At 40.6% G+C, this 133,937-nt stretch overlaps 1 long non-coding RNA gene across 2 annotated transcripts; it reads right to left on the bottom strand.

Moving 5' to 3' along the window:
* Positions 1 to 33,782: 33,782 nt before the first annotated feature.
* LOC117663122 (uncharacterized) lies at positions 33,783 to 74,491 on the bottom strand. 2 transcript variants are annotated; one of them, XR_009621595.2, is made up of 3 exons: positions 74,280 to 74,491; positions 74,015 to 74,133; positions 33,783 to 33,836 (listed from the first exon to the last, which is right to left on the bottom strand). It is a non-coding gene; the product is annotated as an uncharacterized LOC117663122 (long non-coding RNA). The 2 variants fall into 2 exon arrangements; XR_015731927.1 differs by lacking the exon at positions 33,783 to 33,836 and adding an exon at positions 59,476 to 60,242.
* Positions 74,492 to 133,937: the final 59,446 nt, after the last annotated feature.

The raw sequence follows: 133,937 nt of genomic DNA, 5'->3' as shown, positions 1-133,937 counted from the left end.
TCCTACTGAGATTTTTCAGGATAATATATAATTTCATATATAATGTCATATATATGAAAGTTTTTGGAAAATTTAAGTAACTTTGGAGAACTTTGGAGAAAACATTCCATTTTTCTGTTTATAAATTTTTAAAAGAAAATACATTTATAGCTAGATATACAATGAATATAGAGCAATTAGATGAATCAGTTTTGGTATCATCTGATTTTTGCCAACTCTTTCATTTTTTTATATTGCTAGTACCGTAAATATTTGTCCATTAATAAAATACTATTGTATAGCAGCATGATCCTTTTTATTGTAGTATTTTTAACTACATTGTGCCAATTGACAAAATACCATAAAGTATTATCACTGATGTGATTTTACATATAGTACCATTTACTATAATTTCTGCATGTTTCAATAATGACCATATTATTTATGTAGTGCTTTATGAAAGAACGTTTGTATATGAGAGAAAGTGATCGCCCCAAAGTCAAACTTCAACATAGGAGTTCAAAACTTTAGCCATCTCAAAACACTGGCTCTCAATTGGATTTGTCATAAGTGAAAGTGACAAGATGTCCTTTATTTATTTGTTTGTTTGATTGACATAGCTGCCCTTACTATAACCACAGTCCTGGGCTCATAGGACAATAAAGACAAAATTCTGAAATAATCACATGTAGAAAACTCTTCTACATATCAACATACCATATTGTTGAACTCAAACCCTACTCAATACTTACTAGAAATGCCAGTTCTTTATACCCTTCTGGAAGGCAAGAAAAGTGGAAGGACTGCTGGATAGCTGCAGGAAGGGTGTCTATGGAGATTCTTAGTCATCCAGATCATGGTTGTCCCAAAAGTGCTTTTTGAAAAGGCAACTGGACTTTCTTCTAATTGAACCTCCAAATAGCCTCAATGACTCTCCGAGAGAGTGCTAATGACCAGATGACTGCAAGGAATATAAAACTTTCCATTCTCCACCAGTCAGAACTGAAGAAGCTTCTTGATGAGAATTGAAATGTCTTCAAGGAAATACAAAGAAAGTTCAGGAAGGGACAGCTATGAAGAGGTGTAGATAACAACATTTAAGGTATGGGACCTGGAGTACACCTACCTTATCTGACCTCATAAAATAGGCAAAGAGCCTTATAGAGAGGCAGTCTCACAAGTAACTTGGTCCCTTGCCATTCATTACCCCAGAGAATTACCCCAGTGGGAAACAATATCTAGACCCATTAAATTCTGTTGCATTGTACCTATGGGTATTTCCATATGAGGAAATTTATGACCAAAGGAATATCTTCACAAACCTCCTGAAAATCCATCCTCTTATATGTCTGAAAATCCATCCTTTACAAATGAAAGGAAAAGTGATGAAACCTAAGTATTTGTACAGTTATGACCCATCTGATTTCTAAACAGACAGTTGAGTTTCAACTTTTAAATCATGGGAGAAAGGGAAAAGGATTTGATGCAATTTGGAATGGCAGAACTTTTAAGAGTGTCACTGCACTAGGTAGTGCTGGAGGTCAAATTCTTCCAGAGAGATTAATTCCCAAAGAGTACTTACCAGTTAATTTTCTACCATTTCTCATTCTCTTTAAGCATGAAAATGAACTGAGAAGAAATGACTCCATTTTTGATTCAGCCTTTTAAAAGAAGGCTGGCTTGTTCTCCTTGTTCAAGGCTTTGGGTAGAATATAGAAGGCTTTAGAAAATAATATAAGAGCCCTTAAAATGGAATGAATGATGATTTCATTGCTCCCTGATATCAATCCTACTGTTTATTAGGGTGATTAGGATTGGTTTCTAACCACCTCTGACTCTATACTGATCTGACATAGCAAATTAAATCATAAAACAACTAATGGCACATTCCTAACCTCCTCCTGAAATTTACCATGTACTTTACTCCTGTTGTGGCCTGTCAGCCACCGGCCCGTCCAGCAGCTGAATCAGATGAGGAGGTAGCATGGGAGTCAGGGCCAGCATCAAGGCAACCTGAGAGCTCTGAAGGGGAAGAGGGAATGGAGCTGTCAGAGATAGAGTCAGAGGTGGCACCTGGGCCTTCCATCAGCCCTCAGATGGAGAGTCAATAGCCCCCAAGTCTGGAGGTGGCTGATGAAGAAGAGGAGGAACAGCTGGGTCCAGTGCCTGACGCGCAGATGCGCAGAAGGCAGAGGAGAGGAGAGCAGTGGAAATGTATGGGCTGATCCTTGGGATGGAACAGCCAACACTGCTAGTGAAGCCCCACCCTGGGGATAAAAGGCAGGAGACAGAAATGAATAGGTGTGGCAGACAACTATTCATCTCCCTGCCAGACAGACTAGTTAGCCTGCTGTGGGAGAGAGACTTTTGCTGGAGCTGCTAGCGCTCCTAATAAAGGAAACATTTATTTAACTACAGAGGGTTTGTCATGTTTGGGAGCTGGGTCAGAACAACTCCACTCTTTGATTGGGTTCACACCTGAACACTTCCATCATTTTTTTCCCCCAGTTTACACTCAAATCTTAACATTAAATGTAGGCTTTTTCGAAGAAGAGGTTCCCATTTCCTCATTAATACAATAAAAACCAGGTCAGTTTGATGTAATCCAGCACCAGAAATAGCAGCACCAGAAAAACAAAAACTACACCAAGTGGCCAAGGCGTTGGATCTAGATGGGGAAGACTCTTGTAGAATTTCCTGTGGCACAGAGAATTGCTCTTACATGAAATGATGAAATGTTCTCAAGGTTAAAAGGATCTAGATAAAGTTGGAGAAATGCCTGCACACTCAGCCGTCAACATTCAAGAGAAGAGGAAAGTTATAAATGCAGGAATGAATGAATGAATAAATATATAAATAAAACATGGGACAGATAATAGATTTTTGACAGGGAAGGAATGATCTGGTTCAAACTAACACTCCAATTCTAAACATATTTATTTAATGTGTGCCTGGTGAACTGATCTTTCTTTATGCATGCATTTCTTTACTGAATGCAGCTTTATTCTCCCAGACCTCAAGGCAGCATACTTAAAGCACCCCAGTGAAGAAGCTTCTTACATATACAGTGCTATGCTGAATGAAAAGGGTTGGCCTAAAGGCAACAAAGTGATTTCATGGCTGAATTATGATATTAATCTGTCTTCATACTACTAGTTCAGCCCTGCAACATAATGGCTTTCTTTCAGCCTCATTGTATATATTTATATAGGTAGTCCTCAATGTACGACCACAATTAAGTCCAGAATTCATGTTGCTAAGTGAGAAATTTGTTAAGTGAGTTTTGTCGACTTTTCTTGTCACATTTGTTAAGTGAATCACTGCAGTGGTTAAATTAGTAATATGGTTGTTAAGTGAATCTGACTTCCTCATTGATTTTGCTTGTTTAGAAGGCTGCAACAGATGGTCACATGACCTTGGGACATTGCATTCATCGTAAATATGAACCAGTTGTCAAACATCTGGATGTAAATCATGTGACCATGGGGATGCTACAACGGTCATAAGTGTGAAAAATGGTCATAAGTCATTTTTTCCAGTGCCATTGTAACTTTAAGTTGTAGTCAGTAAATGAACTGTTGTAAATCGAGGACTATTTGTAGCAATAGCAATAGCACTTAAACTTATATATCACTTGACAGTGCTTTACATCCCTCTCTAAGCGGTTTACAGAGTCAGCCTATTGCCCCCAACAATCTGAGTCCTCATTTTACCGACCTCGGAAGGATGGAAGGCTGAGTTCAACCTTGAGCCTGGTGAGATTTGAACTGCCAAACTGCAGGCAGCCCGCAGTCAGCAGAAACAGCCTGCAGTACTGCATTCTAACCACTGTGCCACCATGGCACAGTACCCGTAAATATACACGTACACTGGCATAAGTGTGTATGTTTTTCTGGATGGGAATCACACATTCCTAATTCACAATGAGCAATGCAGATGTATTTTCCATTTAGAACATGCCTCAGTTCAAGACAGTAACAATCTCCAGGCAAATTCCCCATAAGTTTTGATCAGGCTTTCTATTCTGTATGGTACACAGAACAAGGAGAGCAATTGGAGACAAGTCGGAAGAACTGGGTTAAATAAAAGATTGGTGGTAGTGAAAATTCTTGACTGTATCTTCAGTTTAGTAAGGTGCAGCCATCTGAATGTAGCTCGCAAGTTGGAATTTATTTTCCTGGACTTGGGGATTTAGAAATCCATTGTCCATGTATTCAATCACAGGAAGATGGCAGTGCCTTTGATGCCAACTTTTCCATTATATCCTTCTCAGACATCTCCTTTACCCACTGCACATGGAGAAAGATTAATTCTGAAGCAGATAAAGGATATTTTTGGACTCAGAATCCTCCAGAAGTAATCTTCATAGCAGACACAGAGAGCCATGGAAACGTATGACAAGGATGCAACGGAAGAAGTAGACTAATGTGATTTTTCTCCCGTCTCCCTCTCTCATGTTCGTAATTATGGAGACAGGCAGAATTTATGAATAGGATTGACATACACACTTGATCTATTGATATCAGATTTCCCTGTTTATCTATTTCACAAAGCTACAAATCAGCCAACGATCTACACAATGACCTCTTCCTTCATTTGTCAGTTCTCTCTGGAATCAAAACAGCATATTGAATACCAACGCAAACATAATAAGCTAATGATTTATAAAATGTACAGAGCCCAGGCAACAAAAAGAAAGGAAAATTGATGCATATAAAGACAAAATAGAATTTAAGAAGAGCATTAATTCTGTATTAATGGAACATCGGACAAGCAGATGAGGCTGTCAACTTATTTATTGCATTTTTCACTAACTAAATGTAGTAAGAACGGCTAGGAGGATCTTGCAGAAATTGAGAATTTTTTTTTAATGTATTGTAAGATATCTGATACATGTAAAGTGCTCTAGGAATAAGAGGCAGTCATGATAAAAGAAATACTTTTATAAAATACATGATAAAAGAAATTAGCTATCCACAATCTGTTGCTTAGGTCTCTTACAATCACCAGTAGCAGAATTGCCTTTAGCTGGGAATTAGTGAACCTATAACTCCTACATGTATAGAGAGCAAGAAGCAGTGGAAAGCTGGCATTAATTCCTCATTACAAAAGTACATATCCCTTCTGTGGACTCTGATCCTAACTGCATTTCTTCTTGCTGGTTTTTATTGAAAATTACCTGCACCGCATAGAATTACATGCTTAAGCTTAGCTTAGCTTGAGCCTTACAATTGCCTTTTTTTTTTTTTCACTCTGGAAAGCTAACCAAAGATTTAGAGAACTGAGGATGAGAGTCATACCTGCTTGAAAACTAATTTAGAAAAAGAACTTTGGACCTGTCTGTGAATAGAACACCTTCCTGCTATTCATTAGAGCAGGTCAGCTTGGAGGGTGGGCCAAAACAAAAAGAGAGTCAAAACAAAAACAAAACAAAAGACCTTCTGCTTAAAAGATTTAGTTCTCAGCAGCATGGCTATATCAACGACTAAAAGAATGCTGCAATGGATGGAATGATACCAAGAATGACACCAGGGCCTGGTGGCTCAGCAGACTAATAGCATTGTGATTAACACCAGCTGTCTGCAATTACTGTAAGTTCGAATCTCGCCAGGCTCAAGGTTGACTCAGCCTTCCATCCTTTCTAAGGTAGGTAAATTGAGGACCCAGTTTGTGGGGGCAATAAGTTGACTTTGTATAAATATACAAAAGTATGAAGGCTATTGCTTAACACATTGTAAGCCGCCCTGAGTCTCCGGAGAAGGGCGGCATATAAATCAAATTAAAAAAAAAAGAAGAAGAAGAAGAAGAGAGGCTCATGCAACCCTCAGCTTTCAGGGATGCATTCAATCTACTTTGAATAAATGAATTGTTTTCTTTCCCTAAATTAATGCCAGAATGGATTACACCAGTGGTGAGATCCAATTTTTTTTACTACTGATTCTGTGGGAGTGGCTTGGTGGGCGTGGTGTGACTTGGTGGGCATGGCTTGGTGGGAGTGGCAGGGGAAGGATACTGCAAAATCCCCATTCCCACCCCACTCCAGGGGAAGGATACTACAAAATCCCCATTCCGTCCCCACTCCTGGGGGAAGGATATTGCAAAATCTCCATTCCCACCCCACTCTGGGGCCAGCCAGAGGTGGCATTTGCTGGTTCTCTGAACTACTCAAAATTTCCGCTACCAGTTCTCCAGAACCTGTCAGAACCTGCTGGATTTCACTCCTGGATTATACAGACTCCTGCCTTGATTAACCATATCATGGTCTTGTATCACATCATGGACAGCAATGTGAATGATCAAAACCATCATTTACCAGCTACATTATTTTATTCTTTGCTATCGGCTAGACAGCCATTACATCAAATATAGAAAAGTAAACTAGGCTTGCATGTGCCTTTTTCCATACTGACAATTATATCAGCATATAAAACCTACTAGCTGAACATAATTGTTGGCAATGTTCCAATCAAAGCAGATTTGATTGAATCTGCTGAAAGAAAAAAAATGTACATGATGGGCTTTCTGTTAGAAAGGCTGTGGTTCATCATTGTATAACTTAAAGTGCAGCGATGCAGCTGGAGGGAGCATAGATCAAGGATTTTCTTTACCTTTTTCAAATTCATTGGGCAGTGTTACCTTTCTATCTATAGCCTTGAGAAATGGGGTCATCGGAGTTTGTATCTCTAATTAATGCAATGATTCTTGCCCTGACCTACTTTTCAACTGCAAATCAGTGGTTCCTGAATATTTTTTTTTCCTGGGGAATGCACATATGTAAACCATCCGTATCTCAGCTAAATCCAGATTAGATTTAAGATTCTGCTCAATGCAAAACGCCCCCAGTACTTTAAAATCTCATCCATAATAATTTAATCATTGCCATTATACTAAGGAGATTTTCTTCAAGTCGCTTCGAGGTTCAGCGTTCAATTCATTCATATGGTATTTCTCACACTAATAGAAAGATTCATTAGGAAACAATCTGAAGGGTTTAGTGCTCAATAGTATGCTAATAAGAAGTTCCTCTCAGGTGAGAATGGATCTTCTCTATGCCTATTTACTCGCTGGTTTAAATATGTCACAAACAAAATACAAAACCAGGAAGCTCAAGACATAAACAAATCAGTGGTGGGTTGCTCCTGGTTCTGTCTGGTTCTATAGAACTGGTAGTAAAACCGGCGGGAGGCCCCACCCACCAGCAACAATGTCATCATGGGTGATCTGCGCATGCGCGGAAGCTTCCGGTAGTAAAGGTAAGTAGAACCCATCCATGAAACAAATGCCTACAATATATTCTTCATTCCAGAGCAAATTATAGAAGCTAATTCTGGATAGAGATTTAAGGTTCTACGCTTCAACGGCATTACACAAACTGTTCTTTCCTCTGGTTGTCTCAACAACCACTGGATTTTCATCTTCCTAACAATTTTATAGTTCTAACATTCCTACTTTGTAGGAGTAGTATAAGGTAATGGTAGGCAATCTGATATTCTTTAGCTGTTCTGAGCTACAACTGGCACAGCCCTTTGCTATAAACTGGGGGTTTATGGGAGCTGGGGCCTAAGACAATTGATACCAAAATTGCCTATTGTGTTCATGGACTGTAATTTGATTCTTCTTCAACAGAGGACATTTTCACACAAGGACTTTGCACCAGTTTAGACTCAATTTTGATCCGCTTAGAAATTTGGCTGTCATAGTTTTGACCCAGCATTCAAGGGCTTCTGTGATTGGCAATCAACACCCCCCACCCACTTAACATGCATCATATGCATTGCATTTATATAAAAAAGGGATGGGGCTTCTAGTACCCAGTTGTGCCTGCCCTTTAAACCATGCTGATCCCCCTATTGATTTTTCAAGGGGTGGGTGGGTGTTGCAGGAATGGCAACTTCTGCTTAGCAATTTCTGCTCATAACAGAGCAGAATGCTCTGTTCTCCCTCCCCTATGAAGAAAAACAAAACTGGATGAGGGAGATAGCAATGACTTTTCCTTACTTCTGCGTGAAGTGCGGATGAGAGTTTTTGTTACTATGGAAGGAACAGTACTATAGGCAGGGGCCGTGACTGAATGCACTCTGTGCTTTTTTATTTGCCAGTTGGAGAGAACACTGAAGGTTTCAAAGCAATGGTTCATGTGGGTGAGTTTCAAACTTAGTTTGAAAGGTTGAAGAGGTTTTCGGGGTGGAACTGCCTACAGAAAGAACCACCACGTTGCTGAAAAATGATCTCCCTTGGTGTGAAAATTATCAGCATGCAATTACCATAAATACATATAGCATTTAATTCTTTTCTGAAAGTATCCAAGCACCCACGGTTCTCATGCTACTTGAAAATTCCAGCCCTGGATTGTGCATTCCTACTTAACACTTGATTGGGATGCTACTGTATATACATATCTCATTGGCCAATAGTTTTATTTGAGCCACACCTTCATTAATATAGCTTTACTTAGTCATTGTAAATCTTCCATGTGCTGAAGTATCCCAAAAGATAAACATAGCCAGAATTAGAACACAATTTTATATATTGCATATCACAAATAAGGTACTAACTGTACTCTAAAAGCCAAAATACTGTTTTATCCCTCCATAAAGATAACATATGATATCCTAATCCTGTTATAACTTTGTGGGCTGTCTACAAGGTCTTATGACTTATCTGTATGAGCTAGAGAAAACAAAGATGATATTTTCTGGCTAATTCTAAAATGACCCAGAAAATCTACCTCCAAAGAGAAAAAAAAAATCCAGAATGCCTAAAAGTTAGATTTTTCACCATCAAGATCATCAGAAGTAGAATATTCATCTTGACTATTTTATTTTGTGATTACAGGTTCTGTTGCTCCCTCTTGAAGCACTGAGTAGGTTTGATGTGAGTTAACAAATTACAAGTAGAATAAAAACTTCAAATCAGATCAGAAAAACTAGTGAAGGAAGATAAGAAAAGGGCATCAATGAATGACAGGCGGGATAAATCTAGAATTAATGTTGATTGAATTTTTTGGATGACAAATAGAGGAGTGTAGTGGTTTCTTTTTCGAACCAGAAGTAATCAGATTTGTCCAGATTCGATAAAAACACAAAGCAGTGAAAACTCAGCTGGCTGGCTTTTTATATCTCCCTTCAACAGCTGGGGGAGAGTTCTATTTTGTAAAACAAGGAAAGCTTACAAAAGAAAAGGAATTGTAAATGTTAAATGCTTTCAACTAGTTCAGAAACTACTACCTCACTTTTAAAATTATACAGGTAGTTGTGGCCGTGTGACCATAACTGACCCCAAAGTTTGCACTTTTAATCAAGGCAGTTACGCGAGTTTTGCCCCATTTTGCGAATTTTCCTGCCAGTTATTAACACAGTTGTAAAAGTGACTCTGCTTGTCCATTGCCTTTGCTTGTCAGAAGGTCACAAAAAGTGATGACACGACTCTGGGACACTGCAACCGTCACAAATACATGCCAGTTGCCAAGCATCTGAATTTTGATCACATGACCACAGAGATGCTGCAACAGTCATGTGTGAAAAACGGTCACGAGTCATTTTTTTCAGTGTGCTTTTTAATTTTGAACTGTCATTAAATGAATGGTTGTAAGTCGAGGACTACCTGTATTCCTGTTTTAATGATTTTTCTATAAGCTTTATGTATACGCAACCCTTTAAAGTTTAATTTAACTGGATCTTCATATCTTCTTTTTCTGTATCTCTAATATATTTGTTTGATACTGACCTCTCTATTTGTTTTCTTAAGCTCTATATAGCCCAATGGTAACTCTCCACAGAGCTAAATTCATTTTTCAAGTGTTCAGTCTGTCTTTTATCTTTTTTAGTTTCTCTTTTGTCCAAATCTTTTTTTCCCCCTTCAGCTGCTCTGCTTGTGTGTTCCTGACTGGGCTTCCTGACATTTCTTTTCTTTCCAGTCATGGTTCCCTGCTTCTGCTTCCTTTCCTGAGGCCTATCTTTCTGAGCAGGGTTATCTATCATTAGTTTTACTTCTTACTTTCACTTCTAGCTTAGGCTCTGTCTATTCAGCCTTCATGAGGCCTACATCTGAGAGATCCCAAATACTGTAGTCATCTTTTTAATATTTGTTTGTTTGTTTATTTATTTGCCATGTTTATGTATGCAACGAAATTTCATTTTAATGTATGCCGATTAGTATACATTTAAAGTGACAATAAAGTTAGTCTAAGTCTCCTCCTCCTCCTGCCCTATCTGCCCAATACAGATTGGCCAATGCTGTTTGATTGGCAGCTGGGCGGACTTAATATGTGCTCAGGCCCCTTGTCCCTCCATAAGGCGGTACAGATACAATCTGATTGCAAGCATTTTTGATCAATCACAATGTTTAAAAAAATGTGCATACCTTATGCTGTACCTTTTTATTTTGTATATCATTAGTGGTATATAGTTATATAAATAAATAATCGCTGTTATTTTTCTCAGCCCTTTCGTAATTTCCAAAAACAGTGTAGCACATAATTAGCACAATGGTTTTTTCCCCAAAATAATGTAGCACACTCCTTTTTGGGCTGCATTCGAAGTACATGTTGCCGTTAGTTTAGTAAATTCTTTTTCCATTGCTGATTGGCAAGTTCTAAAAAGCCAACCAGCGACATTCTGACATATAAGTTTCCACAGGGGAAAGTGGTATTTGCTGATATAATCCAACAGTCCCGACCTTTGCTTTTTTTTTTTTTTTTTTTTTTTGGGGGGGGGGGTCGTTGCAAATGCTAACTTTATAAAAAATGGTCGTATTTGCATTTTGAAAGGGAATTAAGTGTCTGAAGGGAATAAATCCAATCCTGAAAATTGTACTAATCCCAAATGTAATTATCTCTGTAAGTATTTCCCTGAAAGTTTTACACTGTGCCTTTTCAATTCTTAATGTTACATTCTACACCTTAATTCACTGTTTGAATGTTTAGAAGAATAGCCATCGCATCCTCCCTGGTGACACTAAGTCATGTTTTAATCACCTCTCTGCTAGACTACTGTGGCCTTTGGATACAGATCCGAAGCTGCAGCTGATAAAAAATGCAGACGCTAAATGCAGAACCTGTTTTAAAGTTTCTTCAGTTGTTACTAATATGGTTCTGGGGCAAATTAAAATGCATGTGATGGGCTGTTTGCTAAAACAAAGCAAGGCTATGGCATATACTTGAATGAAAACCCTGAAGTCTGTAATTGTGGAGCCTGTCTAGCAAGGACAAAGAATGCTTATTAATAGAGAATATGCATGCGTAAAACTTATATCCATTTAGAGAACTGATAACAGTAACAAAGAATTGGACATCCTGCGTACCACAGCTAGAGGTTAGGAATAGGGATGGTCTGGAGCAAATAGAATGTGTATTAGATAACTCCTGAAGCATTCATTAGCAAAAAGCTCAAGAATACAGACGGCTAGAGTCCAATAGGATTATTGTTAGATCATTACTAAAATGTTTATTAGCTTATTTGTTTTGTATATCCTGTCTTATTCTGCCTTACGCTTTAGTGAAATTGTATAAAGCAGTGATGGCTAACCTTTTTGCTGTCGCGTGCCAAAAGCGGGGGGAGGGGGTGTGTCACGTGTGTGCCCACACCCATAATGCAATGGGCCCTGTGTGACCCACCCCCGCACATGTGCACGCGGCCCCCCTGTGGCCCATTTTGGGCCTGGCAGACATCCCTGAAAACTCCTGGGACCAAAAACAGGCCACAGGGGGTGCGCCACACCTTCCATTGTCTGTTTTGGCACGGGGGGGCGTGCTGCTCCCCCATGCCCTCCTGCCCCTGCACTCCAACCCGCCTCCCGTGCATATACGTGCAACCCCCCCACCCCCGTGCATGCACATGCAGCCCCCTGTGCATGCGCGCACAACTCCCATATGCACCCCACCCCCATACCAGAGACCCAAAAGTCAGCTGGTCAGCAGGAGGCGCATGGTGGAGCTGAACTGGGCAACGGCTCGTGTGCCCGCAGAGAAGGCTCCGTGTGCCACCTGTGGCATGTGTGTCATAGATTCGCTATTACGGGTATAAAGCTTTCTGAATTCTATTGTTTGGGGTTCCTTGGCATTTTCTAGCCAGGACCCCTTTTCTTGGAGCACTTCAATAAAAGGAAACAAAACCTACACCTCATATCTGGTGTTCTTCATCAGCTTTGGCACCAGGCTCAGACCCAAATTGAGGACAACACATGTCCTTTCATTATCTTTTATGTCCTACATGGTGCAAGATAAATTGGAGTGTGGGGAGGGGAGGATCTGTAAATATTTGCCTGCGTACCCGCATGATAAGTGAAAGAAGGCAGCTAACTAGAACAGTGATAAGTGAACTTTTTGTAAAATTTTACCCTTGTGCTTCATTCTGATATTAAAAACTCCACCTCTCAGTATTATAATGAAGGAAACATGTTACACACTAAGGATATTATAAGATATACAAAGCTTATGCACAATTACTAAAATGATGAGTTTGCATTAATCAATTAAGGATTTTTATGTGCTCTTTTTCTTGTTTTAGGAAATTATAAAAGTTATGCAGAAACAATACTCCCTCTTGACCAAGACATCAATGAGGCACCCTCTTCACTCCTGCACAGAAATGAAGAGCTTTTAAGTGCCTGCCCTGATTCAGTGTATCTTTTGAGCAGGGGGCTTTTGAGCATGGGGCTGGACTAGAAGACCTCCAAGGTCCCTTCCAGCTCTATTCTGATTTGATTTTATTTGATTTTGTCTATTGCACACCAGGTTCAATGGATCAGCCAGGCTTTCTGGCCAATGCTTCAGATAATATCTTGTCAGAATAGAATCTGCCCAACTGGTTACTAGTCTAGTTGAGATTGGTGAGATGATTTAGGTGTTTTTTTGTGGGGGAAGAGGGTAGTTTATATAGCTTACCCTATATTTTTTATGACATCCTTTGAGATCTTCCTAACACCCCCCAATCTCTTTGGCTACCCATATACTCCTTAGTGGCTTACCAAGACGCACTAAAATATGGATGACTGACAAATATCTAGCAAGACCAGGGACCATGATTTTGCACATCAACAGTTGGAATCATGGTAGCTGATTGTTCAGTCATAACCATCCCCTGCTTTAATGATAAACACATAAATCTGAATCCAATTATCCTAATAGCACAGACTTTCGGCTATCCTGTATTTCTAGCAGCAGCCGATCAATTGACCCCGGAAACACTATAATCAATAAATGAAGGCAATATCTTCCATGATTCTTCACCATCCCAGCCTAGAAATGCTACCAACCTTTAAAAAAAAAAAAAAAGATGTATATAAACTTCTTTATGCTCCTATATCTATTTTATAAATTATTTTATAGATTGTTTTAAAAGGTGTAGCAAAAAATAAATCAACAAAAATGGAAAACTGAAAACCCTGATTAATAGGATCATCTGAGGTCAGAGAAATTCCAGTTTGCCACATCCAACAAGGAGTGTGCAATGCGTGACTTCTGAATTGATTGGAACAACATCAGGCTAGGCAAAACAGCAGAGACTTTAATGGAAATCTTTCAGTGATTCAGAGTGCCCCCTACACATATACAACGGCTAAAGCAAATAGAACTTGACAATGTGGAACAAAAGGAATGAATTCAATACCAGTAGTATAATGCTAAATAACATCGGGCTTCTTCCTCATAGCTTTCCTAAGCAATGAAAAGTACAAGTCAGCCTTTGATATGGAAGGGTTAGATCTATTTATATTTCAAAATTCAATGATTGAGATGACACAGCTAGTATGCAACAATAACCATAGACCATAATGAAGAATTGTTGCTCTGGAACCTGTCTGCCTTTTGTGCATCAAACTGGTAGAGATAATACTTGAGAGAATGATGTATGTGCTGAAAGAATCTCAGCCAATTCATGACATTGTAGGAGGACAGCCACGTTACTCTACAAACCAGGTGACTGCTAGTACCTTTCCTGACTAATGAATACTATTTGTTAAGTCGGAAAAAGTGCTATCAGGACTCTTGATTCATTTGTGACCAATTCATGGAAGTTCAAGCTGTCACAGGCTACTAATCTCCATGGCAAATGTACTGCCTGGAGATAGTACATATATGGGCAACATTCCTTAAATTCTGACTGCTAAGGAGCAACAGTGAAGAGTTTATGAAAGTATCGACCTTGGTCTTCATCTTAGGTTTTCCTTCCTAGTTAGTTTTTATCTTTATCTTTATCTATCCTTATTTTTAAGAGTCATGGTAGCGCAGTGGTTAGACTGCAGTATTGCAGGCTAAGTCTGCTGACTGCCAACAGTTTGGCAATTTGAATCTCACCAGCTCAAGGTTGACTCTGTCAGGGCATCAATTAATCCCATGTTTGGCTCTGGGAAAAATCACCCTGGTTTAGAGAAGATGGGTCGTGGCTTATTCCAAGTTGCAATATTTTGAAAAGAAACGCGAAGAAAGGTTTCTAATAAAACTCATTTATTTGTTATAAAGAAAATAAAACACCTCACTATCTAAGAAAAAGTTAATTGTTACATTTTGGCAAGCGAGATCTCCTGCCGGTCCAGCCGGACCTCGCTGGCAGGAGAACAAAGGAAAAGTGTGTGAAGGAATGTGGGTGGATGGACATGCGTAGTAGCTTCTGATAACAATTCTTGGCAAGGTACGGAAAGTCTGATAGTCCAGAAATGATGAGTTCAGCTGGCAAATAAAATAACGCAGTGACATTCCCCTTCTTTGCCAGTTGAGCGAATATCAGTTCATCATCAAATAAGGCACATCTTCTTGCGCAGATACTCGTGTTGAGCTGCTGGAAGTGGTTTGTTGAGCATATCAGCAATTTGATCATGTGTAGATACATATTGCATTTTGACAAAACCTTTTTTCACTAAATGTTTTATGTTTTGATAACGGATGTCAATGTGTCTGGACCTAGAACCTGTAAAATGAGATTCAGAAATATAAACCACCGATTCATTGTCTTCCATCACGGTGATCGGTCGGATCGGGTGTGTCCAGATATCTGTGACTAAAGCATCAAACCAAGTTAGAGAATTACATGCATCTGAAACACAAGCATATTCAGCTTCAGTAGATGAACAAGAAACAAAATTCTGTTTACGTACTTGCCAATAAACAGGACATCCATTTAAGAACATCATATAACCTGAAGTACTTTTACGTGATTTCTTATCACTTGCCCAATCAGAATCTGCATAACAACATAATTCTGCATAATCAGTATGTGTTGGTTCTAACAATAATTTCAAATGTTTAGTGTATTTTAGGTATCTCAATAATTTCTTAATACATGTCCAATGAAACTGTTTTGCCTTACCTACGTGTCGAGATAAGAGATTAACACTAAGTGCAATGTCGGGTCTGGTCCAACTACTAATGTACAATAGTGACCCAATGACTGAACGATAAAGTGTTTGATCCTCGAACTCAGGACTTTCTTCTTGTGTCAAGTTGTGAAAATCTGTTTGCATGGGTGTCTTTGTTGTGTTAGCATCCTTCATGTTGCAATGATGCAAAATTTGTTCAATTTTATCTTCTTGTGAAAGACTAAACCCCTTCTGTGTTTTTTCAATCTGAACACCTAAATAAGTGCTAATGTGACCTAATGATTTCAATGTGAAGTATCTCTGCAAAGCTTTGGCAAAATTTTCACTCATTTGCTTATTTGGACCAATATAAACAATATCATCAACATAAACAAGAACTATTTCATATGCATTGTTAGATCTTTTTGTGAACACGCACTCATCAGTTTCGGACTTAATAAAGCCCATTGAATTTAGTTTGTCAGTAAGACATAAATACCACATTAAACCAGATTGTTTCAGACCATAAAGACTTTTGTTTAGGAACCAGGTATCCCCTTCTTGCTGTCGGAATCCTGGAGGACTTCTCACGTAGATCTCTTCGTCTAGGTCTGCATGTAGATAAGCCGTGTCAACATCAAACTGGAAAACTTCTAAACCAAGGATAGTTGCAGTTGCTAAAGCAATTTTTACACTCTCAGTTCTGACTGTCGGTGAGTAAGTATTTGTGTAGTCCTCAGGATAACGTTGAGCGAAACCCTGAGCTACAAGTCTGGCCTTGTACAGTGACTCACCATTTGGTTTCTTTTTGATTCTATAGACCCATCGAGTACCAATGACCTTTTTGTTTGCTGGAGGTTTTGCAGGTGTAAATACTTTAAGTTTCTTTAGACTGTCCATTTCAACCTGCATTGCTTCATACCATTTGTCTTGCTCTGAATCAGGGAGCTGCTTGATTTGTGTGAAATTATCAGGTGGAAGTGTAACATTGCAAATCAAAGGCAAGGGTGCTTTTGTCAGTTGCCAAGAATATCGTTGTGGAGGGATTCCTTTTGTGGCCCTCTTGGAACGTCTCGGGACAACTGTCCAGTCTTCTTCTGCTTCGTCCTCGTCCTCACTTTCGTCGCTAGCATCAGCATCCGCGGCTTGCGAAGACGGAACATCGGGTTGAGAAGAATCAGTGGAATCTTGATTATCAATCTGCATAGCATCAGCAGTATCATCTCTAGGAAAGTAAACTCCAGGATCATTGGAATGAATCCTGGACCAGTCAATATCTTCTTCAAAATTAGCAGATTGGGAAATCACAATTACATGTTTAGAGTCAATAAATTTGCTCCATTTTGAGTTATCATCAATACCCATAAATCTCAGTCTCTTTGCTGCTGGACTTCCTTTTCTTCTTTGAGCTAAGGGAATGTTCACCATAGCATATGAACCAAAAATATGGATGTTTTTAAGATCAGGCTTGTAGCCATACAACATGAAGAAAGGAGTCTGATTTGTTACACTGCTCCAAGTACGGTTAACAATGTAATTTGCATACTTGATAGCTTCACCCCAGTATATCATATCAAGGTTGGCATCTTCTAGGAGACAATGCATCATGGTTTGCAGTACCTCTCCGTTGTGAGCCGATGTGTCAGGGGCCGAAGTCTGATGAATAATTCCATTCTTACGCATCCAGTCCTGGAAACGCTGAGACATGAACTCGGCACCTCGATCACTCTGGATTCTGGCGATGCGAACTTGGTGTTGGGTAGAAACAAGGGTTGCAAAGTCTTTAAAGATCTGAAAAGTCTCTGATTTTTCTTTCATAGGATATACATATCCATATCTAGAGTAATTATCAACAATTGTTAGAAAATATTTTCTACCACCAAATGATGGTGGGAAAGGACCAACTATATCAATGTGAACCAAATCAAAAATGCGTGTTGACAGGCGTGTAGCGCGTTTGGGAATGGCTGCTGCTTTGGATTTGGCCTTTTTGCATACAGCACAATCCAAAAACACCTTACACCCCTTTAGATCCAAACCTTTTGCGAACTCCGGCATCTTCCTAAGAACACGGAAACTGGCATGCCCCAATCTTCTATGCCATTTGTGGATACACCTGGAATGCAAAGGTTTACCTGTTAGTGAATTCTCAACATTAACATTTTTATGCGGAACCTCAGGCTTGCTCTGAGCAACCTGTTTACCAATTCTATTTTTGTTGGCTTTAGGAGCCTTAGGAATAGCAACAGGATCTCTCTCTGGAGCATCTCTCTCTGGGCCTGTGCGTTCCCTTTTTGGAGTTTGCATACTTGCCTGTGTTTGTGTTTTAGGCTTTGGCTTTAAGTAATAAACACCACCAATTAATATGGTTTCAGCAACAATATCTCCATCTTTAACTATGTAACTTGCTTTTTCAAGGTGGTGAACTTGGAACTTTAACATTCTAGACAAGTGACACTGACTAAGCAAATTACTGGTTGCTGTTGGTATGTAATAAACATCAGGAATGAATGCATCGAGCTCTTCAACATAAACAGTTCCTTTTCCTTTGACCTGACAAGGATGATTTGAAAAAGAATAAAGTTCACGTAGTTCTGGTTCAGGCTCGTGCATTTCTGTGAAAAGTTCCTTTCTGTAGGTAACATGCAATGCTGCACCACTGTCCAAAGTCCACAGGAGTCGTCTGTCGTACTCTGGTTGAGGTTGTGGATCATTGGTTAAAGCCAATGTGGCGAGTGGAGTTTGTGGATCACACCGGGGACCACGACGACCTTGTCTTCCGCCTCTGCCTCTGCCTCTGGAATCTGTTCCTCTGGGCTGGTACGTGACGGGAGCTGGAACTCGTTGGGGACAATCCCGGGTGGCATGTCCCACACGATCGCAGGCGTAGCATCTTGGCATCCTTGGAGCATAGGTCCTTCCTCGGAAGGGGCGTCTAGCTGGAGCTCTTGATGCGGGTGGTCCTCTCAAGTGTGGCGTGGCCAACATGAATGCCTCTTCTTCAATTAAAAGTCTACAGACATTGTCCACTGTGCGTTGAGCAATTGGGACTTGGTTAATCTTTGTAACAGCATCTTTCCATTCATAATTCAAAGAGTTAATAATGATGCTGATCATTTGAATATCTTCAATGTTATGGCCTCTTTCTCTCAATTCTGTTCTCAGACCTTTCAGTTTGGTCAAATGCCCTCCAATTTGTTCACCAGGTTTCAATCTCGAACCGTGGAGTTCAGACATGAGTAAACATGAAGATTCAATTGAGATAGGCCTGTAGCAATTTTCCAATTCAGCCCAAATTTGTCGGGCTGTTGTATTTGGTGGAAAAGTGACCTGCAGTTCAGTATCCATGGACATCAATAATGTTGTGCGAGCCCTTATCTCTAAATCTCTTATTGCATAAGTCCAAGGTTGAGCAGGAGGATTGAAGACCATACAGTGAGAGCCTTCTCTAAGAAGCAATAGTGTAATCTCACTGACCCAGGCTTTGTAATTATGTCCTGACATTTTTAGTTTTGACTCACCAGTTAGTGGAGAGACAGAAAATGCCTGGTGAGGAGCCTGCACTTGGTGTGCTGGCTGTGCTGGCAGAAATGCCTGTGGTATTTGCTGTGCCTGTTGTGGACCTAAAAATGGTCTTGGTTGTGCCATTCGAGGTGGACCAGGAGGTGGCCCTATTTGCACTTGTGGCTGGGGCACATATGCAGGCATTTGTAGCTGCTGTGGCTGATGCACTGGAATCTGCTGTATTCCAGTTGCCATTTGTGCTTGATCTGCAATATTGGCATGACCTGCTGGAGATGCAGTCATTTGCCTTTGCTGCATAAAGCGTGCCTGTGTTCCATCTAAAAGGACACCAATACCGCCAGGGGGTGTTTGAGTTTGGGCCTGTGGAAACACTTGTGGCATTTCAGCTTCTTGTAGTAAATTACTTTTGCCAGCAGATGGTGCTGCACCTTTAGCTTCGGGCAGCTTTGCACTTACAAAGAATGATTCCGTGGCAGGTTTATATGTAACTTGATCAGGGAGACTTTCATGTGACGTATGCAGTGCTCTCTGGTCTGATTGGCCTGACACAAAATCCACCAGGGGGAGTGTCTTTGGCTCTGAGGAAGAAGACAAGATGGCCTCTTTTGAAAATCTTAAGTCACGGGACTCTGCCTTTTCTTGTTCCAGCATAAACAAATCTCTTTTAAATCGAGACAGTTCATTTTCATAATGTTTTACATGCTCACGATAGGATTTGATGGCCATCTCACGCTGGGTGAGCTCAGGGCTTTGAGAAGAATAATGAATTACTTCTCTCTCTGCGTGGGGGTGAAAAAGCTTTGCCGTTTGTGGAAACTTTCTTGGCCTAGCACCAAGCACATCGTAATCTGTGGGCTCTGGTGGGATAGATTCATAGCACGCAAATTGAGAAGAAAAAGCTACCGACCTCAGTCGCAGTTCATTATCTTCAAAAGCAGCTGTTGTGATATCTGTCCTTTGATGTGTTTCCGAAAGCATTTTCAGATCTTCTTCACCCATGGCACCTTCTTGTTCCAATTGCGTAGCGGTAGCAAGAGGCTGGAATCTTGAGGGCGTTACTATCTCCTGTTCTTCTTCCAAAGAGGATAAAGCTCTGTGCTTCATTTTTCTCTTTTTCTTCTGTTTCGGCATTTTAGCAATATAATTAGCGTACCTCAGTAGCTAAAAACTAATTGCCTATGCGCTCTTATCAGAAGTAACAAAACAAGGAAAAAACCATAAATCAAACCGTCCTCTGCTATCAGATGTCAGGGCATCAATTAATCCCATGTTTGGCTCTGGGAAAAATCACCCTGGTTTAGAGAAGATGGGTCGTGGCTTATTCCAAGTTGCAATATTTTGAAAAGAAACGCGAAGAAAGGTTTCTAATAAAACTCATTTATTTGTTATAAAGAAAATAAAACACCTCACTATCTAAGAAAAAGTTAATTGTTACATTTTGGCAAGCGAGATCTCCTGCCGGTCCAGCCGGACCTCGCTGGCAGGAGAACAAAGGAAAAGTGTGTGAAGGAATGTGGGTGGATGGACATGCGTAGTAGCTTCTGATAACAATTCTTGGCAAGGTACGGAAAGTCTGATAGTCCAGAAATGATGAGTTCAGCTGGCAAATAAAATAACGCAGTGACAGACTCAGCTTTCCATCTTTCCAAGTACAGTAAAATGAGGATCCAGATTGTTGGGGGCAATATGCTGACTCTGTAAAGCACATAGAGAGGGCTATAAAGCACTGTGAAGCAGCATATAAGTCTAAGTACTATTGCTATTACTATTGCTAAAATCCAATCCATGTTTTGTCAACTTGTCAAAAAGATAGCTTGAGAAACTTCATTACTAGCTTTGCTGAAATCAAGATATACTGCATCTACAGCATTCTCTGTGTCTACTAGAATACAGGGTGATTAAAGTACTAAAGGAGCTGTGGTGGCGCAGTATTGCAGCTAATGCTGTCAGCTGCCAGGAGTTCTATGACTGGCTCACAATTGATTCAGCCTTCCATCCTTCTAAGATTGGTAAAATGAGGACCCAGATTGTTGGGGGCAATAGGCTGACATTGTAAACCACATAAGGGTGCTGCAAAGCACTGTGAAGCAGTATATAAGTCTAAGTGCTATTGCCATTTATGAGTCTGGTTTTGGAATACATTATTCTTTTCTTTTTGACTCAAGCTGAAAATTATCCAGTCCTTATGGTTGGACCAGGATATCAAAACTGTGGATCAGTGACTGGGTCCTTGACCTAATCCTCCTGAGGTCTTCCTGTGGTTTAATGTGTTTAATACTAGATGTCTCAAATCACTATAAATGGTCTATCAAATGAACAGTTGTCCAAGAAAAGAAGCAAACAAAAGATTTGGAGGCAGCTAAGGAGAACCACACCAGTGCAGATTATGGGTGAAATTTGCAGCAAGTTTAAACTGGAAAGCATAAGGAGACACAACAGCCTGATAAGGATTATTCATCTTTTGAAGGTTGTTGAAGTAAGTACAACAAATACATTGCAGAGGGACACTTAAAACTTAATGAATATTGTTACCTTGATGCTTAAAAATCTCCCACATCTCTAATTTTACATTCAGTGGCTCGAAGTCCTTGAATTCAAAAGAGGACACATTTGTCGTATGTGTGTTTTGCATGTATCTGACAACTCCATTTTCTACCTCATCTCTTTGTTCTTGGTACAAATTTTTCAGGAAATGTGCAGCCTTGACGGTGTATTAAATATAAAGTTCCCTGTCCTTTCTTACACTGGCAGCCTGCAACCTAAATGGGTACTGCAAATAATTGCTATGTGTCGTATCAGTGGCTATAATTCAGTGGTGCATTAGGTGAATCCTCTCTGTGTTAAGTGGTGTAAAAATAGGTTTCTTGTTTCATTCTCATCGACCATATTAATGTTTATCACTTTTATTGCTGCTAATTCTTTTGCAAAGAATTGCTTCTTTGCCTCTGTATGTTTACAGGCAAATATACAAGCCAGGTACAAGGTGGTATATCCCAAAGGACTGTGAAAGGACTGTGTTGTAAACAGGAGATAGGTGGTGTTGTATCCCTCCTCCTCTGTCCACCTATCTCCTGTTTGCAACACAGTCCTTTCATCAGTTCCAAGAAGACTCCACACCTATTTGCGCTATTCAAGTGATCCTGCGGGCACAGATGAACCTCCAAGTGGCCACAACGACTCTCAGAAAGAGGGCTAATGACCAGATGACTGCAAGGAATATAAATCCTTCCATTCTCCACCATTCAGCCACAACTGAAGAAGCTTCTTGGATGAGAAGTGCAATGTCTTCAAGAAAAACAAGGAAGTATAGTTGCTTTTAAAAAAACACCTTTGGGGCAACCATGACCTGGATATCTGAGAATCTCCATAGACATACAAGGTGGTACAGCTAGCTATCTCCATGTCAACATAAGAGACCGCATACAGATGCATACAACATCTATAGCTCCAAAGCAGGGGTGAAATCCTGCAGGTTCTGACAGGTTCTGGAGAACTGGTAGTGGAAATTTTGAGCAGTTCAGAGAACTGGTAGCGGAAATTTTGAGTAGTTTGGAGAACCGGCAAATACCACTTCTGGCTGGCCCCAGAGTGGGGAGGGAATGGGGATTTTGCAGTATCCTTCCCCTGGAGTGGGGTGGGAATGGAGATTTTGCAGTATCCTTCCCCTGCCATGCCCACCAAGCCACGCCCACCAAGCCACACCACACCCACCAAGCCACACCCACAGAACCAGTAGTAAAAAAAAATTGGATTTCACCACTGCTCCAAAGTAATATGGCTGAGGCTGATAACCTCAGGGACAGAATCCCCTGTCTATCTCTTCTCAGAGATATCCAGGAGACAGATTATTCTAAAAATTTAATTATTGTGCCAGGACATCTTCCTAGAGTTTTGAATAACTCCAACTGGTCCAGAATGCAGCCGCGTGGGTGATTATGGGAGCAACAGGGCGCTCCCACGTAACACCTCTCCTGCACGAGCTGCACTGGCTCCCAGTGGTCTTCCGGGTATGCTTCAAGGTGTTGGTTCTCACCTTTAAAGCGCTCCATGGCATAGGGCCAGGATACTTGCAAGACTGCCTGCTGCTACCGATAACCTCCCACCGGCCAATACGCTCGCACAGAGGGGGCCTCCTCAGGGTGCGGTCGGCCAAGCAATGTTGGCTGGCGGCCCCCAGGGGGAGAGCCTTCTCTGTGGGGGCACCCGCCCTATGGAATGAGCTACCTCCTGAAATACGACTGATCCCGGACCTCCGCACTTTCCGCAAGGCCCTGAAGACTTATTTATTCCAACAAGCCGGCCTAGCTTAAATGGTTTTAATGGGGATTTTTAATCTTTTAATTTTATTGGTTTTTTGGGTTTTTAATTGGGAATTTTTTGATTTTGTAGATTTGGGATTTTAAATTGGTAATGCCGCTGATTTAATCTATTTTAGTTTTTTTCTTAACTTTTGTGCTATATGTGTTTTAATTTCTGGCTGTCCACCGCCCTGAGTCCCCCCTGGGGAGAAAGGCGGTATATAAGTCTAATTAATTAATTAATTAATTAAATAAATAAATAAATAAATAAATAAATAAATAAATAAATAAATAAATAGTCTGGACTGACACTGCAAGACAATATGTTTAAACTTATATCTGACATAAGGTGAAATGTATACTTTTTCCAAGGTCACATCTGAACAACATGTCTGACCCAGTAAGCTAGGGGAAAGGTTTTGTTATGGAAGGCTTATTTCTGGAGATAATTGGAGCTGAGGTGATTTTGCCTATTAACACCTGAGACTAGGACACATTACACAAATTAGTTTACTAGCAGTACTGGAAGCAAAGAGGGGTGGAGTTATAATTCTTATGCAAATTAGGGCAGGGTTATATGATAAGTGCAAATTAGAATATGCATATGATTGGCTGTAACACCCAGGCATTTCATCGGATATAAAGCATCATGTGCCTAGTGAGGTCAGCGAGATTATTAGGATGTAACTATGAGGTTATGAAGCAGGACTAAAAAACAATGGGATTTTGAAAGAAGAAACAACAGTGTTTCATTAACATAGTAGTTATTTTCTTTTGTTCTCCCAGAGCTCTGCTAGATATCCAGGAACTTTTGTCAGCTTATTAACCTTCCTTGGCCTTTCAAATATTTTATAGCTGAACTGACAGCTTTAATTTCTCTGAGAAAGTGTATTTGAGGTGGGGGCTTTTAGCTTGACCCCCAAAATTCTCGGCACAAGGGAAAAAGCAAAGCAGAACAAGAGATAAGGTGAGGAAGGGTAGGAAGAGAGCAGTGGTGGGTTTCAAAATTTTTTACTATCGGTTCTGTGGGTATGGCTTGGTGGACATGGCATGGCTTGGTGGGTGTGACTTGGTGAGTGTGGCAGGGGAAGGATACTGTAAAATCTCCATTCTCTCCCCAATCCAGGGGAAGGATACTGCAAAATCCCCATTTCCTCCCAATCAGCTGGGACTTGGGAGGCAGAGAATAGGTGGGGGCAGGGCCAGTCAGAATTTTTACTACCGGTTCTCCGAACTACTCAAAATTTCTGCTACCAGTTCTCCAGAACTGGTCAGAACCTGCTAAAGCCCACCTCTGGAAGAGAGGCTTAGAAAGACGAGAAGACTGGAGGACTTGCTGTCATATCAGAGGCCATCATATCGAAGGTGCGCAAGACTGACAGACAAAAAGAAGCATTACTCTTTGATGGTTGGGAGGCAGATGGGGTGGGAGTACAGGGTTAGAGACTGCTGTATATTGTGATTCCTCTGCTACTTAGAGCAAGTGTTAGAAATCAGGCAGATGATTGAAAGGACTGTTGTTTAGAGTTTGGGGGGAAGGATGCAAATCTGAAAAGGAAGTGTTGCCTTGCATTCCCCTGGCTGGAGGAATCTGGTCCCATCTATGTGGTTTGGAGGTCAGTGGGGCTTGTCAGGTGAGATGTTTGCTGCCAACACAAGTGTTATTGCTAGGGCTGGGGGCTATGGACATGTAAGAGGTTCTCTACTTCCAACTCAACTGCCATATCAGCTAAGAGGTAGTGCTTTTTAGAGAGCGAGGAAGATGACCTTGATGGAGATGTGCAAAATCTGGCAACAGATGGTAAAATGCATTTTAAGTCCATGAAAGATAGTGTAGGAAGTTAGCACCCACCCCTCTGCTAGGAAAATGAGATATTTTAGGAAATATTAAAAGGGCAGAATATTTCCCCTAAAAAGAAGGCAGAAACGCACACACACCCCACTTTGTCAATGGGCCATTAAGGCCTGGGGCAGTCTATTCAACATAACAAAGATCTACCTCCTTCAGGCAGAGCCATAATAGGAACCCCAAAGCCCTTTCATCATCACCCAGCAAGGCTCAACCAAGCTTGGGACTCAAAAACACAACCTACAAAGTTACCCCTGCATGGCCCCATGGGAGTCTGACAACCAATCAGAATACAAGCTCAAATTCAAAAGGCCAGAGAGGGAATAAAACTCAGGCACTTTCGGCATCTCTTCCCTTTTTTTCTTCACCCAAGATCTTCTAGGTATGTGATCCTGTCCACCATTAAAATCATCTTTCCAAGCAGCCACCATGTTTCCAGTGTCTTTCTTTCCACTTGGAACTGAACCCAGAAGGACATTTCTTCCAACAATTAAATAATATTCGGAGGTAGCACAGACAGGCAGACACTTCCCTAATTCACTGAAATATAATAAGGGGGATGGAATAGAGCACAGTCTGATTCTGTTATTATAGCCATTCTCAATAAAAATAATTTAAGCCTTCTTGTGGAATTGATTTCTGGGTCTGGTCCACCTAGCGGGGATGACAGGTTGCGAGGAAAGACTACCACTCTTAGTGTGAGGGACAGAGAGCAGTTACAGAAGTCCTCCTAAAGAAGGGTATAGGGCAGGGGTCGGCAACCTTAAACACTCAAAGAGCCACAAAGGTCCTAACTGGAAGCCCCCCGTTCAATTTTGGAGCCAACCGGAAGTCCGGTTCCCCCACCATAAAGTCTCCTCCTAGCATGGCGTCCTTTTTCCTCTATCTGTTCTAACCAAAAGCCCTATCAATTGTGGAGCTGGCCGGCGACAGGGAGCCACAGCAGAGGGATGAAAGAGCCACATGTGGCTCCAGAGCCGCGAGTTGCTGACCCCTGGTATAGGGAAACATGCATCCCTCACCCAAAGAGCCCTAAGGAGAATAGAATGCCAGGGCTAAAGGATACTAGGAGAGATTAGTGAGGTTTCAGTGATGATAAGTGGGAGCGGAAGAGAGCACCGGTTGTGATCGTTTTGGAAAGTGACTCATACTTTCATCACCTCAAGGCTAAATTATTGCTTCACTTTACCTGGGGCTGCCTTGAAAGTGACTGCAGTTGGTATAAGATGTGGCTGTTTCTTGCAAGTAGGTAAAAGTCACTTTAACAGTATGACACTCACTTTCTGGCTGCCATTTTGGTTGCCAAAACCTTTCCACATTCCAGCTGAGAGGGCCTTGTGGGTGATCCTGAGATTGTCATGGAACAGCTTGCCTCCAGAATCCTGGATGGCTTCCAGGCCATTTTTAGGCAGATGGTGAAGACGGTTTGGGGACTTGATTGGATATACATGTTGGCTTTTGCTGTCATTGTAATTTATATATTTCATTCTTATTTTTTTTTTCTAATTTTACTGAAAATCTTTGCAAAATTAGTTTGTTCATTTATTTACAGGATTTATGTGGCTACCTATCTCATAAGATGACTCTGGGCAGTTCAGAACAATCCATTAGGAACATAGTTAAAAACAAAAGTATTTTCCACCTAGGTGTGAGATCAATCACCTTCGCAGCTCAATCCCAACACTAGCCCAATGCCTGGGGGAAGAGTCAATCCCCCAGAAGGCTAAAAGGGTAGGGATCCCTTGGGTCTCAGGGAGGAAGTTGTTCCAAAGAGTTGTAGTTATAGTTTGTCCTCTACATTAGGACTAACTATATAAAACTCCTACTACCCCTGGAAACGTTTTACTAGTATGCCTCGTTCAACCCTTCTGTTACTATTTCCCAGTAATGAAATGCAAAAGAAAGAAAAACTTCAGATATTTTTTCATCCTTACCTGTCAGAAAGTCTGTTTCCTTTTTAAAGCAATTATATGCCAGGTTCTTCCCTATCTCCTATAGATAGAGATCCTACAAAGTTTGATGCTCCCCCCCCCCCCTTGTTTGTTTGTTTTTTAAATGCCTTGGAATCAATTGGTCTTCTTTTTGGTCCTTCCAACTTGATGTGTTTCAGATGCATCTGCTTCAATTTTCATAATTTCTTAGACTGGAGATAATGGCATTTTGAATCCTAAAACACCTGGAAAATAGGAGGTAAGAAATGTTTGGCTGATGAATTCAACTTCCTTGTTATTCTCACCAGTCCTATATTGTTTTTCTCTTTCATGTTGTTTTCTCTCATTTATATGGAAGTTTACCCTTAGCTATTAACTCTAGGACCGCCATCTCACTCTTATATAATTAGAGATCCAGGCAATTCAGAGGTATTTCGTAAGTTGTAGGGATGTGCAAGCAATCTTGGAACCAAGTGGAGGAAGAATTCAGTGGGGTCAGAAAAGGCAGCACAATTCAGAAGTGGGGTCAATGTGAAAGAAATAATTCAAAGAGAATCATTTCTGCTTTAATTGACTTGCTGTAAATCAGTCTGGGAATCTGTGTTTACAATTTTTAATACAGGTAATCCTTGATTTACAACCACAAGTGTTACTGGAATTTATGTTCCTAAGTAAGGCAGTTATTAAGTGAGTTGCACCCAATTTTATGATCTTTTTTGCCCCAGATGTTGGTTTGCTTCAGTTGTTAAGTGAATCACATGATTATTAAGCAAATCCAGGGTCCCCCATTGATTTTGCTTGTCTGAAGCTGACTGGAAATGTCGGAAATCGGGTTCTTATGATCCCGGGATGCTGCAGCCATTGTAAATATATGCCGGTTGCCAAACACCCAAATTTTGATCATGTGGCTATGGGGAAATTGTGACAGTTGTAAGTCCTTTTTTTCAGCTCCATTGTAACTTCAAATAGTCACTAAATGAATGGTTGACCTGTTTTTACGTTAAAGAGGCCCTTTGGAAACTCATCTGGTTCTTGCTTCTTGAATTTCCTAGCTACATAGGGCTTGAAATAACAGGTAGGTATTCAGATCTGAAACCCAACAGGTATTTTGAATCTGATATGGGCACAGTTTTTCCTATCAGTGGCACCTTAATGAATTTTCATGTTTTCCTGATCTTGCCTCCGAACCCTGAAAAGCCCTTTTGAGTTCTGGAGGCATTAAAGAGGCATTGACAAAATTGCAGTTTTTTAAAGATGCTGCTGAAAACACTATGTGAATATACCGATACTGTTACATATGTAATTAGCAAGTGAAGCCAGGGATGTAGGCTTCACTCAGGTCCGGGTTTAGCTGGACATTTGCATGCCCACCACTGACTGGTGGATTCAAACGGAGGGAAATGTAAAGCATTGTCAGTGGCTGAATTGGTGGGACTTCTCCCTTTAAAAAGGAGAGCTGCCGGCTAAGCCTTTGCAGAAGTCACTCACTTAAATAAAGAGCTGAAGTTACTATCTCTCCTCCTGCCTCTTTATTGCCTCCCATGATCTAATAGATACCAGATCCAAAATGTCTTTCCCAGCTACCCAAAAATACATGCAGATTCCTAATAAATTACTGCCGTTTCGAGATAAGACTATCCTCCCCGTGTTTATGTAAATTTCTACTGAACCATTTTGCATAATGACAGCAATCCACCTGACAAGTTATTACAAATGCCTTGTGTGTTACTGCAGCTGTATCAGAATATACGTAACACCTGTTGCAGTATATACACATGGTGGGTTGTCACATGTTGGGTAAGCTTTGTGACAATTTAAAAAAAAACATTTCACTGTGTTCTTGGATTATTAATCATGATTAAATAAGATCAACCGCTCTTAGAGAACCAGCTCTTCGGCTGTGACAGTTTCTCGTTTTCTGTCTTGGAAAGGTTCCAAATGTATCAGAAATTAAAATGAGCTTACAGCTGGCAATGGGTGGGGGTGGTGAAGGAAATAAATCAAGAAATGTGATCTCAGTATAAGTTACGGTTTGAAAACTTGCATTAAAAGAATGATTGATTTGTTGTTCGTCACACTATTTTATCCTGCCTTTCACACCTCTGTCTGAAGCCTCATAGATTAGGGAACAAAGTGGCATTGATTAGTCTCTCCATAAGAACAAGATTGTCCTTCGGGGAAAATCAGCTTCTAAAGATACCCTCCAGAATTCCAGAAGCTCTAAGAGTGACACATGGCTTAATATTTACCTATTGTCCTTCTTTTGAAAAACAAAGGTGGGGGAAAAAAAGAACAGAACGATACTGATGCTGGAAGAAAAAAAAATAGTTAAAAGACAGTGGACATTTGCGCTTCAATTTGAAATGCAAACAACACAAACTCATCCCCAACAGCCCGCACCAGTGGGTGTTCAACAGTGAAAGGACACAGGGCAGAAAACATCCTGGAAGAAGCACAGCTCTAACGTCTCAACGAAAGAATACCCTGTTTTCCTGAAAATACGACCTACCCTGAAAGTAAGTCCTAGCTTGATTTTTATACAGGCGTCCAATGTAAACCTTACCCCCAAAATAAGCCCTAATTAAGATCCCACCTACTCCAGAGTGCAGGGGTAAAAGTTAAGCTAGGGTGGGGATGGGGAGGTGGAAGCGGAGGCGGAGCTGCTCTCCTACTTACCTTTGGACAGTTGTAGCCTGGCCTCGCACACCCAAACACTTGCCTCGCTGGCCCATTTCTTTTGCAGCCGGCAAGGCTTTCCTGAAGGCCTCTATAGCTGATAACAAAGCTCCGGATGAATCTGGAGCTCTGTTATCGGCTGCAGAGGCCTTAAGGAAAGCCTTGCCGGCCACAGAAGAAAAAGTTCCTGAAGGTCTCTGACAGCGAAAAGGAGGCTGGGGGTGACGTGCACAAGTGAGGTTAGTCAGTGGATGACATCCCCTGAAAAGAAGACCTGGTGCCTTTTTTGGTGGCAATATATATATATATATACTGTATAAGGCAGGATCTTATTTCTGGGAAAACACAGGTAAAACAGATTAATTTTACAATTTAGGTTTTGAAAGAGAGAGTCGAACACAAACTCCAAGAGCTGAAATTATGTCTACCAACAGAAATATTGGAAGAAGTCACAGAATTTATGAAGAAGGCACAACTAGCACAATGCAACAAGAGCAAAGACGCCATCTACGTTAAAAATGAACAGCCATCTCTCAACAGAGGGGGAAGGATATGACACCACCTATCTCCTGTTTACAACACAGTCCTTTCAGCAGTTCTGAAAAGGTTCCACACCTATTTACAGTATTCAGGTGGCCCTCAGGGGCCTCAATGACCCACAAAAGAGTGCTAACAACCAGATGATTGCAAGGAATATAAATCGTTCCATTCTCCACCAGTCAGTCAGTACTAAAGAAGTTTCTTGAATGAAAAGTGAAACATCTTCAAGGAAAAAGGGAAATCCAGTTGCCTTTTGAAAAAGCACCTATGGGACAACCATGACCTGGATGATTGAGAATCTCCATAGATATTTAAAAGACAGTGACATGATCTTGGAGGCCTATGTGGAATTTGTGGCTGCATGTTTCACTCAGTATTTTACAGTTATATTTTATTTTCCGATTTTTAAAAATGTACAGGACTTATTTCGAGGTATTTGTTATGATTCAACATATTTAGTTCTTTCCTACATTCCTCCATGTGGGAAAATAGAGATGGTTTTCTTCAGCTTGCCAGAAGCAGCCCTCAACCAATCAGTTGCCAACTGACAGATTTGTGTCCACTTGAGACTTGTTTTTCTATATAAAGAAAAAGCAAAATTTTGTTGTGACCTAGGCTTACTGAGTCATTTAAACACAAGAGTAGTCCCAAAAACTTTTTATTGCAAAAACTGTGAATTACATTCATTCACAGCCGAGTCCCAATTAGTTGCAAAAAGTCCTTTGGGAGAAGTCCTTCGGGATAATCACCAACCTTTATCTCCCTTGACACTCTGCCAAAACCTATTTGGCAAAGCCACATGGATTCCAGAATCAAACAGAGATGCCAACTGGGAACAGAATTAACAACATTGCTTTCCTGCAAAGTGCCCATGGGCCTTTGCTCCTCTTTTAAGCCTTATGGGAGGGGGCAATCATCTCCAGGCCTTACTTCTGAGTTGTCCCTTTTGTTTTAACGGTTCATGCCTTCTGGCAATTCTCTGCATACGCGCACTAGGAACAGGCTCCTCCTGTTCCTCTGCCTCTCTGCTGTCCAACTCTGGAGGCTCTGGAGTCCGTGCATCACTCCCAGATGGCCATGGCCCCATTTCTGCCTCCAACGCAGAGCCCTCGTCCAGGCCTTCCCCAGAGTCCAGGACTGGCCCATGTTCCTCCCCAGCCTCCTCACTGTCTGACTCCGCTGCCAGCTCCACAGACTGCTGGTGGACCACAACAGATTTTTAAAAAAAGGGAGGGAAGGAAGGAGGAACGAAGGGAAAAATAAATTAAAGCTGTCATTTTAAACGGGATAATATAAAATGCAGAAATGTACAAGAATTTCTCCATATTTGCTCCATTGTGAGCAAATTTGATTGTACAAGTAGTCCTCAACTTACAACAGCTCATTTAGTGACCGTTTGAAATTACGACACCACTGAAAAAAAGTGACGTATGACCATTTTTCACACTTATGAAAGCATCCCCATGGTCACGTGATTTACATTTGGATGCTTGACAGCTGGTTCATATTTATGACGGTTGCGATATTCCCGGGATCATGTGATTATCTTTTGTGACTTTCTGACAAGCGAAGCCAATGGGGAAGCCAGATTCACTTAACAGCCACGTTTCTCATTTAACAACTGCAGTGATTCACGTAATAAATGTGGCAACAAAAGTCATAAAAGAGGACAAAACTGACTTAACAAATTTCTCACTTAGCAACATAAATTCTGGCACCAATTGTGGTTATAAGTCAAGGACTACCTGTACTTTTGGTGCCATCCAAGGAAAGTTCATTTTCTCCACAAGAGGGAGGGAAGATAGATGGGAAAGTGACACTTTCACTTTTAAAAAGTCCTGAATGAGCATTAAACATTCTCTTTATTTATCTTCGAAATACCATGTATGCTCATGGCATTTCACAGCCAGCCTTCTCCCTGTGTCCTCTTTTCAGGTCATAGGAATGGAAGAAGTTCATTCTTGGAGGAAAAGCAGCTTGTTTGTAAAAGTCCTGCTGTGGGTGTGGGGGCTGCATAAAAGATAAGTAAAAGAATGCTCAGTCAACACTGCAGCTGCAGAAGCTTCTCTGGGTTTATTGTTCTTCTAACCACTGATAGTATCTTCATAGCATCACCAAGCTGCCATTAAACTGATGTTTGCGTGGCACAACAATGGATGGATTTTTCTAGAAGATGCTGTATGTTTCTTGTGGGGAAACAATTTGGGCTACTATGAAAAATACAAGATTTGAAGAGTTAAAATTTCAAGCTTGAAGAGGCTCTTCATCTCACACATTTTTTTAAAAAAGAATGTTTCTTCTCAGCAAACATCAAAGAAAGAACAAGAAAAAGAAAAGCCAGTAGACAGCAAACCCAAACTGATTTTTACTGATCTGCATATCCTTAGTGATCAAATGTCCTACTTAAACAGACAGTTGCCTAAATGGAAAGTCTGTCCTAACATATTAACGATTTTTTTTTAAATGAGACAGAACAGCAAAAATCTTGAAGTTGCCCAATAATGGACATGAACACATATACCAGTTATTTATCAATGTCTTACTTGCTACAGTAAGATGTCATATATATCAACAATCTTATTTTATAAGGCCTTAAAAACTAGAAGGAACATTATAGTTAGTTATATATTTCATCTGTTACATTTTGATAAGCCTCAACAACTGTTGGGCAGGCTGACCTTCTAGAACTTTTCTACTGCCCAGCCCTTGTCAATATTGTAGGAACTGGGCTTTTACAACAAGATAAATATGTATGTACACACACGCTCACTTCTCTTTATTTAGAAATGAAGATGAATGAGGGAAAGAGACCCAGTTTGGTCTAGTGATGAAAACATCAGGCTAGAAATCAGGAGACCATGAGTTCAAGTTCCGTCTTAGCCATTAAAGTCAGCTGGGTGACTTTAGGCCAGTCACACTCACTCAGTCTAACCAGGCCTGTCAAACTGGCAGCCCACTTGCTGGATGCATCACATGCAGGCCACGCCCATCAGGGTCCGCAAAGGCAAAAAAGTCACGTGACATGATCAAGTTTGATACCCATTGGTCTCACAGGGTTGTTGTGGGGAAAACAGGAGGAGGAAGGTGTGTTGGATATGTTTGCCATCTTGAGTTATTTGCAAAAATAATAAAGACAGGGAAGAAAGAAAGAAAGAAAGAAAGAAAGAAAGAAAGAAAGAAAGAAAGAAAGAAAGAAAGAAAGAAAGAAAGGAAGGAAGAAAGAAAAAAGGAAGAAAAAAGGAAGAAAGAAAGAAAAAGAAAGGAAGAAAGAAAAGGAAGGAAGGAAGGAAAATGCAAACGACTTGGGAAGGAACATATATAGAACTGACAGAGTCCAGAAAGAGTGTGACCTAACTATCTATCTCACTTTTAAAAAGCAGAGCAGCACAGTGCAGCACAGCACAGAGCTGCTGTTCAAAAACAAAAAAACAAAAACAAAAGGAATTTTAACCTTTCCTAAGAAAGAAGAATATTTTTTTTTCATAGCCCTGGACATTATGCCCTGGCTTTTGAATGACCAGGGACTGCAAAAGACATAGAACACAAAAGCAAAGCCAAGACTTTCCTGGAGGGAGAGGTTAATAAAGTTAAGAGTTGTATATTATTTCCAAGTATCCAAGGAAACCGCTTTAATTAAACTCTTTTAACTGTAATTTTTACATGACTACGAAAAGCAATTCAGTTTATACATACCACTAAAGCATCGTGTAGTTTGTATTCAGTGGGATGAAGTTGATCAATGTAGCCCTGAATTGCAGACGAAAAAATATATATCTTATTATGTAATTTTATTTATTTCTGTGTGCCTTTGAGTCAGTGTTGACTCCTGGCAATTACTTGGATCTTTGCAGAATGACTGCAGGAAAATTAGGAAACTAGCCACTACAATGATAAACCAGTGTCTTCTCATTAGGCCAACTAATGCTTTGACATCATGACGCATCCACTCACCAAAAGAATAATATACATGTTGATATAAATGAACCCATCTCCATTAGCAAAAGTGTAAAGCAAGGCTATATCCTTGTCCTGCTAATATTCAACTTTTGCATTAATGGCATTGTTGAGAGCTTCCCTAAGCCTGAATTCCATCTTCATTTCTTTGCCAACTGCCTCATCTCTGATCTTCTTTATGTTGATGATGCAGCCATATTGTTTTTAACCAAAATAAGCCTCCAAAGATGCTTTAAAGCTCATTACTTTACCGCTCTAGAGAACACCTCAACATAAATTACTCCAAAACAAAAGTACTGATATTCTCTAGGAAACACTTCAAAGCCCCAACTAGATGGATGTTTAACAGTAAACCAGTGGTGAAACGTAAAATTTGTTACTACCGGTTCTGTGGGCGTGGCTTGGTGGGGAAGGGGTAATGTGACTGGGCGGGCGTGGCCAACTTTTTTTTTTTAACTTTTAAAAGCATTTTTTCTACAACCTCTTCGGCCGAGGAGGTTGTAGAAAAAATGCTTTTAAAAGGCTCTGATGATCCCAGCTGAGCCGCATGATCATCAGAGGCTTTTTTTAAAAAACTTTAAAAGCATTTTCTCGGCTGAAGAAAAAATGCTTTTAAAAGTAAAAAAAAAAAAAGCCTCTGATGATTGCGCAGCTCAGCTGGGCATGGGGGGGGGGTGGGCAGGGATTTTTGCTACCGGTTCCCTGAACCACCTGCCACCCTCACTACCGGATCGGGCGATCCGGTCCAAACCAGGAGCATTTCACCCCTGCAGTAAACTCATCTAATTGAAGCTAAATCCTTTAAATATCTAGATCTCTATTTTCAGTTGTTCTATTCAAACAAGGGACTTTCTATTAAAATCCCCCACAGCATCCCTTGCAATTAACTACATTTGCAGGCCAATTTGTTAACAATGATGCTCCAGAAGCTATTAAACTATTTAAAGCCAAAGTTCTGCATTTGATGCTACATGGTGCTCAGTTGTGTATGTTTAAAGAGTCACCCAGCTTAGAAACAATCCAAAGAAAATTCTTGAAAATCTTGCTACAAGTTTCTAATTCATTTTCCAAGGTTTTAGCATAACTAGAATTAGGCTGCATTTTCCTTGGGACATGATTAAGGTTTTCTCCGCTTAGAGATGTTAACATTCTGGAAAAAAAATCCAGAGAAGAGCAACAAAAATAATATGGGAACTGGAGATTAAAACATATGAAGAACGGTTGCAGGAATTGGGTGTGTCTAATCTAATGAAAAGAAGAAGGACTAGGGGTGACATGATTGCAGTGTTCCAATATCTAAGCGGCTGCCACAAAGAAGAGGGAGTCAAGCTATTCTCCAAAACACCTGAAGGCAGGACAAGAAGCAGTGGATGCAAACTAATCAAGGAGAGAACCAACCTAAAAACAAGGAGAACTTTCCTGACAGTGAGAACAATTAACCAATGGAACTTTTTTTAGGAAAAGATTGGACAGCTATTTGTCTGAAATGGTATGGGGTCTCCTGCATGACAGGAGGTTGGACTAGACCTCCAAGGTCCCTTCCAACTCTTATTCTGTTAAATCTACTGGTGAAGTGTGTTAGTCTTGCCTTGCTGGACAGGTTTTCTTCTGACAAATTAATGATGATTTGGCACATTGCAGTCTTACTTTATCAACACTACCTGTTTTGGGGCTTGGTAAAACCAGAGGTGCTATTCAGCAGGTTCTGACAGGTTCTGGAGAACTGGTAGTGGAAATTTTGAGTAGTTCGGAGAACTGGCAAATATCCCCTCTGGCTGGTCCCAGAGTGGGGCGGGAATGGAGATTTTGCAATATCCTTCCCCCAGGAGTGGGGAGGGAATGGGGATTTTGCAGTATCCTTTCCCTGGAATGAGGTGGGAATGGAGATTTTTGCAGTATCCTTCCCCTGCCACACTCACCAAGCCATGCCCACAGAACCGGTAGTAAAAAAAAATTGAATTCCACTACTGGGTAAAACCCTGATTGAACGAAATTAGAGAATTTGGGATTTAACTAACCAAAATGCCAGGGACAAAGTCTTCCATCACTTTTATAACACAATTGCTTCTCCTTCCTGGTCTATCACAAAATATTTCTTTATCAAGTTACGTGCTCCACGCAGGAGACTATTTAATTTAGCCTGAATTGGAGTACTTCCTATTAGGACAACAACCAGTAGATATATATGGCTCCTCTATGAAAACTGACCTTATTTCAGTTCAGACACAGAGGTAAAATCATGTGCTATTAAAATATCTATTGTACACCCAATGGCAAACAAGTCTGATATTTCCAATGGTTAATCAGTCTAATTACTACTGTGACTATTACCCTTTTTCTTGAGTGACTTCTCTTCAAAAACTTCTAAGAAAGTTGCAAAATTCCTATTGATAGCTATATTTGTTACAAACCATCTGACTAGCATTTTCTCTCAATTGTTAACTTATTTATTGTAATGTATGCAGTGCCTTTATTGTATTTGGTTTTGGAATATAATTAAACACTGATTGATTTTTTTGGTTTGGTCTTGCCTTTTTTCCCTAGAGCTAGAGCTAAGAGAGAAGGACTGTCCAGGGACTAAAGTAGGACTAGAACTCATAGTCACCCAATTTTGTGTCCTACTGCTTTAACCACTACACTAGACTAACCCTCTCCTTCGTCTATCATCTAATCATATATCATATATATTATATATCACACATCACAATTCACAACACATCAAGCATATATCAGTTACATCATATACTGTATCAATTACATATTGCATATCAGTCATATCTTATGTATCTCATATCACATATATCACATAGCATATCTTCAGGGACTGGTTGCATAATCAAACCTTCTGAATCCACAGAATCACCTTGGAGGCTCTGAGAAACTCAGCCTCCTATCTAAGCTGCTAACAAACATTCATGCCTGTCATATTTCCCTGGCATATTTCTGGGTCTTGAAAAGCAGTCTGCACAGTAGGAGCCCCTGAAGTTTAATTCTTTGAAATAAAAACAATTCCAGGTATTCTTAAATAGGGTGGTGCACACTTCAAAAGTGTTTCTGAAGAAGTGCTTCAGACTCATCCAAGCATATCACCTTTCTGCTATTCATTAATTGCAGCCTGACCTTTTGCAGCCTGGAAAAAAAAAAAAAAACGTTACTCCTTTCAGGAATTTACCCACCAAAGTTAACACAGTGACACCTCTCCCCTCCACATCTTACTCAGGAGGAAGCCTGAAAAAAAAGGTAAAACTCCTTTAATGAATGGAAGAAAGTTCTCATGCAAAGTTTGACACATTTCCACCAAAGCATGTTCAAAGCATGCATTGTTGACATTTTTTGAAAAGGGGAAACAAAATAAGCCCCCATCATAGTTTTCTGCATTATTGGCATGCAAAATATTGGAACTTGTGAACTCTTGAGTTGCATTCATGGCTAACTAATATTCAGCAAATTAAGTATAAGTTTTACCAAGCACAGAAATGTAGGATTCTGCATAAGTGGTGCTTTTTTAAAAAAAACTAAACTAAACTAAACTAAACTCTCTTTGAAACTTATAGTTAAATTGAAATTTCAAGGCCAGGTATGAGGGACTCAGAATAAGGTTTTTCCTCAAGAGCTCCTTCAAATCTGTATTCATTTGACATTTTTTAGACAAGCTGTTCAAGGTTGGTACCTGCCTGATTTTGAGTGAAATACAATACAATTCCTTCCCACAGCTATAATTTGACCCTCAGGGCTGCCTGCCGGGTCATTTCTGCTTTCTCGTCTGTCACCAGTTTCGCTTGATGAGAAGCTTCCAAATGTAAAGTACAGAAGGGCAAATTTCAACATAATGAGACTTGGTAAACAGAGAAGCACAATGGCAAGAACATCCATTTAAGGATTCCACTGAATAGCTTTGTAATTTGTCGGCTGTCAACTTTAAAAAAAAAAAAAAGAAGAAGAAAAACAAGGACAAGTCTTTTGCACAATTTCCTATTAATTTCTTATCTCTTTTCAGGGAAATTAGGACCATTTTTTTTTTCTGTCTGATTTCTGAAGGTTTCTCCTCATAAGGGAAATAATGATTTGCTGCCGTCAGTCACATGATTCAGTATGGATTATGTGTACCTTCCTGGTTGAATAATGTACTTGCAGCAAGCAAAGGGAAATGGAAGAGAAGTCTATAGCGATGTTTCTCAATCTCAGCAACTTTAAGAGATATAGACTTCAATTCCCAGAATTCCCCAATGAGTCTTCCTGGCTGTGGAATTCTGGGAATGGAAGTCCACATGTCTTAGTGGCCAAGGTTGAGAAACAATGGTTTAGAGAATGGGTTAGGCCAGGGGTGTCAAACTTGCGTTGTCATGTGACGTATTGTGACTTCCCCCCTCGCTAAAATGGGATAGGCGTGGCCAGCGTGTGATGCATTCGGCCTGCAGGCCGCGAGTTTGACACCCCAGGGTTAGGCGTAAGGCAATTCATGGCTGATCTTAAGAGGTCTATCAATGTAATTGAATGAAGAAAAATCAATAGGCTACAGGTTGTCCTCAACTTATGACCTCAACCGAGCCCAAAATTTCTGTTGATAAGCAAGACAGTTGTTAGGTGAGTTTTTCCCCATTTTATGACTTTTCTTGCCACTGTTGTTAAGTGAATCACTGCAGTTGTTATGTTAGTAACATAGCTCTTAAGTGAATCTGGCTTCCCCATTGAATTTCCTTGTTGCAAAAGGTGATCACATGACCCTGGGACACTGCAACCATCATAAATACATGCCAGTTGCCAAGTGTCTGAATTTTGATCATGTGACCATGGAGATGCTGCAATGATCATAAGTTTTTTTTTTTTTTCAGTGCCATTGTAACTTTGAACTGAAAAAAGGGTTGTAAGTCAAGGACTACCTGCACCATACTATCTGTAACCAGCCATGAGGATTCTGAACTGACAAAATATGCATTCTGATGTAATGATGCAAGCTCTTCCCATTTGTACTTCAGTCATGATGTCACATGCAGATACGTAATGGGAGGAGTTTCTGTCATGACATTGCAACATACATTCCATCCTTTGCCCCATCCCTTACTACTCCCCATGGATGCCCATGAAGGCTTCAACCTGGCCTACAGTTGAGAACAGATTAGCATCTTAAGTTTGCCCTAGCTGCTGACATTATGAAATATAGGTTAAGTTTCTGTTCAGTATCATTCATCACAGAATGCAGCTTCTTGCCTCTGGCACTATGGAGTTAAACATGAATTTCACTTCTTCATTTTTTTTCCATAGCCATTTTCCCCCAAGTTCCACTCTTGGCATTAACAAAACAATGATCTATTCAAAATCTTAAATCATTACCCTGGTATCCTTCACAATTCTGTTTCATTGTAGGCAATTACATCCATCATTCTTTAGAGATACATTGATTTGTGGAGTCCTTGATGCTCTCTGAGCTTGGTTGTTTTCTTGAAGATGTTTCATTATCAAGCTAGGTAACATCTTCAGCTTCTGGTCTACCCATGCATTGATTTCTTTGCAATGTGCAAATATAAATAGTCTTATGTTGGAATCACATATTTGAAACAGAGCTTTTGTAAGCAGCAATGATACTCACAAGTTACCATTTCTCAATGATTCTTTGATTTCAAAGGATGGCCCAATCATTTGTCTGCACTTTCTCATATCATTCCCTCCCATCCATTCATGTCACCGAGCAGTATTACATTTTCTGTCAACTGAATTCATTCAAAATGTTGCATGTTACCCTGCTGCCCCCCCATTTATCTCCCCCCCATTTATCTTTCATTTACTTTCTTATAACTACTTTATTGAAGATTGTATTATACAGATAAACTAATTCTATCTACATAGCATTAAAAAAAAATAAAAACTATAATGCAGAAAAAGAAAACAAAATAAAAAGAGAAAAAGAACATCCCTCTTTATCCTCAGCAAGTATAGACAACATTAATAACTTATCACAGAACATAAAATAATAAGGTTGGGAGGGACCTTGGAGGTCTTCTAATCCAACTCCCGGGCTGTGACAGGAGATCCTACACCATTCCAGACTTTCTTTGGATTTGATGGGATGGATACATATGATCCAGCGGTGGGTTGCCCCCTGGTTCGGACTGGTTCCATAGAATCAGTAGTAACACCGGCAGGAGGTTCCACTGACTGACCTGGACATCATCAAAAGTGATCTGCGCATGCGCAGAAGCTTCTGTGCATGTGCAGAGGAGAGCGCGCATGAGAGAGAAGCACGATGCGAACTGGTAGTAAAGGTAAGTAGAACCCACCCCAATGTGATCATACAAAGAATAACTGAATAACAGAACAGAATAATAGAGTTGGAAGTGACGCTGGAGGTTCATTATGTCTTAAAGTAAAATCAAGCAATTCTTTATCCCCTGCTTCATCCCATTCAAATTCAAATCCAAATTCAAATCTTTATTGTCAGTGCACAACATATGTGCAATGAGATTGGTTGAGCTCCCTCAGTGCACACACACCCTAACACAATACAACTCACAGTGAAGACAGAAAATCCCTAACCCAATAAATCATATTAACAAAACACCCAGTCCTATTGCACCGGTGTAAACATGTTACACATTGTGCCGGCCCTGCAGTCCATCATACTACATAGTTATGATGTTATTTCTCATTCAGGAGTCTGCCAGCCCATGGATAAAAACTGTTCTTCAACCTGTTTGTACGGCTGGCTATACTTCTATATTTCCTTCCCGGTGGTAGGCGAGTAAAGAAGTGATGACCAGGGTGAGAGTCATTGTCTATCAACCCATCTCTAAAAGCTTATCTCTCCATATTAATCAACAAAAATACATTAAGAGTTATCAGAAATAACATTTTTTTTTTAATTTGATTTATATGCCGCCCTTCTCCAGAGACCCTCCAGAGGGTGGCTTACAGTGCGTTAAGCAATAGCCTTCATACTTTTGTATATTTATACAAAGTCAGTTTATTGCCCCCATAATCTGGGTCCTCATTTTACCTACCTTAGAAAGGATGGAAGGCTGAGTCAACCTTGAGCCTGGTGAGATTTGAACTTGCAGTAATTGCAAGCAGATGTTAATAACAGTGCTTTAGTCCACTGTACTATCAGGCTCTTATTACCATGTTTCCCTGAAAATAAGACCCTGTCTTATATTTTTTTGAACCCTGAAATAAGCGCTTGGCCTTATTGCCATGCGCTCAGAAGCCCAATTGGGCTTATTATCAGGGGATGTCTTATTTTGGGGAAAACAGGATATTACAATTTACAGTATATCTATTAAATCCAATTTAAATCATATGTATGTATGTATGTATGTATGTATGTATGTATGTATGTATGTACATTTCTGCATAAACATATCCCCCTATTTCCTCTCTTCAAATAAACAAAGTATTAAAAACGTCGTCTTCCAGCCCCAGTGAGGGAGCCATAAAATGTTCCCAAAATAGCAAGCTATTTATTTTAACCTTGATCAAATACATTGATTATACTGCATATCCTTATTTCTTCTTTCTCCTTTCTGTGAAGAATCCCTATAAAGCTCTTCATAGAAGGTTGTAACCTCTCCTTTCTCCTTCTCTTTGTCACTTCTCTCAAAATTCTTGGTGCTTTTATCAAACCCATTTTGTAATTCCAGTTTGACAACTTCAGTAAATCCCTTTTGTAAATCCAAGGTAAAGTAATTATCTACAACACTCTTCTGATGTAATATTTTTATGCCCTTTTTAATTACAAAATCTTCATCCACTTTCATTTGTAAATCCATGATTTTCATCTTTCTTATAAGCTATCACTTTTGAATCCACCTGCAAGTCAATTTCAATTTTATTCCGTGAGGTTTGTTTTTCTTCAGTAACACTGAAGGGGTAAATAAATAAGCTCATTCCTTGAAAATTTGCTTTAAAGTAGCCAACAGGTGCCATTTAGTGTCCAACCTTCAAAGTTGTCTTGTTGGTTATTTCTACATAGAAACATAAACACTTCCACAGAAATAATAATTTCAGTTAACCTCAGTCTTAAATCAAGTCCATCTGAGCCCTTAATACACTTAAAACTTTCTATTTTTTTTTTCAATTTTTTATTATAAGAAGTTATAATGATACAATTCTTATCCATCCGGTTACAACGTGTGGAAAAGGAAATAAATAGATATTACATTTACATAATTACATAATTACATATTACATATTAAGTATTTGTTGATAATTTTTTGCAGACCAGGTGTAAAATAAAACATAGCAAGAAGCAAGAAACAGGGGGTAAGACTTGTCATCTTATATCATTTGCAGCATATATATGTATATAGTTTTCCATGTACCCTCTCCTTGCCGTCTTATTCTTCCTACCATCCCCCCTACTTCTTTTCTTAGTGTTTGTTCTGGTCTCTTTTCCCTTCTATTTCAATTTCCTCTTCTCTAGCCACCGGTACCACTTATCCCATACGCTATAATAGTCCGAATCAGCTCTGTCATTGATTTCTAATGTTAGTTTGTTCATCTCGGCACAATCCATTATTTTGCCAATTACTTGTTCGTCAGTCGGGATTGTTTTCTCTTTCCATTGTTGGGCGAAGACAATTCTTGCTGCTGTTATTATATGCAATGCCAAATATTTCTTCATTTTTGTCATTTCCTTCTTGAGGATTCCCAGGAGAAGTATTTTGGGGTCTAATTCAAAGGTTTCACCTATTATCTCTGATAGCCAATCACCTATTCTCTTCCAGTACTTTTTTGCTTGTGGGCACGTCCACCAGCAATGGTAAAAAGTACCTTGCTGGTGTGTGCACTTCCAACATTTTGGGTTTGAGTTCGGGAAGATCTTGGCAATTCTGGCCGGTGCTAGATGCCACCTATAAATCATCTTGTACTGGTTTTCTTTGTAGGTGGTTGCCTTAGTGAGCTTTATGTTGGTATTCCATACTTGTTCCCATTCTTCCAAATTTATATTTTTCCCAATATTTTTTGCCCATGCCAACATTGGGCCTTTAACTACTTCTTCCATCAGATCGTATTCTACTAAGTAGTTATATATTTTGGCTAATAATTTGTTATCTGTGCCCATCCAAACTTTGTCGAAGTCTTTGCTTCCCAATTCTATCCCATATTGTACTTTATCTTGTTTGTGTCTTGATTTTATCTGTGCATATGTCCACCATTCGATACAGATACCTTGTTCTTTTAATTGTTCTAATGTTTTGAGATTCCCTGCCTCGTCTAGTATTTCTTTGTATTTTACAGTTTTACCATAGTCCAATACATTTGGGTAGATTACCGCCTCCATGGTTGAGAGCCAGCTAGGGATTTTAGTGTAGTGTTTCCGTCTTATTTCATCCCATATTGATTTCAATGTATCCCTCAATTTATGTTTATTAAAATATGTTTTGGTTTTTTTTTTCCCGGTTTCCCATAAATAGGCATGCCACCCCACCTGAAGATCATACCCTTCTAATGTTAGAATTCTTTTGTTCGCTAGCGTCGCCCAATCTTTTAGCCATACAAGGATTGCTGCCTTGTAGTATGTTTCCCATATTGGTAATCCTAGCCCTCCCCTATTTTTTTTGTCTTGTAGGCTCCTAATTGCTATTCTTGGTTTTTTCCCTCCCCATATAAACTTCCTGATAATGGCATTGAGTTCACTAAAAAAATTTTTGTCTAATTTAATTGGTGCTGTTTGGAATAGAAACAGTAATTTTGGTAAAATGCTCATTTTTATTGTCGCTATCCTCCCAAGAAAGGAGATTTGTAGCTTCCCCCACTTCTCTAAATCTTGTTTTATGCTTTTTACCAGAGGGATATAGTTATCTTCTTTAAGAGCTAGGTACTTTGTGGAAATCCATACTCCCAGATATTTAACTTTTTTCGCAATTTGTATTCCCATAGATTCCTCCAGGATTCCTTTTTGGTTCTCCGTCATATTTTTAGTGAGCATTTTAGTTTTAGATTTGTTTAATTTTAGTCCTGCTACTTTTCCATATTTGTCAAGTGTTTCCAATATTTGTATACCAGTTTCAACCGGTTCTTCCATAATTAGGGCAACATCGTCGGCGAATGCTTGGACTTTATATGTTTCCTTCCTTATTTTGAGCCCTTTAATTTGATCGCTCTCTCTGATCTTCTTCAATAACACTTCCAGTGCCAGTATGTACAAAAGTGGTGACATTGGGCATCCCTGTCTTACTCCTTTGCTAATCTGGAATGTTTTGGTGAGTTCACCGTTTACTAATATATTGGCCCTTTGCTTCTCATAGATCGTGTTTATTGTATTTGTAAAATTTTGTCCGAATCCCATTATGTTTAACTGTTGCTTTATAAACTCCCAGTTCAGATTGTCGAAGGCCTTCTGTGCATCTAAAAAGACTAATGCTACCTCTTTTTCTGGATGCTCCTCATAATACTCTAGCACATCCAAAATCGTCCTGGTGTTGTTCCTTATCTGCCTCCCTGGGAGGAACCCGTTCTGGTCACTGTGTATTATCTTATTTAGAATTCTTTTTAATCTTTCCGCTAATATGTTCATGTATATTTTGTAATCCGTGTTGAGAAGAGAAATTGGCCTATAATTCTGTATCAATTTAGTGTCTGATCCCTCTTTTGGTAATAGTATAATATAGGCCTCTCTCCAGGATTCTGGTATCTTGTTTTTCATTAGGGCCTCATTAAAAATTTGGAGCAATTTCGGGAGCAGAATATCTTCTAATTCTGAATTTTTATATAGTTCCCCTGGGAATCCATCCGGGCCTGGCGATTTGTTCTTTTTCAATTTGGCAATTGCAATCTTTACCTCTGTCAGAGTAATCTCTTTATTTAAAAACTCTTTTTCCTCCTCTCCAATCTGTGGCAATCCCTCCTTCAATAAATATTGTTCTACTCTCTCTTTGGATATATCCTCTTCCTTGTATAAAGACGCGTAGAAGTCGTATGCTATCTCCTGTTTCTTTTCTTCCTTGGTTGTGGTATGACCATCAGTATCTACAAGTTGAAAAATAATTCCTTTCTCTCTCTCCTTTTTAATTCTATAGGATAACCACCTTCCTGGCTTGTTGGCATGCTCAAAGTAATATTGTTTTGTTCTCTTAATATTAATTGCCAATTTTTCTTGATCCATTATATTTAATTTGTGACGAATGTTCATCCAATTTATTTTTGTTGTTTCGTTGTCAGGATTTAATTGGGCCTCTTTCTCTGCCTTCGCTAGTTCTTCTAATAGTATTCTTCGGGATTCTCTCCTCTCTTTATTTCTGAATGCTCCATAAGATATCATTAGACCTCTTAAATAGGCCTTCATTGTGTCCCATATTATCCCGGGGTTCGTTGGTTCTTTTTCATTTTCTTCAAAAAAAATTCCTAATTCTCTCTTGACTCTTTCGATATTTTTCTTATCTCGTAGGAATTGTGTATTCATTCTCCATCTTGTATTTTTCCTCTTATATGTGCCCTTCCATCTAATTTCCAGTGGATTGTGATCTGCCCAGGTGTTAGGTAATATTTCCACTGACTCAATGTCCATACCCAGGTTCCTGCTTGCCCACATCATGTCTATTCTGGACCATGATTTATTGGGGTTAGAATAGAAGGTATATTGTCTCTTGTTGGGGTGTAGTGTTCGCCACATATCCACCAGGTTTAATTCATCAACTAAGTCGAAAAAGGTTTTTGGTAAGTTTTTTCTCATTTTCTTTTGACCTCTAGGTCTTTTATGATCTTTATATGCGTCAGCCACTCCGTTGAAGTCCCCAATAATACAGATATTATTATTATCCAATCGCCTTATTATCTCTCTTGTTTTACTATAGAATTCTTTCAAATTTTTATTTGGGGCATAGATTGCTGCTATTAAAATTGTCGAATTACCCCTCTCAATTTCAACAATTAATAATCTTCCTTTAGGGTCTGCATACTTCAGTTCTGTCTTCATCTCTTTTCTTATAAATAGTGCCACTCCTCTTTTTTTTTTCGTAGCTAAAGAGGTATACAAATTCCCCAGTTTTTTATGTTCCAAATGCTTTATGTGGTCTTGTTTAATATGTACCTCCTGGAGGCATACTATATCTGCCTTTTGAGTAAGTAATTTGTTAAAGAAAATTTTCCTTTTTTTATGATCGTTCAGTCCATTTACGTTAATTGATAAGATTTTCCAATCCTCCATCCTTTTTGCCTTCTGTTGCTTTACTTAAATTTGATGTTAGTGTTAGCTCTAACTGCTCTTTGGGGTCTTTGTTTTTTTCCTGCTTCTCTTCTTTCTTTCTCTTCCTTTTCTTTCGCACCTAAGCTCTCTTTTCCCGTCGAGATCTCCTCCTGAGAGCTTCTCTGGCTGGGTTCTTCTTCTGTAGTGCCAGCTTCCAATTCCTCCTTACTACTTTGCTCGTCTTCTGACCCCCTTAAGTGGTCAAGGAATTCTTGTGCCTCCACTTAAAACTTTCTAAAGCAACATTAATTCTGTGGTATATTTCTCTCCTCATTTTTTGTTATAAATCTTTAAATTTGTAGTTAAATTTTCTTTTTTAAAGGATTGAAGGAGAGTCACTCTAGGGATTTCAATAAGATCTGCTGCTCTAAAGGTTTCCAATCTTAAAAAAAGCAACAACGACAGCAAAAGTAAAACAAAAGTGATAAAGAGGTGAGCCTCAGTTAAACTATGTCCATGTAGGAGCCATTAGCAACTAGAGCCCATATAGCAACATTATCCAATGTAATATATGTCAATGAACATACGTCAATGAAAGCCTGCAACTCCCCAACTGATCACAAGCCAACTGCAGAAACACAGTTCCTCCATTTGTTCACAAAAGAAGACACTGTCCTGAGTATGTAAGGATAATCTTGAGATTTCTCCTTTCTCCGGAGAGATTTTGTATCCTGAAGACTGTATTTGAGTGCTACTTTTGGCTGCAATGTGCCCCTCCCTACCAGGGGCATCAATTTGTCATTAGTGCGCATTAGAAATCCTCTCTGCTTCTTTCATTTTCTATAATTCTAGTAAATAATATAAAGATATCAGCAAATTTTAGATTTTGCAAAAAAATGTTTTACAACTTAAATATTACCAGCTCATTGTCTTTTTATTCCAGCTTTTTCATTCAGAATTAAACTCCTCTTGCTTCTATAATCCTTGGCTTTATGATGCATTTTCATTTATTTTCAATTAATGATATATAATGAACAAAAGAATAATAGATGTGTGACCTTGTTAATATTTTATTATAACTCAACCTAATTGTCTCACAGGTTGAAGATTTGATAATGCATATAATGCTAACACTTTTTTTTTCTTTTTATGATCCGTTAATACCTTTGCTTCAGCTTGGAGTCAGAACGACTGAGTGGAGCTGAGCGTTTATTGATTGGATGCCCTTCCTGATGCCTATGCAGAGTTCACAGCAGATATTTTCTGTTTGCATCCTGGCAGAGAAACATTTGACACTGCCTAGGATTGAACGTTCAACCTTCTGAGCGGGAGGTGGGTATCTAAGCCACTGTGCCGCTGTGTATAAGGCTAGCAGTAAAGCAAGTGAAATTGGTTTGCAGTGCAAAAAACATAAGAATCCTTGTCACGGAGTATAGGCAATCATGCATTAATGTCTCCTCTTCATTAGGTCTCAAAAAGATCTAATGGCTAAGGAAAATTGGTGTTCTTATTAAAACCGGTTGCTAGGACAACTTTGATCATATTAGTTATGGGTGCCTGATATGAACCTGCTCCTGTTTATAGATCTGGTAGTAAAGATTCTGCTCTCAGCAATGTGCGTCTGACTGGGATAATTTGCCACTTGAATAGAAGGCCAAAGCTTCGCAGGATAATTGGACTTGGTAAGCATAATGCTATATTAATCACGATGCTTCAGGAAGTAATTTTTAACTATGCTTGTTATTATTGCTACAACTCTCATTTATATTGTTCTCCTACAAATTGCATTTATTTTAATAGTTTTGCTTGCTCTGGCGTTAGATGAAACTGAGGAGTGTTAAATAAAGGTATTGAATGAGTTGAGCTAGAATCCTATGTTCTGAGTCTATCCTGAGAATCTACTAAGAGAATACAATTGCTCTTCCCTTTCCTCATAAACAGATAGAAGGGACAGGGATTCAGTCTGAACTAGACAAAATGAAGGGCACAAGTCTGACTTTTCCAGGACCCATCTACCTCTGGCCACGCTCAATTGCTCAATTTCAAATGAATCTGAGAACACAAAGAACCAGCCATTGGATAGAAGGATTCAACACAGGCTTTATTTATCACAAACATTCAAAGATGCAGATTATCCTTGATTGATTGATTGATTGATTGATTGATTTATTTATTTATTTATTTTTCGTATTTCTATGCCGCCCACTCTCCGAGGACTCTGGGCGGCTTACACCAAAGACAGTATACTAAATAGCTTATTGCCCCCAACAATCTGGGTCCTCATTTACGACTACAATTGAATCAGAATTTCCATTGTTAAGCAAGGCAATTGTTAAGTGAGTGGCATCCAATTTGCAATCTTTCTTTGGCATGGTTATTAAGCAAATCACTGCCGTTGTTATGTGAATCACGAGGTTGCTGCAATGGCTGTTAAATATGTACACCAGGTGTAGGTATATTTTTTGCAGGGCTGTTGTAACTCTGGATGGTTGTTCAGTGAATGTTTGTAAGCCGAGGAGTACCTTTATGTACCTTAATAAGAAGTTACATTTAGGATGCCACTATCTGAGGACCCAGATTGTTGATGGCAATATGCTGACTCTGTAAACTGCTTAGAGAGGGCTGTAAAGTGGAATATAAGTCTAAGTGCTATTGCTATCTGCCTTTTATGATTACTCCACATGATCAGAAGTTCATGTATCTACTATATTCAGAATTCTGTGAAATGAACTCTAGTATTCCAAGACGTCCTCTTAAATGCTTGAAAAGGATACTGCTACAACTATTCTCTATCTAGACCTCTTGAAAGCTACAAGGTAGCTCTGGGGTACATAGTGAAAGGCTCCATTTCCATGTTTCATGGGAGCAGAACCCCCATTTCTGCTCATGAATAGACCAGAATTTATGAGCTATTCAGGAGCTTGAACAGCTGGTTAAAGCACATTATGCCTCTTTAACTGGCATAAACTAGAAGGATGTTTCTCAGATAACTTATTTAGTTTAGATGCATGACTATTGGTCATGTGACGAGGGTGCGCACATGATCCCATTGTGAACCAGTAGTAAAGGTAAGTAGAACCCACCTCTGGCTTGAAGCATGAGTAGGAAAACACAGAACAGGCAAGCAGAGGGGAGTTTACAAGGGACACTGAGTGAACAGCATTTCAGGTCTTTCATTAAGCAATGAAAGATCTGGGGAAGGAGCAGAAGGGAGGAGGAACAAACGAAGGGAAATGAGATGGATAATTAAATCTTATACAAGCATGACAGGAGGCACTGTTAAAAGATTCAAGATCCATTTTCTGACCAGGAATTAGAAGCTTACAGTAGGACTATTCTGTTTAACTGTTATTAGCAGTACACGGCAGTAGCCAAAAAAGCCAACACAATCCTAGGTTGCATTAACAGAGGGTTAGAATCAAGATCACGTGAAGTATTAGGACCGCTTTAAAAAGCCTTAGTAAGACCATACTTAGAATATTGCATCCAATTCTGGTCATGTTAAGATTCTGGAAATAATGTAGAGAAGAGTGAGGGTGATTAGTGGGTTGGAGACTAAAACATCTCAAGAATGGCTGCAGGAATTGGGTATATCTAGTCTAATAAAAAGAAAGACTAGGGGAGACATGATAGCAGTGTTCCAGTATTTGAGGGACTGTGACAAAGAAAAGGGGGTCAATCGATTTTCCAAAGCACCAAAAGGCAAGACAAGAAGCAATGGATGGAAACTATTCAAGAAGAGAAACAACCTAGAATTTTTAAAAATGGAAAACAAAACTGCAAAAATCACAATGTGAGTACCATGTACAATTTAAAAATGAAACATAGCTCATATCATCTCTCATTTTAAATTTTCCTCCCCGTTGAGGAATTTATAGTAAATGCTATAGAGATGCCATTCTGGTTATGTTTACTCTACTGAAATGAAATACTTAATGTTGCTCCTACTTAAAGCTGTGGTAGTATTCCTTTTAATACCATCTTCTGAGAAAGATGGCAACAGACCCTTCTTAATTTTAATTAAATTAATTAATTAAATTTATATGCCACCCCTCTCCGAAGATTCAGGGAGGCTTCAGATTGGGCCTTCTTAGATTGTGAGATAGTGTGACTCTATCATGTTTTTAATTCACAGAAGTAATCTTATAAGGCATTGGGAGAACAGTAAAAAACATGAAGACATGGCTCTCCCATTTATATTTCTAAAATCGACCTAGAATTGTCTTTGGGTCCTACATTTCCTCCAAAGGTTCAGAATCACATTCATGAGGTCTCCGTTCAACTTACTGACACATTAGTTCTGTCAAGGGGGTTGAGCTGAGAGACAGCAACTGTCCCAAATTTACCTGAGAAGTGTTAGTCCTCACTCAAGGAGGAACTTGAATCTGGATTTCCTCAGCTCCAATCAGTGGTGGGTTGCCCCCAGTTTGGACCGGTTCTATAGAACCAGTAGTAAAACTGGTGGGAGGCTCTGCCCACTGACCCCAACGTCATCAGGAAGCTTCTGTGCATGCGCAGAAGCACATGTGTGTGTGAAGCAAGCGCATGTGCGTGGCCCCGTTGCGAATCGGTAGTAAAGATAAGTAGAACCCACCCCTGGCTCCAATCAAACACTTTCCTCATCAAACAATATTGGTTCTTATTTCTTCAAACACATCACCCCCTCCCAACAAACAAACAAGCAAACAAACAAATATAAATCCCTTGAAAAGAAGCCTGGGCTAAGACTATTTATGTTGATGTCATGAAATCAGTGGTGACAGGATCAAACTCCAGGGGCTGATTTTTATGCCAAGCACAGAAGAATAGCCAGATGCAGCCCCCAATTCAAAATATATTCCCAATCCTGTATGTAAGACAATTATTGCCTGGAAATCAGTCTAGCCATGGCCAAGGCATTCTGTATAAAGACCAGAAGACCAGGCTAAGCAATCCAGCAATAAAAGAACATATCAGAGAGGAGAAAAGCCTTGAATATTCATTATTGTACCATGTGATTTCTCTTCTTTGCTAGAGAAACATTTGTTTGACCAGTTTTAAACCATCTTTGATGTTTTATTTACTTATATCATATTTTTTGAATTATTCTGCATGTGTTTAATATGTGAAAGGTCTAAAGTCTCTGGAAGCTGAGCCATTAACAATTCAATAAATATATAAATTCTTTTCTTTGCATAGAGAACATAAAAAAATCCAGTATAAATGTTTTTCAAGGTCACCCATTTCCATGTTTTTTTCTACTTGTTGCCTTTCTTTCAGGCACCCTGGGACTATACTACAGGTACAGTCAGCAACCAATAGGCCATCATTTCTCAGTCTGGCAGCATCCTTCATGTAACCTGATCTCCTATGGGGTTTCACTGGAAGCATGGAACTTGTGGGCTTTGACATCAGAAGAAATGCAAAGATTTTCTTGTCTAGCTTGCAAAGATCAAGTGATTTTAGACCTAAAAGGTGGGCTCTTCCTTCTGCAGGATAGGCGTTAAGAAATAGCACTTCCTAGAAATCTGCTTTCCAACTTGGAGCACTGACAACTATTTTGCAGAAAAGGAATTGTACAAGATGCTAGCTTTCCAAGGATGTATACAACATGTGGCATGCCCCTGTTGATTTCACAGCAATTTCAGGAGTGTAAAGTACTGTCACTTGGAGTTTTTGTGAATGTAAACAATCTATTATGTAAACAATGTACTAGAAACTCAAAAGCTGTTGTTTACTTAGTGAGATAGGAAATAAACAGTCCATCCGTTGCTGCCTTTGGATTTATTCTTAACGATGAATATGTGGACTGCCTTTTTTCATTTTCCAAATAAAAGTAGGCATGTGTATATTTTGCCTTGGTATAAAGATGCTGTGTGTGTGCTTTGTGTATATGTCTGAGTATTAAAAGTTCAGGTGCCTTATCCCTCCTCCTTCTCTTCCTCTTCCTCCTCCTCTTCCTCCTCTTTCCTTAGAGTTTTCTCTGTGGAGAAAAAAGAGATTTCTCATTGTTCCCCCAATGCCCTGTAGGTTGGATTCAAAGACAATGATTGGCCCAAAATCATACAAGGAGTTTCCATGGTTGAGGGAGGACTTAAACTTGGATTCCCCACTCATCCCCACTCATCCCCACAAGCTACTTACCACAGCCCATAGACTTACACTTACAAAAAGACATGTTCTCACAACAAGGCTTTTATCTCACAGAGAGCCACTGTTGAGGTTGTCCAAAGCCGATACGAAATATTCCAATATGAAAATAGTCTTTTCTTTAGGAAAAATAGAAGTCTCCCAACCTGAACAAATCATGGTACAGAAACTCACCCCTGGTAATTAAGCTTAATAAGATCTTCACATTTTTCCACTGAGATAGATTTCCTTTATTCTGAATGAAGAATTTTGTGGCCATAATACGACCCAATTTTTCTTGTATTGTGTTTTAGTTTTTACACACACACACACACACACACACACACACACACACACACACACGAAAATAATTAAAATTATCTAGTCTTGTTGGCTCCAGGGTAAGTATAGCCATGGCCTAATAAATTTGTCCATATATGCATAAGGCAAAAACTCTGTGCTTGTGAAAGAGTAATTTATTTTGGTTTTTATTCTTCCAATTGCAACAGTTTTGACAGGTTTCTAGCTAGGCTCGAACCAGGCTACTGTTTCCTAGGAGCTGACAGCACAATTTGAACTGAACCTTTATTAGAACTAAAGCCCTTTTACAACATGCATTGCTTTTGGTAATTAAGGCTGATGCTCTACTTCATATCTGAAGGACTCAGGGGGTTCCATTCAAAGTTTTCAAGAGTCACACATACTGTAGCCCTGATACTTCAAGTTGTGTGTCTTAGCTCTACGATTTAATGCCCTCAAAATGGTTCTCCCGCACTGTCTGGCAAATATCTTTGCTTTTTGGGTCCATGGAAATTGTATTTCAAACCTCAAAGGGCAACAGGTGTATATTTGCAGCTAAACAGAAAGAGATGCATACTGTAAACCAGGGATGTCAAACTCGATTTCATTGATGGTCGCATCAGGGTTGTGTTTGACCTCGGGTGGCCGGGGTGGGTGTGGCCAGGGTAGGCATGGCCAACTCAACATCACTTGTGTTGGGGGTGTCTGTGGTGGCCCGAGCACTCTGCCAGCAAAAACGGGATCCCAAGCTGTTTTCACCCATGATGGCCTCCTGCAATCCTCTGCCAGGGAAAACAGAGCTCCATTTTCACTGGCAGAAGCACCGCAGGCTGGTCTTCCACTGTTTCCAGGGCAGCCCCGTGGGCCAGATCCAGTGGTGGGATTCAGCCGGTTTGGGCTGGTTTGGGCAAACCAGTTGTCAAATTGCTATCTGGCCCCACCCCACCCCTTCTAGGAGTCCCCACGTGCCTCATTTTGGCTCCCAGGTAAGTGCAGGGAGGCCTACTAGGCCCAAAATGGGGCACAGGGGGTGCGGAGCAGCCCCTCCCCCCCCCACAGCCCGTTTTTGCTCCCAGGAGGCTGCAGGATGGCCTACTAAGCCCAAAATGGGGCACGAGGGGTGGTACGACCCCCCCACAGCCCATTTTTGTTCCCAGGGGGTGCAGGAGGCCGAGTGCTGCCTGTCACACCCCCTGGCCATGGCCACCATGGCCACGCCCACCCAGTCAGGTGGGTGGGCGTGGGGGGCAGAGAACTGGTTGTTAAATTATTTGAATCCCACCACTGGCCAGAATTAAACACCCCACTGGCCTGCCCCAGCCCTGGCCCCTGGGCCTTGAGTTTGACACCCCTGCTGTAGTCCTATCCTTTTGTTCAAATGGCATGGAACTACTATATTGAAAGTGCACAGAATTCAAGGTGTTTTTTTTTTTCCCCAGAGCAGGAGACCATTCTTGGTCCTCCATTTAAAAAAAAAAAAAGTAGGTTTAATCTTCTTTCTATATTGTTACAGTAACACAATTTGGTCTGGCTTATGAAAAATGGAAATGATCATCAACAAAACATATGGGATGCCAGCTCTTCTCTTACATCAACCCAGTTCTAAATGTCAGGCAGTCTAGTTGAACGATATAAAAGTTTGACTTTGTATAATGACATCTGTGGAGTGTGCAGTATTAACATTTTAACAGACGGTTTTCCTTTTAACATATGTGCAGCTGCAGAATCAATAAATTATTAAACAACATTTTCTGCTAATTTATGTATTTAGCATTATGGCCTGTGCATTTTGCTCGCTTCTGTAGAATCCTATTTTGCCTTAGTTTTAATGTTCCTGCGAGTTTGCACGAACTAGGTTGGTAATTTATTCACAATGTAGTGGAAAGCATGTGTCTTCACAGGCTGCGGCTTGCATGGATACTCCATATGCATAAAAATGTGATGCGCAAGTAATTTGGAAGGGAAGGGAGGGACCAGGAGAGAAGTGCTTTGCAACAGAGGCACAGCAATAAACAAAGCAGGTGATTGAGTGGATGTGCTGAAGGAACCCTCCAGCAAAGTGAACAGCCAGTATATTATTTGAGTATTTCTGCCTCTATGCAGCAATAACTGTTAAGCACTTACTGTTAAGGGGAAAATAGGTCAAAAACTCCATGCATGAGGAATGCCCGTTTTAACTGCCTCTGGGATAGGAAGGAGAAAGCTACCCTTGGATTTTAAAGCAGTCTAATGTTCTTTTTCTTGCTTCTAAGGCAGAGACTGCTAAATTATTTGCCATCACACCATCCTTTGGTTTAGTCTTAATGTACATGCAGAATAACAAGATAATAGAGCTGGAAGGGACTTTGGAGATCTTCTAGTCCAACCCACTGCTTAAGCAGGAGACCCTATACCCCTGATGGCGAACCTATGGCACGCGTGCCACAGCTGGCACGTGGAGCCCTTTCTGCGGGCACATGAGCTGTTGCCCAGCTCAGCTTTACCACACAAGCGCACACCTCCCGCTGGCCAGTTGATTTTTGGGATGCGCATGGGGGGCAGGGCATATGCGGGAGACATGCGTGCATGCACGGGGGGTCACATGCACGTGTGGTGGGGGTTATGCGTGCATGTGCGAGGGTAGGGGGAGCAAAGGAGTGCGGTGTGCTCCCCTGTGGCCCATTTTTGGGTCCAGGAGGCTGCAGGGTGGCCTACTAGGCCCAAAACGGGGGGCGGGGGGAAATGGGGGCATGCTGCATGCACAGGGGGGGCACATTGCATTATGGGTGCCGGCATGCGCATGTGCTGTTGCGTGCGCTTGCACTTTTAGCACATGACAAGAAAAAAGATAGCCATCACTGCCCTATACCATTCTGGACATATGGCTATCCAATCTCTTCTTTAAAAAAAACTCCAGTGATGGAGCACCCACAACTTCTGAATGCAAAGCCATTCCACTGGCTAATTGTTCTCACTGTCGGGAAATTTCTCCTTATTTCTACACTGATTCCTTTAAAAATCCAAACTCCAACATGAACACAAATGAACAATGAAAACAATCCAATGAAAGTTTGAGGAAGGTGGATTTATTGTAATGACATAAATAAAAGGTTCATTACACTTCCCCTAGACCACGGGTGTCAAACTTGCGATGTCACGTTGCCATCACATGATGTATCGCAACGTTTTCCCCCTTCGTGGAGCTGGGGTGGGCGTGGCCTGTGCATGATGCATCCGGCCCACGGGCCGCCAGTTTGACACCCCTGCCCTAGATTGTTGAGTGTCCCCATCTCCCAGAGAGAGGGACACTTCACAGTATGGGAAACCCTGTTGTAAGCCAAACTAGCGCATTTATTTTGAATTGAAAAGACCTGCCCCTTGTCAGATTTTGACTGCACAGATGTGGTTTAATGAATTAATGAAAAGCTGACGTTGCCTTAATGCTGGCTGGAGCATATAAAAAGAGTAAGGTTCAGGTCAAGGCACTCTCTGAAAGAAGATCCATCGAAGAGCTCTGGCTTCTATCCAAATGTATCCCTTAGAACAGACATACTAGAAAGGTAGTGCTCTGTTGAGCATTTCTTTGTATTTTTTATGATTCTCATTTATTATGATGGAAGGGAAGGTATTTTTCATTTCTTTTTTTTTTTCCTCCCCCAAAGGTGGAGAAATGTACAATGAAATTCTCTTGGGTGGTCTGCAGAGTTCAAGCTCTTGGCTCAAGGAGCAGACAGCTGAGCTGAGTAACCAGCAAATTTCCCTGGCTTTTGTTGGAGAAAAAAAAGAGGGACCTTATGAATTTATTTTTATCCCGTCTATGAGTTAAAAGTCTCTTTCCCTTCTCACTTGCTCCACGAAGACAAGCTGAGGTTTATTTTCTACTCAAGCAGGACACCAAGGACTTCAGATACCAATACTCTGTGATGAGTATTGGTATCTGTCAAGCACACAAAATTGGCACATTCAGTTGGACAAGACTTTGAAACTGAGAAAATAGGGTGCATTTATAATGAAGCAACAAGGAACTACAGGAATATAATGTGATTGGTTACAAACTGATTATAAAAAGGCAACATTCTTTGTTATATTTGCTAAATGTACCTGCTAAGCAGTGTTGGGATTTAAATAATTTAACAACCGGATCTCTGCCCTCATGACTGGCTTGGTGGACATGACCATGGTGGGCGTGGCCAGGGGGTATGACAGGCAACACTCAGCCTCCTGCACCTCCCTGGGACCAAAAACAGGCCGCAAAGGGGTACGGTGCCCCGTACCGCACCCCGTTTTGGGCCCTGGAGGGCTCCCTGAAGCCTCCTGGGAGCAAAAACAGGCCACGGGAGGGGCGCCGCACCCCTCTGAGCCCCGTTTTGGGCCTGCACTTACCTGGGAGCCAAAATGGGGTACATGGAGATTCCTGGAAGAGGCAGGATGGGGTGGGGCAGGGCAAGGCCAGACAGCAATTTAACTACCAGTTCACTCGAACCAACTCGAACCGGCTGAATCCCACCACTGCTGCTAAGCCTCAAATCACAACTTCAGCCAGCTCTACCTGTCTGCCAACTTCTTCTTGAAGATGAACCATTAATACAGGCAGTCTTCGACTTACGACCATGATTGAGCCCAAAATATCTGTTGCTAAGTGAAACATTTGTTAAGTGAATTTGCCCCATTTTGCCACGTTTCTTGCCACAGTTGTTAAATGAATGACTGTAGTTGTTAAATTACTCCAGCTCTTCTTAAGTGAATCTGACTTCCCCATTGACTTTGCTTGTCAGAAGGTCGCAAAAGGGGATCACATGACCTTGGGACACTGCAACCGTCATAAATATGAATCAGTTGCAAAGCATCTGAATTTTTATCATATCACCATGGGGAAGGTACTATGGCCATAAGTGTGAAAACTGGTCATAAATCACTTTTTTTCAGTGTCGTTGTAACTTTGAATGGTCACCAAATGAACTGTTGTAAGTCAAGGACTACCTGTACAGAGGTGAAGCTATTTTAAAAGCTTTCTAATTAATGGCCACTATGCTTAAAACTCTAGCTGTGTCCAGGAGCCCAATGCTAAAAGAGGGATTAACATTCAAATTAAATTCTTCCACATTTCCCATATTTAATTGCAAAAAAAGCCATCATGGATAATTTCTCCCAAAGGGGTACCTGTCAACTCTGAAGATGGCCTGACTAGGGCCATCTTGGAGGCTTCAGTGTTGCCACTATTGTGCTGAGGGATAGGGAGGGGGGGAACAGAGATAGCTAGGGTTTTGTAGCCAAAACAAAATAGTTTTCCCTGAGAACAGAGGTGGGTTTCAGCAGCTTCTGACCTGGAGAACCAGTAGCGGAAATTTTGAGTAGTTCAGAGAACCAGCAGTAACAATTCTGACTGTAACAATTCTGGCAGATCTATTCTCTGCCTCCCAAGTCCCAGCTGATCGGGAGGGAATGGGGATTTTGAGTAACCTTCCCCTGGATTGGGGACAGAATGGAGATTTTACAGTATCCTTTTCCTGGAGTGGGGTGGGAATGGAGATTTTACGATATCCTTGTCCTGCCACGCCCACCAAGCCATGCCATGCCCACCAAGCCACACCCACAGAATCGGTAGTAAAAAATTTTGAAACCCACCACTGCCTGAGAACCAAGGACATTCCCACAGGTGGTTGAAGAGAGGAGGAATGACATTTCTAAGCAACCGGACATCTCCTTGATTGGACCATGTGACTCATTGTTCGGGAAAGGGGAGAAAACTTTTACTTTTAATTAGGTGAATCCGCGGGAACCTTTAGAGTCAGTTTTCATCAGTCTGTGCTAATATGATATATCCAATAAACCTGTGCTTTGAGGAACCTACTTGCTTCAGAGTTCTGTTTGCTATGGGTGTATTACTTGGAACGCTGACAGTACCCTACTGGCAACTGGGGCAGCAAAGGAAGCTATGATATGAAGATGAAGAGTTGTCTAAGGGAGCTTTGTCAGCCACCATGTAACAATAAAGTAGGTTCTAAAATGCCATCGAAGAAATGTGGAATAAACCTCTGTCAAACACCATTAAAAATGAAAGTGTCATTCCCAGAGTGAGGAATTAGAAGATGTTTTGAGTGATTTTAATTGAGTTTTGAATTAGGCAGAGTGAATTCCTCAGAGAGCTAATATGAAAGCACACCATATTTTTCTGAATTGGCAAACAAAACGTCTGTGGAAGGTTTTTCTATCAGGGGCCAAGTATGACATTAACAACCCAGAAGCCTCTTTTACAGAGGAAGTAAAATTGCTTCAGAAATTTGAAGCCAGGCATCACCACAATGTTGAACAGGAATTCCTTCCTCGATTACCACAACCACCCAACTCTAACTCAAAGAATTATTTTATACTTGACTATGATGAGCTGCCGTAATGTAGACATGTCTTGAGGCAAGATGGGCAGCCAACCAACCAACCAAATAAATAAATAAATAAATACATTGTCACCGAGGAGACTATTTTGGTCCCCCTTGGAGACTATTCTTGGTTCTCCTTGGAGGAGACCATTCTTGGTTCTCCTTGCCAATTTGTCTTCTGCTCAAGTCCTCTTGGTAGGCACCGTGGAGAAGAGTCTTTGGAAAGTAGTCATTAAAAAAAAAAAAAAAAAAAAGCATTACCAGTGCTTTTTGGCAGCTAGATGTACAATAGGTCTGAAGCGATTATTAAAACCAAAAAAACCTCTCCTGAACCAAGCATATCTCTGCCGATATGGCTATCATTAGGGCATATGTTTTTCAAGTTTATCTTTTTTAAACATATCATTCCTTGTCACATTTCTTCTTCTTCTTCTGCTTTTAATAAGGACTGTGTGCATGCAAGTGTGTGTTTTTCAGGCTTTTTAACGCCATACATTGGTTTGACAGGTTTGAGTTTGATTTAATGAAAATACTCACACCAAGTGAGTAATTCCTTTTGAATAATTTATTGGATAAATTAGAATTAATTTCCCATTTCCATATTCTGTATGTGTTCTTTTGAACAAAAGAGCAGTAAGAATTTTAAAAGCAACAAATTAGTGTGACTGTTTTAAAAAGTCTTCCAAACCTGGGAAGCATTTATGTTTTTTCCCCCTCTCTCCTTGTCAAACTGGTACAGATATTAGACAGCCAGGGAGGTGTCTTTCCTTACCCTTCTCTTCATTCAGACCACAAAATATTTTGTATATTTCTTTTAAGTTTTTAAATTTTTAAGGAACATTATGTCAATTCATTCCTTCAAACAGCAGATGTTATGCACTTGTGCAAATGAATATTGCTACAGTAAAGAAAAAAATGATCCAACTATCTTAAAGCTCTCTGGGGCTTTCCCAACTACTGTATTAAAATTTCTGTCTGTTCTGAACTAAGTTTCCAAAATACAAAGGCATTTTGAGTTTGGTTCTGCCATCACACCAAACATTTGAGAACTGTGGCTCTTCTGATACTGCAAAACTACAACTCCCAGGATTTTTTGCCATTAATCTTATTAGGCAGAATATATCTCAGGGACACCAATTGCATTCTCTGTTTAATCCAGAATTCTGGGAGTTGAAGTCCACAAGTCTTAAAGCTGCCAAGTTTGGGGACCCCTGGTTTAGTCCATTGAGATTGCCATGTAGCAGGTCCAGGACAACTCGCCACAGCCAACTTGCCATGGCTAACTCGTCATTCTTTCATCCAAAATCAATCAGAAAGCTGCAAAACACAAATTCAAGTCAGGTAAACTCAATCCTCCTCCTTCCTTTGCATCTTGTAATGCCTTAAATTTAATTTATGGGTTTTTTTCCCCCTGCCACACAAATTTAGATATATAATTCTGTCATTGTTTAAATGGTGCATCAAGTATTAAAATAGGTATTGTCTGAAACAAAAACATCATTCTAGGCAAGACATCCATTTTTATCATGGAAATTCTCCCCAGAAATGACAATTGTAATATCTCCCATCTTAACATGTCTTTTTCAATTTCATTCTCTGTCTCAAGATAGTTATTTTGAAATAACATACAGTTTTTACATATTGGTCCTAGTGAAACCAGGATATTTTACTTTCTTCTCAATCTCAAAACCCATTTTAATTATCAATTCTCTTTGAACATCTATATTCATATTTTTTGTTAACATCTTCATCTTCGGTTTATTAATCTTGAAATCTTTGCCCATTAATATTTCTACTTCCTTTAAAGAATCTTCCAGAACCAACATGAGTCATCTTCCAAAGCCCCTAGTTTATAAGTTATTTTTTAAATCCTTATTCCCACGATCCTCTCATCTTGTCTTATATCTCTACTTAGTATTTCATGACCCAAAATAAGTGAGAAGACAGCGGGGATCCCTATCTTGCTCCTTTTTGTATCTCACAAATAAGCAATCATTTGTACTTTCTGTGACTTTAAGACATTAGAAACCCAGTGATGTAGAGTTGTGTGAGAGAAAATGGGCTCTGGGGTTTGTTTAATTCTCCCTATGCATTTCTACCCTTAAAGGAGAACACCACTAGTTTTGGTGGGCAAAAGATTCACGTTCATCTGGCTATCACATGGTAGGGTTGGAAAGTTTCATGGGCAAAGGAGAGCTAGAGACTTGGATGGTGGGACAACTTGTTGGTGTCTGGAATCCTGCATAATAGCAGGGCCTTCTCAGAACTAAACTGGCATAGTAATGAAAGTGGAGACCTATGTTCTAATTCCTGCTCAACCTCAGAATGCTCCCTGGAGGGCTTTGAGCCAGTCACTTTAGTGGAGAAAATCAATCTAACAATCAAAATAGAGATTGTACCCTTTCGTGTCTTGTAGACAGGATCAAAGGCAAAGCCAGTTCATCTCTTTGCCTAATTCTATCAGACCTGAATTGATTCTCCCTATTGCCAGATGAAGTACCTCTAAACCAGGGGTCACCAACCTTTTGGAACTCAGGGACTACTAAGTTCATAATTTTAAATCCTGCAAACCACTAATATGATCTGCCTAATGACCGGGTGGGTGGGTGTGGCTAGGTGGTCATGTGACTGGGTGGGCATGGCCAACTCCTTGCCTCCCCGCCCGGGCTCCTTAGGGCCCCAACTGGAAGCAGTTGTTGGAACTAAGCAGCCACCATGAGAAAGAGTTGGCAAAACAGCTCAGTTCAAATTGAATCTGATCGAGAAGGAGGCTTACTGAGGACTACGAGTATAGGCTTTCCAATTAGAGGGAAGACCTGAGGGAGTGCAAGGCCAGGTACCGGCGCCTGGAGGCTCAGCGGGCTGAGATGGTCAGCCAGTTCCAGGACATGATGCAGTCCCACTGGAACAAGGCCCTTGGGCTCTACGCCACCACCAACACTTCCCTCCAGCCTTCACCTAAAGCCCTGCACCAGGAGGCCAAAGCAGACCCCAATTTCTGCTCCCCTCCAACCCACACAAAAAGACCTCAAAGGGGGAGAGTCTCTGCAGCAACACAAACGTTCATTGCATGTATCTGGCCCAGGGGCCATAATTTGAGGACCTCTGATTTAGTGCAATATTAAAAATGCAAATAATTTTTCTGTGGACCACCAAAATTTTCTCGTGGACCACCAGTAGTCCACGGACCACCAGTTGGTGACTGCTGATCTAAACCAAAGAATAGAAGCCTCCTCACCAATTCACAGAATAGCCCAAGGGCAGCCCCTACAAGGGAATTGCAACCTAAAGAAACCTCAGCACTCCATTCTCCATGAGCCTGATGGCCCCAATGTTCCATTTGGTTTAAGAATAAACCTCCTCAGCTCTGCTGCCCTCCTGAAAGACTTGTTTTGCCTCACAATAGAAATAACCCCAATAGCAATGGCACTTAGACTTATATACCACTTCACAGTGCTTTACAGCCCCCTCTAAGCGCTTTACAGCATCAGCATATTGCTCCCAACCATCTGTGTCCTCATTTTACCAACCTCAGAAGGATTAAAGACTGAGACAACCTTGAGTCAGTGAGGATCGAACTGCCAAATTGCTGGCAATTGGCAGTCAGCAGAAGTAGCCTGCAATACTGCATTCTAACCAGAGCACCACCATGTAGGGACAAGGATATGCCTAGCTTTCCCAAACTGGCTAGCCAATCAGATCTCTAGGCTTTTCCACCTTGAAGTTCTCAAGGTGGTCTATAAAAATCTTTGCTTTTTCACATTTTGGGCCTCTGTTTCTTGTAAAGTAGGCAAATGATGATTATTACGATAAAGCTTGGTTCTTTTTCTCAATGTTGTGCTCCTTCTTCAGGCTGAACTTTCAATGATAATAATTCTTTCACAGCCCAAATTATCCCATGGTTAGTTGTGAGGTACAACAGATGCCATCAATGACACATTCAGCTGAACAAAGGGAAATGTGTGCATAAATCCAACAAAAAAATCAAAATGTGTGGCTGAGATTATTTTTCTGGAAATACAAAGGAGGTGGTTCTTCATTTTATTTTTTTAACTGTTTTACAACACATCTATCTTATGGCTCACAATTCTGTTCTCTTACACCATTACTAAATTTTGGTAGTTTAACTAGAATTTGATTGTGCACTTGGAAATGATTCCAGAAACATTTAGAAGTACCAGCAACTTACTAAGACCATATAAAGGTGTTTCTTATGTTACAATGTCTGCCTATTTGTCTATGATTGAGTTCTCAGTGGGGCAGTCAGAACAATAGCATCTATATAAACAGCAACATCTAAATTAAAGCAAAATTGAAAATTAGATTACACATTTAGCATTTTTGGTGTGGTCTCTAATCAGCTTGTGGTCTGATCTTCTGCATTAAATTGGAAGTTTATTTCAAGATTTGAAATAAAGGGACAGTTACTACACAATCTGCTGAAAGCTTATTATGCGAAATATGTTCAATGTCTCTTTATTTCTTTTATAAACTGCAAAATGCATTTAAGGTTCCTTCAACGTTGCTTCCTTTTCAATGCTTGTCTTTCCATGCTATCGACCGTAATGCAAATCAACAGGTATATGCATTTAATGAAAATTTCCTAGCGATCTTTCAAAAACCAGAAGAAACAATGGGGACAGGAAGGTTTTCAATGTGTCGTCTTTGCAAGAATAATTGTTTACAGATTTACCAGCTGAAAAAAAATAGAAAGGAAGCATGTGTGTAGGACTGTGTGGGCAGGAGGTGTCATTGTTTGAAATCCTTTGAGTATGCAGTTGTGATTGTTGTGTTGGCAGCAGGAAAAACACTCAGACTTAAAATCCAATCTAAAGACCTAATAAGCATACTTTCATAGGACAACAGCAATAGCAATAGTACTTAGACTTATATACCGCTTCATAGGGCTTTCCAGCCCTCTCTAAGCAGTTTATGTAGTCAGCATATTGCCCCCAGCAATCTGGGTCCTCATTTTACCGACCTCAGAAGAATAGAAGACTGAGTCAACCTTGAACCAGTCAGGACTGAACTGCTGGCAGTGGGCAGAGTTAGCCTGCAATACTGCATTCTAACCACTGTGCCACCATGACAAAGGAAGCAAAGAAGCACCACCCAACAGCCACATCTCAAGTATATGAGCTGCAGTGGTCCAAAAAACCCCAATAATTAACAACAATGCACTCTCTGGCAGGTATAGTAGTTAAATAATCTATTTGCACTGTACAACCAATCCTCACAACCATTCGTTTAGTGACCATTCAAAGTTACAACCCCACCGAAAAAAGTGACTTACGATCCGTCCTCATATTTAAAACTGTCACAGAATCCCCATGGTCACATGGTTAAAATTTGGGAGGGTTGCAGTGTCCTGGGATCATGTGATCGCCATTTGCAACCTTCCCAGTCATTTTCTGACAAGCAAAGCAAATGGGGGAAACAGGATTCACGTAAGGACTACGATTCACTTAATAGTGAATTGCTTAAACATGATGGTAATAAAAGATCATAAAACCAGGTGCGACTCACCTAACCACCGCTTTGCTTCAACAACAGAAATTCTGGTCCCAATTGTGGTTGTAAATCAATGTTCTGCCCCAGCTACAGACCCCAAAGAATGCAGCACACATGAACTCTATACAAAGCTTATTTTACTCAAATAACTCAGTCTTTATCATTCAAAGGCTGTTAATGAACTGTCTTAACAGCCTACCAGAATTCTAAGATAAGGTAATCACAGTCTTACTAGAGTTGGCAGAAAGCCCAGAAGCAGTTTTGCAGACACGAAGGAGAGTGAACTAAAGTTGTTCTCTACAGCTTGTTGCAAGCGGCGTTCCTTCTTAAATAGGCTAAGGGAGTGGCCAATTAGCCCCAAGCCTTACTCTCGAGGAGACCTCCTCCTGAGGAGCCACTCCTGCCTTTTGGCAGCTCTGCATGCCCGTGCATTGAGAAGAGGCTCCTCCTCTTCGTCCTCTTCACTTAAAGGAACTTCTGGAGGTTCTGAAGGCCCTGGCTGAATCCTGCCTCTGGCACCACATCTTCTCCAGCCTCCTCACTGTCCGACTCGAGCGCCAGCTGCACAGGCTGCTGACGCAGCACCACACCTGCCTCCTTGTTGTCGGAATCAGCTACAATCTGCACAGGCTGCTGATGGGCCACATCAATCAAGGACTACCTGTATTAGAAAGAACACGGCTGACAAAATGTGAGATGGCATTTTGACCACCAGCAGTAACAACCAGACAGTGGCAAACAGACAGAGGTCAAATGATTTCCTGCAAAGTTCAGCAAATTTTCATTTTGAAACGGATAGGAGAACAAGTTCAAGTAAGACCACCCAGAAGGCTTTCTGAACTGCTAGGCTCACCGGCTGACTCTTGAAGTTAATAGTTGCTTATTGAGTCCACTCGCAATTTGGGGCAGTACTGCATAGTGGTTGAGTCCATGTCATATGGGGATGGGGTGAGGGGGGTCGGCAGGGTGAAGATATTCTATATTTTTCTGAAGGAGTTTGAGGTTTTACATTTGATTTAAAGAACATATGTGACATATTTTGCACTTCAGTCTAGTTTTTAAAAAAATCTATTTTCCAAGAGGCTTTTTCAGCAAGCATAATTGGAGGAAGTTGAAAGCCACATATGGCCTACAGACCCAGGTTGCCCACAGTTGCTTTATAATAATAATAACAACAACATTCCCCCCATCCAGCCAGAGCTGAAGAAGCTTCTTGGATGAGAAGTGAAACGTCTTCAAAAAACAAACAAACCAGGAAGTCCAGTTGCCTCTTGAAAAAGCACCTTTGGGACAACCATGACCTGGATGACTGAGAATCTCCATAGACAACAACAACAACAACAACAACAACAACAACAATAACAACAGTTACATTAAATATAAAGCCTCCCTCAAGGAAAGCTCAACTGTTTGTAGTAGTTTGCTTCTGCATTCTTCCAGATTTTTTTTCTCAATTCCCAGTTTAATTTAAAGCCTGGAAATCTCCTATCTGAGCACTAAGCCTTGTTTAGTTTTATAGATCAAGCAAAGTCTACAAGTAGCTAACATCTGCTGAGAAAAGTTACTTGTAAACACATACATTTACCAAGGTTTCGCTACATAACATCTGTCAGAAGAATAATTTGAGGTTCCAACTTGAGCCGGGGTTTTGCAAAAATAAATAAAAATGAGATCCAAATAACAGTGAGGAAAGAAGAAATATTTATTCCTAAAAACAAGGAGTTTGCCTTTCAGGGCAGATGCAGGGAAATGGGGCATGGCAACATAGTTAAATAGGGAGTTTGTTCTGAGTGTAGAAGTATCTACATGTTGATTCTAGGGTGACACTTGAGGGACATGTGTGTGTAGGTAGGTCAGCTATGATGTTTATTCTTGTGAATATGCAGTTCCTCTTGGAACTAATTTAATTAACTCTATTTGCATTTGCAAACCTTATCCTTTGATATGTGGATTAGGTCTGGGTATCTTATTTTTGGGGGGGGGTGGTCTGAGGAAGTTTGAAGAAAAGATTTTCTCCGTTTGCTATTTTTACTCGATTAACTTAGTTTCAGTTTGACTGTCAACTATTTAGTGGAGACATTGATTCTCGAGTAAAATATATTTTGATATAAAAATTTCTCACACATCCCAGGTCCAACTGATCTAGTGGAACGACAGATTTCAAGGCTAATAAGAAACTCTTGAACTAAGTACAAGAACAAAAGGCTAGATGGAGCAATTCTCTTGTCTCTTTAAAGCAGGTCTGTAGTTCATTAGCAGAGTTACGTATCAAATTATGCATACCTCTTTACAAAATCAATCTTTTCTCTCCTCTTCACTTATACCACCTGCTGAACTAAAAACAAAAGACAGTTGGAGGCGGATTGATTATACTGACCTGATTTCATTTGGATTCATCCTGTTTTAAAAGAGAACAAAACTACTGTATTTCAAGCACCCGGCTAGATGGCAAAAGCGAAAAAAAAAAAAAAAAGAACGGAAAGATATTATTTCCAGTTCAAAGGAGAAAACATTGATCAAATAGTTAAGGAACTTTTGGTAGCAAGATACTCAGTGGATGAATGTAACTTTAAAAAAAAAAAATCCTGTAAACATCATTAAGGAAAAATGATTGCATTTGGTTCCTCTCTTAAGTGTAGGCAACTGCTTCCTTCTGGTTTCCAGTGTATCAAGATCTAAGCATTAAGTACATCTAAGAAAATAGTCGAAATCTTTTCATCTTCAGCATCCAGGCATCCTAATATGGATTTCAAAAGATCATTTAGAATTCATGAGAGGAATTCTACTCCCAAATCATTGCATCTTTGAGGGGTGCAGCAACCCTTGTTGCATCTGGTAAACAGCAAGAGTACATTCATTTTATCTCTCAAGACAGGCCCAACTATCGGAGGAGGAAGTGGATATTTCTAGTGGGTACAGAGAGTCCTTGACTTATGACCACAATTGATTCCAGAGTTTCTGGTAAGGCCATTGTTAAGTGAGTAGTGCACGATTTCATGACCTTTTTGCCACAGTTGTTAAATGAACATTAACAAATGTTGTTAAGCAAATCTGGCTTCCCCAGTGACTTGGGGAACACCTTTGGTGGGAAGATAACAGCGTTCCATGCGCCTTTGGTGTTTAGTCATGCCGGGCACATGACCATGGAGACGTCTTCAGATAGCGCTGGCTCTTTGGCTTTGAAACGGAGATGAGCACCGCCCCCTAGAATCAGGAATGACTAGCACATATGTGCGAGGGGAACCTTTACCTTTACCTTAACTCATTTACAAAAGAAGAGTGCAGCTGTGGCTTCGAAAAACTAAACTTTTGGCGTGATTAAAAAAAAATCAGCTCTCCTGATTCGACAGCTGGGGAATTTTGAAAATTGGAGCCCTGATCCATCCATTATGTGAAGATGGAGGAGGTTGGCTTAGGACAGAGAAATGCCAAATTGCAAAGTGAGCCTGGGACGAATACTCGGTGATGCGTAAATGATCTTGAAATGACCTTAAGTGGTCTTAATCTTCCTGGGGACTGATGAGAGAGTAGCATAGAAAATGTGAGTGGAAACTGATTCTCAGAAATATCGGCATATCGGCCCAGTTCCCGAGAAGATTTCTCAACAGCTTGGAGACAAATGCCTATGGAGATTCTCCATCCTCATCCAAGTCATGGTTGTCCCAAAGGTGCTTTTCAAAAGACAACTGGACTTTCTTGGGTTTTTTTTTTTCCTAGAAAACATTTCGCTTCTCATCCAAGAAGCTTCTTCCGTTCCAAAGAACGGAAGAAGCTTCTGGGATGAGAAGCGAAACTTTTTCAGGAAAAAAAAATAAAGTCTAGTTGCCTTTTGAAAAGCACCTTCAGGACTTGGAGACCAAGTAGACCTGGGTCAGAATCCGGGTCAATGCTTTTCAGAATCCGCGGAAAAGGACACAAACAGGGATTGTGTGACTCCAGGACACTCCAGCTGTCATAAATAAGTGCTGGTTGCCAACAAATGCCCAAATTTTGGTCAGGTGACTGTGGTAATGCTGTGTCATAAATGCATAATATATGCATAAAAATGACATAAATGTGTCATAAACCAATCATAAGTCACTTTTTTCAGTTGTAATGGTGAATTGTCACTAGAAGGCAACAGTGACCAAGTATTGAAGAACTGTGTTGTGTTGCTTATTCTATATTTCATAAGCAACCTGCCCTTTCCCTAGTTAGTGAATCATCTTTAAATGAGGGGAAGGATGAGCCTGTTAGAGATCAAATACAGAGGCCAGTTTCCAGCAAGGTAGAAGATTTCAACTCTAAATCAGAGCTTGTCTAACCATCCCTGAAAATGCAGTATAACAAGTGGAGGAACAGGTGCACAGATACCTAGTACAACTGGTACCTAATATAGATTGGTACCAAATACTAGGTATTTGGCTTTGAAAAAAGTGCAAAGAAGAGCAAATGAAGCTGAATAAAGGCCTGGAGACAAAAACATATGAAGAATAGTTGCAGGAACCAGGTATGGCTAGTCTAAAGAAAAGAAGGACTAGGGTTGACATGATAGCAGTATTCCAGTATTTGAAGGGCTGCCATAAAGAAGAGAGGATCAACTTATTTTCCAAAGCACCAGAAGGCAAGACAAGAAGCAATGGATGGATACTAATCAAGGAAGGAAGCAACCTGGAATTAAGGAGAAACTTCCTAGCAGTGAGGACAATTTACCCAGTGGAACAGCTTGCCTCCAGAAATTATGGGTGCTTCATCACTGGAGGTTTTTAAGAAGAGACTGGACAGCCACCTTTCTGAAATGGTATAGGGTCTCCTGCTTGAGCGTGTGTGTGTGTGTGTGTGCACGCGCGCATGTATGTGTCTGTTTGTTGGACTAGAAGACTTTCAAGGTCCCTTCTAGTTTTATTTTGATTAATTGATTGACTCAGGATCAGGCTGGTCATTCAGCTTGTCTCACGCAAAGGCTAAGTGTTGCCTTTCATTAAGCATCTTCTGTGCATAGTACATGCCGGTTTAGCAGTGCACTTTGTATCTTGCCTCAGCCTGTTAAATCCCCTTTGGAAACCTTGACTCTTGTAGATATTTCATTTGATTTTGAAGCTTAGTACCAGGTAAGAATTGTTGTACTTACAAAAACCTCAGTAGGGTCCAAAGGTATAAAGTGCTGCCTTTCCCGTTTTCAGTGCAAAGACGATACAGAGCTTTGGATTTGAAAAGAAAAGGTACTTTGGAGCAAGCGGGGACACTCATATCTGTAACACCCCCCATCTGTAACTCCTTCAAGTATTCTCCGAGGCTTGTGTTTTGTCATTTGCAACTGCAGTGCAATCCCAAGGGGGGGAGGGGGGGGAAACATGGTTGCTTGAGGAAGTTGCAGACAGATGCTACGTGCATGGCTATGTATCTCTGAATCCCCCTTTTGCCTTTAAATCTGAACTGCCACACGGTTCAGTGCTGTGGCTCTGCTCAAATTTAGATGGTCTCCTTATTGAACTCAGCAGGATAGCTACCATCTGCATCCTGGTACCCATATGCTGTTCCAGGCATCGAGATAATAGATAGATAGAATCAAATCATTAATTCTGTAAGTTTGTACTGATGGGAAAATGCTAACTTCAGTCTTCCCTTCTATGATTTCTTCTTCCCTTGGCCAGTACGACAAGCCTGCCTGCCTGCCCATCAATCAAGGATAATTAGCGTCTTTCCAATTTGAAATCCGTCATCGAGTAGACTGGGAAACAGCCGATCAGTCCATGAACTTTGGAAAGTCCCATTGTTCAATCCGAGCAGACGGTGGCCGACCAAGGATTTGATGAAATCTCTCCAACACTCCACAAAATGGAAATTGGCAACAGGAACCCTTTGGTGGACTTATAACTAGAGATATTCAAGGTTTCTGTTGAGTCAACATTTCACAGTGAACTGACTTGATCGACATCTTCAAGATGAATGTACCAATTAATTCTGGACTTATCTGAATTTTCCAGGGCAGCTTTTGCTTCAGGTTCTACTTTAGGCAAAACTTTGAGAGAAAACACATTCAGAAATGCATGCTTTGTGAGAAAAAAATACTTTCAGAAAAGCATATCAAAATATGTATTTAAATATGCATTTTTGCATGGTAGATTTAAAAATTCACACTTTTTAAAAATATCTAAGTTGAATGCAGAGACAGAATGAAATCAACTTATGAATAAACACACACTAAACTGACTCAGACCATCCTCACTGATAATAGCAATTTACTGGATAGTGGGCATATTATATATTTGTGCTCATTATATATCATGCACATTGGCACCTGTAGTAGTTATCTTTCCTCTGATACACACACACACACACAGAGAGAGAGAGAGAGAGAGAGAGAGAGAGAGAGAGAGAGAGAGAGAGAGAGAGAGAGAGAGAATATTTTGAAAATATGATTTAAAGACAAAAAAAGTGAAAGTGATGTAAACAGGCTTGGGGAGCCTAGGGTCCTTCACTTACAATCATAATTGGAACTTCTGTCACTAAGCAATGAGGTCAGTAAGTAAGTTGTGCCCAATTATATGATTTTTGCTATGGCCGTTAAACAAATCATATGGCTGTTAAGTGAATCCAGCTTCCCCCATTCATTTTGCTTGTTGGAAGGTGCCTGGAAAGGTCACAGATAGCAATCATACGAACCCCTGAAGTAGCTGACATAAATATAGGCCAGTTGTCAAGTACCCAAATTTTGATCATATGACCGTTGAGGATGTTGCAACGCTCCTAGGGGCAAAGACCGGATGTAAGTTGCTTTTTTCCAACACTGTCATTACTTCAAGCAGTCATTAAATAAATGGTGATAAGTCAAGGACTACCTATAATAGCCTAAGAGGGCTCCTCTATTGTAGTTGACCATATTTACTCTCTCCTTGCCCTGTAGTTTGTATATTTTAATTTTTAATATTTTAAACTTTTAATAATCATTTTTTAAAATATTTTTATAATGACGATTTGTATCTCTTACTGTTTTATTTTTTATTTTTATTTTTAATTTTGATTTATATGCCGCCCTTCTCCGAAGACTCAGGGTGGCTTACAATGTGCTCAGCAATTTGATTGTGGCATGCTATCCAGAGTTGCTCATGGTAAGATAGGCAGCTACTGTACATACATTTGATAAATAATAATTATATAGCTGGTCTCGGCCAATCTCAAAATCTCAGGTGGTTCAGACTTTGTTAATATTTGGATGAGGGATAACCCACAAATCCCAGGGCTGGAGGCTAGACTTCTAAATTAAAAAAAGAAAAAAAGAAACCCAGAAGACGACAATGATAAATCACATCCATATTGTTGCCAGGAAGATGATAGCTAGATTGTCCATACAATTACCAAAACTGTCATCTGTAACAACACAAATCCACTGTGACTATTTAACCTCATTCTCCTGTGACCCGCCATCAAACATTGATGTGTTGCTGGAATTTGGTGGGTGTATGTGAAAGGCCTATGGAGAAGAGGATCTACGAAGGTGGGGCATTCTGTTCCGATGCAAGCAAGATGCCAAGAAATCATGAATCAATCCTTTTAATGTTCTGATCCCTTAATTTGCATAGAGAAATCGCAGTCTATATGGGATCTCTTTTGGAGCAGGCAGAGTGACCATCCAATGTTTCACAGCAGTGGTCCCCAACCCTTTCAACTTTGCGACTGATGATTTTGTTACATGAGCCACTTGTGAAAATGAAGCTTCATGAATTCACTCACTTTCTTGCCACTTGTCAGCCCAGTTCTCAACAGGCTGTGGCCTGGTACTGGGCCACGGACCCAGGACTGGGGATTCCTGTTTCACAGAACTGAAAATCTACTTTGCGCCATCCCCCCCCCCTCTCTCTCTCTCTCTGAATCTAATTGCAATCTTCTAAACGACTGCATTTCAACAGTTTCTTCTATCAATATCTACAGCAAAAATGCCTCTATCACTTTAAAACCCACTTAAGGCACCTCGGAAGTTAAGCTGTCAAGACTAGGTACAGAATTTCCAGAGCTGAAATTTTTGACTAATGGCGCTCTTGAATCTTAAGTGGAGGAAGCTTTTAAAGTGTTCTAAAGACAAAGGATGAAGTATAAAATCACTGAGTGGGATTTTTCCCTTCTGGATTACGCAAGAATGTAGACCACTTCTATAATAAATTCAGTTTGACAGCTGCTTAAAAATTTACTAAACCCGACAACACAGGCTGAAAATAAAAGAGAGACTACAGATAACTCAGCTGTTTATCCTTCTGCCCAAGCCCAGAAAACACTTATCTTTTTAAAAGGAACCATATTTTACTGTATTACGTTGCTGAATTGAAAAATTATTCTTTTCTTTATTCCCTTCTCTGCCACTCTCCATTGTTTTTGCACACAACCGATCTGATAGCCAGATTGTGGTTAAATGAGAAGATGGGAGATGACAGTATAAAAAACCCATTTCATCTGTGAGATTCCTTGAGTAAGGAAGCTGACACGGATCCTCCTTCCCTTCTGAGAGGCTTAAAGGCAGATGGCAACAGGTAACCTGAGAAGCACAGGATGGCCATCTTGGAGCAAAAAAGGCATGACCGGAGATACGGGTGATAACAAGGCATCTGTCTTTGGAATGATATGGAAAGGGGGATAAGGGAACCTCCAAAAATGCAGTATTAAAAACCATAGGAAAGTGGATTCTTACACACACACACACACACACACACACACACACACACAGAGAGAGAGAGAGAGAGAGAGAGAGAGAGAGAGAGAGAGAGAGAGAGAGAGAGAGAGAGAGAGAGAGAGAGAGAGAGAGAGAGAGGATTAGCTGGTTTATATAAATGGAAATGAATCCTAGAAATTATGCTACATAATTTCTCCTTCTTCATGTTCTTAGATAGATTCCAAACACATCTATCTATCTATCTATCTATCTATCTATCTATCTATCTATCTATCTATCTATCTATCCTCCCCCCCTCTCCATCTCTATTATCTATCTATCCATCTATTATCTTTTTATCTATCATTCATCTATCTATCTCTCTTCACAAACACACACACACATATGTAAGAACTCCAATTACGGGAAAGAAGGGACCAAGATGCAGACAGGATTTTTTTTTTGGGGGGGGGGGAGGTGGTGTCTTATCTAGTTCAGTATCATCACGTCCAAAATGATGCTCCCCTATTGGGGACCTGGGCTAATTGGCAAAACAAGGTCTTCAGGCCAGGGGTGAAATCCAGCAGGTTCTGACAGGCTCTGGAGAACCAGTAGCGGAAATTTTGAGTAGTTCAGAGAACCGGCAAATACCACCTCTGGCTGGTGCCAGGGTGGGGTGGGAATGGAGATTTTGCAATATCCTTCCCCCAGGAGTGGGGAGGGAATGAGGATTTTGCAGTATCCTTCCCGTACCACGCCCACCAAGCCATGCCCACCAAGCCACATCACGCCCACCAAGCCATGTCCACCAAGCCACACCACGCCCACCAAGCCATGCCCACCAAGTCACATGACACCCACCAAGCCATGCCCACAGACTGGTAGTAAAAAAAATTTGAATGTCACCACTGCTTCAGGCCCTTTCTGAAGGCCAGGAGAGAGACAGGGATCTCACCTCAGGAACTGGGTATTCCAAAGGGCAGGAGCCACAGCAAAGAAGGGCCTTCTCCTGGATTCCACCAGCTGGAATTCCTTGACCAATGGGTTGGCAGCATCCACCCACAGATAACTCAACTGGAAAAATTAAAACATTTTTTTTTTTTTTTGAAGGTCAGTTTATCCATGGATCATGGTATTTTGGTTAAAATTGAAGCATTGGATTATCCACAGATGGGCCTATATATGATATTCAGGACATGTGGGAAAAATGACAAACTCACCAGACTGACTGATCACTATCCATTCCTACTTATACCCTTAGAGACAAATGACACTACCACAGGGGGATAAACTATATTCAGAAGATAAAAAAGCAGAGGACCTGGGATGCAAGTTAGGTCTACTAGATCCAAAATGAGAAAAATCAAATGGTCACTAGATGGCAGCAAAGAGATACAGCAACTTTTGTTTTTCGTTGCAGTCTAGTAGACACGATGGCTCGGTGGCTAAGATGCTGAGCTTGTCGATTGAAAGGTCGGCAGTTCAGTGGTTTGAATCTTTAGTGCCATGTAATGGGATGAGCTCCCGTTATTTGTCCCAGCTTCTGCCAATCTAGCAGTTCAAAAGCATTTAAAAAATGCAAGTAGAAAAAATAGGGACAACTTTGGTGGGAAGGTAATAGCATTCCGTGCACCTTTGGCATTTAGTCATGCCAGCCACATGACTATGGAGACGTCTTCGGACAGTGCTGGCTCTTCAGCTTTGAAACAGAGATGAGCACCGCCCCCTAGAGTCGGGAACGACTAGCACATATGTGCGAGGGGAACCTTTACCTTTTAGTAGTTCATACTTTTGGCAGTCCAGATCCAGGAGCCCTAATGCCAGTTGCATTTTTATCCATCCTTCTTACTGATAGTCAAGAGAGGAAAATGAAAGAAGTAGAAAGAAACAGAATTGGCTCTCCCAGTTCCACCGGCATACCCCACCACTCTGTTAGCCACAGAACAACAAAAGGATGGGCTAGGCTTTGATGTTTATTTCTGCTGTTAACCACTTTGTCAAATTTCAGAAAATTTAACAATCAGCTCTCATGAAAGGTGCAAACTGGCTCCAGCATATAACCGCAAACAGGACACTAAAAGTAGAAACATTTAAAAAGATGGGTTGCCACAAAGAAGAGGGAGTCAAGCTATTCTCCAAAGCACCTGAGTGTAGGACAAGAAGCAATGGGTGGAAACTAATCAAGGAGAGAAGCAACCTAGAAGTAAGGAGAAATTCCCTGACAGTTATAACAATCGATCAGTGTGAATATTCAATTGATCCGTGAATAACTCTGTTATTCTAAAGTGTAATGATAAGAGGGAGGTTTAGAAACTGAACGGCGGTAGTATTATGTATATTTAAACAATATGAAATAATGAAAGATTATAATTTGATATAAATATGTATTACTACTAGAAATATATAAGCTGGATGAATGTGATAACTATGATTAATAATATTATATTTATCTGTACTGAAACCTAGGTGTCACACTGTTCACGCATTGATATGTATATGTAATATAAAACAAAAAACCTGAAGAAAAAAGAAAGAAAGAAAAGTGCTGAGCGTTAAGAATGCTTATTAGGTCGTAGGCTAATTAGCATTATATTTATATTATACTATATATATTATAATAAGCTACAATTATTATGATTACAATTATAATGGTATCATTAGGCATTAGCATTAGGTTCATTCTGATAATTAAGAAGGTAGGAGGCAGGAAAGGGAGATGGGTGATTCAAAAATGTGAAAAATAAATAAACTAAATAAAACACAGCTGGAAATCCTCAAAATGTGGTGGTAAAAAGTCCAATCAGCAGTGATGTTCTCATTCTCAGCCTCCAGTTTCTGTGTACTATGAAAAAAATGCGAGCATGGCACACACACAGAGCTTGCAAACAAAAACTTGGAAAATTATTGGGGTGAAAGTCATGATCAAAATATAGAATTGATATATATTTTTTCCAAAAGAAAAAGACCCAAAGAATATATATTTATATGTAAAACAATAACAACAGCAATATAATATCATCAAACCTTTGAATTCACAACCATGAATATAAAGCTTCCAGTTAAAAGTATGGGGAAGACTTTAAAAAAGGAAGAAACAGAACTAAAGAAACATTATTGCAATTTACTCCAAGCTATCTACCCACGTAGAGGACACAAATGAAGACTGTCTAGAGCAGGGGTGTCAAACTCGTGGCCCGTGGGCCAGATGTGTCACGCTGGCCACACCCATGCCCAGTTTAGCAAAAGGGAAAAAAATCACAATACATTATGTGATGCAGTGGTGGGTTACCCCCCGGTTTGGACCAGTTTGCAAGAACTGGTAGTAAAACTGGCGTGAGGCTCCACCCACTGACCTGGACGTCATCATAGGTGATCTGTGCATGCACAGAAGTGGGTGGGATGCGAACTGGTAGTAAGTAAAAGGTAAGTAAAAGGTAAGTAGAACCCACTCCTGATGTGATGACTCTGTGACGACGCCAGTTTGACACCCCTGGTCTATCACAAAGGCAGGGAACAATCACCTCTTTATGACTTATGGATTTCAACTCTCAAAATTATGACTTATGGACTTCAACTCCCAGAATTCCTGAGCCAGCATGGCTGGCTCACAAATTCTGGGAGTTGAAGTCCACAAGTCATAAAAGGGCCATCATTCCCTGCCTCTTGCCTAGAACAACTCACCACATTGTCAACTCAGCTTAAAGTGAAAAGCCCAAAAGATTTCTTATCAATCTCGCTAATACTCTAAATTTTTCAAAAGGTGGAAGAAACAAGGTTGGGCATTCTCAATCTAATTCTGACTAACAGAGAAAAAATAGTTGATGGAGTAAAGTTGTCATGCATGTTAGGTGGAAGGAAAGCAAGGCTTGTTGAAATTCAAAGTAATTAAGGAAGAAAAAGGTAAGAGGTCACAATTTCAGGAAAGTCAAACTTAATGAACTCAGAAAAAAAAAAATGGGCTGCATCCCATCAGAAGCATCCGCTAAATCCAGAGGTTTCATTAAAATGATGAAACATGAATCATGACAATGTGGTGCAAACTCCATGCTTTATATATATGCATGCAATGTCATGATGCAATGTTATGATGCATGGAGCAAAAAAGTGAAGTTTGTGTCATGATACCCTGTTTCCCCCAAAATAAAACATCCACTGATAATAACCCCAATCGGGCTTTTGAGCGCATGGCAATAAGGCCAAGCACTTATTTCAGGGTTCAAAAAAATATAAGACAGGGTCTTATATTTTCGGGGAAACACAGTATTACAACCCCTGTTTCATTTTCCATCCCTTTCCCCATGGAGCCCCATGCACACCTTGGCTCAACATCCTAAAGGATAAATAAACGAAGAAGAATGGGAGATCCTCAAAATGAGATCTTGAAAACACAGGCACATGCAATCCACAAGAAAAGGAGAAATGCCGAAAGAAGCCTTCATGGGCAAACCTCAAGCGCTCTGAGAAGCAGGGAAGCAGAAAGGAGCTTTATAGGAATTGGAAGTAGGGAGTCATGTCTAAGGAGAAATAGAAATGGATTATCTGAGCCTGTAGAGGTGAAACTGGGAAAGCAAAACTTGAATGATAAGACTGGGGAGAAATGCAAAATACCTATAATAAGAAACAGGGCTGGGGATGGGAAGTCATTTAGAAGGAAGGGGGGAAAAAAGCAAGGAGATTGTTGGTCTGTTCCACGAGAAAAATGGGACAGTAATAATGAGGGATAAAGGCAGAAATCCTTAATATCATCACCACTTTATTCAGGTGAAATCTATTAATGCTTGAAATCTGGATAAAATTCAGATCCTGCAGATATTTTCCCCTAAATGTAAGACTGCTGAAGTGAGAACCATTAAATCAAGGGTTTATTTTATTTTTTTAAAAAAACTATTATGTGTTGGGAGACCATGAAATTTTACCGCTAATTTCAATCAATGCCACAGCCGATCTTAATTCACTGAAATGCCAATTTCTAAGATAAAACAGCACCGCAGAACTGAAATCAAGATCATTGTCTCGATAAAAGATCCAGCAGCCCCAGAAGAAAAAAAAAAAACAAGACTCCCCTACAACATATAGTGGCTGCAGCAGCCACTACATAGGACAAACATGGAGAAGACTGGCAGAACCCATCCGTGAATGCCAACTAGCAACGAGAAGACAAGATTAAAACTCTTTCATTTCACAATATAGGGACAGAGTTAACTGTAGTTTCAACTGAGAAACTGTGACCATCCTAGACCAAGCTAAGTCCAAAAATGGTAGGGAAATTCTAGAAGCCTGACACTCTGAGAAATTTCCCATCAATAGATACATAGACATAAACAATATCTATATACTGAGCAAAAACAGATAATCAATAAGCCGAAAAGGGAATGTTGTCTGTGGAGAGTCTCAGCCATTCAGATCACAGTTTTCTCAAAGGTGCTTTTTTTCAAAAGGCCTTTTGAAAAAAGCATCTTTGAGCCAAAAAGGGAACAAAAAGACCAAACTCCCTCCCTACCAGGAATCAGCACCCAGATGAGCATAGATTAACTCCAACATTAACATCAGACCAACAATCAACAATATCCCAATCAAGGAACTGCCAAACAAGTCAACAGTAATCTGCCCAACCAAAGAACCTCCAAGACTACTCCCACCAACACTGACAAGACAAGCTATTAGAATATAAACTGAGAGCAAATGCCATTCCTTACTAACACTGATGATGTTACCAAGCTTGGGTAATGAAATGTCTACAAGAAAACAATCAAGCTCAGAGGGTACCAAGGATCCCTAAAATCATTGCCTATGCTCTAAACAAAGACTGGTTGGGAGATATGTATTACAGGAACATTTTGAAGCCTCATCAAAACCAACGTTTTTTCATCTTACAATTTGGTTTATGTTGACTATAATTATTTTGTGGGTAGGTTTTGATTTGTGTTTTGGAATGTTGGATTCCACACAGAATTGGGAAGAGTACATGGCAGCTGAACTCAGAAAAGAATGGCCCGGATTTGACATGTAAATTATGCTCCTCTCTTAGAGAAGAAGTACTGTGTTTCCCTGAAAATACGACCTACTCTGAAAGTAAGTCCTAGCTTGATTTTTTTTACATGTGCACCCAATATAAACCCTACCTCCAAAATAAGCCCTAATTAAGACCCCATCCACTCCAGGATGCACAGGTAAAAATTAAACTAGAGTGGGGATGGGGGGTGGAGCTGCTTCACTACTTACCTTCAGATAGTTGCAGCCAAGCCTTGCACACCTCGGCCCATTTCTTTTGCTGCAGCCAGCAAGGCTTTCCTGAAGACCTCTCTAGCTGAATACAGAGCTAGGGATTGATCCGGAGCTCTGTTATTGGCTGCAGAGGTGTTCAGGAAAGCCTTGCTGGCCTTGCCAGACGAAGAAGTTCCTGAAGGCCTCTGACAGTGAAAAAGAAGCCAGGGGCAATGCGTGCAAGTGAGGTGAGTCAGTGGATGACATTCCCCCTCCCAAATAAGACCTAGTGCCTTTTTTGGTGGCAAAAAAATATAAGACAGGGTCTTATTTTTAGGGAAACACGGTAGTTTTCCTCTTTAGATAAAAGAGGACAAATGGCAACCTTTTGTTTCCCACAATATATCTACTGAGAAAAAGTTGAGAGACAGGGAGAGGTGGACTTTGAAGTATTCCATGTGTCTTCAGCGTTAACTTTGGGCTACAAAAAAGATGAGTTTGCTTTTGTGCATTGACAGATTTGAATTCATCTTGCCAATTCTCTCAGAATTTTGGCAAGGACCTAATGGCAGGAAGAGAACATTACTGATTTGACAGAAATAAAAACATACTGTGCAAACGGCAGGCAAGAATCAGCTGTTTCTTCTGATGGTTTCTGGAGTCAAACTGCCACATTGATTTGTTTAAGTGGCCCACAACATTAATATTGCTTATCTCTTTCCAAACTTCAGCTCCATCAAATCTTGCAAAAAGATAACTCAGTTTATTGTGGGCAGAACATTCGCTATCGTGACAACCTTAAAATGTCAGGGACAAAAATATATTGATCGTGCAGTTAGGCTTTTCATATAATTTTAATCTAAGTAAGGAAGCTTATTGCTTTGTATTCCTGACATGCTTATCTGAAGAAAAAGGATCAGAGAACCACAGCAGTCTGCAGTTTCTTGGACACTCTCCTGAAGCTGCTAATCTGTCCTCAAAAGCAATGCCCCCCAACCTTTTGGGCATCAAGGACTAGTTTTGTGGAGAGAGGTTTTTCTGTGAACCAGAGGGGATATGATTAGAAGCCACAAATGGGGCTTCACTTGTTTGCACGGCCTCGTTTTTGGCATGCTATGGCCCAGTGCCAGTCCATGGTCTGAGGGTTGGGGACCCCTCAGTGGTGGGTTTCAAAAATTTTTACTACCGGTACTGTGGGTGTGGTTTGGTGGGCATGGCATGGCTTGGTGGCAAGGGATGGATACAGTAAAATCTCCATTCCCACCCCACTCCAGGGGAAGGTTACTGCCAAATTCCCATTTCCTCCCAATCAGTTGGGACTCGGGAGGTAGAGAATAGATGGGGGCAGGACCAGTCAGAGGTGGTATTTACCGTTTCTCCAAATTACTCAAAATTTCCACTACCGGTTCTCCAGAACTGGTCAGAACCTGCTGAAACCCACCTCTGGGACCCCTGCTCAAAAGGACTGACATGTTAACAAAACTGGGAAGAAAAACTGCAAGGACTTCATAAAAAAGGGAATATCTGAAACGAATTATGTATAAGATGAATAAAAAGGAGAACATGAAAGAGCTACCTGTACGATATCCAAAGTTCATTTTTCCCTTGCAAGAAGTTTCAGAATTGTTGGCATCTTGGCAGATGCAATATTCTTCATTCTGTACTGCACCTTCTATTCCTTTCAAACTGCATCCTTTATCTCTTGTATTCCAGTCACAAGAATCGTCCACGTATCTCCAGTCTAACTACGAAATTATGCCTTCCTTTACTTGAACAACTTCAAGCTCATTTTATTTCCCCTATCCTGAGCAGCGGTCGTGAACTTTTATGAGTCAATGTTTTTTTTCCCTTTCTTATTTTTCATTGAGTAGTTTTATAGGCCCCATTACAGCAACTCTCTGTTTTCTTCTTCTATTGTGGGCAAGACTTCTGTTGTGGGTAAGGATTTTTACTCAAACTCCCATAAGATTGTGTTTAATGCTTTATTGAACAAGCTCATGGTTCTTTGACCAAATACGTTTTTGTCTGCCTTTGTGAGATGAATCATATCTTGCAGTCCGTCACCTGAATAATTCAGATGATGATCTCCCATATCAAGTCCCTCCCATCAACCTCATTTGCATAACCAATCATTCATTTGTAATATTCTTCTTTTCCGTTCCCTAAAACTATGTTTTAATTCTCTCTTTTACGAATCTTTATTCTCTCTTTCCAAGACTATGTCAAGATATATTGATTAAATGATTGATTGATAAGAGCCCAATAACAGGTAATAGAAAAATATCTACATAAAAAGTTCCCTTTTTAACCTAAATGTCATTTTTCATATGGTTAACCTTGAAGAGTTTCTAAATCCAAAATCCAAAAGTGAATGTAAAAAGAGAGGAAGGCATTATACAGACATTGTAGCAATCTACGTTTTTCAGAAAATTTGAATCCATGAAAAAAAAATCTATTTCTTTAGAATATTTGGGGGTGGGGGAGCACTTGTATTTACCATCTTTTACAGGCATAAAAATAGTTTACTACTTTATTAAATTGCTTATACATAATTGGTTGGCTCATAAAATAATAGCTGGCATATAGAAGCTGAAAAGTATAACTCAGACAATAATTATGAATTTATGGTTGAACTGACTTTAAATGTTTTTATTGCAAATGGAGCTACAAGGTAAAATATGTAAAATCTCTTCATTTCTATCTGTTTAGGGAAAAAAGGCAGACAAGAAGTAAGAACTAAAAACAAAAGAATCCTTCAGCATTGTATTAAACAAAAGAAAACAGTATGTTTTGGATGGATACAGAAAGTGCTAATTTTCAGAAAAAAACAGAGAAGAAAGAAAATAAGGCTCAGAATACACATTGCCATGTTAAATGTAGTCTAATTTGTGAGCTCTTTTGAATATTAACTACTTTTACATTTATCAGATTTTGCTCCCAGTTATTTATCATTTTCAAGTTATGCTTTAAAAGTCCATGTCTGTATTGTACATTTAGAAAAGTCCACAACTGTAACTGTAATACTATAATATCTTTCTTACCATCTTTTCCTTCCCTTCCTCCCTCCTTCCCTTCCTCCTCCTCCTCCTCCTCCTCCTCCTCCTCCTCCTCCTCCTCCTCCTCCTCCTCCTCCTCCTCCTCTTCTTCTCCTTCTCCTTCTCCTTTTCCTTCTTCTTCTTCTTTTTCTTTCCAAGCTCATAAAATTCTCTGTTGTTCTTCTTTCTCACTCAATTACTTTTGCTTCCATCCCTTTGGCAACTATTTTCAATATTCTTGACTATATAGTTCCATTGGTAAACCTCTCCTTATTATGATTTCTGGGATCAATTATCTCCTCTAGTCAACAATGTTTATATGTCCTATATGATCAGACACATACCATTTTGGAATCCAGTCCTGACTACTATAGTCTGCTAAAGCTCTATGGTTGTTCTTTCTTCTGTTCTCTTTTTCTTTCATTCTTATTTCTGTTTTATTTAGCTGGCCCATCCAGGAACAAGGGAACTCCAAATATCTGTCATTCCCACAAGGGTATTTAATGACTTCATCATTCTTTTAATTCTTGATTCATAGCTTTCTTTCCCCAAATCCAATTTTAACTTGTCACTTAATTCCATTTTTATCTTTCCTAGACCACTCTTAAGCAATGTTTTTTGCTCTCTTTTCTTTCTCACCACTTTTCCCTTTAAATCACATTTCGGTCTTTCTCAGGAGGCAGGGATTTCCACTCACCCAGTTGGTCTTCTTTGCATTTGACAAACCAAAGGGCCATGAAGTCCAAAAAAAAGAAAAAGAAAAAAATTGTGTCTTTAAGAAAAGAGGAACAAAGATCCTTGGTGACTAGTGGTGTCCCTCTGAGGAGCTTGATAATTTCTCATGTATCCTGGGTGAGAGCATTGACAAGGTCCCCACAGACCTCACCGGCATCCTGAGAACCCACCTTACGGAATTCATGTGGGCAATATCAGTATTTCCACTTGATCTGAGGAATCACCATTTACTCAGAAACCAAACTTACCCCCTGGCTTTTAATAAATGTGTCCGCATTGTATGCAGCAAGTCTCCAGCTTGATATGTCCTCCCCAGAAGTGCCAATCTTTTCATGTCTTAAATACTTTGTGCCCCTTTTTAAAACTAGGAAGTACTTCATAATCTATTTTTTTTTCTTTTCCCCATTTTGGGGGAAACAAACAAAAAGCTTTGGGGTAAAACAAGTGTTTTTTCTTTTTTTCCTGTTTCATCCAATTCTCAACTTTCCCAACATCACTGCTCAGGAGCATGGTACTACCTCAAGCCAATATTTCTCCCAAGCTATATATAATGTTGCAATAACCTTTCTTACAAGAGGTCAGTCATATTGGTTCTTATTATATGTGACCTCTGACTGAGATATCAGATTGCTTTATTCCAAATACAGATATCCAAGTCCTGATTTTAAAATTCACCTTCAGATAATTCATCATTCTTTTAGCAAGAGAGGTGACATTGATTTCCAGCTTCCATCAAAGTTTCTCTCTTGCATATTTTTCAGCTTTGCACAGGACTTTTTTTTTTAAAAAACCCTAATTTTAACATCCTGCTTAATACTGGGATGGGAAACTATTGGAAAATCCCAGGGCTGTAAACTAAACTGGGGAGTAAAAAAGCATCCCAGAAGAAAACTCTGGCAAACCATTTGTATTCTGTTGCTAGGAAATGAACTCAACTCACATGAATCTTTACAATTAATTTCACCTAGGATTAGAATTTATGCTCTAGAATTAATATTTTTTGTTTCCACATATTCCATTCGAACATTACTGTTCTAATATTACTTTGACTTTCAGAAATAATGAAGGTATTTAGAGGAAATGCCCTATCTCTGAGCACAACAGAATGCAGTCAAAGGAAGGTCTCTTTCCCTAACACGACCTAACTCTAGAGCAGAAAATAAAGGATATCATAAAGAAGTCAATAAACATCTCCCTGGCCACCCTCTTTACCCTAAGAATAAAAATGAGATGGCGGACAAATAAAATTTGGCACATAAAATAGACTCATGTCATGATGGAACAGAAAGAATAAAGCACATTTATTATTAGACTAAAACTTCCTTGTGGTACCTGAGAGAGAGGGGGGGAGGGAGGGAGAGAGATGGAGATGGAGGGAGGGAGAGAGAGAGAGAGAGAGAGAGAGAGAGAGAATCCTTGTTGACTTGCAGGGGCGGTAAACCTATATAATATTTCTATTCTTGGAGCTTTATGAAATCTGTTGGATTCTTAAATGCTCAAAGACAGTGCATTCTCCTAAACCAGAGCCAGAGAACCTGTTGAGGTCATTGTTGTGTTATAGAATGGGGATATCCTATAGGTCCGTGATGGCGAACCTATGGCACACGTGCCACAGGTGGCACATGGAGCCATATCTGTGGGCACACGACTGTTGCCCTAGCTCAGCTCCAGCACGCATGCACATGCCGGCCAGCTGATTTTTGGGCCTTCCGGGCCCACCGGAAGTCAGGAAATGGGCTGTTTCTGGCCTCCAGAGGGCCTCTGGGGGAGTGGGGAAGGCCATGTTCGCCTTCCCCGCCCCACTTTGAGAGCAAAACAATGGGCCAACTGGACCCACTGTGCCATCATGTCCCAAAAACGGTGGGAGCGCACTGGGGTCACACACACAGGCATGGGGGTAGGGCACATTGAATTATGGGTGAGATCACACACGTGCGTGACCTCTGCGCTCCCCCCACTTTTGGCACACGACAGCAAAAAGGTTAGTCATCATTGCTATAGGTCATTGCTCCTAAGTGTCATTCCTATTCCTTTGGAACCTGGTAGGCTTCTTCCTTGGTTCTATGCAGGTCCTTGCACTTAAACAGGCCAGAAGATAGCTAAAGCACAAACTAGCATCCATCTGATCATGAGAGCAATCATTCGTAGTCATGCCTACTGTGTGGTGGTGGTGGGGCTGAAAAGTGAGGGAAGATTGCATTTTAGGTTCCCTTATTTAGATATTGCAGATCTTTTTAAGGAGGTCAGGGATTTGCCATCACCTATTCTGGAGAATATGATGATGGATCTTTCAGAAATCTTTTAGCGCAGATTGTTGAAGATAAAAAATCTTTATGCTCCCTTTGATGCAGAAGAAGTTATTTAGACTTCAGATGTGTAGGCTTGTATGGATAGGTTCCTTAAAGCATGGATATTGGATTTTTCAGGTTTATCCAAAAGCTTAAAAAGGCTGAAGTACGATCATAAATGGCAGAGAGGTACAGTGGTCATGCTCATGCATGCAAAACACAAGCCACTCACTTCTTCCAAATTAGTTCCAAAGTGTGCTCAGCCCTAAATATCTGCTATTTTCAGAGCGGCTTCAGTGCTGCTTTTGAAATAGCACCCGATGTGCATTATCTGATCTGATTTGTGTGGGATCACTTTCAGATTTTCAGGTCTTTAGTTATGGCAAAAGAAACATTTCCTTGAACTGAAATGGTAAAGCAACGTATTGCCCCACACATCTTTTTAAATGACAGATGCACCACTTCACTAAGAATATGGCTTTCACACACGCACAGGACAGAGGTGGGTTTCAGCAGGTTCTGACCAGTTCTGGAGAACCGGTAGCGGAAATTTTGAGTAGTTTGGAGAACCGGTAATAAAAGTTCTGACTGGTCCCACCCCATCTATTCTCTGCCTCCTGAGTCCCAACTGATCGGGAGGAAATGGGGATTTTGCAGTAACCTTCCACTGCCATGCTCACCAAGCCATGCCCACCAAGCAATGCCACGCCCACCAAGCCACGCCCACAGAACCAGCAGTAAAAAAATTTGAAACCCACCACTGGCACAGGAGTCATTTCTTTTGGTGTCGGGTGATTGTTCAGTTTGTGATGGAATGTGTTACTTCTGTCAAGCAAAGCATCTGCCACAGCAAGTATGGCAACATGGCAAAGTACACCCACTTTGTGCCTTCCTAGTACAAAAATTGTATACCATTCAGAAATGTTGGCACAACTCTCATTCCTTTGGTGGAATTTGGATTGTAATCTTTCACAGTAGTCCCAAAGGTGCTTTTTTCAAGAGGCAACTGGACTTCCTGGTTGGATTTTCTACCAGAAAGTCTAGTTCTCTCTTGAAAAAAACACCTTGGGGACAACCATGACCTGGATGACTGAGAATCACCATAGACATCTCTCACAGTACTTCTGTAGAGTAGAATAGAATAGAATGGAATGGAATGGAATGGAATAGAATAGAATAGAATAGAATAGAATAGAATAGAATAGAATAGAATAGAATAGAATAGAATAGAATAGAATAGAATAGAATAGAATAGAATAGAATAGAATAGAATAGAATAGAATTTTTTATTGGCCAAGTGTGATTGGACAAACAAGGAATTTGTCTAGGTGCATATGCTCTCAGTGTACATAAAATAAAAGATATGTTCATCAAGAATCATAAGGTACAACACTTAATGATAGTCATAGGGTAAAAATAAGCAATCAGGAAACAATATCAATATAAATTGTAAGGATACCGGCAACAAGGTTACAGTCATACAGTCATAAGTGGGAGGAGATGGGTGATGGGAACGATGAGAAGATGAGAAGATTAATAGTAGTGTAGACTTAGTAACTAGTTTGACAGTGTTGAGGGAATTATTTGTTTAGCAGAGTGATGGCGTTCGGGGAAAAACTGTTCTTGTGTCTAGTTGTTCTGGTGTGCAGTGCTCTATAGCGTAGAGGGTAGGAGTCGAAACAGTTTATGTCCAGGATGTGAGGGGTCTATAAATATTTTCACAGCCCTCTTTTTGACTCGTGCAGTATACAGATCCTCAATGGAAGGCAGGTTGGAAGGCAGGATGGTAACCACAGCCCTCCATTTTGATGGACCCCAGAAATTTGTTCAGGTTTATTAGATACAAACCTTGTAAAATGTATTTCTCTAAGAGGATGGAATCATCTAAATCTTAATTTTATTTCAACTATTCCAATTGCTAAAAACATTGCCTAGAAGCTTCCGTTAAAAAAAAGGAGGGGTAGTTATTGGCTTTATGTGCATAGATTGTTCTTTCCATTCTGCTTGGGTTATATGAAATTTCCCATGTGTTTAAGCAAATTCACTTGTTTTGTAGAAGTTGCTTTACAATGCAAAACCAATCTTGCCTCCAATGAGTCTCACTCCGGCTATCGAAAAGCAAAGGCAGAGACCCAAAAGTGGTAATGGGATTACAGGCTGATTTACTGCTTAGGCAATCAGCTTTTCCCCTATTCAGCCTTACTGGAGACACAAAACTCAATATTGTGTATTCCACTATGGATCCTGAACGTAAAATAAGCTAGTAAAAAATGGGGTGTGCATACATACAGTGATTTCTCAGCAAAATACAAAGAAGGAAATGCTTTTGTTTTCTTGCAAAAAAAAAAAAAAATTGCCGACAGACCAAACAAAAGTAGAGGTAGTCCTTCACTTACAACAGTTCAGGGAATGTTGGAAGTTACAATGACACTGAAAACTGTGACTTATGACTGTTTTACACAATTACGACCTCTGCAGTATCCCCATGATCATGTGATCAAAATTCAGATGCTTGGCAACTGGTTCATATTTATGACCTTTGCTGTGTCCTGGGGTCATGGGATCACCTTTTGCGACCTTCTGACAAGCAAAGTCGATGGGGAAGCCAGGTTTACTAAACAACCGTGTTACTAACTTATCAACTGCAGTGATTCACTTAACAACTGTGGCAAGGAAAGTCGTAAAATGGGGCAAAACTCATGTAACAAATATCTCACTTAACAATGTAAATATGGGCTGGATGGTCGTAAGTCAAGGACTACCTGTACTGTTTACAACAAGGGTTTGCTGTAATTGCATATAAAATGGATAGGGAGGGAGAGAGAATATAGTAGAGGGGTTGCCTACACAAAAGAGAGAGAGGGAATTTAATGTGGAGGTTAAAGTGCTGGATTAGGACCCAGAAGGTCCATGTTCAAGTCCAGCCTTATCAATGAAATTGACTTGTTGACTTTGAGCCAGTCATCTCGGCTCCAGCCATCACATAGGCTTATATATTGTATTTACTCTGTGTTTGTGTGTGTGTTTATAGATGGTAGGTAGGTAGGTAGGTAGGTAGGTAGGTAGGTAGGTAGGTAGATAGATAGATAGATAGATAGATAGATAGATAGATAGATAGATAGATAGGCAGGCAGGCAGGCAGGCAGGCAGGCAGGCAGGCAGGCAGACAGACAGACAGACAGACAGACGATAGATTACTTCAACCTTTATCAAGACTTCAAGCACTTTCAGGAACTTATTATCTTCTCTAACAGCACCACTTTCTCTGTGATTTAGAAACATGTCTCCCGCCATCACTACTATATCAAACTCCACTTGAACTATATCTACAGAGGATTTGAACCAATAGCTCAAAAGAAAAGACAAGGAGCTATAGAGTAGGATCATGAAGGGATCTGGCAGCATTCTCATCTTCAACTGAAAGAGGAAGGGGTCAGCACAATGAAACATGCAGGGTTGCAATAGTAAGCCTCCTCTAGTGCCCATGCTCCAGGCTTTAGGTGAGACAGAGGAGATACCAAGCGATGCATTGTTGTTTCATGAAGAATGGGGGCTCAAAATCCTGACCTTGAGGTTCCTGTTGGGCAATGTTGACATCACAAGAGCTATTGGCTACTAAAAGCACACTCTGCTAGAGAGAAATTCTCTGAAGATGGGCTCCAGCACGAGTCCAAAAGCTTGGGAGACAAAACCTCTGGTCCTGTGACTGACCTAGATTGGATCCTGCAACATTATCCTGGGACATGTAAATTCACCTTCATTCGTAAGAGCAGAATTGTCCAGAAGATAATTAGACCAAGCCCAAGACACTAGGGATTGTTATGCCAACACCTTCTTGATAACTGCAGGAACAGGAGTATAAAATTGGCATGACTGCCTTTCTTGAAGTACTTCTAAAGCTTGGCCCTCAACTAATTGGTCTTCCTCGAGAGAAGGATTTCGATCTGGGTTGCCTTGCACTGCAGAGCAAATGCTTTGAAAACTTTAACCCCCCTCCCTCCCTCTCACTCTCTCTCGTCAAGTTCAGTTAAAGGTTCTATTTGCTCTTGCCACAAGTTCCCAGGGTGACACTGTGGTGGATGATGGACTCAGGCAATCAGGATAAGAAGCCCCATTTCTCCGGAGTCCCTGTTGCTCATTTGTCAGCAGCTATTTTTTACAAGATATAGAAACCTTTAGTTATTTCTTTACCTTCCTTGGTGCCCAGTATTTCACAGGTCGTACTGGTTGCCCTCAGCTCAATTTAAAAGTAAGTCTTCTAACACCCCAGCTCAAACCAACAGGAAGGAACATCTGGAAAGATTTCTTAATTGAGCAAAAAATGAACTTGATTGCCAGGGTCTGGTGCTTTCCCTTCCCTTCTTATTAGTGCAATATATCACCAATCAACCAATAATACCCAGCAGCGGGAGAAAGGCACAGACTCTCCAGTACAAAATCTTCAGAGGTTTGCATGTTGCAGCTTCCAGTTACATCTACAAAATGAAATATTTACTGAGTTCTTAAAGGCCAGCACATTATTCTAATTAAAACCTAAGCAAGGAGTGTAAGCATTTATCGCCTTCTGGAAACACTAGAATTGGGCAGAAGGGCGAGTGAGCTTACAACAAGAGAGAAAACAAACTTACAGGCAAGAAGGGAGTTTATGTCGCTATCCAAATATAGTAACAGGAACTATTAGAAGCAGCGGGAGCACCGGTCTCGGGTGCGTGTGTTGTTTCACTGCATGAACCTCTTAGGTTAGGGGGATCTGTGTGACAGTATTGAACATTTAGGTTGGTGGGATCTAGTGACACAGTAGTTAGAATGCAGTCTTGCAGCCAAAAACTCTGCCCACAGCCTGGAGTTCGATCCTGATGGGGTTCAAGATTCATTCAGCCTTCTATCCATCTGAGATCGTAAAATGAGGATCCAGATTGTTGGGGGCAATATGCAAATAATGCTTCTATTGTGTTTCCCTGAAAATATGACCTACCCTGAAAACAAGCCCTAGCCTGATTGTCATGCCTGTGCCTAAAATAAGCCCTATCCCCAAACTGAGCCCTAGTTAAGTCCCGCCCACCAACTGGCTGTAAGAGGTGGGCTGAGGTGCAGTCTTAAAAATCAAGCTAGGGTGGGCGTGGGGGGAGGAGATGCCCCACACTTTCATTAGGACCGCCGCAACCAGGCCTCCCATGCCCCGACATCTGTCACGCCACTGCCTAACTTCTTCTGCAGGCACTCATGGCCACTTACAGCAGGATGGTGGGTGAATTTGCTTGCGAGGTATTCCTAAAGCCTCAGCAGGAGGGGAGGGTCTCTTGGGTAGTAGGCTGAGAAAGTTGAGTTTGGCATTTCACCTTCCTGCCTTTTGCAAACTTTTGGGTGCATGCAAGGAAAGCAGAAGCAGCATAGACCCTGGCTTGTTTCTCTTCCCCAAACTCTGCCAGAAATGAGGCTTTGCAAGGCTCGTCACGCCAGTGAAGCCTCTCATGGCAGGATGCTGCCAGGATTGTTGTGCTATTAGGCATGCAAGCAGCGGCACCGCCGTGAGTTCATCCCGCCAGTGTAGCTGCCTGCCTTCAGTGAGACTGACTTTCAGTTAAATATGCAAAAAGCTAGAAGTATCACAGCTTAATAAACACTACTATAAATAAATAGGCATCGCATAAAGTCAGGGATGACATAAGGGGACTCAGGCTACCGACAGGACAATGATACAATGCATTCTTGCAAACCCAAGACCTGAAGAAGCCAAGTGTCAGGATTTGTGAAGCATCCTTATAGATTCCAAATAAAGAGGGACAGCGTCGATGTATATGCCAGTAAAAAACACTGATTTAAAAAGGTGAAATCCTTTAGTTGAGCTTAACTCCTGGTGATTTTGTGAAATCATCTCGGCCATTTTATGAGCAACAATACAGAATTGCTCATACAATACAATGTCAAGTGTTCATTCATGTCTACTGAGCAGCAGAAAGCAAATGAAGAAGATATGCCTAGTCAGTGAGATACAGGTAGTTCTGAATTTACAACAATTTGGGTGGGGGGCAAACAGACCTGATGTGCAACATGGCAAGGGTACACAGGTGATAATGATAGTAATAGCAGAACCCGGATATACGGGTGGTGATGGTGGCACTGGATGGCAGAAAGCTGGTTTCGCTGGCGGCGATTGGAGCGGGACGATGCTGGAAGATGACATGGGAGGGAGTAATGAGAGGCTTGTTTAATCCATCCCCCGAACAGCTGAGATAGCCTGCAGAGAGAGCCTGAGTGATTGGGGGCGTGGCATTGCCTTGAAAACAGGTGCTGAGCAGGGCTGGGTTCTAAATTTTTTTACTACCAGTTCTGTGGCTTATTTTGTGGGTATTGCTTGGTGGGGGGGGGTAATGTGACTGGGTGGGCATGGCCAACTTTTTTTTTACTTTTAAAAGCATTTTTTCTACAATCGTAAGAGGTTGCAGAAAAAATGCTTTTAAAAGCCTCTGATTGGGATCACCAGAGGCTTTTAAAGGCATTTTGTTTTTACAAACTCTTCGGCCGAAGAGGTTGCAGAAAAAAATGCTTTTAAAAGCCTCTGATGATCAGGCAACTCAGCTGGGATCACCAGAGGCTTTTAAAGGCATTTTTTTTTCTACAACCTCTTTGGCTGAAGAGGTTGTAGAAAAAATGCTTTTAAAAGCCTCTGACGATCCCAGCTGAGACGCACAATCATCAGAGGTTTTTTTTTTTTACTTTTAAAAGCATTTTTTCGGTTGAAGAGGTTGTAGAAAAAATGCTTTTAAAAGTAAAAAAAAAAAAAAGCCTCTGATGAGATGGGCGGGGTAAGCGGGCGACGGCCAGGCCAGGGACCGGTTTGGGGACGTGGCCAGCCAATGTTATTACTGGTTCTCCGAACTACTACAAATTTTTACTACCGGTTCTTGTGAACCAGTGCGAACTGGGAGCAACCCACCACTGACGCTGAGAGGTGGAAGCTGTCAATGCCAACTTTAAACTTGCAGAACTCTGTTGTCTTGTAGCCGGCTTGTAGCTGTAATAAACTTGCCTTTGACAATCAGCCAGTGCATTTGAGTCCTTTGTGGCAACTCAGCACAAGTGTGGCCAAGCAGGCTGAGAGATTCCTTTAGTGGCCGTGCAAAGTTACAACCAGTCTGAAAAAAAGTGACTTATGACTATTTTTTCACAGTTATGACTGTTGCAGCATCCTCATGGCCATGTGATCAAAAGTCCGATGCTTGTCAACTGACTCATATTTATGACCGTTGCAGTGTCCTGGGATCATCTTTTGAGACTTTCTCACCAGCAAAATCAATGGGGAAGCTAGATTCGCTTGACAATTTGTGTTACTAACTGCAGTGATTCACTTAACAATTGTGGCAAGAAAGGTCATCAAATGGGGGAAAAACTCACTTAACAACTGTCTCTCTCAGCAACAGAAATTTTGGATTCAATTGTGGTTGTAAGTCGAGGTCTACCTGTATTATGTAAACCAAGAGCCCAGAGAAAGAAAGCAATTTTTTTTCTCGCTTTAGTTGGGCCCAGTTTCTCTGCCAAGCTTTTCTACTCCTTTACCAAGAATATTTTGCAGAAGGTACAGTGACACCATCCACGAGGGAAACAAAATAACAAAATAGTGCTTCAACTTTGCTGTGTTTTATCTACAGTGCTGCTGAACAAGTCCCTGAAAGGGACACGTTAGGCTGCATATTCAAAGCTTTGCTATTCACATTAAATCCCAGTGGCAGGGAAGCGTTTTAAGGATACAGCTTGACTAAATGATTATTTTGCTTTCGACAGCCTCACATTTGCCTGTCAATTACATGCAAATGTTAACAGACTGCAAATACCAATTCACAAAATAGTTTCTCTCTGTTTAAAAATAAACTTGATTGAATAATAAGGTGAACGCCTACTCCTGCCAAAGAAAATATACTCTATTATAGGCCAAGCTGTAATGGTTTGCTAATGTAGAGAATTTCATCTGCTTCAATACCACTCTGGTAGGAAAGGGAAATCTGGCTAATGTAATACATCCAGGCCCCACATATTTCTCAGAAGAAAATCAGAACTGTCTCGTCTACACACCAGGATGAAACAATTTGCCAGGAGTGCTAAACTGGCAGCCTGCAGGCCGGATGTGTCACACACAGGCCATACGGGAGTCCTTCGGGAGTAGGGCGGTATATAAATTCAATAAAAACAAAACCAAACAAAACCCATCCCAGCTCCGCAAAGGGGAAAACGTCGCAATACTTCACACAACGGCAATGTGACACTGCGATTTTGATACCTGTGGTTTAGACAGTCCTGGAAAGGGAGAAGATTATAGTAAAGCAGGGTTTGACAACAAGTGCTTCAAATCCCTTCAGAATTAGAAGGGAATATTTGTAACTCAGGGTTGAGCTGAGGGGTCTTTGGTGCTCTCTGAGCATGGTTGTTTTCTTGCAGACAATTCATGACCAAACCAGGTTGTCTGGGAAGCCACAGAAACTATGGTGAAGTCTGTCCATAGAGTCATTTACAGCATACAGTGTAAGGATTGTAACAACCACTACATAGACAACAGGCAGAAGACTAATAGAGCGCATTCATGAACACCAACTGACAGAATACATGATAAAACCTTCTTAATTGCACATCACATGTATAGGGTTCATCATCAGTTGAGAAACTGTGAGCGTCCTATACTAAGGGAAGTCCGAAAACCGCTCCAAACTTGATTGCACAAAATACAACTTCAGCAACAAAGTGGTCAATGCCTGGAATGCACTACCTGACTGTGGTTACATCCTCAAATCCCCAAAACTTTAACCTTAGACTGTCTACCGTGGACCTCACCCCATTCCTAAGAGGTCTGTAAGGGGGCGTGCATAAGCGCATCAGCATGCCTGCCGTCCCTGTCCTACTGTCCCCTTTTATTCGTACACATTTCCTGTGTTCATGTCAAAATGTTTATACTAATACTGACCAAGTTTATACTTTTAAACTGACCAAGGAGAGATTCAACCTAGAAATGAGGAGGAACTTTCTGACAGTGAGAACAGTCAACCCATGGAACAGAAGTTGCCTTCGGAAGTTGTGGGGGCTTCCATCACTTGAGGCTTTCAAGAAAAGATTGGACTGCCACTTGTCAGAAATGGTGTAGGGTGTCCTGCTTGCGTGGGGGGTTGGACTAGATGACCTATAAGGCCCCTTCCAACTCTGTTAATTTGTTACACCTGTTTTCTTGTACATGTTTGACAAACTAAATAAATAAAATAAATAAATAAAGTAAATAAAATAATGCTAAGGAACTACATTTGCAAGTGATATTGGCTTCTTCCTCAACCTTTTAGAAGCCTCTTGCACCCATTTGAGGCACCAACATGCCAGGAAATCTCCTTATTCTGCTGAGTTCGCATGACATTGCCTTCTGCAATGCAAAGAAATACAACTTTTCTCACATGAAAGAAACTCAAAATAAGCATTATTTAGGAAACAACATAGGAAAGCCTGAGATACTTAAGAGTTTCTACACTTAAGAGCCAGTGATGTGCTCGCCTCTGTTATGAAGAGGGAGAGCAGGTGAGGACTGAATTGAATGACAAGAAGTGACTCAATCCTGAAAATTCAAGTCCTTGGCAGAAGCATAAGGATATGCAAGGCAACTTTTTTAAGACAAGGAAAGGGGCTAGAAGTGCAGAATTTACCTGCACTTTGCCTGCAATTACTGCAAGTTCAAATCTCACCAGGCTCAAGGTTGACTCAGCCTTCCATCCTTTTGAGGTAGGTAAAATGAGGACCCGGATTGTGGGGGCAATAAACTGACTTTGTATAAAAAAGAACACCGCTTAGGGGGGGGCCGAAAGCCCTACTAAGCAGGTATACACAAAAGTATGAAGGCTATTGCTTAATGCATTGTAAGCCGCCCTGAGTCTCTGGAGAAGGGCGGCATATAAATCGAACCAATAAATAAATAAATAAATAAATAAATAAATAAATAAATAAATAAATAAATAAATAAATAAATTTGAATTGCTAAACATCTCTACATCTTGTGCAGTAAGAATCAATAGGTTTATAGGAGCTGTAGGCCAGCGCATACAAGCAAAATTGAATTCTGATGTTTTTGTCTCATCCCAATCGCCTGTGAGTGAAACAGGCTGAAGTTGTATTTAACTGTAACAGAGTTAAAGCTGTGATTTTCCTCTTAAGCTTGACAGCATGTAATGGCAACCACAAGGGCTATAAAATTTGTTATGCTTCATCAACTACATGATAGGCTCCTTTGGGGAAATGGAATAGACAATAGGCAAAGTGAAGTTTTGTCTCTTTTCGTGGCGGAGGAATATTTCTTGCATAACACTAAAAATTTGAAAATAACACTTTCTTTTCCAACAACATTGAAATTGGCTGCTTATTTTCTAAATCTCATCCACGTATAGATCTACTGTAGTTTGTAAATCTTTTTTTTTTTTCACCATGCATATTATGCTATAGTTTATCAATGGGTTTATTTTTATAGGTTTCTACGGGTTTGCCATGTAGCTAATTTTTATACACTTCAATGGGTTTACCCATTTCTACATCTTATTTATTTTACTAACTTACTTTCTTGTATATTACTTGTATCTTACTTTCTTGTATATTACTTACTTATGTATCTTATTCTATTTTTAAAAAATATCCATCTATCCAAGGGTTTCATGAATTTCCATAAACATGTTTTCTTCCTCTCCTTTTTCTTTTTGCCCAGTCTGTCCATTATCAAGGCTTAACTAGTCCCTACCTTAGTCATCCTCCAAATAGAGCAGTTCTGCTTCAGGTCCTATTATTCTTTAGCTATCCCAGGTTTGGCTTGCTTAGCTAGCATTTTCTAGGTTTTTCAGGTATAGATATACCTTGCCTCATGGGGACGTGGTGGCTCAGTGGCTAAGATGCTGAGCTTGTCAATCGAAAGGTTGGCAGTTCAGTGGTTTGAATCCCTAGTGCCATGTAACAGGGTGAGCTCCCGTTACTTGTCCCAGCTTCTGCCGACCTAGCAGTTCGAAAGCAAGTTAAAAAATGCAAATAGAAAAATAGGAACCATCTTTGGTGGGAAGGTAACAGCGTTCCGTGTGCCTTTGGCATTTAGTCATGCTGGCCACATGACCACGGAGACATCTTTGGACAGCACTGGCTCTTCGGCTTTGAAACAGAGATGAGCACCGCCCCCTAGAGTCGGGAATGACTAGCACGTATGTGCGAGGGGAACCTTTACCTTATACCTTGCCTCTGGCTTGAGTCATTGCTTGGACTTTGCAGAGGTGGCAGGATCTCCCAAAATTTGGTTAGGAGGAGGAAAGATTGTTACCAGCACTGACTGTCTGTTGGAACTGTTATAGAAGGTAACATTCCTGTTAGGCTGCTCCTCACTGTTCATTTGAAGAAAGAAGGTTCTTACTTTCAGTCACCCTGTCAACTTCGAACTGAACCTGGCCGGAGCCATCTTTCTGTTCCTCAGTTGCCACACAGGGGGGGAAGTGGGGGAAGGAGGTTGGACTGCATTACTAGACACAACAAAGAGCTTTCTCAGGAGAACCAAGGTCGTCTCTATTGGCAACTGTTAAGGTTGGAGAAGGAGTGTCTGAAGAGCCTGCCAATTAACACAATTGGCCAATGTGACCTGTGAAACTTGGAGATGGGGTTATTTCCTAGTTTAATTATATTGAAACCACGGGAACAATTTAGATTTGGTTTTCCATTGAAGCTGTGCCGATATGGTGTACTCATTAAAGAAGACCTTTGAGACAAAGAGCCAAGTCTCAGGGTTCTGATTTGCTTGGTTTTGTTAGTCTGAGCACCCTCTCCATGCTGGCAACATCCTATGCATTCACCAAATCAGGTTTGTCCTGGGCATCTTTTACTTTACTGAGTTCTTCCCTGAAATGTTCTCTGCAGCATTGTCTATTCTTCTTCTCTCTAACACTCTAGCTCACCACATAGCAACATCTCCTCCCAATGCACCTATACATTGAATTGAGCTTCTCCCTTTTTATTTGCAACGTAGGCATGGTCTAGCTAATTCAGTTGCCTCAAAATCCATAGGGGGAAGGAGGAATGGCTTATTGTATTTGCTGTGAGGCTCCCTTTCCATGATCTATGATGGCAAAATTAGGTGACCTGTTATGGGTGGGATCAGAACAGTGCACAGTAGCTGTTTCAAGCTGATGTGTGCATGTCCCTTCCTTCTACACAATTCTAAGAGTGCTAGATTGTTCAGCTGACAATATTTATATATTTTAATTCTGTAGACTGTATCAATTTAGCATATCACTAAAATGGAATTACTGGACTTCGGCTTTCAAACAGAGCATGGAGAAATGTGGAATTTGTTGTCCATCTTGGAGGAGGAGGAGGAAGAGGAGGAGGGGGGGTAGGGGGGATATCATAAATTCCACTAATACTGTATTCTAATGTGGGTTTTTTTTGGACAGATTGGGTTGTAGGAGGAATGCCACAGGAACATGCCTAGAGAGACTGGAAAGTGTTCTGCAGTTTGTTTATTTAAAAACATTTATATATCTGCCCATCTTAGAGCAAAGCTGGGCGGCTTCCAAACAATAATTAAAACAATCAATAGAAACAACACAATTAATATATCAATTATTAAAAACCTGGTGCTAAAGTTAAGCTTCTAACATACTGTCCCTCATTAAATCCTCTCATCCACCTCACACTATCCCAGCGCTTAGGGAGAAAACAGATTTTTCAAAGCTTTACAGAAGGCAAGTGGGGCAGAGGCCTGCTGAACTTCAAGAGGAAGAGCTTCCCATAGGGCAGGGGCTGCCAGGGAAAGGACATGCTTCCTAGGCCCCTTAAGGTGGCAATGTGAGGCAGGAGTGAAATTCAGCAGGTTCTGACAGGTTCTGGAGAAACGGTAGTGGAAATTTTGAGCAGTTCAGAGAACCGGTAAATACCACCTCTGACTGGCCGCAGAATGGGGTGGAAATGGAGATATTGCAATATCCTTCCCCCAGGAGCGGGGAGGGAATGGGGATTTTGCAGTATCCTTCCCCTGCCATGCCCACCAAGCCACGCACACCAAGCCACACCATGGCCACCAAGCCACGCCCACAGAACCGGTAATAAAAAAATTTGGATTTCACCACTGATGTGAGGTGCTACATGGGTAAATCTAGAGGCACCCCATCTCATTCTTGATGCAGTGTTGAGATCAGTGGATGTTTTTCTTGCTTAAGGATGATGTGCAGAAGAGGGAGAATAGTAATGTTGAAGAAACCTGCCTGCAATACTTTGCCTTTACATGGGCATAAACAGAAAAATATTAGCATGTGTCTTGGGACAGGCTTTGGAGAGATAAGATAGGGACTGAACAATGGACGCAGCAAATTTCAAGCAGGTGGTTTTCTGCAGACCAGTTAGGTCAGAAACTCAGCAGTGGAGAAAGGTCCTGCATTGCACTAATTATGCATCCAATTGCATAAATACTGCATTTTTTAAATTTTTATTTTTTATAAAATCAAGGTTCCGAGTCAAAATTAAAGTCTTCTTTGGTTAAAAAACAGACTTTTGCAAACTTCTAGGGCAGGAATATATTCCATGCATATAAATGCAGCAGGGTATTTCTAAGAGAAAAAGAGGTGGGAATTGGTTGTAGTAGAATGTAACACAGCGATGTCTCTAAATAAATGAGTTCATAATCCACAAAGTGTAAGACTTGTGATGGTATACAGCTCCGTGATACTCCAGGAAAATGGAGCAAAAGCCATTATAGCATGAGAGAGAGAGAGGGAGGGAGGGAGGGAGGAAAGAAGATTCCTGAGAGTATGAAGGATATCCAACCAAACCAACAAATGCATCAACAAATAGATCAATAGATCTCATTCAAGGCACAAATGACCAGTTTCAAATTATCCCACTTTGGACACATTACGCAAAGACCCAGCTCTTGGAAAAGGCTCTAATGCTGGGAATGGTGGAAAGATACAGAGAAGAGGATGATTATCAGCAAGGTGGATGGACTCAGTTACAATGGCAATGAGTACACCATTGGAAAATTTGAAAGGCCAGGACAGATCATTACAGACAAAAATATGTGGTCACCATAGATTTGATGGCAGATAATGTGTATGAAGTGCAGCAGATCAAACAAATCTTTATGTGTCATCAAAGCAAGTGCCACCCCACTGTCCATAAAAAAGCCTGAATGAACAGTCCTTGTGCATTTTTAATTGTATCTCTCAGCTGGCTACTTGGGAATTGATCCTTTAAGGGGGCACCTACTTCTGCCTATAGCAGCTTAGTCAAGCACAGCTCTTTCACAGAAGAGGAGAGGAGTACATGGGTCTGTTAAAATCTTCCAACCCATAAAAGAACCACATCATAATAGTTATTTTTAATATAGCTCTGGTTTGTTTGTTTTTTACTATATCATGCATATCTGAGAATTGACTTTTAGTCTGCAGCTTGGACCACCGTGTGATCTGTCCTGCAAGGCAATTAATTCCTGTTTTCTAGTCAGTGTAGAGATTTGTAGTCTGGAACATGACCAATGAGGAATTGATAGCTTGATAGTAGGAGAAGAGAACTAATAAAAGGAGGTAGGTGAACATTTGTCTTAGTATTAGGCTCTAGCACAATGTTCCCCTTAGGTAGCTAAATGCTTCTTAATGCCTGTTATTTTTCTTCTTTTTCTAACTGTGCAGAATCGCCTTCGGATTCTCTCCATTTTTGTTTGTCTGTTGGTGCCAGCTATCATTTTTCCTTATGGATGTGGACTTCTTTGAATGGCAAAGTATTAAAGGCTATCAATGCAGGCAGTCCTTAACTTACAACCATTTGTTCAGTGACAGTTCAAAGTTAGAATGACACTGAAAAAAGTGACTTATGACCGCTTTTCACGCTTACAACTGTGGAAAGTTAGCACACACCCCTCTCCTTGAAAAAATGAAATATTTTGAGAAATACTAAGAAGGGAGACATTATATTTCCCCTAAAAGAGAAATAATATTCTTAAAGAGAGACAGAAACTCAGAGCCACAGTTCCCTGCCCCCAAGCAGATACTAAGCTGAGGCCAGCTTTTAGAAATGCAGATTTGGTAATCCATTCAAGACAGGATATTCTGAACAATGGCAGAATTAGGTAGAATGGTAGAATCCAAACCAGGAAAGCCATTAAGACACAATAGGAATTGCCCAACACCCTTTCAGGACACAAGCCTCCTCATTACATCATCTCAGAGAACCCAGGCTTCAACCAAACTTGATTCAGACAAAGATGATCCCACATTGCCCCATGGGAGTCTGACTACAGCCAATAGAATACATTTCTTGCACAGGAACAGGAAGCTCAAGGGCAAGGCCCAAGAGAAATGAGGACCCAGTTTGTGGGGGCAATAAGCTGACTTTGTATAAATATACAAAAGGATGAAGGCTATTGCTGAGCACATTGTAAGCCGCCCTGAGTCTTCGGAGAAGGGCGGCATATAAATCAAATTAAAAAAAAAAAAAGAGAGAGAAGGTATAAATAACCCTCATTCTCAACTCCATGTGTTCAGCTGCCCAGGACCTCAAACCCATGTGGTCCTGTTCATCAATAAACCATCTTTTCAATCAGCCTCCATGTTTCCAGTGTCTTTCTCCCCGCTTGGAACTGAACCAGATTAATATTTCTTCCAACACGATCATTGCAACCTCCCTTTGGTCATGTGATCAAAATTCGGATGCTTGCTAACTGGCATGTATTTATCATGGTTGCAGTGTCCCAGGGTCATGTGATCACCTTTTGCCACCTTCTGACAAGCAAAGTCAATGGGGAAGGCAGATTCACTTAACAACTGTGTTACTAATTTAATAACTGCAGTGATTCACTTAACAACTGTCTTGCTTAATGATGGAAATTTGGGGTTCAATTGTGATTGTAAATCGAGGACTACCTACTGTATATAGCAGTTACGAAGGCTAGGGTTACTAGATTGGGATGCAAAAGCCCAAATAAACACTAGATGGCAGAACTACATTAGCATTTCCTGCATCACTTTGCTGCCATTTAGTGGCCATCCAGATTTCTCCATCCCAGGTCTGAACTGATTTGTTTTTTGTGGTGCCTTTGAGGAAAGTCGTTTGCCCTTGCCTGCTTCCTGGGGGTGTGGGAGAGTGATCGGCCCAAAGTCACCAGCTGACTTTGTGTCTAAAGGGGGAATTATAACTCATGGACTCCCTGGCTCTATCCTGATGCCTTAACCATTATGCCAAACTGGTTCTCCTACAATTATGCAACTCTATCAGAAGAAATGCTTTAGGAAGGGAGCACATACTTGTACAAAGTGCCTCTTCAAATTGCAAAAGGTTAAGGTTAAGGTTAAGGTTTATTAAATTTGTATACCGCCCTTCTCCCGAAGGACTCAGGGCGGTGAACAGCCAAGATTAAAATACATACAATATAAAAATTAAAATAAATTAAAACAGAATTAAATCAAATTGGTTTCCCAAAATTTAAAATCCTTTGCCCATAAAATAACCCATTAAAATTTTAAGCCAACCCGGCTTGCTGAAATAGGAAGGTCTTCAAAGCACGACAGAAAGTACGGAGGTCCGGGATCAGTCATATTCCTCGGGGTAGCTCGTTCCAGAGGGCGGGTGCCCCCACAGAAAAGGCTCTCCCCCTGGGGGTCGTCAGTCGACATTGCTTGACCGACTGCACCCTGAGGGGACCCTCTCTGTGGGAGCAGATTGGCCAGTGGGAGATTATCGGTGGCAGAAGGTGGTCTCGTAAATATCTGGGCCCTAAGCCATGGAGCGCTTTAAAGATGAGAACCAATACCTTGAAGCGCACCCGGAAGACCACCGGGAGCCAGTGCAGCTCGCGCAGGAGAGGTGTTACATGGGAGCGCCATGTTGCCCCCATAATAACCTGCGTGGCTACATTCTGGACCAGTTGGAGCCTCCGGGTGCTCCTCAAGGGGAGCCCCATGTAGAGAGCATTGCAGTAGTCCAGGCGAGAGGTGATGAGGGCGTGAGTGACCGTGCATAAGGAGTCACTGGCAAAAGTGCCAGTGTCTTTCTTTAGATGTGTGTGGCTGCTTGGAATTTACTCCTATTTCCACATTCCCTTCACTGGGAAGAGGGCTTCCCAGTCAAGAGCAGCTTTAAAGGCTACCACTTGATCTGGAAAAAGGATCATATTTTAATGATATGAAAAGAGGTGCTTCATATATACAGTACACCCATGTATTCCAAAGCAGCTTTTTCAATGGATTTACAAATTCTTAGCTGCTACTGCTGTCGTATCTACCAAAAGCAGAGAAATGAAGAAGGGAGGAGGGAAGTAACCTGTGAACTCAAATCTTATCCACACCTTCATCACATGTATGTTTGTGCAGAGTTTTCCAAATTTTAAAACTTGGGAGCTCTTTCTCTCTCTCTCCCTCCCTCTCCCTCTCCCTCATGCTGGATGAAGAACAGAGCATGCAGGAATACATCAGTAAGGCAGCACCCAAAGATAAGCTGCTAAGAGAACACCTGAGGAAGCAGCAGACAAGGGAGGAAGATCAAGCAGAAGTGCTACGTCAAGATGACACTCTGCATGGAATGTACCATTGATAGATAGCTGAGGTGGCAGACATTGGGAAAGCCTACCAGTGGCTGGAAAGGACTAGACTAAAAGCACTGAGGCACTGATCATGGCAACACAACAACAGACATTAAGCACCAGATCCATAGAAGCAGGGGTCTACCACACTAGATAGGATCTGAGGTGCAGGCTATGCAGAGAGGCCCCAGAGCCAGTCCAGTCCATAATGTCAGTTTATAAGATGCAGACAGGAACATCATACATTGGATGGCTCAACCAATTAGCAGCTATTGTATACAGGAACATTTGCATAGTATATGGATTACTAGATCTTCCCAAATTCAGATGGAAGATCCCACAGAAGGTCATCAGAGAATAAGAGGGCTAAGATCCTGTGGGCAGGCAAGAACTGATCAATCAATTAGACATTGTGGTAGTAAACAAGAGCCAGAAAAGATCGGTGATGATAGATATAGCAGTGTCAAATGTCAGCAACTTCAGGAAGAAGAACTACGTGAAGCTGGAGAAGTACCAAGCCCTGAATGAGGAACTAGAGAAGATAAGGAAAGTAAGGCCAAAGTGGTCCCAGTGGTAGGAACAGATCCCAGGAACAACACCAGAACTTTCCATCCAGAAGAGAGCTCTGTTTGGAAGATATTGTGCAGAATCGTCAAATTCCCAGGTGTGGCAGAGGACCTGAGATTGAGGAAGACATAGAACACTGATAAGGGTGAGAAAAGAATTTTATACTTACTTACTTAACTTATTTTCTGGCAGGTTTAGTCTTTTCTGGAGGGAAAACGTCCACTAGGAATAAATTCTGAACTGCCTTGTTAATTCTAAGTTTGTTTCCACACAGATTTATTGCAATCTCTGTACTTTACTTTTCCAATTCAACTTTTTTTTACATTAGAGTGAAGCCTGCTACTCAGCATTGTTGTTGTTGTTGTTGTTTTAAAGTCTGGTTGAATAGTTCAAAATAATCCAGAAACTGGCTTGTCAGGTATGTGCCCTTGCACAAATTCATGAATACATTTGCATCTCCCAGTGGAATTTGCCAAATCGCTCCTGATGTAAAATGTATGAGGATGCTGTTTTTGGCAATTAGCACTCTGGATATCAAAGCTGGAAGTAGAACATGGGAGAAGTGAGGAGGAGGTGGCAGCAATGGTGGGAGATACTGGTAAATGACAGAAGAACGAGTCATTTCTAATTGAATTTAGAAGAAAGCCGGTTAGAAAAGTGATTCCTTGTGAAGTTCCCACCATAAAGTCTCCTTGATGGCTTTGAAAAAGTCACCTACCCTCAAACCTATTTCGTATGGTTGTGGGAAAGATTCAAATTTTGGGATATAGAGTATTACATGCAGGGTTGGGCTTCAAAAATTTTAGCAAGAAGTTCTCTGCCTGGTTGTTGGGTGGGCGTGGCCATGATGGGTGTGGCCTAGTCGGCCTCCTGCACCACAGTGTGGGGGTGGGTGGACGTTTTTGCCCTCCCTGGGCTCTGAAGGCTTTTTTCGAGCCTCCAGAAGGTTGAAAATGGCCTCCTCAGGCTCCAGAGGCCCTCTGGAACTCCGGAGGCCCTCTGGAACTTCCTGAACTTCCGGTAGGCCTGTTTTTTATTTATTTATTTATTTATTTATTTATTGGTTCGATTTATATGCTGCCCTTCTCCGGAGATTCAGGGTGGCTTACAATGTGTTAAGCAATAGCCTTCATACTTTTGTATATACCTGCTTAGTAGGGCTTTCGGGCCCCCCTAAGCGGTGTTCTTTTTTATACAAAGTCAGCTTATTGCCCCCACAATCCGGGTCCTCATTTTACCTACCTCGAAAGGATGGAAGGCTGAGTCAACCTTGAGCCTGGTGAGATTTGAACTTGCAATAATTGCAGGCAGCTGGTACTACTTTAACAGCACTTAGTCAGCTGCGCCACCAAAGGCTCTTGCCCTCCCTGAGCCTCCACGTGTACCCTGCACTTACCTGCATCCAAAACGGGCTGCATGGGGACTCCTGGGAGGGGAGGGGTGGGCGGGGCCAGCCAGGAGTGGGATTTAGCGGTTCTCTGAACTACACAGAATCTTAGCTAGAGGTTCTCCCGAACCCCTGCGAACCCCCAGCAGCCAACCCTGATTACATGAGACATAACCCAAAGCTCAGGAATCTATTTCTCCTGTTTGAAAAATCAAATTGTCATTTACCCATTTAATTATAAAATGCTGTCTTGTTTTTCATCAGCTAACAGTCCCAAAAGTGAGACAACACTCATTAAAAACAATTTACCATGAATTAAAATGATTTACATTTAAAAGTAATACAGAGTGCAATGCAATTACATTAAAAAGCAGAATAAAACAAAACTGTTTGAAACCTCTTATTTTTTAAAAAAACCACAGAGGTTCTAATATCTTGTGTTAATGGAAGGTAAAGTAGTTTCAGAAGCATTTTAAACCCTATAATGCAAAACTTCAGAAAGCACAACAGTGCAGAATGAATGAAACATCTTTGTATCATTGATATCCTAGTCTAAGCCCAGGGGTGAAATGCTACCGGTTTGCACCAGTTTGGGTGAACTAGTAGCAGTGGTGGTGCGTGGTTTGGTGAACCGGTAGCGGCAGCAGCGTGAAGCTCCGCCCACCCGCCTGGACATCATTACTTCCTGGTTTTAATCAGGAAGTCACATGTTTTTGACCCTCTGTGCATGCGCAGAAGGCTTTGTACATGTGCAGAGGCTCCAAAATAGTATGTGACGCATATGCACTTTCTCCGCTCACGCACGCACATGGAGCACACACTTCCGAACTGGTAGGGAAGGTAAGTAGATTTCACCCCTGTCTAAGCCCCTTTATTTCAAAATATTTTGGGAGTGGAGACAATAAGGAGACCACTTTCTAACATATCCTTAGGTGTTCAATACACTTCATAAGCCCTATAAATACGTTCTGTCCAATTTCTGCATCTGTAAACTCCTTAAAACAGTTGCATTACTTAGTTTTCCACACAACCATTGTACATGATTACCCACACTGTCATACATACTTTAAAAGCAACTTTGTCACTACTACAGGCTTTCTTGGACTGAGGATGGTATCAGAAAACGTAAGAAGTGCACACTTCAGAGCAAAGACATTCCAATCCAAATATTAGTTCAATTAGGCCATCGCACTAAAAAAAAAAAAAAAAGGATCAAGCAATATTCTCATTCCAAATAGTTTCCACCCTACGTCTCCTAGGATGTGTGAGCACTTCATTCAGTTCAAGCTAATAAAATCATCCACCCGCAGAAGAAATTTCTGAATGCTCACTTCTTAAAAGCCTGGCTGGAATTCCTGGTTACTCAGCCAATAATTGGTGCTAAATTAGGGATGCTGTCTCTGCCCCGCCCCACGCCACCAATGTAGGGTCCTCCTCTTTAATACTATAACAAGCCCACTCAATTTATTTTTCTCCAAACTGGAAACAACCCTTACCTATTGTCTTCTTCAGTTCATGAAAAAGCTTCTTGGATGAGAAGTGAAATGTGTTCAAGCAAAAACAAAGGAAGTCCAGTTGCCTTTTTAAAAGGCATCTTTGGGACAACGATGACCTGAATGACTGAGAATCTCCTTAGATATCAACTCTACCTATCCAATATATTTTTGTGACAATTTCTTCTGGTACATTTTTTAAACTAAAATGCTCAGGTTTCACACTATATAGAATGAGAAGAAATTAAGTAAAGGAAAACAGAACATGGGATGAAGTATAACTGGCAATTAATTCCAGCCCGCTTTCTTTTTTCCCAAATACAAAAAAAGGAAAAAAAAGACAGAATGTGGAGACCTCCTACAGCTCAGTCTTCCTGTTAGTTGCCATTAGAATCAACACAAAATATAGCTAGTCCTTGAGTTATGACTGTAATTGAGCCCAGCAATTATAGTTGCAAGTCATAAGTGGGTCACCACATGACCAGACACAATTTTATCAGCTTTTTGTCATTAAGCAAAAGCAGCAGTTATTAACTGAAGGCGGCAGTCGTTTAAGCGAGCTCATGGTTTGGTATGAGGTGGTTTTTGCTGAAAACTGGAAATAAATGCCTGTTTTCGGTAAAAATGTTATAAATCACAGTCATGTGACCATAGGCCATAAATATAGACTGGTTGCTGAAGGCCCAAAATTCGGTCATGTGACTGCAGGGGGCGGGGTAGACATTGGAACTTCCTGAGTGCCACAAATTTGTTGTGTGAATGTGCCACTTTGAGGGAGAAAATAGAGCTGATCTTGATGTCTAAACATGTTATAACTAAAGCCAATACTTGGCCCCTCAGCTCTCCTTGAGCTGACAAATGAGGCTGATCTAATACTTTCTATCCATCTAGGAGCCTTCTGCTTCTGACAAATGTAATGACCCTCTGCAGAGCCAAAATGTAGTCTAATTAAAAGAAAAATCAATTTGGGTGCCTCTAAACCATGAGACATTGTTAGGCTGAGTGCATAAATATTTCATATCCAACCTGGATCTTATGCTATGCAAGCTAAATGCACGTTATTCCATTCAAAAGTATTGAGAATTGAAATGTTGCTATCAGACTGTGCATTGCCATGCTTATATGTGTGTTCAGAATATGTAAAAACTAAGAGATGTCTATTCAATACTGGAAAGAAAGATGATCCAAATTAGCTTTGCGGGTTTTGTTTTGTTTTTAGCATAGACAAAGCTTGGTTGGTGAATTAGGATTCTTTGGAACCCTGAGAAGTAAGAAAAGTCTTGGTAAACTTTAAGTAAAATGTCCTTAAGCACTGACAAAACTCTACAACAAAGTGCACTTTATTGATTTTCCGTGCAGAAAAGGGGTATGCAGAAAAGGGGAAGGAGGATTTGGCTTTTGATGAGCACTGCTCACTTTGTCAGGCATACTTTGCGACATTTCTGCACAGAGGACAAAGCCCTGTGATGTGTCAAAAAGATCTGTGGAACTCAGTGGAAGTTTGGGCCCCACGGCTGTCCTCTCAATTGGGTGGGCCAAGACAGGCCTGCATAAACAGCCCTGTTTTAATTCGAATTAGAGTTTCAAGATTCAAAGAGAGCATGGTGTGATTAAATTTGAGACCAAATGAGCAACTTTAAATTCAATTCTCCCCCCTCCCCCCCACCTAGGCTGTAATTGAAAACAATCAACTTTTCTCTACTGGGAGATCAAAATATTCATGGTGTTGAACTCTTTCTGGAATAGTTAACCTTGTGGAGTTTCAGCTGGCTCTTCATAGGTTTCACCAAAATACAGTTTTGGAGCAATTCCCCCATACCTTTTAAGGCAGGGGCTAAAATGGCTGAACTGTTAAAGATGCTGAGCTTCTCAGAATGCTGACAGCCCAGGTTTGAGACCTAAGTATCCTGTGATGGAGTGAGCTTCCATTACTTACCTCAGCTCCTGTGCACCTAGCAGTTCAAAAGCATGCAACTGTGTGTAGATAAAAAAGTACCACTGTGATGGGAAGGTAACAGTGTTCTGTGAGCCTTTGGCATACAGCCATGCTGGCCCCATGAACATGGACAATGTCTTTGGACAATGCTGGATCCCTCGGCCAAGAAACAGAGATGAGTAAGGAGCCCTGGAGTCAGACATGACTGGACACTTTATAAAGCCTTAGTAAGGCCACACCTGGGAATACTGCAGCCAGTTTTGTCACGACATTAAAAAAAAAAAAAGATGTTGAGACTTTGGAAAAATTGCAAAGAAGAGCAACTAAAACGATTAAAGGCCTAAAACATATGAAGAAAGGTTGCAGGATTTATTTTTGGCTAGTCTAGAGAAAAGAAGGACTAACATGATAGCAACATTCTAGTATTTGAGAGGTTGTCACTAAGAGGAATGGGTCAACTTATTTTCCAAAGCACCAGAGAACAGGACAAGAAACAACAGATGAAAACTAATCAAGGAGAGAAACTACCTGGAATTAAGGAGAAACTTTCTAACAGTGAGAACAATTAACCAATAGAACAGCTGACCTTCAGAAGTTGTGGGTGCTTCATCACTGGAGGTTTTTAAGAAGAAACTGGATAGTCACTTATCTGAAAAGATATGGGGTCTCCTGTTTGAGCAAGGGGTTGGACTAGAAGACCTCCAAGGTCCTTCCAGCTCTATTCTGATTGATTGGTGTTGAACCAGCATCAAAGACGGCATATTCTTAAATTAAAAAGAAGAAAAAATAATAATCAAAACATTTTAAAATAAGAATGCTCTGTTCCACTTACCTTGAATGACTATTATAGGTTACTCTGACTTACTCTGATTTACTTTGCTCTATGGTTTTCTGAGATGACAGGAGGGTTGATGTTTCTTCCTGCAAAAGACCCTTTCCTCAAGGGCTTTGATGCAGAGCCAAACCAGTCAGAGCAGATTGACAGAACCTGATCTCTTCTTGGATAACCTTTAGAAAATGGTATATTTTGCTTCCTATTACTGGGTGACAGGGGGGATTAGCATAGCTACCTGACAAGCTCAGCTCTTCCTGAGAAGGACACTTTTTAAGAGGCCAGACTTCATTGCATTGGGATGTAACAGTAACAGAGTTGGAAGGGACCTTGGAAGTCATCTAGTCCAACCCCCCTGCTCATCCCTATACTAGGGATTCGAACCGCCAACCTTTCTGATTGACAAGCTCAGCTTCTTAGCCACTGAGCCACCTAGGGAGCCGCGGATTTGAGGGAGCTAGTATGTGAGTCAGCAAAGGTAGTAGAAACAGGCTAGAAGAAGTACAATGCTGCAGAAACAGGCAGCCATGGAGAGAGAAGCTGGTTTCCCAGCTTTATTAGTCTCAACAGTTATGTTTAGGTCACAGCCTAATAGTGAAAGCCACTAACAAATCTATCCATTCATTTAGGCCCAATTATGCATAATTTAAGCAGAAGCTATGACTCCAAAGTATGTACCAGACTGGTCAACGCTGAGCTGACGTTCAGAACATCAAAAAGCTCTTAGTGTATAATTCTATTAGCACAAGAGAAAGCAAAATTAAATCTTGTGGCTGATCACATTATAATCAGTGAGACCTGAAAAAAATGAACCAAACCCAAAGTTAAGTTAGCTTTGTGACCCCAAAAGAGATCAGATGGGCAGAAATTTTAATGCAATCGTAAAACTCTTTGAGTGGCTATCCATGTCAAAGTCAGATCACCACACTATTCCCTCCCTCCCTCCGTCCCCCACTCTCTGTCTCACACACACAGAGCATTGTTAGCATTCCCCATATTTAGAATCGAAATACTACAGCTTCTCCATAACAACCCCAGGAGAAATGGAAAAGGGCTCCAAAGCCCCTTGCTTCAATAAACCACTTAATTAATTGAAGCACTGTTGAACTCAGCTCCCCTTCAAAGCCATGCACAACTTTTGTCAGAAGTTGACAAAACGTTGTTGTGCAAGTGTTGGAGAACAAGCAGAGATCTAGGGTTGCCAGGTGCCCACTATTTGAGCGGACAGTCCACTTTTTTCACATTATGTTCACTATTTTTTTTTTCACAAAATAGTGGACATTTTTTTTTATTCAAAAGCTTTATGATGAAGTGGTACGTAATCTAAAGCTGTACAGTCTAAGAGAATAAGGATAGGAGAATCGCGTTTTGTCTTTTTTTTCATAAATTAGAATGAGACAAAGATCGAATGCTCATTGCAATAATCACATTTTACACAACAGCGCAAAAAATGCATTAAAGCAGTTATCTTTTGATATCGAAAATGTAGTGCTGAAGGTTTTTGCCGAATTTTCGAATTCTGCGAAGAAACGAGAAGAGTTGAAATCATTTTTTGAGTTTTGCGAGTCAGAATTCCATGAAGTTTTGCGCTGTGTTCCAACACGTTGGTTAAGTTTGTTTAAAGTGGTCGAAAGACTTCTTTTAAACTGGATACCTCTAAAATCGTATTTTATTTCTCTTGGATCTGATGAGTGCCATAAGGTTATCTGGAACCTTATTTCGGATCAGGAAAATGAACTCGCAAAGGACGATGAACCAACAATTTCAGAATTATATTTATATTTCACGCACTTCTTCATGTCAATAATGCAAGACACCCTACTGAAGCTGGAAAGCAAGAAAATTCTTGCATGTGATCTTCACATTATCATGTGTAAGCTGCGTGATTCTTTGCAAAAAAAATACGATGAGCAGTTTTTTGGAATGAAAGTTTTATTTGCCTTACGTAAAAAACATTTGCCTGAGAATGCCGTGCAAAAATTCAAGAAAGAAGCCATCAACGTGTATCAAAGAACCATTGCATACCTAGAAAAGTGTATAATTTCACCGATTCAGTATATGAGACGCTAAGTTGTTTCAATCTAATTGATCGCAATAATCCTCCAACTTTAGAAGAAATGACGAACATCTGGTTATTATCACCATGACGAGAAGAACTTCCACCCAACACTCTCTTCGATGAAATTTCTGCCTTAGAAGAAGTTTATGTTCATCTGTAGGGCGATTCATCCCTTGATAAGTGGACGTACTTTTTCAAGAAAGAGCAAGCTCCGAGTTCACTGAAACTGTTCCAGTATTGTGCATCAATTCTGGTATCAAATGCAAACGTTGAACGAATTTTCAGCGTCATGGGAAATTTGTGGACTGACGAACGTAACCGACTGCTTGTATCAGTTCGAAGTGAACTTTGTATATTTTTTAATATTTCTCAACGTTGTACTAAAATTAAAGAATTATTCCTTAAACACAAAGAATTGATCAAAGCTGCGCAGTCAAATAAAAAATACACACGACAGCAAAGTAAAATGTAATTTAATATTTTACATATTATTATAATATATTTGATGTTTTGAATTTTAAGTAAAGTTTTGAAGTGATTATTTTAATACGTGTTAAAATGTTTGTAAGAAAATATATAATTTAATTGTAATTTTTTTTATTTTTTTACTACTTAAACCCCCCTCCCCCCCCCCCGCTTGTCCGCTATTTTTTGGAAGCAGACCTGGCAACCCTAGAGATGACCCAGCCAGCAAATCTGTACATTCCCTCTTGACTTTCTCCTTTTAAACCATTATTGAAGCTCAAACATTCCTAAATAATAAGACAGGTAAAAAAAAAAAAAATCTTAAATACATTTATAAGAGAACATAACTTCTCGCTTCAGAATCCCATAGTAAATAAACAACAGATTTTTTTTAGATCAGGAAAGAATGGTTAAAAAAAGAATTGCATCGGAACCAAGGATTCCAATTGTCCAATTCTGATTTAAATTAAGAACCAAGCATCTTTATCTGTGCCTTCAATTATGGGTTTTAACTAGCAAGATAATGGCTCATAATATTGTTATTACAAATGCAATTGATAGTGTTCCATCTTCAAAATATCATGCATCATAGTGACTGATATGATATTGGTATAAGGTTGTCACTTTGGAGAAGGCTTCTGGAATTTGGGCTTCTAGGCCCAAAATTTTGAGTAACATCTTAGGTCAGCACCAAATGTCTAGATTTGGTTAAGTGTATGTTTTTTCTACTCCAAAATTGTCATTCCTTGCCCTGTATACTTAGATATAGAAATATATGTTCTGATAAACCTAGCCTCTTTCTCATTACGAGCTCAAACTGCAACTGCAAATGTATTTAACAATGTGGTTTGCTTAGTTTTGCTTTTGTGTGTTTGCTGAACTGAGTCACTGAAGTTTGTAAAGCATGGTTTATGATTTAGGGCAGAGATGAGCAACTCAACTCCCAGAATTCCTGAGGAAGAATGGTTGCGTGCCGTTGATTTAGGGCAATATGAAAAAAGATAGTTAATGTTTGTTTATTTATTTATTTATTTATTTATTTATTTTATTTTATTTTATTTTATTTTATTTTATTTTATTTTATTTTATTTTATTTTATTTTATTTTATTTTATTTCTATATCACCCTTCTCCTGCGGGACTCAGGGCGGTGTACAGCCGAGATAAAACATAGCATATAAAATTTAAAAACAGTTTAAAAAACAATTAAATAATTTCAGCCCAAAATTTAAAACAACCCAATTAAAACCGAATTCAATTAAAATTGAGAGGATGGGATCAAGCCAGCCCGGCTAGATGGAATAAGTGTGTTTTCAGGGCCCGACGAAAAGTCCAGAGGTCTGATATCGTGCGTATTTCAGGGGGTAGGTCATTCCAGAGGGCAGGTGCTGCCACAGAGAAGGCTCTCCCCCTGGGGGTCGCCAGCCGGCACTGTCTGGCCGACAGCAACCTGAGGAGGCCCTCTCTGTGTGAGCGAACCGGTCAGTGGGGGGCTATTGGCGGCAAAAGGCGGTCTCGCAGTATGTTGCTGACCATACTTTTGTCTTTTGTTGCCAAGTAAACATTCTCTGCCAAGAAACTGGCAGAGAGAGGAAAGAAGTTTCACATTTCTTCCCTCCAAACTTGTTTCTCTTTCTGATGGCATTTCAACTGTTTTTAAAGAAAGCTGCAGCCATACTGGTACTTTCAAGAGTTTTCAGTGGGAAAGTCTCCAGACTCTGCAGTGTTTCATAGCAGGCTCCTCTCCTTTATCTTAAGGAGATCAATCATTTATGCTAACAATTTATGCCTCCTCCCAAATATTACTAAATTATTATTCTTAGCATTGCTTATCACTGTCCTTCTTGGTTGGTGCTGCTGGGAATTAAAAGTTGATCTCTCTCCCCCCCCTCTCTCCCTCTCTCTCTCTCTCCCCTCCCCCCCTCTCTCTTTGTCTGTCTATCTGTGTGTTTGTGAATGTGTGTGAAATATTTGCAGTGTTGTAAAGTCAGCAGGGCAGAAGAAACATTATCTGAAGTCATAATATTTCTGTCTCAGGAGTGATACTGTCTAGCATTTAATTTTTTAACTGATAATGGAACAAAAATTAGAGGGAACTAAAATAAGAATAGACAAAAGGAGAAGCAGAACTGTAGAAGATTTAGCTTCTCCTTTTGTTAGTCTATTCTAACAGTCTTCTAAATAGACTGTTAGAAGATTCTATTATTCCTTAATATCCAAGGAAAAATATTTAGGCATAGACATATCTGTCAATTCGCATTCCATTCATTTCCATTCTTTCTATCCAGTTGATTGTAAAACATTGCAACATTTGGAAATCTTCATTAAAAACAATCCAACCTGATTTCAGGCCACTTCAGTATAATGATGAGAGCCAGTTTGGGACAAAATTAAGGCACTAAATTAGGAACTGAAAGATCCATTTCTAGTCCTGCTTTAGGTACCAAGTCAGAAGAGGTTTAGATAAAATTCAATTGGAGAAACTACTTGTTCTCAGCCCCAGGAAGAAGGGAAAGTCTCATCACTTTTGAAAATACTGTAAAAAAAAAAAAAGTAGAGATTAGTCTAACTAGTTATCAGGAGTCAAAATTGACTTAAAGGAACACACAGCGGCAACTAAGGTTTTGGACTAAGACTGGAAGATTGGACAATCTGAAGCCATTCACTGTCTCCAAGGCTATCATACCTCACCATGTCTTTGTTGTGTGGAAAAATTAGAAGAGAGAGTACCAGGCAAGTCATATGCTTCTCAGGGAAATAGAACTCCTATCAGTAAATATATTTTCATCCCGTTTTACCAGTCAAATACAGTAGGTGCATCTGTTTCCAATAGGATTGCGCAAAGCTTCTTGGATCACTCTTCTGAGTATATTAGGTGCTTCAAATTGATTTAGTGATTCTGCAACCTTTTGTGCATATGCACACATGAACACTTATACTGAATTGAGTTGAATTAATGGACTCTTCAAACTGAAGCAGAAATTCAAATAGATGATTAATACTGGGTTTTACCTGATTCATATAGTCCTAATTCCTAGTGAAGAGAGGACTATAGTGTACCTGTACCGGTTAAAGGTGAAGAAATGAGAGATGACAGTTTTCTATTAATACCACAAGCCTGACTGAAGATACAGAGCTCAACCTATTGAGCTAATTCAAAGCCTTTCTAAAACAGATAGAGAAATCTATCAGTTCTATCTTCTCTCATATTCATTTTCTTACTTGCACATTTTTTCTGTCTTAGTTATTAAAAAATTGATTTTGGTTATTTTTTTAAAAAAAAATCCAAATTAATAAATTTCTCATCCATCCATCTCTAAGTAAAATTTGAATTAATTTGTTTACAGGGGGCATATTTAACAGTTGCTAAGAACAACTTTGTCAGAACATTTAATGCCAATGTCAACATGGGAAAAGCATCTGGTTGAGGAAGAAGCAAGTAACCCTTTGAAGAATTTATTTCTCAGGAGATACTGTGAAGTGCAGCTTAGTTCAGTGAAAAACTTGGGGTAGGCATGCAGATCCCTCTTCTTCAGCTATCCATTTCGATTTTATGAAGCTTGCTTCAGCCATAAGACTCAAATTCCAGTGGGATGCAGATGAGATTCTCCTTCATCTTAGCAAGTTTGATTGTTCAATTCATTAGCCCAAGCCCTCATTGTGATCCTATTCCTGTGAAATCAATTTTGTCCACACAACCTAATTTCTCACATTTCTCCTTTACCATATTTATTAGGTTGTACCTTTTGCTGTGTGTTCCTGAGGTAAATATATAGTACTACCACCGTTTGCATGCTTACTAATAATTATTATTTCTCAGTCTAAATATGAAGCATCGAGAGGTCTGTCTTTAGAGAAATGGAGGTCTTTTCTCAGAGCTTCCCTTTGTTTACATAAGAACTAGGTAAATGCATACACCCACCAATCTATTACACAAGGAAGTTCACTCAGAGACTTAATCTATTCAGTTTTCAGTCAAAAAATATACTTAAAAAAAAAAGCCAGCTAGCAAGAAATTAGAAATACTAATTGCTTTGTTAAGTAAAATGAAGCATTGACTTAGTTACTGTACTTTAACCTGCCAGGTAAGATACAAGGCAATTTCCAAGGGATTTTCCTTGAATTATATAGCCTAGCACAGAAAATATAAGGTTTCTTTTAGAGGAAGTCAACCTGTGGTGCACTCATATTAATTTTGGTCTATTAGTGTTCTCTTTGTCAACTCGCAAAGCATTCCTGACCTGCTCTCGAGTTGCCATAGGCAGGGGAACAGAGCCTTGCAGCTGCAGTGATGGAATTGCACTTCAGTCAAAACAAAAGCACATTCCAGCCATCTCTATGTCAAGGCCATTTCCATGGAGACCCACAGTGGCTGGAGGGAGGGACTTCTACAATCCATGAAATTGCTTCATTAGGGAATGTGACTGATGACACACCTTGGGGGAGAGGAGAACAGGGTCAGAATTAAGTGAGGTCAGAGTTGGCTTCACTTGGAACGTGCCCAACATGAAGCTCCTAATAAATAACTGAATTTCTTTTGAAGCTTGGCTCAAGGCTCATGATTTAATTAGGGCATTGGTCGGAACCCTGACACTCTTTTTAAAAGAATGACCTAGCAAGGGGAAGGGGAGGATTAGATCCATCACAAGAAATAATTGGTATTTCCAATCTTTCCAGCCAACTTAAAACAAGCCAAGTCAATGGGGAAGCTGGATTCATTTAATAACTGTGTGATTTTCTTAACAACGATGACAAAAAATGATTGTAAAATCAGGCATGACTGATTTACTTACCTTGCTTAGTAATGGAAATTCTGCTACCAACTGTGGTTTAAGTTGAGAATGATCTGTATTCTAATCTTCTTGGTCCACTTTGAGTCGGTCATTGGGACCAGAGGTTTATGCTTTCAAGCTTTTGGACTCATGCTGGAGACATTCTGGAGAGAGAAGTTCCCTGCTCAGTACGAGTTTGAAAGTCTGAAAGAATAAAACTCTGGTCCCAGTGACCGATTGGAACCTACAACATTATCCTTGAACATGTATATTTGCCTTCATTCACAAAAGTCACTTAGATTCACATGGGTTTGGAATCTGTCTGAACAGTTATCTGGTTGTTCAGTTGTGTCCAATAACCTGGAAATATGGGATTGGATTTGGTGAAGTGAGAGGATCCATGGACCTATGAGTTTGACCACTTGTGTTTTAGATCTCTGTCTTTCCAGATATCTTGGGAAGTGAGATGTGGTTGAGTCTATGCAATGCCGAATGCTTCTCTACAGGAAGGGGTGGTTCTGCCCACCTTGCAAGAGAGGATTGCCCACCCCCTCCTCAAGAAGACATCAACGGGTCTAATAAACCTGAATCCTTTTGGTCTCATTCCCAAAATTATAGGAAAAGAAGGCCTTGGAATAGAGCTGACCTGTGCATTGAACATGTCAATTCCTGGACCAGGAGGTTCACGGTGACTCATATTTTAGTTACCTCCCATTTGGATTAGTTCAAAGAACTGTGCATTACAAGCAGGGGTGGGTTCTAACATTTTTTACTACTGGTTCTGTGGGCGTGGCTTAGTTTGATGGTCATGTGACAATTCTTTAGGATTTAGCAGAGGTACTGGTCTACCAGGCTTTTAACTACTTGCAGAGCTGTACCAGTCTACCCATTTGTTTTTCGAGCGCACTGGTCTACCACCACATTGCCTTTTAACACGGATCAGCTGTAGGGCGGCCCTTTGAGGCCCCGCAGCAAGAGTTTAAACAGTTTTTTTCCTTCTAGTCGATCAGCTGGGACTTGGGAGGCAGCAAATAGATTGGGGGCGGGGCCAAATAAAAGGTAAGAATAACGCTGGGGGGGCAGGATGGCCCAGCTCTGAACAAAGAGAACCGGTTCGGTGATGTCATATCGTCACTGCTACCAGCTCGGCCGAACCGGGCCGAACCGGGAGGAACCCACCACTGATTACAAGGGTCTAAAACACAGCAACACAGGCAGTTTATGGATTTCTTGTTATACCCATAGAAGAACACCACTACTTCATGAGCTGCACTGGGACTTCCATTGCAATTAAAGATGGGAGTTATCACCTATAAAGCTATATGTGGTATTGGACCAAACTATTGGCAAGACCAGCTATCTCCCATTCTGCCTGCTCGCCCTGCCAGATTTAATATGCTCTGGATCCCTTCTATTAAAGCAAGTCATGCTATTGCCAACACAACGTCTGCCTTCTCTGTAGCAGTGCCTGCCCTGTTGATCTTGAAGGCTCCAATCCTGTTAACCTTTTGTAAGGAATTAAAACCTGGCTGTTCTGCCAGGCCTTCAGGCCAGGAGGTTAGGTGAATTCTGTCACAATGCAAAAGTTGTGATTATCGTCTGTGACCTCAGATGTTACAGTTTGGATTGCTGAATTGTTTTTAACCATGTGTACCTTTCAGAATCAATGCAATGACATCAGCAGCCATATATTGTAAATCTAATCCATCCATCCACCACCACTCTTTTGATGATAAAGGCAAAATGGAAGGTGGAAGCTAAAAGTAAACTGCAACAAGGATGATAGCAGGTAGTTTCTTCAGCCTGGAGAGAAGGCAACCCTAAACTCGAATATCACATCCACACAATTGCAAAGCACTTCTACATTGCTGCCAATGAATCTAGCTGGACTGTTGTGGTCTGCCAGCAGCCTGCGGAGCTGGCAGCGGAGTCAGACAGTGAGAAGTCTGGGGAAGGCCCGGATGAGGGCTCTGCGTCGGAGGCCGTCTGGGAGTAATGCACGGACTCTGGAGCCCCCAGAGTCAGATGGCAGAGAGGCAGAGGAATAGGAGGAGCCTGTTCCTAGTGCACGCATGCGCAGAGCTGCCAGAAGGCAAGAGCAGCTAAAGCAAAAGGGATGACTCAGGAGCAAGGCCAGGAGATGATTGGCCCCTCACATAAGGCTTAAAAGAGAAACAAAGGCACTTGGGCCTTTTTGCAGGAAAGCAACGTTGCTAACTCTGTTTCCAGTCGGCGTCTCTTGTTTGTTTCTGAACTTTGTGGGGCTTTGACAAGTAAGGCTGTTGGCAGGGTGTCAAAGAAGATAAAGGTTGGTGATGAAGGACTTCTTCCAAAGGACTTGTTTTGCAACTAATTGAGACTCAGCTGGGAATGAACGTAATTCTCAGCTGTTACAATAAAATAGGTTTATTTGGGACTAATTGTGTCTTGTAATGACTCAGTAAGCTTAGGTCACAACATGGACATAGATTTTGGACATTGAAATGCATTTGTATGCCAAGTCCGAAGGCAATCTTCCAGTTGTTGGAGAAGAGCACTACGCTGCGAAGAGGAGATCTATGAGTTATCACAAAAATGTCATTAGGGATGCACAGATGCAAGTTCAAGATCTGATGGGGACTGGGCAAGATCACATACTTTCCAGATTTTCTCTTTTATTCAAGTTTGCAAAGATAGAAATTAGCAATTTGGAAGTAAGCCAAGCCTTATCAGAGCAGCCAATTCATACTACAGGTTTCAAGACTAATTGTTCTGAATGAGTATCTCCCTCTACTCTAAGCAAGCATAGAATAGCAGAGCCTCTCTCTCTCTCTCCCTCTTTCAATTTATGTTTATTCTCAAAAAAAAAATGTTGAAAGAAAGCAAGTGTTAACTTGATATAGTGTGTGACTGACATATGTGTGTACCTAAAATAACACATCTCCACCCCCATTCCCAGCAGGATCTCTAATTCCCAGTTCTGTTCTTATTTATCACTATTGGTCTCAGGAAACAGCATATGTAATTAATTGTTGTCACAGTTTTCAGTCTCAGACTGAAGAAATAATAGATGACCCATTGATGCTTCTTATTTTCTGTCATCTCAACTGAATCTTAAGGCTATCTGGTCACTTGTTCCATGGCACTGTTTCTCTTCCTTCTTCTCTTCAGTGAATCTTTTGCTTTTCACTCAGTATCCTGTAAATCCCTAATTACTACCAACTGCTTAGTCCATTTTCAGAAATACCAGTCAACCTCACCCTGGATAAAAAAAGCAATACCTACATTTCCAAAAAATTGTAGGGGCATCTTTAGAGGCCAGCCAACTCTTCTGTTATTTAGATCCTGACATAGCATCCTGGAAATTTCTAAGCCTTTTTTTTATTTCAGCTCTAAATCTCCTATGATAAGTTAATCTAACTCCTTATCAACAAAGCACAGACACAAACTAGGGGACTTCTTTAGATTACTCTTTTCCCAAATTGCCCTTTCCAGGTGCAGAGATTTATGAGAAAACAGCACCAAAACATGGCTGATTCCAGGAAGTTTTGTCATGGACAATGTTGGTATTGAAAGTGGAGGGGGTTTTTTTTGCTTTTCAAAAAGAGGCCTTTAAAGGTCTGAAAAAGCTTTTGTCTTGCTTTTAAAGTACTCAGTTTCTTACCAGGTGTATCAAAGTCACCATATTCCATATGTCCTCTTCAGATCCTTTTAAATGTCTTTTAAAAATCTAAAACATAGCATGAAAAGACAATTAGCAGTGTAATATATATCAGAAAACACCATAGGAACAAAAACAGTGTATATTTTAATATTTTGTGGCCAGTGAAAAAACTTGCTCTCCCTGGATTATTTTAGGGTTGCCTCCAGTAACTAACTTCCTTCCTTCCTTCCTTCCTTCCTTCCTTCCTTCCTTCTCACCTCTCATATATGAAACAGAAGTAGGCAACTCACACTAGTTTTATAACTCCCCCATGAGTGTACTTTCAAAATGTATTATTTGTTCAATTTATGTCCTGTCTTTCCTCTTATTGCTCAGCATTATTTACTTTAAAATAGAAATTAAAGCCTACGATAATATGTGGCTGGGCTTAACCTATCCATTTTGAGTAACCTACTCTATTACCATAACCCATGGAGCCCTTGGGTATGTAACTTTAAAAAAAATGTGGTCCCCAGCTACAAAAAAGCTGGAAAACTGATTTCATTTCAAATGGGTTTTGAGAAAGTAATGCTTTCATGTTATAGAAATAATGTGATCCAGTGAATTTAATACCAACCTGGGGCCTCAATGGGAATTTTACTCTATATGAAAGAATATATGCCTCTTTCACAAAGAATAAACAAATTTCATGAATAATTTGGGGAAAAACTAGATCCCCTTGTCAGTGGCCAATGGGTTTATGTCTCCTCCACTTTTAAAAGAGTGGAATTCTTTTCCATCTGCATGGGAAAAAACAGTGACAGCTAACATCTCATTGTTGGGATTCTCTTCAGGTCTTCTACTGAGTGTGAGGTATGGTCAGGCTAAAGCTCTCATTAAGCAGCAAGTGGTGGACACAGTGCCAATTGGACCTAGCCAGGTCCCCAACTTTTATTGCCAATGAACCCAAAACTGTGGCATACTTAACAAATCTTGAAGTAGCTAATAATTGAAGGCCCTTTACGTGGCATGATGTTGTGCCCTCTCCGCAGCTGCTCTTGAAGGCAGATACAGGAAGATCCTCTACCCAGAGAGACAGTGTCCCGGTGATTCTGGAGATGTTCTTCTCCAATGCCTGTATCACAGAAATATTTGTAAATGTACCTCTTCCTTTTATATACAGTAACTACCCAGGAAGCCCAGGACAATCTTACATCTTGCGGCTCTCAGGTACCAAACCTGTTATAACATATAGTGTGGCTAAATTTTGTGCAGCAGTACTCAACATACATCAAATTTCTTTCTCCTTATATCTTCTACTTTTCCATTACTGCTAAGAAGAATCTTTTCTTCAGGAATTATGTGAGAATTTTCCCTTCTCCTTAAGAAATTATCCTCTGTGCAGATACTTAGTGAGAATTTTAGAAGATCATTTCTATAAGTTCTACCATCTATGAACGAAATCCTCTTTTCCATGCACACCAAGGATTAAAATTTAAAACCATGACATGACTATACATCATTCTATTCATATAACATGTAGTTATGCCCCAAGGAAGGCACCTTTTGAAGATTTGTGGCACCCTTAGACAGAATTGACATGTGGTCATGAGGATATTCACAAGTGAATAGAAACTTAGAGACAAAGTAATGGAAATAATTATTTGACAAACTGAGTGAGGGAACTGCCCAACCTAAGACATCCTTGCAAAGAAGTCAAGAGGAAGGCAGTGTGTTCTTGCCAAACACACACACACACACACACACACACACACACACACACACACACACACACACACTAGTGTGGGAGAAGAGGGGCATAAAATGAGGCCAAGATATCAAGTTTCTTTGAATCACTACAGGAAATAAAAGGGTCAATGTATTTTTTCCGAAGCGGAAAACAAAATAAATAGACAAAATCTGTGGCATAACCTTAAAGTTAAATGAAGTTGAACTACTATAAGCAAATCAAATAGAAGAATATCAGTGCCTGACTGAACAAATACTGGCTCTCCATAGATACACTGAAATAAAGATTTCAGTGCAATTCACCTTTTATTCAAGCCTATGGCAGAGCCATTGATTTTAATGGAGTCGGACTGCATTTTGAAAGCTGATTAAATAAAGAATAAGTGCAGCCACTATATCTCAGAGTGCTTAATAGGAAATATGACAGCTTATTTATTTATTCGAAGACTTCATCCCTGCTGCATTCACTAGATTCTGGGTGGTTCTTATCATTTCATAACGATAGACAAATCATACAAATAAAAACACAAAGTCGAGTTAAATAAAACAATGAAGATCAACAATAAGAAGAGCTAAGGTTGAGCTAAAAACAGCACCAACTGTAATGTTAAGTCCCAAATACATGATCAAAGAGCACTTTCTCTGCCACTTTCCCAAAAATGTAAGGGGGGGGGGAACATCCAAAATTGGAGGAGGGGCAGTGATGGGTTGCTACCGGTTTGCCCAGGATCAGGTGAACTGGTAGCGATGGCGGCAGCAGGCTCCGCCCACCCACCTGGACATCTCTGCACATGCACCCACGAGTGAACCAGTAGCAGCCAAAATTGAAACCCACTACTAAGGAGGGGGCAAGTTATTCCAAAGGGTAGGGGCAGCTAAAGGTACAGTCTGCTTCCTGAGTTTCATCTCTCTAACACAAGGGTCCCTAACCCCAGGGCTACAGCCCACTACACGGCCTTGAGCCATTCGGAAATGGGCTGCAGAATGGCAGGCCAATTCCCATTTGTGCGAGTGGTGGACGAGCGCATAATCACTTGCTTGTCAGCCACTCAGGTGGAACCATCACCTCTCCCCCCACCCCCGGTTCCCCTCGTGCCTCGCGTGCCCTGCCAGTCCACAAAACCAGAAAAGTTGGGGAACTCTGCTCTAATGTGTAGAGGGGAAGGGATCTGAAATATTCTTAACTAGGTAGAACTAATAGGAGGGGTTGGTTCTGCTTGGAGAAAATAGTCCCAGAGGTGCTAGGGACACAAGGCATGTTAAAAGCCATCACTTTAAATTGAACTTGCCAACTTATACTGGTAATCCTCAATTTACAAACACAATTGGGGCCAGAACTTTCATCTATAAACAGTGGAGAAGGAAATGTAGTTGTTGTGGCCCGTCAGCGGCCTGTGCAGTTAGTAGCTGATTCAGACAGCGAGGAGGCTGGTGTGGTGAAGTGCCAGCAGCTACTAGCTGCACAGGCCGCCGACGGGCCACAACAGTAGTGGTGCAATAGTTAGAATGAAGTATTGCAGGCTAACTCGCTGCTCATTGCCAGGAGTTCAGCCCTGACTGGCTCAAAATCAACTCAGCCTTCCATCCTTCCGAGATCAGAAAAATGAGGACCCAGATTGTTAGGGGCCATATGCCGACTCTGACATTACAGAAAGTTCTGTATAACACTAAGAAGCAGTATACAAGTCTAAGTGCTATTGCTATTGCTAAGTGATTTTGCCTGATTTTACAACCTTTTTTTACTCAGGGCTATTAAGCAAATCACATAGTTTTTAAGTGAATCGGGCTTCCCCCATTGACTTTGCTTGTCAGAAACTGCTTGAGAAGGTTGCAAATAGCAACCACATCACTTCAGAGCACTGCAACCATCATAAAAACATGCCAGTTGCCAAGTTCCTGAGTTTTGCTCACATGACCATAAGGATGCTGTGACAGTCATAAGTGTGAGGACTGGTTGTAAGTCACTTTTTAAAGCATTGTTGTGACATTGAACAGTTGTTAAACAAAAGGTCGTAAGTCAAAATTTTGGGCTCAATTGTTGTCGTAACTCGACTATCTCTGCCTTCCTCTGCATGGCAGCCTTGCCTAGTAAACTCCTTCCCTTTTCTGGGAATTTCTCCTCTATGTTAGAGGCACATCTGATTATATCAAGATGATATAAAGTCTCCTGCTGGAGCGGGGGTTGGACTGGATGATCTCCAAGGTCCCTTCCAGCTCTGGATTGCTGTTCTGTTTCAAAGCATCCACTGAAGCTGCATCTAGTGCCAGGGTTTGTGGTCCTTCTTTCCTCTCCTTTTTCTCTTCCTCCCTCCCTTCCCATCCCCTCTCTCTCTCTTTTTCTTTTTCTTTCTTCTTTTCTTTCTTTTCTTCTTGTCTCTCTTCTTTTCTTTCTCTTTCTCTCTCTCTCTCTCCCCCTTCCCTTCCTCCTTCCCTCTCTCTTTCTAAGGCTAGGATACCCACCCGAAACAAAAACTCCTTTGGATGAAGCCGGCTTCTGGCTGCCAGCATTGGCAACTAGCTGATCGGCTGGCGGCTAATTTCCCAGGAGGTGAAAAGCCCGGGACTAACAGTGTGACGTCGAATGGGCCATGGCGAAGCGTGTGGGATGGAGGGGCTGTGGCTGACTGGCCATGGCGAATGAGTGGGGGAGTGTCAGCTGAGGAGAAAGGCTAAAGGAGAATTTCCTGAGGCGGAAGCCTGGTAGAGAAGCAGGCGCGGCCAAGGGTAGGAGCTGAAAAGTCCCATTCCGCCACTGACTGATCAAGCAGAAATAGTGAGTCCAAGAGAGGTTTCCAAGAGCAGAAATTTATTATTTATTATTATTTTATTATTTTAAAATTTATATACCGCCCTTCTCCCTGAGGACTCAGGGCGGTGTACAGCCAGAATTAAAAAACATGAAATACAAATATTAAAAACAATTAAAATATATATAAATTTGGCCCAAAATTAAAAATACAAACCAATTAAAACATTTAAAATTTCTTCTTAAACCAGCCCGGCTTGCTGGAAAAAGTGGGTTTTAAGGGCACGGCGGAAGGCATTAAGGTCTTGGATTCTCCTTATCTCTGGGGGCAACTGATTCCAGAGGGTAGGTGCCCCCACAGAGAAGGCCCTCCCCCTGGGAGTCACCAGCCTACATTGATTGGCTGATGGCACCCTGAGGAGGCCCTCTCTGTGGGAGCGCACGGGACGATGGGAGGTCGTCGGTAGCAGCAGGCGGTCTCGAAGATAGCTCGGCCCGATGCCACCTTGAAGCACACCCGGAAGACCACTGGGAGCCAGTGCAGCTCGCACAGGAGCGGTGTTACATGGGAGCGCCATGCTGCTCCCATCACTACCCACGCTGCTGCATTCTGGACCAGTTGGAGCCTCCGGGTGCTCTTCAAGGGGAGCCCCATGTAGAGAGCATTGCAGTAGTCAAGGCGAGAGGTGACGAGAATCACATTCCATGTTTTAAGGATCAGTGTGACTGATCACCATTTCTAATGGCAGCTGGGGAGCATATTTGTTTACAGGAAAGCATGGGAAGGTAGAGAACAGTGAATCTATTATCAGAGTTTGTTAGATGCCAAACCAATGGTGACAGTTCAGCTGTTTATTATTTAGATGTGGTGTGCGTTTCTCTGTAAGTCTTCTCTTCTCCTGAACTTCAAATTTTATATCATTTCAGACTCTTTTCCCCCCCAGATCCGACACTGAAAATAAACCCGTTCCTTAAGAGCTTTTTAAGCAGGAAATGGATGGCCATCTATCAAGAAAGCTAAAGTAGAAAATTACTTTAATTGGCAGGGAGATAGATTAGTCCCTCTGAAATTCTTTTGAGCTTGTGATCCCATGATTTGTACATGGCTCCTCCTTTCTCTCTGCATAATAAGATCATATTATGCTAGACTCAATGGCTGAATTTACATAAGGCACTCAGCTATGCCTTTTAAAGTTTATTGACAAAGATTTTTAAATAAATTAACAAATAATAATATCCTGGTTTGCTGTAATTTGTAGCAACATAAGGAAAGTAATGGGTTTCAACCCCTTGCCTAAAAATATTCTTGACAACTCATTTCAGAATGGAATAACTCGCTGTAGCCAACGCACCATGGCCAACTCGCCATGAGACAATTTGCTGCGGAATAATTCAACAATTCAATTTAATTATTTCAAATAATTTTAAAATTAAAAATAATTTTATATTTTGTCATTCACATGTCATTTTGTCCTCTTTTTTTGGCATCCTTTCTTTAATGATTCTATTCCACTACTTCTTCGATATTAGGGCAATTCTTGTCCCACAACGAGTTGTCTGTGGCAAGTTGGCTGTAGCGAATAGACCCTCTCATTTATCCAGCTATATAAAAGGGGGAATAGTATGCTTATCAAATACATGCTATAATAGTGAATGTCATGCCCCAGCATATAACTTTTTATATACTATTGTTGCTCTTTAGCCCCATCTAGTTGCTGAAGGGACAAATACCAATTATATTGTTTGAAGCTGAACCAACCTCTTTCCCATCAGCCTGCACTCTCAAAACAAGTGCATGCCCGGAAGCCAGACTCCATTTCCTTTAGCATTTGGAGGAGACAGATGCACAAAGAAGAATCCATCTTAATCTGTGGTACATGATCATCCAGGGACAAACCCACATCCCACACACAGAACATCGCTGATGAGATTTAGATTATTTGTATTTATTAATTGCTATGTTCAGCAGTAACTTAATACTGTCTTTCTTGTATTTGGTTCTCATTGTATGTATCCCTATTTCCCCGAGTTTCACCATACCCTGTTCTTTCAATAAAGCATCCAGATCTACGTACACAGTCTGTTTTATTGGAGAATAGGTGGGTTTAGCTCAGGGGTGGGTTCTAAAATTTTTTACTACCTGTTCTGTAGGCGTGGCTTATTTTGTGGGCGTGGTTTGATGGTCATGTGACAATTTTTTTAGGATTTAGCAGAGGTACTGGTCTACCAGGCTTTTAACTGCTTGCAGAGGTGTACTGGTCTACCCATTTCTTGGAGTTCTTGGAGTGTTCCGGTCTACCCATTTGTTTTTAGAGTGCACTGGTCTACCACCGCACTGCCTTTTAATACTGATCAGCTGTAGGGCGGCCCTTTGAAGCCCTGCGGCAAGAGTTTAAACAGTTTTTGTCCTTCTAGCTGATCAGCTGGGACTCGGGAGGCAGTGAATAGATTGGGGGCGGGGCCAAATAAAAGGTAAGAATAACGCGAGAGGGGGGCAGGAAGGCCCAGCTCCTGAACAAAGAGAACCGGTTTGGTGATGTCATATCATCACTGCTACCAGCTCGGCCGAACTGGGCCGAACCAGGAGGAACCCACCACTGGTTTAGCTGCATGTTGCGCTGCACACAGAGCAATGTGTAGTGAGGACAGAATAGTGAAGTTATTCCAGTGTGAGGGCCATCTCTTTCAGGTTTCAATTGAAGCATTATAGAATATAATTCCAGTTCATCTGAGAACTGCATCTTTTCACTTGATTACTTGATGAGAAACACTGGACAAACAGAGAGAGCTTTAGATTTGTTAGGGTTGCCTTTGCAAAAGCTTTCCCACCCATGGCTCAAGATCAACTGTTGCAAAATCCTTCCATTTGCCAATCTGAACTCGGTGTGCTCCTTTCAAATGCTTTCAGATTTAATACGTGGTTGCAATCTCCTTTCCCCATCACGTGCAGATTAACTGTGCATGAACAAGACTATTAAAGGCTACAGAGGGAGTTGTGAAAAGTCCACACGCATCTATAATTCAAAAGTTAGGGTTACAAATGGAAATAATTTCTGGGGAACTTCTGCATCATCTTTCAGATATTCATCACACAACTACGGTACTTTTAAAAAAAGCAAGTGAGCTCTCTAAAGAATTTTGTTCTTGAAAGTACTTCCAGAAAACAACAACAAACAAGCCAAAATCCCCAAGCAGAAGCAAATCAAGTTGATTAGAGCCAGAGACACTAAAGCGCTTGAGGGAGGGGCAGTGTGGAGGGGTGTGTGTCCTTTTAGGCACCTGCTACAACAATTGGAAGAAGTCCCAGCAGAACATAGGACAAACAAGTAGCATCAAAAGGGAAAAGATCATGTCATGATATATTGTTCATTGTTCAACGCAGTAAAGATTTATACAGGTAATCCTCGACTTATGACTACAATTGAGCCCAAAATTTATGTTGCTAAGCGAGTTAAGTGAATTTTGCCCCATTTTACAATTTTTCTTGCCATGTTTGTTAAGTGAATTGCTGCAGTTATTCAGTTAGAAACCTGGTTGTTAAGTGAATCTGGCTTCCCCATTGAGTTTGCTTGTCAGAAAGTCTCAAAAGGTGATCACACTACCCTGGGACATTACAACGAGTCAGTTGCCAGGCGTCTGAACTCTGATCATATGACCCCAGTGATGTTGCAATGGTTGTAAGTGTGAAAAACGGTCATAAGTCACATTTTTCAGGGCCATTATAACTTCGAGGACTAGCTGTATATGAAAATGTCAATAAAATTAATCTTATTTTGCTTTAGAAAACATATATAATTGCAGCAAGTATTCGATTGTATTCGATAAGGAAGTCATCAAAAGAACCTCAGTGAGGTCTGTCAGCAATTACAGAAGTATACTACAATCCTTTTTTGTTTCTTCACCAGAATGTTTTACAAAATATTTCATAGTGTAGCTATTGCTCACTTGAACTTCAATCAGCATCACATGCAAACACATCAAGAACAAGACAGAGACAACTTCATCCAGCCTGTATTATGCCCCCTTTAAGCTTAATGGACACTGACATGCAGAGGTGTCAAAGGATTTCTTGAAAATGCTGTCTATTGCCAACTGTCAAAATAAAATCTCAGCAGGGTATATTTTGGAAAGCCGCATGTGCTATCACCATACATTTATTTTAAATGCATTTATTTTCTTTAAAGCACTTCAATTAAGAAGTACTCAAAGCATTCGGTCCCAAAAAAGCATGCAAGCGAGAGCTTTTTGTTGGTTTCTTCATTTAAATAAATCACATGGGAAAATTCTATAGGAAAAAACATGTATTAAAGTGTATTATTTATTTAAAATGTGGGAAGCTACAGCCAAAGAACAGCGAACTACTTGGTGTTTTATTTCCAAACGATGCAATGAAATATTTGCTAAAATAGTGATATTTGTCAGAGTTATACTACTCCGCGGGACCCCTGATACTTAGAATTGGTAATATCATCTGTTATAGAACATCCAATGGAGTTATCCTGATGATAGAAAATATAAGCATAAAAACAATCATAGAATTTGTTTTTCAAAGAATCAGAACTCAGATTCATTAACTTGAAGACCAAAGCCTGCATCTGAAGTCAGCCCTTCTGGTTGAACAGTGCCATAGCCCATTATTAGAAATCAAGCTGAACTAAAAATGACTTTTGTGGCCCAAAGCATTAGACAAGTTGCCAGATGTAGTACATCATTAACTCTATTCAGGCTTTCAGGACCTTCCTATACCAGCAGCATGAAGTTGCCGTGAGAATGCAGGAGCTATCCTATTCTCTAAATGCTGATGTACTTAGTCATTGCTTAGCTCCATACGTTCAACATCAGTTTCAGAAAATAAAATCACAAGGATGTCTCTGAATTGCTGACTGAGCCAAATTTGGTTTTGGTCCAGCCTTGGTTGCCACGATATAAAAAAGATATTGAGATGCTAGAAAGAGTGCAGAAAAGAGCAACAAAGATAATTTAGGGGACTGATCATGATTCCTACACAGGTGCAGGAATTGGGTATGTCTAGTTTAATGAAAAGAAGGACTAGGGGTAACATGATAGCAGTGTTCCAATATCTAAGGGGTTGCCACAAAGAAGAGCACCTATTCTCCAAAGCACCTGAAGAAGGAACAAGAAGCAATGGATGGAAACTAATCAAGGAGAGAAGCAACCTAGAACTAAGGAGAAATTTCCTGACATCAGTGGAATGACTTGCCTCCAGAAGTTGTGGGTGCTCCAACACTGGAGGCTTTTAAGAAGAGATTGGACAACTATTTGTCTGAAATGGTATAGGTTGGACTATTGTATTGAAATAGCCCGCCTGGACTATTGTAACACTCTCTACATGGGACTCCTCTTGAGGAGCACCCGGAGGCTCCAACTGGCGCAGAGTGCAGCCGCGCAGGTGGTAATGGGAGCGACATGGCCCTCCCATGTAACACCCCTCCTACGCGAGCTGCACTGGCTCCCGGTGGTCTTCCGGTGCGCTTCAAGGTTTTGGTTACCACCTTTAAAGCGCTCTATGGCTCAGGACCTGGGTACTTGTGGGACCGCCTACTACCACCAATAGCCTCCCACCGGCCAGTACACTCTCATAAAGAGGGGCTCCTCCGGGTGCCGTCGGCCAAAAAATGTTGACTGGCGGCCCCCAGGGGGAGCGCCTTCTCTGTGGGGGCACCTACTATCTGGAACGAGCTCCCCCCCCCCCCCGAGATACGGAGGATCCTGGATCTGCGCACCTTCTGCCGTGCTCTAAAGACCTTTTTATTTCACCAGGTGGGCCTGGCCTAACTTTCTCCCTCTTTTTAAACAATTTTAATATTTTAAATATTTTTAATCCTCAAAGTTTAAATTTGTTTTAAATTGATTGGGGTTTTAATCTGTCTGGGCCAAACTATTTAATTCGATTTTATTTCTGCTTTATAAATTTTGTATGTATGTATTTTATTGTTAGTTGTTCACTGCCCTGAGTCCTTCGGGAGTAGGGCGGTATACAAATCAAATAAAAGTAAAGTAAAGTAAAAGTAGGTTTCCTGCCTGAGTAGGGGGTTCAAAGCTACAACAGCACTATAAAAAGTGACTTATGACTGTTTTTCACAGTTAAAACCTTTGACGCATCCCCATGATCAGGTGATCAAAATTCAGATGCTTGGCAACTGGTTCATACTTATGACTGTTGCAGTGTCCCAGGGACACATGATAACTTTTTGTGACCTTCTGACGAGCAAAGTCAATAGGGATGCCAGGTTCACTTAACAACCAGGTTACTAATTTATCAACTGCAGTGATTCAGTTAAACAACTGTGGCAAGGAAGGTCATAAAATGAGGCAAAATTCACTTAACAAATGCCTGACTTAACAACAGAAACTTGGGGCTCAGATGTGGTCATAAGTCAAGGACTACTTGTATTACTTTCTCAAAATACCAGAAGCAATTTTGATTAAGCCTCTCCCCACCTTTTTTTTTTAATTTTAATTATTCTATTTTTATTTTAACTGCCTCCTAATGGGATATAATGACTACATGGCTTTTATGTTTTTAATTGTACAACACCCACAGTCACTCTTTAAGTGAAATGGGCATTTTCTAAATTAGCTAGCTGATAGATAGATAGATAGATAGATAGATAGATAGATAGATAGATAGATAGATGATGGATGATAGATGATAGATGATATAAGATAGATAGATAGATAGATATAGATAGATAGATAGATAGATAGATAGATGATAGATAGAGAGATGATAGCGATAGATATAGATGATAGATGAGATAGAGAGAGAGAAATGATAGATATATAGAGATAGATGATAGATAGAGAGATAGACAGAGAGATTTAATTTAATTAATTTAATTAATTCAATTTATATGCCGCCCCTCTCCGAAGACTCAGGGTGGCTCACAATACATTTTAAAAAATCATTATAAAAAACATTTAAAAATTGAAATCATTAAAAACATTAAAAACTCATTCACGCCATTCATGGCCGGATCTCGCCAGCTCACAAGATTGAGATCAACGGCCCCAGGCCTGCTGGAAAAGCCAGGTCTTCACCGCTTTTCGGCAGACCAATAGGGTGGGGATGGTCCGGACCTCAGGAGGTAACTGGTTGCAGAGAGCTGGGGCAGCCACAGAGAAGGCCCTCCCCCGCAGGCCCGCCAGCCGGCATTGTTTAGCTGATGGGACCCGGAGGAGACCAACTCTGTGGGATCTTACCGGTCACTGGGAGTTATGCGGCAGAAGGCAGTCTCAAAGATAACCTGGCCCTAAGCCATGTAGGACTTTAAAGGTAATAACCAACACCTTGAATTGTGACTGGAGACCAATAGGGAGCCAGTGCAGCTCGCGGAGAATTGGTGTAATGTGGGTGTACCTAGGTGCACCCATGACAGCTCGCGCGGCTGCGCTCTGAACCAACTGTAGTCTCCGAACACTTTTCAAGGGTAGCCCCATGTAGAGCGCATTGCAATAATCTAACCATGAGGTGACAAGGGCATGAGTGACTGTGAGGAGAGCCTCCTGATCCAAGTAGGGTCGCAATTGCGAACCTGTGCAAAGGTCCCCCTAGCCATAGCTGTCAGATGTTGCTCTAATCTTAGCTGTGATAGAGAGATATAATTGATAGATAGAGAGATGATAGAGATAGAGACAGAGAGATGAGAGATGAGAGACAGAGACAGAGACAGAGACAGAGACAGAGACAGACAGATACTATGGCTGAACCACTACATATCTGAAAAATCCTGGAGAACAAGTAAAGTGCCATATGAGTGAAAGGGAAATGTAAATGATCAGAGTCTATTCTAGACAGTTCTATGAAGGAGACATTATATGGAATGATTAGTTTAAGCAGAGAGAACTGCAAATATATGAATGCATTTTTTGAATTCTGGAAAGGATCCCTATACAAATAAAGTCAAGATCTATACTCTTTTCTTCCAGAGTTTGAGGCAGTGAGTAATGTATTTAACTTACAAAGAGCAGATTCTCAATGAATGTTGGCTTGGGAGGAAATCAACGTTGGTTGCCCCTCACCTTTACAGTGGAACAAAAATCTAGGGAATAGGAATCTCTTTTAGTATTGAATAATAGATACAAAGGTTAATAAGGGCAAAGGGCAGAGACAGTTTCTAGGCCTGATCTCGTAAAATTCTTGAGTTCCTATCTTAGGGCAAAAGTGTTTAAAAGCATTTGCAATATAATACTTGTGGACAAAGTGTTTGCATGAATCAAAGGGCGCTACTCCTGTAAATGTCACAATGCATTTATTTATAGGATGAAATGCAAACGCATTTCCCCACAGCAAGAGTAAATACACTGAAAGTCCTTGTAAGCAAATATGCTATAGTCTATTATTGGTCTCCCTGCAAGTTGAAATACTCCATTTATATATTATTAGTAACTTTTCTTCTCGTAGCACTTAAGAAATGGTGATGCAAACTTTTCTTTAAACAAGGACAAATGAATGACTCTCGCTCGCATCAATCATCATGTGAGTATTACTTCAGCAGGGAAGTTGTTAGGTATGACCTGGGGAGGAAAAAAAAGAACAATTGAGATACATTTTTATTACTCAAGCAACAGTAAATTATGTTCTTCCAGAAACCTGAAATTGGAACATTTGCCACTAAATGCATATTAAGCAGGACAAAGTTTAGGGAGACAAAATCTCAAGAAGATTGTAAACAGCAAAACATTTATTATCGCTGTATCATTTGGTAAACATCAGAATAACTGGATTTAGTTTGCTAATGTGCCTTTTTTAAAAATTAGATTTTTTCCCCCCCTTACATGTGGAACCTAGCTACCATTGCAAATTTTTAAATAAGTTTTTATATGTGTAGTTGCAGAAAACATTTCTTTAACACTCTTTGCTGGAAAACTTTACTTCTTACTACAACTGCACAAAATAAATGCTTAAGCTTTTTAATTTTAATAGAGTAGATTCTTTATCAAATGTCTTCAGATATGTCTGCTTGTCTGTCTGTCTGTCTGTCTGCCTATTATCAATATCTGGAAATGACTTCTCATCTTATTATTTCCATGCCATCCCTCCCCCACCCCCGCTTTTGCACTGATAAAAACATAACACCATTACATCATAGAAAATTTTCAGAGGGAGCTTGGGCCAATCCCGGAGGTTCTGGCTCACGCCTCATCTGGGGACCTAGTGGCCGCCTGGGATAGGGCGGCTGCTGGAGCCCTGGATTGAGTCGTGCCTTTGCGGCCTCTGACCCGGCGCCGATCTCGCCTGGCTCCTTGGTTCACCGAGGAGCTGAGGGAGATGAAGCGCCGGAAAAGACGCCTAGAGAGCTGTTGGAAGGCTAGTCTTTCTGAATCTGACCGAACACTGGTAAGATCCCATATTAGGAGTTACCTAGTGGCGATAAAAGCAGCAAAATGTACTCATTTTACTGCTCTTAT

This window comes from Pantherophis guttatus, chromosome 2 (assembly GCF_059756535.1).
Source record: "Pantherophis guttatus breed Tessera chromosome 2, ASM5975653v1, whole genome shotgun sequence".
Lineage (NCBI taxonomy): Eukaryota > Metazoa > Chordata > Lepidosauria > Squamata > Colubridae > Pantherophis > Pantherophis guttatus.
Note: the sequence above shows the minus strand (reverse complement) of the source record. Positions and strands in the feature narration are given on the sequence as shown.